The sequence below is a fragment of the Pinus tabuliformis genome, chromosome J, assembly GCF_031772625.1.
Source record: "Pinus tabuliformis cultivar Carrire ecotype Pingquan chromosome J, CPIR1, whole genome shotgun sequence".
NCBI classification, from domain to species: domain Eukaryota; kingdom Viridiplantae; phylum Streptophyta; class Pinopsida; order Pinales; family Pinaceae; genus Pinus; species Pinus tabuliformis.
In genome coordinates this window covers 509,778,360-509,922,538 of record NC_142295.1, presented here as the reverse complement: position 1 = coordinate 509,922,538, position 144,179 = coordinate 509,778,360, and the positions used below count along the sequence as shown (strand labels likewise).

General features: G+C 40.7%; 1 protein-coding gene across 1 annotated transcript; it reads right to left on the bottom strand.

Annotated features, from left to right (window-relative positions):
- Positions 1-41,675: 41,675 nt before the first annotated feature.
- LOC149228004 (uncharacterized) lies at positions 41,676-126,144 on the bottom strand. The gene is made up of 3 exons (XM_089378032.1): positions 125,897-126,144; positions 43,875-44,303; positions 41,676-43,773 (listed from the first exon to the last, which is right to left on the bottom strand). Exons 2-3 carry the CDS (start codon positions 44,230-44,232, stop codon positions 41,819-41,821), a joined length of 2,313 nt encoding a protein of 770 aa, XP_089234158.1. The 5' UTR covers positions 44,233-44,303; positions 125,897-126,144; the 3' UTR covers positions 41,676-41,818.
- Positions 126,145-144,179: the final 18,035 nt, after the last annotated feature.

Sequence of the window (144,179 nt, the reverse complement as noted above, 5' to 3'; positions counted from 1 at the left end):
GATGCGTTATACATCAGAAAGGATAGTTGGGATAAATTTTTGGCTCAAAATGGGTTTACTTTGGCCAATGGAGTTCCCAACGAAAAAAATATTCAGCGTAACCCTAAAACAAAGGATGAGGGAGGAGTTGCAAAAGGTAGTGAACTAAGAGATTTCATTTCCTCGTACCCTAGGAGATCAAGGAAAAGGAAGGTTGGTGTGGGTATAATGGAAACCCCGGTAACTCAAACCCTTGTTAATGATCAAAGGGTTATACGTAGCATGGCAAAAAGGGTATAGTTGGCTAGCATTGTTCTACTCCCCAAAAGGATTTAGAACCCCAAACAGATTTATTTAGATTGGGATCAAAGGGAAGAAGAGGCAATAATAAACCCTCATGATGCCTCAGATAAGGGAAAGGTAAACCTCCTAGGGTTGAAGAATTCATCCTTATGGAATTTGCTTCTCAATTTAAAACCTATATAATGGAAACAAATGTAGCATTTGCTTCTCAGTTTGAGTTTGAATCCCCTATAGTAGAAATAAATTTGCTTATTCTACCAATAAATAGAAGCCATCTAATTTAGTTGACCATTGTGTATTGAAGAAGAAGAACAGGGAAATCAAAAGACTAAAGAGAGAGATTCAAGAGCACCTTTTCCTTGACAAAAATATTAAAGAGGAGAATGAAAGGTTGAAAGAACATAGTGCTAAATTGCAACGTAAGAATGATAAGTTGGTTGTCAAGAACAAAAATTTCAAAAGATGGTTAAGGAATTGTGAAAACGAGCTAAAAAGTATGATGTTCATAATAGGGTAATAAATAGGAGGTCTAAAGAAGCTAGAAACATAGGGAAGAGGAACTTGAACATTTCGGTCAATGTAGTAAGACTTTAGTGTAAGCTTGTAGTCCCACAATTTTGGTTAAATTTTGGCCTTCACTCAAAAGTTTTGTTTGCATGACGACATATAAAATAGTTAGTGTGGGGGGTGGGGGGGTGTTGGACCTCCATTTTGACATGGTTTCACCCACTTTTTTCTCTCAGGATTTCCTATACTTATATCCAATTCCTAACAATATCACCCTTTATGTGCATATTTTTGGACCAGTACCATAACTATAAGAATCATAAGGTAAATTGTTAGTTGATTATGCATTTCCTTTGTTTTCAAAGTTTTAAGAAGGTTTAAATCAGATTTTTTTAATGATGGTGAATGTTGAGGAATAATTCTCGTGCCAAATGAAGAGTTCATGTTCACACAACATAATTCCTGCTAACATGGTACAATTCTGGATCCTATGTACAATTTGTCATATTTCTAGTTGTCCTAGTGCAAATCAGGCGCGTGGTAAATTTTTAGTTGATTATGCATTTCCTTTATTTCCAAAGCTTTAAGAAGGTTTAAATTAGATTTTGCTAATGATCCTATGTACAATTTGACATATTTCTAGTGGTCCTATTGCAAATCAGGGATGTGGTAAATTGTTAGTTGAGTATGCATTTCCTTTGATTTCAAATTTTTAAGAAGGTTTAAATCAGATTTTGCTAATGATGGTGAATGTTGAGGAACATTTCTGTGTTAGATGAAGAGTTCATGCTCACATAGCTCAGTTCCTACTAACATAATACAATTCTGGATCCTATGTACAATTTGTCATATTTCCAGTTGTCCTGGTGCAAATCAGGCATGTGGGTTCAGTAGATTGGAATCCTAAGCTAGTTTTAAGTTACTTCATTCATGTGTAGATCGTTAAAAATAAGTGTGGATTCTTGGTCAACGATTTGGTAAAACCACTTTATATGCAACAGATGTAGAAATTCCTTGTAGATTCAAGCTGCTAATTGTAATTTACTAAAAAATTATACTTGAATCTACTCTACTCATCAGCCGAAACAATTAAACGATCGTGAAATCACAAAGTATACAAGAGAAAGAATTTAATCAAAACATTACACAATGATCTCCTGGGGAAAGCCATAGCTAAAAAACCATGTTATGTGTATATTACATTAGTTAGAAAATATGAGAAGATCACAATGCTTTGCTCAAGCCTGAGCAACCTCTGCACTATCTATATCTGTCTCACTACTTCCTAGACAAGCCTAGGCCAATACTTAACCAAATTTTGGCTTTCCCAAGTCCCTATTTCTTTGCATTGTTTCCTTGGGAATTATCCCCCTATTAATTATGGAAATTCCTCAATATGAATTGTGCAATCCTCATAGGCCTTCCTCTGAATGCATGCACCACTTGTACAATTTGAATGATTATACCATTGATTGTACATTGCGTTTGAACTCCAATCTCAACTGGGTAACTCTCAAATCTAACATGCATGAGTTATTTATGAGTGAATCATCAGTTAACTGGTTGAAAACATGAAGAAACACCCCACTGTCTGACTTCCTACTTGTTCCTCCATCAGTTGGAACTAGTTTAACTGACTTTAACTCAATTAAACTGAATTAATTAATTACAATTCAAAATAAACTCAACCAGGGGTCCTATAATGTAGGAGACACTCTACATGACTTTAGTTATACCCTCAACTCGAATTAACTGAGCCAACTAAGTCAATTTAACACAGTTAACTCGTACAAGTTGTCTTGTGAAGTGGAATTACAATTATATTCCTAATTTAATTCAAGGACAAAATTAAACTACGATTTTCTTATTGCATTTTCAACACTCCCTCTCAACAAGAAAGGGATTATCAGATACCCCAATCCTGCCTCTATGGAACTCGAATTTGCCTCTTGACAGTGCCTTAGTCAAGATGTTTGCATCATGTTCCTCTATAGGAATGTACTCCAGCAACATGATTCTCCTATGCACACAATATTGTAGATGGTGATACCAGATGTCGTTATGCTTGGACCAATCATGAAAAACTAGATTCTCAGAGAGTTTGATACAACAATGATTGTCACAGTAAATCACTGTAGGATCCATCTGCTGACCAAATGACCCAACATGGATATTCCTCATCTAGATAGCCTCACAAGATGCTGGGCTAGCAGCCATGTACTTTGCTTCTATCAAAATGAGTGCAACTGACCTCTACTTCTTGTTGTACCAAGAAATCGACCCAATACTGAATATTCCCCCTGATGTGCTCTTCCTGTCGGATGGAATCCCCTCCCAATTTGCATTTGTGAATCCTTGCAACTTCACTCCCTCTATTAGTTTGTACTAAAGACCAGACTGAGTGGTGCCTCTAAGGTATCTCAACACATGTTTCGCTACCTTCCAATAGATTTTGGTTGGCTTAACCATTGCTTGACTAAGTTGGTTAACTGCAAAACATATGTTTGGTCCTGTGTTCACCAAATACATAAGTGAACCCATAAGCTACCTATAAATAGTAGCCTCCACTACTTCACTGGAAGTAGCATCTTCATTCCTCCAATTCCCTGTTAGAGGAGTCTTCATGGATTTGTTGCTCTCCGTGTGGAACTTCTTCAGTATCTCGTTGGCATAATTTCCATAAGAGACAAGTAGTTCCTCATCTCCTTGCCATATTTCTATACCAAGGAAATAATGCATGAGCCCCACGTCCTTCATCTCGAATTCTCTTCCAAGATCCTCTTTGCAAGAATTTACCAGCTTCTCATCACCTGTTAGAATTAAATCATCAACATATAATACTATAATCAACAATTTCCTTCAACCACAATATGGTAAAGGTTTGCATCTGCTTCACTTTTGGTGAATCCCAACCTGTTGAAATAGTTGTCAATCCTGGTGTACCAAGAATGGGGTGCTTGTTTCAATCTATACAGTGCTCGCTTGAGTCTACAGACATGCGACTCTCTGTTGAAGGTCTTAAATCCTTCCGGCTACTCAACACCTCTTCTTCAATCACTTCGTTGAGGAATGTTGTCTTCACATCCATCTAATGTATCTTCCATTCCATCTGCGCTAAAAATGTTAGAATAGATTCAATTGAATTGTACCTTACTACTGGAGTAAGGTATCCTCGTAATCAATTCCCTCCACCTAAGAGAACCCTCTAGCCACAAATTTGGAATTGTGTTTCTCCACACTCCCATCTACTGCTTTCTTTACCTTGTAAATCCATATGGAACTCACCACGGACTTGTCTGCTAGTCTTGGGACCGCTTCCCAAACATTATTTCTAATAATGGAGTCATACTCCTCTACCATGGCATCAACCCACTCTGGTTGTAGCACTAACTCCTCGAATGATGAGGGCTCAATCTCTACACTCTCGCTCATCAGAGCCATGTAGCCAGCGTATCAATCTGGTGACCTCCTCTGCATGTGCTATGATGTGGGTGCTCCCACATTCTCTCTAGCATCATGTATCAATCTATCAGCCTCTCTAGTGCACTTCCTTCCATCTTTGGAAGTCTCTGAATGAGTGGGTGCTTCCACTCTCTGCTCCTTTGCATGTGGCTGCTCCACATCATCCATTAGGGGAATTTTGAGGTCTAAAATGGGCCTCCTAAGGAAATTATAAAATAATAATGGAAATAATAAAATAAGATTACATTACATGATCAAATTTTAGAGGGAAAAAAGAAAAAACTATTTTTCCAACTTGTATTTTCAACTTATCTCATTATGGGTTTACTCAAATTTTGAGAGGGAATAATCGTTAGATGCATAATTTGATTCCTCATCCAAGGAGTATCCATGTTGCATACTTTCGATGGACCCTGCTACACGAAAAATGAGAAATACATAAAAAAAAAAACGTGGTTGCAATCATGTTTTTTCATGTATTTCTCATTTTTCATGTAGCAAGGTCCATCGAAAGTATGCAATATGGGTACTCTTTGGATGAGGAATTACATTTTGCATCTAACGAGTACTACTCCTTGAAATTTGAGTAAAACATTAGGGATAAAAGTTGAAAATACGAGTTGAAAAAGTAGTTTAATTATTTTATTATTTTTTAATCTTTTTACTCTTTTATTCCAAAAATGGTGAATCATCCCCCATGGTTGACATCATCATATTGAATCCTATTGGTTCTTATAAAAAATATTTTAGTTGTACATTTTTCTTAGGAGGCCCATATTAAACCTCAAAATTCCCCTAATGTTGAGGTTCTTCCTTTGGAGCTAAAAGCTCTTCATATGCATGTAACTGAAGCCCCCTCTCAAGGGAACATATCATGGCCTTCTCTTCATCAAACTTCATGTCTCTATGAACCATTGACATCCTGTGAGATGGAAGGTACACCCGATAGTTATGAGGTGTATTAGTGTACCCCACAAATATTGATCAGGTGCTCAAAAAATAAATCAAACTTCAAAGTTGTCGGATCAGTGTGGAACCTGGACGATCGCATAGTGATCGTCATCTTGGATCCGGCGCAACTCGTTTTGCGCAAAACGGACACTGTATGCTCGCAGAACCATGCTCTATTCGTTTTCCCAAACAGGCAAATTTTTGCAAAATGTGACAGCGCAATCAGCAGTCTGTACTCCTGATGTGGCGTTGACTGGGAAAGTGTATGTGGTAGGTTGACTGGCCAAAATACCTCAGCGAATCATGTCGTGCCAAGTGGTACATCCTCAGGGTGCAATTTGGCGTAATTTTATTGGGTGGTTGACGGCCAACCACGCGCTGACATGTTGCCCAACCGGAGGCCGCCACGTGGCAGCCCAGGGGCCACCAAAATTATTGTTCAAGTCTAGGCGGAGGCAGCAGGGTTCTAATGCGATTAAGGTTGGGCAGTTCATCGCCCACCAGGGGTTGGGACAATCATTGATTCCTTAATGATGCAGGGGGCTCATATAGGGGCCCTAGGAACTAGGGTGATGACCATCCTAAGAAGTAGAGATCATGTTTGGCTTTTACCCACGTGCTAAATTTTTATGCCCCAACCATCTTTTGCATTTTATGGTACATTTCATGTTGTAAGTGGCCAAATTATGCTTTTAACTTTCTTTTTAGCTGCATCAACCTCTGGGGCATTGTTCTAGGCCCAACCCAAAGTGTGGACAAGGGGAGGGGGAAGCTAACTCCTTGTGGACCAAATGGAAAAATGCGGACCCGAAAGGGAAATATGTAAAAAAGGGTTATAATGAGAAGCGGGGAGTGATGTATGTAGTGTTTAGAAGTGAAACCACGCAACCAAAATCAGGGTTTCCCATATAGTGCCACTCCTAAAGCTAGTAGCCACTAGAGGGGATCCCATGGGACTAGGATACAAGACTAACCACCAAGTTGGATAAGGGTACAAGAATACAAACCAAGCTCATTATTTCCAACGAATGCCCCCACTAATCCATGTCCAGATGTGTCCATGATAAGTAAGCAAAATACCCAATTACATAATGAAAATCCATACCTTCAGGGTTGGAAGGCCCACCTTCAAACATACGATCATAATAGATGGGCGAGAGAACATAATGGTTGGCTTAGGTGGTGGAGAATGGTGGCACATCAAGTTATCTAGTGGCTGCAAGGGGTTGTTGGTTGTCGGCTGAAGAAAAATCTAGGAGAAGATTTCTCCTATGGGTGTCACCCACTAGTGGTGGGTAACACGTCGTGTGCTTCCAAGGAAGGCAAGGCCCCCTTCTCATGAAGCAATCCTACATTTATAGATAGTAAACTTGTAAAGTTTTTCGTCTTATTTGTACTAGATTACTTTATGCTTATGCATTTTCCTTCTTAACAAGTTCTATTACTAGAATAGTTAGTGAATGTTTGAAATATTCATTAAGGTCATCTACCAAATCATCTTTTCATTTATGGACCAGTATATGGTACGAGATAATTTTAGTGAGCTATTAAATCTTCATTTCAGCTTGTGAAAGTTTTTGGAAATGTAGTGCACGTAAGGCAAAAGATCTTTGTTACATTGTCCTTACCTAAGCCAACTATGCCCCATCTATAGATTCAGAGTTTGAGAGGAAGTGATTGTTTCTTTAAGAGTGTTTATGCAAGTGTGATTTAAGTTTCCTTCAATTATATGTAGTAGTCTAGTTCTTATCTTGCATTTCCTATGCTTGCATCCTCAAAGCTCATGATCCCCAAGTTGATGACTAAATCTCTGAGGTTTATTCATATAAATTTCTCAACACAAATGAGTGAGGCCAAGCGCCTTGACCTGATCTTGTAGCCAAGCATGGGGCACACTTGGATTGTGTATTGTAGTTGATAATTATCTGTTGAGTAAAGGGGTCGCATGGGGAGGAGGTATAGCTACTAGTCAGAGCACTCAACCAATGGGATTATTGAGTTAATCAGCGGAATTATTGAGGTCATAAAGCCTAAAAGGATGCCCATGACAAGCGCTATTGTGCAGAGAAATTAGGAACAATGTGTTAAAGTGAAGACTACAACCAAGAAAATCGAGAGCAGTCAGGACAAAGAAAGATATTGGCTATGTTGAGTGGGTACATAATCAAGATAAGTGTTAAAGCGTTGCATCAAATTGGCCTACAACAGGTAATCTATTCAAGTTCCTTTGTGTTTGGGATAAAATTGATAAATCCTTTATTCATAACATACCTGAGCAATTTCTTTCAATCTACCACTTTATAGACCTTGAAAAAGGTGAGCCTAACACCCCCTCAAATGATTTAAAAAATATAAGTTGTCATCCAACCCAGGAAACATATGATCACCAATTTCCATCTCGGCATCTATCAACTCTAGAAAGGTCAACCCCGAGTCATATATTATTTCCTCCAAGGAAACTGTTTTGAGGATAATGTATATGCACCTCTACATGGCAACCCTCTATGGCACTAGAATATAGTACAATAATGGGAAACAATTTCATTCTCAATCCCCTCTTAGCTAATTATCCCTCTGTTGATGGTGCCAGAAACTGCCAACATACAGGGCATTTCCCTGATATAAGGTCCCAATTAGACCTTACATTGTTTGGTGTATGAGTCACATTTGGAACACAACTCAGATATCGTTTACTTAAATATATGTTTTGGCTTTAGCTATCAACATGAGAAAGAACTGCAAATGTCCCTTTGAATGAGCAAGTTAGTGCACCTTGTGAGTGTTCGATTTCAAATGTATCAAGGTTCTCTTAATAAAAAGGGAAAAATGAAGTGAGCCTCTAAGAGAGAAGTAATAGTACTACCCTAATGGATACACACGTAAAACAGAAAGGTTTGTCTAACCTCAAGAGAAATAGTTCACAAGGATGCGACAATCATTATAAACATAACAACACATTTCCAACAAGAAGCACCGAAGTCACCGAAATAGTTCAATTACTCCAGTACTAATGAAAGCAAACATCAATCATAAACATTCAAATAATAGTCTTAAATAAATTTGCAATCAATGTGTGAACGTGCTAGCCTGGAAGGCTTCAATATTAAGCAAAGTCCCAAGATACATAGATACAATGAACTCCACTAGCTCCAATAGTGGAGCGTTAGAGCCACTACTTGCTCCCCAAAACTACTCTCTCTCTCTCTAATGCCTTGTGGGAGAATCGAAGGTTAAAAGTCCTTTACATGAGAAATAAGGATATATTTATAACTTGAGGCATGACCCTTCACATCCTCATGAATCTTGACTATCTAACTTCTAGTGACCTTTGGACTTCTACAACCTTTGGAATTCCAAATGGCTTTTGGCATTACATGTCTTTTGGACATCCATGACTCTTTAGTTTATACATGACCCTTCGTCTTCCACTTATTTGTCTTTTACAACAAGTACAAAAATAAACCATGACTTCCACATCATCATGTGATGAGACTTGACATGTCACTATCTTTGATGAATGGGACTAATAGTGATAGACGACATGGACTTTCTCCCGTGGTGACATGGATGCCAACTGTATCTTTATTCTTCATGCAGCTTCAATCATTGATGTGATCTGGATTTAAACAGGAACGCAACAAATTATAGATATAACCATAAATACAAACATGCAATAGAAATAACACTTCATTTCATTAATATCAAATATTGAAATATGCTTACAAACAGAATGGAAATAAGACTAGATCGGGTGATGGTAGCTTATCTCTGAGAAGAGATGTGGCAGCTACATGCCTCTGAACTATGTTACAATAAGGACCAAAGGCCTATTTATTATTGAGAAACAATGGATAACCCTAAACATCCAAGAACCTAACCCAAAGAGATGAAGCGCCAAATCTGTGGGCCTCGTTTGGGTAAATTGGTACATCAACTTCTCGGGATCGTAACTTTGGCATACGATCTTCATTTGGCTATCATAATACCTCGTTTCAAAGATCTCAAAGAGAAGGCCGAAAAAAAGTAGGCAAGTTGGCTTGAGACAATTCCGGTCTCTCCATTTTCCCTAAAGACTCCATTTAGGACCTCAAAACGGCTCTGGAAGTTCAGGACCCGAAACACTACCAAAAATAGTAAATTGTGCTACAATCAAAGAAACCGAAAAACTCAAAAAGATAGTGTTGGGGGTCCAAGTGGAATAGGAAAGTGGCCACCAATATCCACCTGGATCATTTCTCCCCCCTTAGGAAGCAATGGTCCCCATTGCATTGAGTTCCCCCATGAGATGAGGAAACTTCTTCTGAACTTGGTCCCTAGTGAGCCACTTGCCCTGGTGAAGGAGTTGGTATGCTTTGACAACTCGATATAGTTGGATCATAGTGGTTGGAGATGGCCAATCCCGAATGACTTGGATCTTGGCTGGATCCACATGCACCCCTTGTTCATCAATAATGTATCCCAGATATTAAACCTGGGTCATGCCAAAAGTGCATTTTTCCAAATTGGCATATAGCTTGTGTTTTCGCAGTGTTTGGAGAACCTGTTGAATGTGGTGGAGGTTCTCTTCCCAACTCTGGCTGAAGATCAAGATGTCATCCAAGTATACCACTACAAATGAGTTGGTGAACGGCCGCAAGATGTCATCCATCAGCCTCATGAAAGTTGTAGGAGCATTCGTCAACCCAAAAGGCATAACCAACCATTCGAAAAGGCCCTCCTTGGCTTTAAAGGCAGTGTTCCACACATCGAAGGGTTCGATTGGTACCTGGTGATATCATGACTTCAAGTCCATCTTGCTGAAATATTTTGCCCCCTTCAGTTGGTCCAGAAGGTCATCAATCCATCGAATCGGGTACCTATTCCGAACAGTGATCTTGTTCAATGCCCGATAGTCAATATAGAGTCTTCAAGCCCCATCCTTCTTCTGTACTAACAAGGCGATGAACTCGGCCGGATGTGACCTTTCTGCAATAGCTCCTGAATCTGCCTCTTGATTCGTCGTTCTCCAAAACGGAGCGCCGATAGATTGGTCCATTGGGCAGTAGCACACCTAGGGTCAGATCGATGGAGTGCTTGACCTGACAGTGCAGAGGCACCCCTGTGGGGGAGGCGAAGATGTCTTCGTACTCCTCCATGACCTTTTCCATCTGATGTTGTCGTGTAGAGGGGCCCTGTCTGGAGGTCGTGGCTACCGTCTTCTTCTTTCCCTGAGGGCGTATCATCAAGAAAACAAATTTCCCGGTTTTGGAAATGAGCTTACTACATTGTTTTGCAAAAACCAAAGAGATGGCGGTAGGCAGTGCTACCTCCAGTATCATGTACAACTTATTTCCCAAAGTAATAATAACAACACGAGGTCTTGACTCATACACAACAACTTCCATAAGTATGGTTGGCCTAATAATACATCACAAACATCAAGGGGAGCAACGTCACATAATACCTCATCCGTGAAGGGCTTGATGATGTATGGAAGGCGGCACTGCTAGCTCACACAAAGATCCTGTGCTTGGTGAAGCCACCCAATAGTGTATGGTTGTGGATTTGTTGTGGTCGGTAAGCCCAACCGCTTCACGACCTTTGTCGAAATGAAATTCTTTTGGCTCCAGCTGTCGACAATGAACTATAGTGTGGAACCCTTTACCCACATCTAGGAGTGGAAGAGGCACTCCTCCTCCTCTAGATCTTCAAGCTCCTCCTGTATCTTCATGGTGGCAACGGTGGCATTAGGCTCTGCATTGATAATCTACTTCCGTTTGTCATTCCCTTTGTCGGGTTCTAACTCAGAGTCGGAACATGCATCTGCTTCCAAAGCCTTTAGCTTGGCCACCAGTAACTGCTTGGCCCGACACTCACTTGTGTTGTGAGTGGAGCTCTTATGGAACTCACACCACTTTCTCGTGTCCTTCTTCGGCTTCATGGTGTTTTTCTTTGATTGCGGCTTTGGCGGCTTGTCCTGGGCTGCCTCGCCTTGGCTTTGTCCTTTGTTTTGCGGTTTGGGGGTACCTTTCCCTTGCTTCGGATTCGCAGATCCAAAGTCTTGCTTCTTTTGTTTAAACTTTTGCTCGATCTTGACGGCATATCGGTATGTCGTTCCGAACAAGGGGATGTTCATGAACTCCATCTCGTCTTAGATGTACCTGTGTAGGCAAATGTGGTACTTGAAAACCAAATGGTTCTCAGAATCCTTGATACCCAACTTGGTCCCTTCCCTGTCGCAACGTTGTCCACTTTATGTATTTATCCTCATAGCTCCCAACGGTGTAGTACTGCTCCTTCATGGCATCACGGAACGAGTTCCAAGTGGGTGCGGCTAAAAATAGTGATTTTGTACTTTCATCCTTCTACTCACAGTAGGTTTCCCACCAGTCCTTGACGTGGGGGTTGCTTTGAGAAGTGCAAAAGTGATCTTTTCCTGGCTGGAAAAATCATGAACGAAAAAATATCCTTCTAGCAAATTTAACCATTTATCTACAGCATTTGCATGTATCTCACCCCCAAATATGGGAATGTCAAAATTAACTTGTACCTTAAATGGTGTGGTGCTTCCAGAGTAGCTGCCAAAAGTAGATGTGTCGCCCTTGGGTGGCCGCTAAAGGATCTAGACAAAGTTGTCCATCATCGCGTTCCTCTGTCGCTCGAGGGCTTCGTCGAGCAAGATTTTGATAGGATCTCCTGCCCCCTCGTCTTTCTTTTCATCCACCATGGGAGGCCGTCGGGATTTGCAAGGCTGGTCTTGCAAAGATTCGACCAGTTCAAGCCCTAACTCCTTATATCCCGACCTCGTTGGGGACATGCAAAGAAAAACAGAGAAAGAGCAGACCGCTCTGATACCACTGATCCAGATTTAAACAAGAACGCAACAAATTACAGATATAACCATAAATACAAAGATGCAATAGAAATAACACTTCATTTCATTAATATCAAACACTGAAATATGCTTACAAACAGAATGGAAATAAGACTAGCTCAGGTGATGGTAGCTTATTTCTGAGAAGATATGAGGCAGCTACATGCCTCCGAACTGTGTTACAATGAGGCTCAAAAGCCTATTTATTATTAAGAAACAATGGAAAACCCTAAACATCCAAAAACCTAACCCTAGGAGATGAAGCGCCAAAACTGTGGGCCCCGTTTGGGTAAATTGGTACATCAACTTCCCGAGGTCATAACTTTGGCATACGATCTCCGTTTGGCTATCATAATACCTCGTTTCAAAGATCTCGAAAAGGAGGCTGAAAACAGACAAACAAGCCATTTTGGGACATTTTTGGTCTCTCCGTTTTCCCTACAAACATTGTTTAGGGCCTCAAAACGGCTCCGGAAGTTCAAGACCCGAAAAAATTGGCAAAATAATAAATTGTGCTACAATCAAGGAAACCGAAAAACTGAAAGAGATAGTGTTGGGGGTCCAAGTGAATAGGAAGGTGGCCACCAATATCCACCTGGATCATTCCTCCCCCCTTAGGAAGCAAAGGTCCCCATTGCGTTGAGTTCCTCCATGAGTTGAGGAAACTTCTGCTGAACTGGGTCCCTGTTGAGCCACTTGCCCTGGTGAAGGAGTTGGTCTGCTTTCTCGATAGATCCTTTGCTTCAGGTGTTTTTGATCTGCATGTCCATGATCCGATTAGTTATGGCTTGTTCCATGCAATCTGGATTTAACTCTGTAGGTGTGAGTTGTTCTGCAATGTTTGATGTGTCTAGCAATGGTGCGAAGTATGGTCGAAGGCGGTCCACATTGAACACTGGTTGGAGGCCAAGGAATGGGGGAATGTTGACCTCAAATGCATTGTCTCCCACCGCCTTGGTAATGGTGTAAGTACCATATCGAAGTGGTCTGAGTTTCTGATAGGCTCCGATAAGGCGTTCCTTTTTGCAAATTAAACTAGACTTTGTCACCCACCTGAAACTTGTGTAGCACCCGATGTTGATCATGTCGCTGCTTGTACTTGGCATTTGATTTCTACAAAATGTCGTGGACCTGCTGGCAAATATGTTGGATGTGCTCAATGAAGTTTTTTTCCTTATCAGTTTCAGACTGGACATGAGCCGAATCTGCATGAGTAGCTGCAAATGGCATGGCCACATCAATGGAACATAGTGGATAAAATCCCAAGCCCACCTGAAAAGGGTTGTGGCCAGTCGAGCTGTGGAGAGCCCAGTTATAGCTGTACTGAACATAGGGGAGGCTCTCATCCCATGTGCATGGATGCTTTGAGTTGTACATGCGTAGAATGTGTACGATCATCCTGTTGACAACCTCTATCTGGCCATCAGTTTGAGGATGGAAAGTTGTGGACTTAGTGAGCTTGGTGTCCAGCATCAACCAGAGACTGGACCAAAATGTACTGAGGAACCTGCTGTGCCGATCTAAGATGATAGATTGTGGAATCCCAAAGTGTACCCACACTCGTTCAAAGAAGAGTTTAGCAATGGCTTCCGCTTTGATATTCTTCTTGCAGGCCTCCATAATGGCCATCTTCGCGAATCTATCGACGACTACAAAAACACAGTCATTCCATGCTTAGTAGAAGGAAGGCTCGACATGTAATCCATGGAGATGGATTCCCAAGGTCGACTAGGGGTAGGCAGCGAAGTATAGAGGCTTTGCTTCTTGATCGTCGGTTTGGCAATGGCGCATGTAACGCAGGATCTAATGTACTTCCCGACATCCTATCAAAGATTCGGCCAATAGAAATACTTCTGCAGTACTGCCACCAATTTCTCGACCCCGAAATGCCCAGTGGCCCAACTATAGTGTGTTTCCCAAATCATCTTGGCACGCTCTCTTAAAGGAACACAAAGGTGTCCCATGTGGCATAATAGGGCATCCTGGAGGTGAAAATCTAAAACTTGTTGACCCTCCAAGAGCGTCTGGTATGTGTGTCTGAATTCTGGGTTGCTTTTGTAGAGAAGTGACCAATCAGAAGTCTCGTGCCCACAGAAATTGAGCATGGTGGTTAACGCCATGATCGATGGTCGATTGAGGCAATCTACAACATTATTGGTGTTGCCCTTCTTATACTTGATATTCAAATGGAACTTTTGCAGGTATGTGGACCACTTCTGATGGCAATCATTTTACAACTTCCCTTGCATCTATATGAACTACAAGGGTCGGTGGTCTGCGTCAATCACTGTTTCCTTCCCCAAAATGTAATGTTTCCATTGTCAGCAGGCCTGCACAATGGAATACATCTCTTTGTCATATGGGATACTTTTGGACTGTGTCTGAAAGTGTCTCATGGTGATATGCCACTAGATGCCCCTGTTGAGTAAGGACTGCCTCAATATCATAGTCATAGGCATCTGTCTCGATCTCAAATAGTTGTTGCAAGTCTGGTAATGTGAGCACTCGTGTAGAGTAGAGGAAACGTTTCAACTCTGTGAATGCCTTCTCTTGAGATTCAGACCAAAATAATTTTGCTTTCACTCCTCCCTTGGTGAATTGACTTAAGGGCCACGTTATATGAGAGAATCCCAACACGAACCTGCTGTAGAAATTTGCAAGGCCCAGAAAGCTGCGGAGCTCTGTCAAAGTGGTTGGAGCTGGCCAATCCCGGATGACTTGGATCTTCGCTGGATCCACATGTACCCGTTCATCAATAATGTATCCCAGATACTGAACCTGGGTCATGCCAAAAGTGCATTTCTCCAAATTGGCACATAGCTTGTGTTGCCGCAGTGTTTGGAGAACCTGTTGGATGTGGTGGAGGTGCTCTTCCCAACTCTGGCTGAAGATCAGGATGTCATAGAAGTATACCACTACAAATGAGTTGGTGAATGGCCGCAAGATGTCATCCATCAACCTCATGAAGGTTACAGGGGCATTCGTCAACCTGAAAGGCATAACCAACCATTTGAAAAGGCCCTCCTTGGCTTTGAAGGCAGTCTTCCACCCATCGGAGTGTTCGATTAGTACCTGGTGATATCCTAACTCCAAGTCGATCTTGCTGAAATATTTTTCCCCCTTCAGTTGGTCCAGAAGGCCATCAATCCGTGGGATTGGGTAACTATTCCGGACAGTGATCTTGTTCAGCGCCCGATAGTCAATACAGAGTCTCCAAGTCCCATCCTTCTTCTGTATTAACATGATCAGGCTCCCACAGGGCTATGAACTCGGCCGGTTGTGACCTTTCTGCAACAGCTCATGAATCTGCCTCTTGATTTCGTCGTTCTCCATAATGGAGCGCCGATAGATTGGTCCATTGGGCAGTGGCGCACCTGGGGTCAAATTGATGGAGTGCTTAACTTGACAGTGCAGAGGCACCCCTGCAGGGGAGGTGAAGATGTCCTTGTACTCCTCCACGACCTTGCCCATTTGTTGTTGTCATGCGGAGAGGCCCTGTTTGGAGGTCGTGGCTACCGTCTTCTTCTTTCTCAGAGGGCATATCATCAAGAAATCAAATTTCCCGTTTTTGGAAATGAACTTACTGCATTGTTTTGCAGTAACTAAAGAGATGGCAGTAAGCGGTGCTACCTCCGGTATCCTGTACAATTTATTACCCAAAGTAACAATAACAGCACGAGGTCTTGACTCATACACAGCATGTTGCTTCCATAAGTATGGTTGGCCTAATAATACATCACAAACATCAAGGGGAGCAACATCGCATAATACCTCATCTGTGAAGGGCTTGATGCTGTATGCAAGGCGGCACTGCTGGCTCACGTGAAGATCCCGTCCTTGGTGAAGCCACCCGATGGTGTACGGTTGTGGATGTGTTGAGGATGGTAAGCCCAGCCACTTCACGACCTCTGCCAAAATGAGGTTCTTTTGGCTCCAGCTATCGACAATGAACTATAGCGGGAAACACTTTACCCACATCTAGGAGTCGAAGAGGCGCTCCTCCTCCTCTGGATCTTCGGGTTCCTTCTTCTAGATTTTCGTGGTGGCAACGGTGGTGTTGGGCTCCGCATCAATAATCTGCTTCCCTTTGTCATTCCCCTTGTCGGGTTCTGACTCAGAGTCGGAACATGCATCTGATTCTGAAGCCTTTAGCTCGACCACCAGTGACTGCTTGGCCTAACACTCACTTGTGTTGTGAGTGGAGCTCTTATGGAACTCACACCACTTTCCCGTGTCCTTCAGCGTCGCGGTGTTGTTCTTTGCTTGCGGCTTTGGCGAGTTGTCCTAGGCCACCCTGCCTTGGCTTTGTCCTTTGTTCTGCGGTTTGGGGGTACCTTTCCCTTGCTTCGAATTCGCAGATCCAAAGTCTTGCTTCTTCTGTTTAAACTTTTGCTCGATCTTGACGGCATATCGGTATGTCATGCCAAGCGAGGAGATGTTCAGGAACTCCATCTCGTCTTGGATGTCCCTGTGTAGGCAGCGGCAGTACTTGAGAACCAAATGGTTTTCAGAATCCTTGATAACCAACTTCATGCGAAGGGTATGAAAAACATTGGTAAACTCTGGTACATATTGGTCCCTTCCCTGTCGCAGCGTTGTCCATTTTATGTATTTATCCTCATAGCTCCCGACAGGGTATTACTACTCCTTGATGGCATCCCGGAACGAGTTCCAAGTGGGTGCAGCTAAAAACAGTGAGTTTGTACTTTCATCCTTCTACTCACATTAGGTTTCCCACCAGTCCTTGACGTCGGGGGTTGCTTTGAGAAGTGCAAAAGTGATCTTTTCCCGGCTGGAAAAATCATGAACGGAAAAATATCCTTCTAGCAGATTTAACCATTTATCTACAGCGTCTGCATCTATCTGACCCTCAAATATGGGAATTTCAAAGTTAACTTGTACCTTAAATGGTGTGGCACTTCCAGAGTAGCTGCCAGAAGTAGATGCGTCGCCCTTGGGTAGTCGTTGAAGGATCTGGACAAAGTTGTCCATGATCACGTTCCTTTGTCACTCGAGGGCTTCTTCGAGCAAGATTTTGATAGGAACTCCTGCCCCCTCATCTTTCTTTTCATTTTCCATGGGAGGTCGTCGAGATTTGCGAAGCTAGTTTTGCAAAGGTTCGACCAGTTCAAGCCCTAACTCCTTATATCCCAACCTCGTTGGGGACATGCAAAGAAAAAACAGAGAAAGAGCAAATCACTCTGATACCACTGATCCAGATTTAAACAGGAACGCAACAAATTATAGATATAACCATAAATACATAGATGCAGTAGAAATAACACTTCATTTCATTAATATCAAATACTGAAATATGCTTACAAACAGAATGGAAATAAGACTATCTTGGGTGATGGTAGCTTATCTCTAAAAAGAGATGTGGTGGCTACATGCCCCCGAACTATGTTAAAATGACACTTAAAGGCCTATTTATTATTGACAAACAATGGAAAACCCTAAACATCCAAAAACCTAACCCTAGGAGATGAAGCGCCAAAACTGTGGGCCCCATTTGGGTAAATTGGTACATCAACTTCCTGGGGTCGTAACTTTGGCATACAATCTCTATTTGGCTATCATAATACCTTGTTTCAAAGAGTTCAAAGAGAAGGCTGAAAAAAATGAGCAAGCCGATTTAGGATGTTTCCTGTCTCTTCGTTTTCCCTAAAAACGTCATTTAGGGCCTCAAAACGGCTATGGAAGTTCAAGGCCCGAAAAACTGCCAAAAATAGTAAATTGTGCTACAATTAAGGAAACCAAAAAACTGAAAGAGACAGTGTTGGGGTTCCAAATGGAATTACAATACCATGGGTGGATGTCACAATACCACGGGTCAATTCCATGGGTGAATGAATACCATGGGTGGATGTCACAATACCATGGGCAAATACCATGGGTGGATGTCACCTTCCATTCGAATCATTATCCACCTAGATCATGATGTCCTCTACCCTCCAAAGGGTCTCTGATCAAATGGAGTCTTCGGGGTGCTTTGATCATCAAGATTCAAGTGTGTTATTTTTTCTTTCCGAACTTCCTTTTTTTATTCTCCTTACCCAATCTTCCTCATATGTGCTTTCCATTATGTTTTTGGAATACCTGTATCTGCAAATCACTAATGACAAGCAACCATTAGCCTGAAAATATCCTATTCTAGCATGTTTCATGCATATTTTATGTTCATGCCTTTTCAATGCGCTCAAGAGGGACAAGAGGGGCTTCAAGGTGTATGTGCATACTTTGAAAGGCTGAAGGGATGAAGAGGGAGGCTTTTGGGCTTTGGCATGCGCTCATGCACTCAAAAGAAAGAGACGGTCAACGCAGGGTGCGTGGCGTAAGTCCGAAGGACGAAGGGGGAGACTTCAAGCTTCCCAAGTGTGTTGTGCACTCAAGGTAGAGATTGAGGGCGTAGGGCACACTTTTAAAGGTTGAAGGATGAAGGTTCCAGGTCTTCGAGGTGTGTTCATGCGCTCAGGAGGCCCAGGAGGGTGCAGGGAACACTCCTAAAGGTTGAAGGTTGATGCTTCGTGCCTTTGAAGTGGGCTCATGTGCTCAAAGGGTCCAAGAGGGCGCATAGCGCATTAGGGAAGGTTAAAGGGTGAAGCTTAAGGCCTTCAGGGTGCGCCTATGCACTCAAGGAAGGCGCACTTCTTCAAGTCGAAGGAGTGCGCCCAAGGAAGACTTGGCCTCTAGGAGGGCGCAGTTCGAAGTAAGGAAGGGGAAGAGGTTTAAGGAGTGTACCTTGTGCTCTTGGAAGGTGCATGGTGCACTTTTGAACAACATAGGATTCCCCATCAAGGCTTCAAAGTGCGCTCATGTGCTCTTGGCCTTAATGAGTTCACTTTGAAACCAAAGATTTGTCTAAGTCTGGAATATGAGGCAAGGGGCAAACAGGATGAGTTTAGACATAGAACCATGTGTGACACATACCAACTCATCAAGAAAACTTAGACAAACTTGAACAATGATGAATATACATCAAAACGCCACTTTATACACATTCCCCAAGTGCAACAAGTGTAGTGTGTGCGACTGCGACCCAAAAGTGTCGTTTTACAACAACAAAGATGTTATGACCATGAAATGAATCACAAGATGTTTTGATCAATGCGATGACACTTGAGACCATTCAAAGAAGCTTGAAACACATAGAATAACATGAAACAACATCTGATGATCAAAGCAACTCTAGATTCAACGGTGACAGTAATCTCCAAATTCAAATGTAGCGAAATTTTGGAGGGTGTTGTAGCAGTGACAACACTTGGAGACACATTTTATTTTTTCTGTCTGGGAAAAGCTTTCAATTAAGGTTCAAACCTTCAAGAAGTATTTATTGCCTTGATTTCCCCTTTTCGACCCTGGTTTACACATAGCATATCACTTTTCTCTACTTGGTCGAAACACACACAGAAGATACACCATATCGCAATTGTTTCAAAATAAGAAAGGATATTGTGCGCGGTGAGTTTATGATATTCAAAATATGAGTTTTCATCTCTAATGTTGCTCCACTACCAGTAGGCCTAGACAGTACCCCGACAGAGTCACTTCAAGAGCACAAACGTTACTTCGCTGCCAGCGATCCTGGACAGTACCCCAGCAAAGTCGCTTGCTTCACCTCCCTACACAGAAAGCCTGTCTCTTCTTTCATCCTTTATTTATTTATTTTAATAGAATTGTGCATTGGCACTTATTATTTTCAACGGGCGGAAGAGGGATCCTAACTTATTGAGAACAGATGAGGTTCCCCCTTCAGAGAAGTATTTTTAATACCTTTGATATTGGTTTGCTTGCTTTAGATTTTCCCCTTATCCCTTCTCTACTAGATTGGACAAGCGTTAACACACAAGTAGATTTACACCAAGTTGAGCAGTTTAGATACTAGCATAGGCACGGATCTAATAGGTTCCCTCAAGTTTCTCCTATTGGACAAATCGTATTTTCCATCTGGACTTAGCTCAACCTATGGCATTTTCCCAAACAAAGAAGGAGAACAACAAAAAGCCAAGCATTGTGGTTGTCACACTTCTCTTTTATTACACTACAAAGCCTTTTGAGCCATGCACTTTATACAAGGGTCTTATTTATGTACATTGACCAACAAACAAGACACAACTTACATAACAAACAAACAATGGTCAAAAACAAAAGAAAGAGATATAAGATAATTGTACAGGAAGTGCAACTTGTAGCCGCTATCAAAAGTAGTGCTTTAGATCATGGTCGTTTATTAGAAAGGGGTCAATCCTCTCGTCTAATGATTTTAGCTTGAAAGTATTGTGGCCGAGCTTTTCATCAACAGTAAATGGTCCAATCCACAAAGGCTGAAACTTTGTGTGTTTGCCCTTTTCTTCGTGCGGTTTATCCCGCTTTAGGACTAGGTCACCCACATCAAAGCTCTTTTGCCCTTGCAAACTTCTTATCAAACCAATGCTTTACGCAATTCTGATGTACAACAAATCGGTCTTTGGTCTTGTGCCTTTCTTCCTCGAGTTTGAGTAACATATCTATCCTACTTTGTACCAGAATGCAAGGTCTACCTTGTGACTCTTGAGAAAGTTGCAAGGCCAGAAGATACAGCTTTGGAGGTAAGATAGCTTCTTTACCATAAAATAGGAAGTATGGCGAGGTTCTTAGGGAAATATTTGGAGTTATATGGTCAACCCAGAGTGCATTGGTCAAAGCTTTATTCTAGTTCCTTTATTTAGAGAAGATGGTTTTCTTGATTATGCAGATAAGATTCTTATTCATGGATTCAACCAAACCATTTCCCTGCAGATAATAATTAAATGCGTGTTTCAATACAATTTTGTTTTCTAATGTGAATTCATAAATTTTTAATGATGAAAAACGCATTATCAAAGACAAGTGACGTAGGAATGCCAAACCTGGTTATAATATTCTGTTGTAAAAAGTGAATGACTTCCTAATCATTTACTTGTCTGAGAGGAACTTCTTCTGACCATTGAGTGAAGTAATCTGTCGTTGTTAGGATATATCGGTGTTGCTTTGATGAATGAGGAAAAATATATCCAATAACATCAAGGTCCTACCATTGGAATGGTTCTTCAATTGCTACTAGTAGCAGTGGGGCGGTTGACCTCTGATCACGATTAGCGCATCTATGACATGCTTTGCACTTGCAGAGATAAGCATGAGCATCCTTAAATAGAGTGGACCAATAATATCCAGCCCTCATAACCTTATGTGTTGTAGTGTTGCCCACATAGTGGCCACCTGTCAGTCCATCGTGTAAATCTTTCAGCACCTTATTTGTATCTTATGGCTCAAGGCATCTCAGCAGGACACGATTATAGTGCTTCTGGAAAAGCACTCCATGAACTAATTAGTAAGATAGAGCTTTTAAATGAATGGCCCTATTTTGTTTATTCGATAAGTACGAGGGCAGGTGTCGTGCTCCAAAATTTGTCATAGATTTGCATACCATGGAACTGTACATGTGGACTGAGGAACATGTTCAATGTTATACATTTCAATCTCCTCCTCTCATCCTAAAAGATCTTGTTTCGGAGAATCTCTTGCTTCGGCAGCTAGCTGACATAGGCCATGACCTTTTATGGCATGAACTAGTTTGAACTCCAATCATATTCTTGAAGACAAGTCATCCAATTAGCCCTCTTCTCACCCAACTCTTGTTACACGAACAATGTTTTTCTTGCTAGATGAGGTACAAATATAATTGTGTGAGCCTTTAACAAATAGGGCCTGAAATATTTAACTGTCTTGTATACTACATATGCTTGTTTGTCAATGGAAGGATAGTTTAATTCGGGTTCTTGTAGACTAGCGGTCATAAAGTAAATAGGTCGCTCATTTCCTTCAATATCTTTCTGAGTCAACACGGTTGCAATCGACGAATCTGAAGTAAACATATAAAGTAGGAAATATTTGCCATAGTATGGACTAAATAATGTGGGTGCATCGACAATGGTCTGCTTAATCTGAGCGAAGGCGTCCTTTTCCCTTTTATCCCATTTGTACACTGCATCTTTTGTGATCATCTCCTGTATGGGGTTGACTATCTGAGCATAATCATAGATGAATTTTCTCAAGAAATTGATTTTTCCTAAGAAACACTGCATGGCTTTCTTATTCACCGGGAACGAGATCTATGTGATGGCTTTGACCCTCTCGGGATCAATCTTAATTCCGCTCTTTGTAATGACGTGCCCTAATAGGATCCCTTTGGACACATCGAAGATGCTCTTCTTGGGATTAAGAGAAATATCGCACTTTCGACACCACTCAAATATCTGTTTCAAATGATGTATGTAATCTGATATGTTTTTATAGAACACAATAACATCATCCAAATAAATAATAACGCTCTAAACTATCAGGCCACGAAAGGCGATGTCTGTTTCTCTTTGGAAAGTTGCACCTGCATTTATAAGTCCAAATGGCATCCTCTTTAAAGTGAGTATCCCCCATTTGGTTCGGAAGGTAGTTTTCAGTTTGTCTGGTTCCGCCACTAACACTTGATTATAACCAGAGAAACTATTTAGTAACGAAAACATTTCAGACCCAAATATTGTTTGGAGTATCTGCTCCATGGATGGCACTAGATAGTTATCTTTATCAGAAGCCTGATTAAGGTTGTGGAAATATACACATAATCTTATCTCTCCAGACTTCTTTTTGACTGGGACCAGATTGGAAACCCACGTGGAATGTCTGACTTTAAAGATGATCTGAGCATCCAACAACTTTCTCAATTCCTTCTGTATAAGGGGTTCCAGTGTTGGATGAACTTTCCGTAGCTTCTGTTGGAATGGTTTTGCCCCTTCTTTTATAGGGATGACGTGTTGGATAATACAAGTGTCATAAGTATTTAAATCGTATGTCCATGCGAACACATCACTGTACTATTTGAATAAGCAGATAAACGTATGTCGTTCTTTTGGAGAAAAACAAGTACCGAGGTTCACATACTTTAGATCTTTGGGAGTTCCCAAATTGACTTGTTCAGATGCTAACTTTGAACTCTGAGTCTTTGTGTTGGTTGCCCCTCTAAATCGGTTATGCAAGTCATATAATTTCTCCAAGGACACCACACCTTTAGGCATAGTGTTTCATTTCGTTGCATTAGACACCTCCTACAGAGCCTAATCGTACTCATCCTCCTTTATGGCAACATCTTTGAATACGTCAGCATTAGCCATAAAGTGCAGTATATGTTGGTCATCATTGAAAACATGTAAGTTAGTGACATTGTCTGGTACAGATGGTTTTTATACAATTTCAATAGAAAAACAATTTTTCAATAGCGACATCCTAGCAGCTGCATTTGCTAATGCATCTATTGTTGCACTTCTAAGTCTAGAAATAAAAATAATATTGAAAATTTTGAAATGATTGATCAAACGCCATACCTTTTGCTGGTAGTTTTTAAGATGCTGTGAAACACAGTGTATAGTATCTCGTACCTGATGAGTGACCACCTCTGAGTCACCAATTACCTTTCAGATCAATATCTTTGTTTAATCTAACTACAAGTGCTTCATATTCAGCAGTATGATTGGTACACTCGAACTCCAAACGGCATGAAAGGATGTGCTTCTTATTGCATGGGTTTGTAAGAACACGACCAATGCCTAAATTGTCCTGCGTCTTTGAACCACCAAAATATAAATTCCAAATATCATGAACTACTAAGCTATTTCCTATACTAATATTACTATTATGTACATCTATATTACATGTTTCATTTGCACTAATTGGAGAACAAGGAAGGAGCTCCAGCGGTTTATCTGGTGGAACAGGTGATGGTTATTCCTGATAACACCCGAGGTCAATCTCAAGGAAACAATTCCCAAAAATCATATCAGTAAAAGCAAGAGGCTCGTTGTGGCCCTCAAGTGGTGTCACAGTGTGTTTCATGTACGACTCACTGTTCACTCGAATCTGGTTATTCCTACCCTTATATGGAAGCCACAAATGTGACCAGTTCGTTGCAAAATACCCTTGCAATTTTCTAGACCAGTATATGCTAAGAAACACACCATAGGCTTCTAGTATGTCCACAATTACAATATTTATACATTGGTGAACTCGATCGTCTTTTGATAATCTGATAAGCACATTCTTAAGCTCACCAATGACCTAGACAAGAGACTCGTCCAGCTAAATAACTTGTGCATTGGTTTTCTCCCATTTTGCATTTATTCCCTTTGCTACAGATAACAACATTACATTTGCAGATGCACTAGAGTCGACTAAATAATTATGGACATTATAATTGAAAATTTCAAACGTTAATAAAAACGGAGGGCTAAGAGTGTTAGCTTCTAATGTTAAAGCATGCATTATAGATTCAAGGGAACTAGAATATTTACCTGACACCTTTTGAGAAGAGGAAGATGTATCAACCTGTTGAAAGCTATGAAAAGATCTAGACAATAAGTCCACGTTGTCCTGCAATCTTTGCGAGCTCAGACAGAAATGTTGGATCGCGTCTTCTTCATATCTTCCACTATGTTAAATCAATTGTTTCACCAATAGCAGGCAATGCTGAAATGTCTGGAGGAGTGGCTTTATTCGACACTTCTGAAGTGTTGGACTTACCCTTATTGTTGAAGTGTTCTTAGACTTAGTTGCATCTTCAGACTTACTATGTGCTTTCTGAGCAAGATTCACAGGTGGCGAGTGATCTGATATTCACCCTATGAGTGACATCAGTTAAAGATTTATTAAACTAAGGTATTACAGACTCATGTGCTGGTGTGTGTGTTCTGTATTATTGAAGCAACGAATCGATCAGATTGCCAATACACAGAGAATAAATGGAAAGGCAGCAGAGAAATACAGTAAGAAAACATAAAGACACAAGCAATTTTAATAAAGAGTTCACCCTATTCTCTAGGGCTACATCTCCGGTCCAGCTTTCAGTGGCGGCCTTGTTTTATTGTGCCTTTAAGCAGAGAAATTACAATACAAGAACTCAATGTGAGTTCTCCTGAAGCAGGTTTTGCTTGGCAGGGTGGTTCTTGGATTCCCCAAGCCACTTGAGTACACAGACTTCTTCTTCCCACCAACTCTGTGACCTTCTGGTCTACAGGGGAGAACCCAATGTGGTGCTCTGCCCGGACAGATCCTCTTTGGGACGGCTCGGATCTCTCAAACCTCTGGTGCTTGATGTTGCCTCTGGTCAGCTCGGCCCTCTCTCCTCTTCTGCTTTGCTTTACTATTCTCTATGTTCAATCCTCCTCTTTGGGTTCACTGTTCCACTTCTTCGTCTCTCGACTCTTGCTGTCTTACTTCCGCTGATTCGACTGTCTCTATTCATGGCTTTAGCCATTCAAACTTTATGCCTGTTTGGTTCCTCTTCTGCCTCTGTCAATTCACCTTCTGCAGCTACACTTAGAGTTCCCTGTTCGGCATCATCATGAACACTCAGGGAGTGGCCACTTGTCCTCCTCTAAACGGAACCAGCATGCTTCGTCGGTTCGTTTCTTCAGTTACGTCGTGGATGCGTTCTTCCTCCACTGTGGTGATCAAACGGATTCCAAATCCCTTCTAAAACGCAGCTTAATTCTCTGTCGGTTCTGCTTCCTCCATCAGGTGCGATCTCAGCCGTCCGATCTGGGCCCTCCAGATCCGATGCCATACGCACATTTCGCACGGTTGACTTGCTCGACCGATAGCACGCGATCAACGGCGGTTTTCTCTCACCTCCACTTGCCACGCATCGATCGATGTATGGAATCACTCCGCTCTCGTCCAAAACCTCTTACCGTTTAAGGGCGCCCTGATCAAAACCGCTGGTTTTCTAGAGTGCGGGTCCTGCCTTGTACGTTTAGGCTTATTTTCCTTTTTTTCCCGCGGTCCTTCAGTTCCCAACACAACCGAGTGCTCGGGCTTCCTCCATTTCAGCCCTGTTCGCCTAGCGATGCGCGATTAGCATCAAAATCTACCTAGGCGCTAATCGCGCATCAAAATCCACCTCTGTTTCCGGATTTGGGGCTCCCAAGGGCTACTTTGACCTCCCGCGTAGTCTCCATGGGCTTCGGTCAGCGCGCTTTGACCGAGGTCCTCGTCGTTCCACGTTGGCTGCCATTGCCACTAGTTTAGGGTGTCTTTGATCGTTGTTTTAGAATTCTTTACAGATTTGTTCGACCTGATACAGTCATGGTTCTTTGACAGTCGTGGATCCAATTCAGATCATGGCCTTCCCACTGAAAAAGCTTTTGGACCACCAAAAGTTGGTTTTCAAGCATCGACTAAGTGAGGATACTGTTTCTTCACTTGTCCAATCTCAATCACTTTGCGCTGCTCGGCTTTGAACTTTTGAGCCCAATCCTAAGGTACTCGACATTTCCCCTGCGCATCGTCCTTACCTTCCTGTCCAGTACTGTGTCTTCCTATAATTCATTGCGATATTCAAGTAGCAGGTCATTGATAGAAGGCTATTGACTGTGCTCTTCAGGGTCCTCAATCATTGAAGGTTCCAACAATCTCAAGCAATCTGCATTTACGACTAAGTAGATGTGCATGTAAGCTGGTAAATCAAGGCGAAAAGCATTTTCCCCAATCTTCTCAAGTATCCTAAAAGGTCCATACCTAATAAGCTTTAGCTTTTTACTTTCACCTTGCATCCTGTCCTTGCTGATATACAGCGAGACTTGGTCTCCAACCTGAAAACTATGCTCCATCCGATGCTTGTCATGCTTAGCCTTGTACTTGGCCTAGCTCTTTTCCAGCTATTCCTGTACTGCCTGGTGGATCTCTTGGATCTGTTCAATGAACCTAGCCGCCTTGTCCACATCACTGTGTCCATCAACCATGGTATATTTACCAAAGACAAAATCCAAAGGAGACCTTGGTGTGAAACCAAAACAAGTCTCAAAAGGAGATCTCTGTATAGAAGAGTGCTTGGCTCTGTTGTAAGAATGTTGCACATAACACAAGTATTCATCCCAAAGCTTAAGATCTTTGCTGCAATAACCTCTCAGTAATTGGATCACTGCCCTGTTTACTACTTCTGTCTGGCCATCTGTTTGTGGATGAAAAGTTGTGCTTTCTTTAGTTTGGTGTCCATCAGTTCCCACAGATTCGACCAAAACTTCCCCACAAATCGGGTGTCTCGATCAGATACAATGGAAGTGGGTAATCCAAAATGAACCCATACATGTTCAAAGAACAATTTTGTAGTTTGTTCAGCTGTAATATGTTTACTACAAGGTATCAAAATACACATTTTGCTGAACCTATTCACAACAACATATAGATAGTCATGACCTTTCTTAGATTTTGACAGTCCTCCAACAAAATCCATGGAAACACTTTTTCAAGGGTGAGAAGGAACTGGGAATGGAGTGTACAAGCCTAGTTTTCTGTTGTTGGGCTTGCTTTTAGCACACATGGCACACCCTCTTACATATCTAAAAACTGTCTTGTTCATTTTCGGCCAATAGCAGAACCTTTGCAGTTGTGCAACTGTTTTACTTACCCCAAAGTGACCTGATATCAGAGAAGTGTGTGCTTCCCTAATTATCTTTATCCTCTCAGTTTGTGGAATGCAGAGTTTCCCACAATGATATAAGAGTCGGTCCTTCACATGATAGTCCAATTCTTCTACTCTTTTGCCTTGACTCAAAGTTGCATATACATCTTTAAAGTCCATATCCTGAGCATATTGTTCTATGTAGCTTTCATGTAGCACAAAATTATGCTTAAGTATGGTAGATGCATTTATAATGGGTCTACATAACATGTCTGCAACCTTGTTATGTATGCCCTTTTTATATCTGATGAACAAGTGAAACTGTTGTAGAAAATCCATCCATCTGTAATGTCTTGATTGCTACAACTTAGTTTGGGAGTGTAGATATTGAAGTGGCTGATGATCAGTATGTATTACTGTCTCTTTTCCCATTAAATAATGTTTCCACTTTTTCACACTCTGAATTAATGCATACAATTCTTTATCATATGTAGGATAGTTAACTACAGCAGGATTAAAAGTCTCGGAATGATAACGTATGGGTTTACCGTGCTGTGTCAACACTGCTCCCATGGCATAGTCACTGGCATCAGTCTGGATCTCAAATGGTCTTTGCAAATCTGGCAATGCTAGTACAGGTGCTATACTAATTCTCTTTTTCAAGGTGTCGAAGACTTTCTGATGTTTGCCTCCCCACTGAAACACCTTATTCAATCTTGTTAAAGCATGTAAGGGAGCTGCAACTAAGGAGAAGTTAGAAATGAACTTCCTCCAATATTGTGTTGCTCCTAAGAAGCTTCTCACTTCTGTAGCAGCCTGGGTTTAGGCCAGTTCATAATGACTACCACTTTAGAAGGATCTATTTTTAATTCACCTCCCCCTACTATATGACCCAAGTAGTTTAGAGATGTTTTGCCAAATTCACATTTTGAGAATTTAACATAAAGTTTTTCTCTTTTCAAAACATTTAATGTCTGTTTAACATGCTTTAAATGTTCTTCCCACATTTTACTAAAAATCAGAATGTCATCCAGATACACAATAACAAAATCATCAAGAAAAGGTCTAAGTACATCATTCATTAATCTCATGAAAGTAGCAGGAGCATTGGTTAAGCCAAAAAGCATAACCAGAGATTCATACAATCCCTGCTTTGTTTTGAAAGCAATCTTCTATGCATCTTGCTCTGCAACTCTGACCTGATGGTATCCACTGTGCAAATCTAGCTTGGTGAAATAAACAGCTTCCTTTAATTGATCTAGAAGATCATCTATGCGAAGAAGGGGATAACGATTTTTTATTGTTATCTTATTTAGTGCTCGGTAATCAATGCACATTCTCCACGAGCCATCTTTCTTTCTCACCAAAATGAGTGGTGACCCACATGGTGATGTGCTAGGATTGATGAACCCTTTCTCGAGCAACTTCTGCACCTGCTTCTTGATTTCAGCATTCTCTAAAGCAGACAACCTGTACATCCCAATGTTAGGCAAAGGAACATCTTGCTGCAAAATAATATCATGTACTATTCCCTTTTTGGGTGGCAGACATTTAGGTTCTTGAAACAAGACATCATACTCTGAAACAACCTTTTCTATATCCGCTTGTTGTTCAGCATTACAGCCCTCAAATACATTGGTTTTATCAGGTTTCTTTTCCTTTACAACCATCATTAAAAATTGTTTGCATGAATTTATCATTCTTTTCATCTGTCCTGAATTTATGAGAGTATAATTATTCTTGAGCTTATGAGCTCTTACAAAGTATTTGATTCCATCTTTAACAAGTAGATACTTGTTCTCAGCTCTATAGAAAATAGTCTTTCTATCATACAAGGGCTTCCTAAAACAATTCCACATATAATTAAAGGAATTATGTCTAACTCAACCTCATCTACAAATGCTGACCCAAAAGAAAACTTGACTTTGCACTGTCTAGTCACTTGTAGTTGTGCTTTATCATTCAACCATCCGAATGGGTATGGTTTCTTGTGAGGTGTAGTTGCTAATCCCAATTTCTTTACAATTGCTTCAGAAATCAAATTTACTTGTGAGCCACTATCAAACAAAGTATCAATCTTTTGATTTTTGGAAATAACTCGAATAAGGAAAAGCTCATGTCTTTTTCTCTCATTTTCTTCATCAATAAAAGATTGAGCAGAATTACTAGTAGATGCTTCAGAATTCTTACCTTTTATACATGTGGCTGCTATAGTTGTTTCATCTCCCGAATCTGACCCCAAATCTTTTTGAATAGCTGCAGCTGTCTTCTTCTTCTTGCCCTCAGACTTCTTAGGTCTCAGCTCTGGATGCATAATCCAACAATGATCATCATCATGCCCATCATTTTTACAGTTAGTGCATGAAGCTTTGGCTTTTTGTGCAGCGTTAGCCTTCCTTGATTTCCACTTCTGTTTTCTTTTCTCCTTGCTCTTGCTTACAGTGGGTTGGGATGGTCCCCCAACTTCTGGATTACCATTCTTTCCTCTAGCCTCTAGATGAGTAGCTTTTACAGATACTTCATCTATACTAGTGGGATTACACATGAGGATGGTATGCCTCATGTAGCTGTGTAGACCACCAATGTACTTCGAAAGAGTCTCTGGTGAGTCTAGTGAGATACCCAACATCAATGCTCCCTTTCTAAATTCTTGAGTATACCCTTGCGCACTTTGCCCTTTCAACTGTCGAAGAGTTTGCCAACTCATCATGGCTTGTTGCATGTAGGCAAATGGATAGAACTGTTTTTTTATCGCAGAAACAAAGTCACTCCAAACAGAGATGGTCTTACCATGTCTTTTCATATCAACTTGGGTTCTGCGTTCCCACCAAACCAAGGCAGTGCCTCCTAGGCGTAGGCTTGCCAGCTGAATCTTACTCTTGTCTGAGTTTATGTTCTGTACCCTGCAATACACATCAATTTGTCTAATCCAATTGTCCAATTTTTCAGCATTTAGCTCTCCATCATATATAGGCAAATCAAATTTAACATCTAGCTTAATCAAAGATGCTTTCTTATTATGCACAGGGTTATTAGGAGGTGTGAGAAAGCTTTCCTCTTTCCCCTTTCCTTTGGAGTGGTCATGGCAGTGAGACTCATCTTCTTCTTTATCTTGTTTAGAACCTGATAAATCTTCAACTTTTTGCTTTCTAAAGTCTCTATACATTTCTTCTACCATAGACTTCATAGCTAGGAAACTTTCCATGAATTGAGGGTCTGGCCCAACAGAACCTTCTTCTGACATTGCCTTCCGAGGATAGACTCTCCCAATTTCAAGATTAGTTTCCACCAACTCTCCTTCTCCTAATTTGATCTTTGATCTTGTGAGCATTCACAGCTAAACCAGCACAAGCTTGTCTAACCTTACAGCCTAGTGCTCTGATACCACTTGATCTGATATTCACCCTATGAGTGACATCAGTTAAAGATTTATTAAACTAAGGTATTACAGACTCATGTGCTGGTGTGTGTGTTCTGTGTTATTGAAGCAACGGATCGATCAAATTGCCAATACACAGACATAAAATGGAAAGACAGTAGAGCAATACAGTAAGCAAACATAAAGACAAGCAATTTTAATAAGGAGTTCACCCTATTCTCTAGGGCTACATCTTCGGTCCAGCTTTCAGTGGCGGCCTTGTTTTATTGTTCCTTTAAGCAGAGAAATTACAATACAAGGACTCAATGTGAGTTCTCCTGAAGCAAGTTTTGCTTGGCAGGGTGGTTCTTGGATTCCCCGAGCCACTTGAGTACACAGACTTCTTTTTCCCACCAGCTCTGTGACCTTCTAGTCTACAAGGGAGAGCCCAATGTGGTGCTCAGCCCGGACAGATCCTCTCTGGGACAGCTCGGATCTCTCAAGCCTCTGGTGCTCGATGCTGCCTCTGGTCAGCTCGACCCTCTGTCCTCTTCTGCTTTGCTTTACTGTTCTCTGTGTTCAGTCCTCCTCTCTGGGTTCACTGTTCCACTTCTTCGTCTCTTGACTCTTGTTGTCTTACTTTCGCTGATTCGACTGTCTCTGTTCATGGCTTTAGCCATTCGAACTCTATGCCTGTTCGATTCCTCTTCTACCTCTGTCGATTCACCTTCTGCAGCTGCGCTTGGAGTTCCCTATTCGGCGTCATCATGAACACTCAAGGAGTGGCCACTTGTCCTCCTCTAAACGGCGCCAGCATGCTTCATCGGTTCGTTTCTTCAGTTACGTCGTGGATGCGTTCTTCCTCCACCGTGGCGGTCAAACGGATTCCAAATCCCTTCTAAAACGCGGCTTAATTCTCTATCGGTTCCACTTCCTCCATCGGGCGCAATCTCAGCCGTCCAATCTGGGCCCTCCAGATCCGACACCATATGCACATTTCGCGCGGTTGACTTGCTCGACCGATAGCGCGCGATCAACGGCGGTTTTCTCTCACCTCCGCTTACCACGCGTCGATCGATGTATGGAATCACTTCACTCTCGTCCAAAACCTCTTACCATTTAAGGGCGCCCCAATCAAAACTGCCGGTTTTCCAAAGTGCAAGTCCCGCCTTGTATGTTTAGCGCTTTTTTTCCTTTTCCGCTCGTGTTCCTCCGGTTCCCAACGCGATCGAGTGCTCAGCCTTCCTCCATTTTAGTCCTGTTCACCCAGCGATGCGCGATTAGCATCAAAATCCACCTCTGTTTCCCAATCTGGGGCTCCCAGGGGCTACTTTGACCTCCCGGGCAGTCTCCATGGGCCTCGGTCAGCGCGCTTTGACCGAGGTCCTCGTCGTTCCACATTCGCTGCCACTGCCACTAGTTCAGGGTGTCTTTGATCGTTGCTTTGGAATTCTTTAGAGATTTGTTCGACCTGATACAGTCATGGTTCTTTGACAGTCTTCTATGGATCCAATTTGGATCAGCGAGATTCTTCTTAGAAACTACTCTTTTAATTTTTGTCTTGTCAATTCCTGTTTAGAGATGGGCCCTTTACTCCTTAAATTGTAGGACCATTTTTCTTTTGAAGGGGGGGCTCATTTTCTGGTGGTTCTTTAGCATTCTTCTTGTCAGCGTTGTAGATACATTGATATGCATTCACTACATGTCCAACACTTTTACTTTCTTCAGCCATCACGGGTTCTTTTGTTTGTTCTATCTGCTCATCTGCTAATATAATATCTACAATGTGTGCAGCCAAGGCATTCATGTTGTGATTCCACTAAGGGCGTGTCTTTTCTGAACGATATTCCTGATGGAAAGAACAGTAACTATCCATGTTGATACTTTCTATTTTTATTATCACAACATTCGAGCTCTATGCAGACTTGGCAGGTTGATTATTATTGTTACTATTACTCCTTCGAAAAGGGAAGGACTTAGGGGGCTTGCTGCTAGCGGAAGTCTCTCTTGACCTCTTCTTTAGCTCTGAGATTTCATTGGTGAGTGTCTTAACCATCCTAGTCAAGATTGTGAAAATTGCAAACTGGTACCTTATTGTAGCAACTGATATTATTTCTCCTAATTTTTAATTAATTAAAAATTTATCTGCTACGGTAAATATCAAAATAAATACACTGCAACCTTCACAAATAAAATTATGTGGAAAAATAAATTGTTGGAAGATGAGAAATGCTAGCACACATAAAATTAACACAATTATTTTTGGACAAAACTCCTTAGAGAAACCCAATGCAGGGAAATCGGTGCAGCAACTGAGGGTTTTATTATTATGCAGCAATGAGAAATTCTGAATAAAACTAGACGCTGAAATCTGGCAATCCTACAAAGAAAAATATTGGCAAAAATCTAGTGAGGAATTTCCTCACCCCATAGGCAATCCCTGACATAGCTTTCCTCCAGAAACTTGACCCTCTGAGTCAGCTTCTGCATAGCCTGCTTGACGTCAAGCCTTTTGCTGGTCTCTAATGAAGTTGTTCTTCCCTCTGCTGGCTGGAAAGATGCTTCTCCGACACTCTGGGACTCATTCCCAACCTCTACAACTGAAGACTTCTCTCCCTCTCAACAGATCAAACTTGCCTCTAGAAGTTGTTGCACTGCCCCTACGTCATCTTCTATGTGGATCTTCTGCCTCTCTGCAAATGCACTCGCTGGATCCGGAATACTTCCTCCAGCCTGACTGTCTCTGCCCCACTCACTGCTTCGATTTCTAGCTCTCTCCAGAAACTGGCCGCTGCTACTCTGGAAATCGATCTGCCAAGAAATTGAATTGTTCAAGTGTCTTCTCCATCACCACATCGACCTCCTCTTATAATCCTTTGTTGGAGCACCAACGACCAAGATTAAAATTTAATCAATCACTATGATCATCTTCAGATCGATCCATGTGATTTTCTAGATGATTCTCACCTTCACTTAATTAATTTTGATTAATTAACCATATTCCCTAAGTTTAGACTTAGGAAATATTTAAAAACTGGCTAATAATCTAATTAAGTCATTTCTAGGCGGAATTTCCAGGGACAATTTATGGGTTTTGGAGATCTCATGTATTCTAGCCTTTCAACCAAATTTCGTAGCTAGAACACATCTAATGCTACAAAAACTAACAATCCCTCTTAGCGATGAATGTGTTTTAGTGTTGCACTCCCTGCGACAACACCTTATCTTTGCATCATCTCATGTCACGCTACTGATGTCTGGCCATACTGCCCACAACCACTACGCAACTCTGAAATACGCTGCATTTGTGTTGCTGCTGACGTTGCCATATTGCTGCCAACACTACATCTGCACTGCAACTCCCTCTCATTTGTTGTTGTTGCAACTGTAACTACTGCAACTGAGAATCATGCAAAATACTGAATCAATTGTGTTCAGTGTGATGCATATGTCTCCCGAGTCTTTGACTACTACTAGCATTTGCATTGTCACTGAAGGATTTGCATTACTGCTGACTCTGCATTGTTGCCAACTTTGCACTACGCTCCCCAACATCTGACTGCTCTACAACTATTACTTTGGTACTAACTACATCAACTACCACCGATCCATCCTGCTACTGAATATTGTGGGCCCCCATAGCAAGGTAATGATTCATGGGGTGGACTCATCAAGGACCCTACCCAATTGTAGCACTCTAGGGCTACAACACCAAGTCACTCCACCTCACTCCTGGAGGTATATCGACAAATATAGCGAAGTCTTCCTCCATCCTGGAGGAAAGTCTATCGATCTTTGTTGAAGCTGCCTACTGGTCCTACTTGTCCTCCTTGTCCTTCTTTCTGAGAGGACACTGGATATCGTAGTGATCGAGCTCACCACAGCTGAAGCACTTGACCTTTGACAGGTCCTTCTTCTTCTTTCTCTGCTCCCCCTGTCCTTGACTAGGACCCTTTGATGTGAGGGCCACATTCTCCTCCTCCTTTACCATCTTCGATTCGTTGTTGTTGCCACTGATGGAGCTCTTTAACAAAGCTCATCTCTCAACTCCTCCTGCTACAAATCGACCCACATTTTATCCCAATCTGGTAGCCTATTTCTGCCCAATATGCTTTGGACAAAGACTTTTCCCTCCTTTGAGACAATGTTGAGTGCTAATCGCACTAGGTCTGTGGGTTGAGGCGTTGCCCCAATCGCTGACAACTGGTCGTGGACCTCCTAAATCCTGGTAAGGAAGGGGTCTGTGCCTTCCCCTTTCTACATCCGGATGAGTCTCAACTTCTCCTCTAAGTACATCTTCCGCTACTAAAAAGTACCCTGGTACAATGTGGAGAGAGCATCCCACATCTGCTTGGCAGTATCTTTGCTGGCTATATGTGAAACAACATGATCCCAGACTCCATCAAGGATCAACCGTTTTTCTCGTGCCATCTCCTTCTTGCACTCTTTATGTTGATCTGCATCCTGAGGAACCGCCACCACTACATCAATATAGGGTTTCAAGTCATATTCATCTAGAAGGAAGAACATCCTTGCCTTCCAGATAACATAATTGGAAGCTCCATCCAACCTGTCCTGATCACGAAGCCCAGCAATGGCCATCTCAACGAACTGTCGAAAGCTTCTTCTTTCTTTCTGTTAGGGTGTTGTTCTACTATTCGCAATCCCTTCTAGAGTGAGAAGATCTGCTCACAACTACTGTCGATCGGCAAGGAAAATCGAACTTCTTGAGACTAGAAGTTCCTTGAGGAAAATTTTCCTTCTATGTGTTCTCTTCTCTCTTCCAACCCAATGTTGTCTCTGCTCTAGCAAACTGCTACAAAAACCTTTGTGTCCAACTAGAGATCTGCCCAACGAAAGTACTGAGTTGCTCCCTTGACCTCCGGAATCACTCAATCTAGAAGGATCGAATTTTTCTACCCCACTCAAGCAACAAACAAAAAAAATCGAACTTTCCTCAAGCAACTTGGCCTCCTGGCAAAATGTTGCACTGCCCTTGGGAATTTCTGCCTGTTGCCCTTACTAAGCAGCGAAATTCCTTTCCTTTGTTTTTTTAGCTCTCTGATTGATCAACTACGCCCTGATACCATGTGAAAATTCCAAACTAGAACCTTATTGCAGCGACTGATATTATTTCTCCTAATTGTTAATTAATTAACAATTTTTCTGTTACGGCAAATATCGAAATAAATACATTGCAACCTTCACGAATAAAATTATGCGAAAACATAAAACATTGGAAGATGAGAAATGTGGGAAAATCGGTGCAGCAGCTGAGGGTTTTATTATTATGCAGCGGTGAGAAATTCTGAGTACAACTGGATGTCGAAATCTGGCAATCCTACAGAAAAAAATACTGACAAAAATCTAGTGAGGTATTTACTCACCCCATAGGCAATCCCCGACATAACTTGTCTTCAGAAACTCAACCCTCTGACCCTCTGTGTCAGCTTTTGCACTGCTATGTGCAGCCTGCTTGACGCCAAGCCTCTGACTAGTCTTTGATGAACTCGTTTTTCCCTCTACTGGCAAGAAAGATGCTTCTCCGACACTCCTTCCCAGCCTCTAAGACTGAAGGCGTCTCTCCCTCTTAGCAAATTGGCCTTGCCTCTAGAATTTTTTGCGTTGCCCTTGCGTCAGCCTGTCTGTGGCTCTTATGCCTCTCTACAAATGCACTCGTTGGATCTAGAATACTTCCTCCAGCCTCACTGTCTCTGCCCCTCACTCACTTTTTCAATCTCTAGCTCTCTCTGGCAATTAACTACTACTACTTTGAAAATCAATATGCCAAGAAATCGAACTACTCAAGTGTCTTCTCCATCGCCACATCGACCTCCTCTTATAATCCTCTGTTGGAGCACCAACAGCGAAGATTAAAACTTAATCGATGGCTAGGATCATCTCTAGATCAATCTGTGTGTGTCTGGATGATTCTCGCCTTGACTTAATTAACACTGATTAATTAACCATATTCTCTAAGTTTAAACTTAGAAAATATTTAAAAACCGGTTAATAATATAATTTAAGTCATTTCTAGGTGAAATTTCCATAAACGATTTCTAGGTTTTTGAGATCTCATGTATTCTAGCCTTTCCACCAAATTTTGTGGCTAGAACACATCCGATGCTACAAAAACTAACAAAGATTTTGATTGTTAGATGATTCCTTTTCTTTAGCCTTACTAGAAGAAGGTTGTAACTTCCTAGTAGTTTCTTTGGATTCCTTTCATTCGTCATCATTCATAATAACTCTAATCGCGCGCAAGTCCTTCTCGACAGCGATCGCTTCTGCGAAATCTAATATGAATGTCGTCTTTGTGTCTCTTTTCATGAATTGGGAAATGTTAATGGGCTAAGCAGTTGTGTAATAATCAATAGTGATTGAATCGTGTGGTTGTTGATGTCTGCCAACTATATCTTTATTCTTCGTGCTGTGAAAGACAACTAAGTGGAAGACCAACAGTCATGTATGAACTAAAGAGTCATGGAAGTCCAAAAGACATGTAATACCAAAAGTCATATGTAATTCCAAAAGTCATTTGGTATTCCAAAAGAATCATGGTGATATGGCTGCCAACCATATCTTTATTCTTCGTGCGACATTAGTTGTTGATGTCCTCTACCCTCCAAAGGGTCTCTGATCAAATGGTGTCTTCGAGGTGCTTTGATCATCAAGATTCAAGTGTGTTCTTTGTTCTTTCCAATCTTCCTTTGTTTGTTCTCCTTGCCCAATCTTCCTCATGTGTGCTTGCCACGATGTTTCTGGAATACTTGTATATGCAAATCACTCATGATGAGCAACCATTAGCCTGAAAATCTCCTATTCTATCATGTTTCATGCATATTTTTTGTTCATGCCTTTTCGGTGCACTCAAGAGGGACAAAAGGGGCTTCAAGGTGCATGGGCACACTTTGAAAGGCTGAAGAGCTGAAAAGGGAAGGCTTCAAGGCTTTAGCATGCGCTCATGCGCTCAAAAGAAGGGGACAGTCAAGGCAGGGCGCGTGGTGCAAGTCCGAAGGATGAAGGGGGAGGCTTCAAGCTTCCCAAGTGCGTTGTGCGCTCAAGGGAGAGATGGAGGATGCAGTGTGCACTTCTAAAGGCTGAAGGGTAAAGGATTCAGGGCTTTGGGGTGCGCAAATGTGCTCAGGGGGGCCAGGAGGGCGCAGGGCGCACTCTTGAACGCTGAAGGTTGATGCTTCGTGCCTTCGGAGTGCGCTCATGTGCTAAAAGGATCCAAAAGGGCGCATGGCTCATTAGGAAAGGTTGAAGGGTGAAGCTTAAGGCCTTCAAGGTGCGCCTATGCGCTCGAGGAGGGCACACTTCTTCGAGACAAAGGAGTGCGCTCAAGGAAGACTTTGTCTCTAGGAGGGTGCAGTTCAGAGTAAGGAAGGGGAACAGGGTTAAGGAGTTTGGCCACACAAGATTAAAAAGCTTCATCATAAAGAGTACATCAAATCCATTAAGAGAAAACTTCAAATTCGCCCTTAGTTACTCTATGACATGAACGTCACATGGTTGTTAATTAGTAGTCATACAAAATTGAAATATTATTATCTAACCAATGGCATCATTCCACCATTTAATCCATCAACCCTCCCCTCCCGCCCCCTCTTCCCCACGACATAGATAACAAGTTCCAAACCCATAAAGCAACATTGATATAAGTTGGGTGTTATCGATGATAGAAAACAAGGTAGCCACATTTTCGCTACACTCCATGAGATTGAAAAAACAATAGGTCGATGATTGAAAAGTGTAGCTTCTCCTATCATTTTCATTGGTTCGGTGCCATCATGGTGGAAGAAGGTGGTTTTCTCCTCTAAAAGCATGGCTCTCTTGAGATGCTTCATAACTCTCTCAAAGTTGGCACTCAAGTTAGACCACATGAACCACAACTCTAAAAACTCACCCTTCCAATACTTGTTAGGGTCATAAAGACCAAGTTTGATGTTAAGATCAATTCTCATTGAGGTCATAAAGAACAACTCTAACTTTAAAGCCATTCCAAGTCGTACACTCCCACTAAGACATGCAAACAACATTAACCCAATCTTATCATCTAAAGACTCCACATTATTAAAATCACCACACAATAACAGCGCAACCTCCATCGAATATTCAATTAGTTGCCCATTGAGTTTAGCTTGGTTGGTTGGGAGAATCATTGTGATTCTGGCCACCCAAGTTTAAGTCTCATAGTTTGACATGTTGTAGCTTTAGAATAGAGTAACTATGTTGTACACTTAAGTGAGTCTATATATGGATTGACTAGGCACCACCAATCTCTCTCTTGCCTTTGGGTTGAGAGAGAGGCCAATTTCTTTCCTCGAGCAATCTCCAATGCCCAAAGTTTTTATGAGGAAAAAAATATTCAATTAGTCAATCCCTATGAATAAATGCATACATGTTGGCAAGGAAAAAGACCTAATAATCATGATTAAGAAGCACTCACACCACTTTACTCAAGGGGTCCAATCGATGCTCAATTATGCTTGCCAAAAAGCTTGGATGAAAAAAGAGTGGGATGAAATAAAATGTCGCCTTGAGAAGGTAATTCAAGTTGTGTTAAACGTAAAACTACTAACTTGGACATTGTGCAAACATAGAAAATTTAAGGCGTTTAACAAGGCCACAATTTCGCCTAATGGCAAATTTCTTGCCAGAATCTGGCAAAAAATCCTTCAAGAAATCCAATTGTGGGTCTGGGGAGTGTTTAAATCGGTTTTTATGGCGGGAATGGATTGTGCACCATCAAGAACCTCGGACACCCAAAATCCCAAGGTTTGACCGCTATGACCTGGATTTTCAAAAATTTCAACCAGTTTTTTTCTCAATTGTGGATGGTTTAGACTTGGCCAAAAATCTAATTATGAAAACCAACAATCAAATTCTACGAAACTTGGCATTCTAGTTTGGGTTGGCTACACCCCCAGTTCCATGACGACCTTCATTGCAAACTTTGCACAAACACATCCATGTCCTCACCATCGTTACCACTTAAACGCCCAGTGGCAGGTTCGAATCACAAAGCTCCTTTTTTTTCCAGTGCATGTGTTAATCCCCTGTTCTTATTCGGTAGTTTCTGATCTTCTTCAGTGTCAACAGGTCCCTGCCCATCTAGACGAGGAGGAGATCAGGCCTTGCCGCTGACAACACCCACAAGAGGAAGCAACCTAAGAGCATACGACAGTGTCTTTACCTGCGATTGCACCAGCGAACTTGGGTAAAGTCGACTCAGAGGCAGTCGTGCTCTTAGCCAGGGCTTTGGAGGCCACATTGCCCCTTTTTTCTCTTTTTCACCACTCGAATCCATTTGTCATCTTCAATAGACGCCAAAGCCTTTTGGTGCTGGGAAGCTGAGGTAACACCGAAGGGGTTTCAAAAGAGTCGACCTTGGTCTGCAGAGGGGAGTCCCTAATCCTATGGTCGGCAACGAAAGCATGGGTTCAGAAGGTTGATATACCTTACGGCTTGACGAATGACCTTCATAGAAACCCGCTCACGCAAGTCTCGAGATAGGTTGACCCAAATACAGAGACTCTTTTAAAACCAAGGATTAAATAATCGTCGAGGCTCATGGCAGATGGGCTAACCAAGGGACGCCAGAATGTGCTTGAAAAAATTCGAGTGTTGCATAGGTAGGCCCGAGAATTCCATCCACACAAGACATTGCAGTAGGGCAAACTCATCGGCTAAAAAGTTCTTGAAGCCAAGGGTTAAAGAATCGTCAAGGCTTGTGAGAGATGAGCTTACCAAGGGAAGCCAGAATGTGGTTGCAAAAATTCCAGTATTGCATGGGTAGGCCCCAGAATTCCACCGACAGGATAGTACAGTGGAGCAAACTCATCGGCCAAGAAGTTCTCGTAACACTTAGAGAAAACTCCTGAGGTATTTCGACACGTCTAGTGGCCGTGTATGACCACCACCGAAGCATGACTAGGACTGGACTGTCAAGCTACTCGTCGCCAAATGGCTCACGAGTCCTAATCACTAACTCAAGTATAACTCCACCTACAAAGTAGCCTGCTGCTTCAACATTTCAAATCATCAATAAAAACAACATATTCATTAATAGAAATTCAACATAAATCTCATCGGCGAGGATCTCAATACCGGATGATAAACTTTGGGAATGGACTTGTGAGGCATCTCTGGGGCACCATTCTTACCATTGGTACTGGCTTCAGCAGAAATCCTTGCAGCATTTGCAAAGTTAAATCAGGCGGTGGAGTGGACATTTGATCCCATCAAGCCTTATGACTGCCGAGATAGGATCCGTAAGCCGGATCACAACGATGAAGCCTGTCATATCCGAATGCAATTCCGACTATATGGCCAGTAACTGCAGCCAGGACTCTGAATGTCAGCGGGATTGCATATACAAGCTCACCCAAGGATAACTCTAGCAGAGCTCATCACCTCTTGTCTGGATGCTTGATTTTTCCATACCTTCAATTCCGATTTTGAGTGCCAGTACCTTGTTGTAAAGGTCTTGTCAAAACACAGTTCAAGGCTGTTTTTTTGTTCTTTCATAATCATTATTTTATTGATCATACACCAACGACTTATAAGCAAGGATATTCAGTTACCATTTCCATATTGATAGGGTTTAAAAGTCTTCCAGATTATGCTTGTAACAGTGCTTCTGATGAGAAGTTTTGCAATCTTAATTTGTTTGTTCAATTTAATAAGAACAAAATGCCAATAAAAACAATGATGATTGAAAAATACCACAACTATTCGCTCCATTCTTCCAAAAGGTGAACTCATACGGAAAATGAACTTTCAAGCAATACTAAGGACAATGTCACCAGACACAAATAAATAGGAAGCAACTTACAGAGGTGTGTGGCACCTAGATTAAGAAAACCAGATGCTCTCAAATTACATTGTTCGAATGAAATTTTTACGAGCATAACTATAAATTAACCAGTGGCAGTCACAATTTCTTTCTTGCATCGATTCGCTTGATAATGTGGGAAGCATCATCAAGCCTATTTAACCTTTCATAAATGCCGGCAAGAGTGAGATGGAGCTCTTTTTTATTAATATTTTTATCCATCTCTAGTTTTTCAAACAGGGACGTAACTGTTTGTAAATTGCCTGTAGCTGCGTAGACATTCAACATTTGAAAATGCACCTCATCTGGCAATATACAACCCCCTTCTTGCATCTCATTATAGAAGGCCTCTGCCTTTTGGAAAAGCTGAAGCTTCCCATAAGCTCCTAGCAGAGTTAGGACTGTTTCTGAACTTGGAAAAAGACCAACCTGTCTCAATTTCTCATGCACCTCAATTGCACTGGAATATTTCTTTTTCCTTGCAAAAAGACCCACCATACACTCGAAAGTAGAAATATCTTTTACCTTCCCAGCATCGAAGGCTTTTGAAAATAGCCAACCTGCTTCTTCCACTTTACCGGCCTTTGCTAACATACTAATAGCTCTTTCTCGTGATACATCGTTAGCCTGCTTAAGTTCTAGAAGCAGACGATTTGCATGGCCCACCAGGCCTGCTCTTTCATATATAACAAGCATGCACTGATAGAGAATCTCGTCAATCTGAGCTCCAGATGACCGTAGCTTCTGGAACAGATGTGCTGCTTTCTCATATTTTCCTGCTCTGCCATATATAGAGATTAGAGTAGAATAGGTTATAGCATTTGGTTCTATACCTCTTTCCTGCATTCCTTGTACAAGTTTTGTAGCTTTTTCATAGTTAAGGGTTTGCCCATGAATTTCGATCATGGTATTGAATGTTACAGCATTCTGCTCTATATTGCTTTTCTGCATGAGACGGAACAAATGAATAGCTTCTCCAAGGAGCTCTGCATCTCTATACATCTTCAGAATGTTATTATAGGTAACAACATTAGGAAGGATGCCTGTTTTTCTCATGCTCCAGAATAATCTTTCTGCCTCCTTTATCATATCCAATTTCCCGTAAACATCAATCATGATATTGCAAGTTGTCAGATTGGCTGCACATTCTACTGACTTCATCTCATAGAAAACAGACAGTGCATCCAAAAAGTTTTGGTTTTCCACGTACACATTCAAAAGTGTGTTGTAACTTACAGTATCTGGGGTGATATTCTGCTTCCTCATCTCCCTGAGAAGATCTTTAGCTTCTTGGAACCGTTTTACATTGCCAAAGACATCGATCATCGTGTTATATAAAATCAGGTCAGGATATAGGTTTACAGAATTCAACTTGGAGAAAAGTGAGATTGCTTTTGAATAGTCCTTCACCTTTCTAGCCAATTCAATTAGGGTACTATATGTGATGAGATCAGCAACAATTCCTTCTTGCTCCATTTGTTGTAACCACTTCAAGGCATGCTCAAACTTACCTGCTCTAGTAAAATTGCTGATCAAAGTGGAGTATGTGAACTTATCCGGCAAAATATATCTCTCCTTCATCTCATTAACAAGACCTTCTCCAAGATTCCATCTTCTTGCTCTCAAGATATTCCGCAAAACTATATTGTAGGCAAAGACAGATGGCCTGTAACCCCCCTTCTCAATCATCCAATCATGTAATGCAAGTGCTCGCTGCCAATCTTTTTCTCGATTAAGTACCAACACCATTAACCTCAAGGACAATCTTCCTTTCCAAACTGTCATCAATTGATACAGTTCTTCTTCACTGGAGACTCCCTTCAAGGAGATTAACAGCTCATCTATATTAATATGATGGTCTAGCTGAGGGACTTGTTGGCCATCCTGATATCCAAGTGACTTTCCCTGTGGAACCCAAACGTCCCTTTTTACAGCTGAACTAGATCTGCACCATATTTTTCTCCCAAGCACACTAATCTTAGCACCTTCTGTATCTGCTGAAGGAGGGATATGTGCTTCACTAAAAGCAGCATCTATTATCTCTCTCATATTTACTGAAAAGAAACATCAAAAATGGAAACCAAGCTGTAAATTGTTTTTGTCCATTAAATTATACTCCATGAATTTGAATATGGGGTGGGCTTCTTGAGCATACCTCCAATCTCTTGATGTGTAGCTTCTGAGGGTTTCTCATGATCTAAATTACTGGGTGATTGCACCGGAGGCATAACTGTCGGTAATGTTGATGACATGCCTTGTTTTTCTACTTTTTGACGATTTTCATCGTGTACACATACTATGGATGCCGTATAGCCAGTTGTGTACCTTGGCAATGGAGATATTCTATCAGTGATCAAACCAATCTTTGGTACAGAGGGGCATCTGGACTTTGGGTTGTCAAGATTCAGGTGCCCCACCCTTAGCTGCCCACAAAATATAGGATTCCATAGATAGCAACACAAGGAGCCCATTGCATCCCAAGTTAAAGTGCAAGTTGTCTGTGAAGCATCCATTTCTTTCTTGATATTGTTCGATTCACATTTGATAAATAAGAATACTACTCTCCACTTGCATCAGACACTCCCTACACAAGAAATAATTCACTCAGATTTCTTTGTGAAGAAAAAATTATGTCTAAAACAACTTTGCAAATTTTCATGGTAATTTAGAAATAGCCATAAAAAATTATGATGCCATTTTTAAGAACCCGTGTGCTGTTATGATGGCCTCCACATTAAGTACGTAAATGGCATTTATCTATACCTCCAAATATTGTCATTTACATAAAACCTTGTAGGTGTTCAGTTGCTCATATGAGAAAATTAATGCTAGTATGCTATTATTCTTCACTAAGTGTGTTTGGTCGTGTTGCACACATTTTGTGAAAGTTCCAAGGAATTGGTTGTGCCAATTTTTTTTCAAAGATCAGGATCATCATCCAGCAGCATTTTGAATCATTATAAACTCATTCTGCGAGACCGTGTATTTATGTAACAACTTAGATAAGCTTATTATTTTGGCGACGAATTTCATCCTAAGAGGTTTTTTGTCTCATTAATTATCTATATTTCTAAACACAAATTATCAGAAGAGTTTTTCCCTCGAGCCTCACCCCAAAACTAGGGTGGAAATTTTTCATCAAAGTCTTAGGTGAGTCTTAGTGTTCTAGTCAAGTCTTCTGTAAAAGTGATTTGGGAATAATTTAAGCTAATAAGCTAAATTATTTTATTACAAGTCACTTAGTCTACTAGATCATATTGTGTCGCAGTATTGGGTAAGTTATTTGAAAGTCTATAATGAACGGATATTCCCCCTTTGAAGGTTGATTTATTGTAAAATCTCATGTAAAAAACATTTCAGTGCATGGTCTTTCATACTTAAACATCATGGCTAAAATATTTGAAGGTGGAAAAAATAAATAATCCCCACAAGTGTCAATTAATTAATTTTCCTGGCAAAAATAAAATTAAATTCTAAACCAAAATATTAATTAATTAAAGTAAAAAATTAGAATATTAGAAAAATTAAATTCTCCAAGTAGAAAAAAATGGGTTTTAAAGAAGTCAAATTTTGAAAGTCCCCCATCAAGGGAATAGTGGAAATTTCAAGAAAAATTGGACCCTTGGACCTTGGTGGTTAAGTCAAAGTCAAAATTTTGAATAATTAGCTCAAAATTATTATTTTTTAGCTAATAAAAAATGGTTTTAATGAGAAATTCGAAAATTCCTCAAAAATAATTATTTTGACTACAGAGATTAAAAAATAATCAAAAGATTTATCGACGACTGAAATTATTTTGACAGGTATTAAACCAAATAGTTGTTATTTTCTACTTGGAGGAATTTATCCATAAATAGAAGGTTTTTTTCTTCTATTTTCATCTTGATCTTGAGCTCTGCTCTGATGTAACTTTGTAAAAGCTGTTGTAAAGCCACTGTCTTGCTGGGAATGTTTTGATCATCATAATTAAAGATTTTGGGGTGTAGTTCATGGTGTCATTGTCTCCTGATTTGTGGTATGCGTTAGGTACGGACATTCCTATATTGTGCTTCAAATATTAATTGAATTCCTATATTTGTAGATGGTAGGAACATTATATTGGTAAGTTTTGGGCTTATCTTAGGTGATCTGATTCATTGTATGTTTTAACGGTCTCTTCTTAAGAAAATATATAGAGTTGCAAGTTCCCCAGTCCTTGGGCTCCAAGTTCACAAACTGTGGGCACAGGCCGACTATGTTTGGATTCTGAATATTTTATGTGATTTTCTAACTTCGCTAAGGTTGTGGTTTGACATTTATCTTTCGAAATACATCTAGCCATTGTCAAGATCTACAAAAATTCTATTTTTCAAAAAAATTCTCAAGCATTGTATATTTGTATATAATTTGTAAATTATTTTTGTAAGATAATTTTTTGTAAATAAATTTTTCTAACCCTTGTTTTGCAGCAACTAGGATTTGGGATTTTTATTTTATTTTTGTATATATTGGGTTTTTCTGGGAAAAAAATTATTTGTACACGTGAAATCTCTCAAGGGATCAACGAAAGGTGTAAACTTTTGAAGTTTCCAACCCTTAAAAGCCCTAGACGTCTAAGATTTTTACGCCCGTTTTTAAAAGTTGTTTATTTTCAAATTGGGGAAGAAACCCATTTTTTTAAGGCCGTAGCCCTTACCCAGCCTACAAAGGCTAGTGGTTGGGACCTATTTTGCAAGCATTAAGAAGATTGTAAGCCCTACAAGGGCTATCTCTTTGTAAACAAAGGTTTCTTCAAGGGATTGGCATTTTATCTCTAATAATTTATGATTGCAGCAATCATATGATCTTTGGGTTTTGAGCTAACATTTTGTGAGTGCAGGTGTTGAGGAGTGATTTTTCTCGCATCTCCAAACTTGCCATAGGCCATTAGGCCTTGGCGTTTGCTTCTATTGTCTTCATCTCTCATTTTAATTGACTGCATAATTTATACCAAATCTGATATATTGATATACCAATGGTATAATCATCATAATACAAGCCTAAAGAACCCACGCATTAAGCTAATACCTCATACAAGACATCAAAATAAATTACAAGGGTTTGATCTATCAATTTTATTGTTTTATGTTGGTTGTCATATAATTTTCAAACTCTGATTTGAAATTGCAGAGGTTTGATTTGAAAGTTTCAAGTTTGATATAATTGTTACAGTAGTGTATTCAAGGCATAAACACACATAAAATAAGCTTAAATTCATTAACAAGTCACTCAATGCAGTGAACATTAATCTTGTGGTTAAACTGATTGCATATAAGTTATTTTTTGAGGATTGTTGGGCAATTTCCAGATCTGATATGTTTGCTACAGCGATTTATGCAGTCATATAAATTAAATAAGAATAATCAAAATTGACTAAAAATCTTCTAAAAATCACTCAAATTGATTAGCTAATCATTGGAGCTTATTTGACACTAATATTTAAGCACATTGTTGATTTATTAAGGATTGAATCACTAATTTTCTGAGTTATTACAGATCTGATATACATCATTTTGAGGTCTGATCTGAGCATAATAAATCTGATCTATAGTGTCTAAGCAGTCCTATAATCAAGTGAATATCATTGGAAGTTAAATGCATTGATTTTCTAGCTTATCTTTGGCATCTTGCATCACTTCTTGACTGCTGATATAAAATTTCAGACCTTTGAATACAAGGTTGCAGCGATAATAAATCACATATAAGTCTTTAAAATTGGGTAAGAAAAATTTACAATTCATAATCATTCATGGTTGAAGTGATTTGGGCTTAATTTTAGTCATTGGCATCTTTTACACTCTTACATTCACACACATGCTTTAATCAATTTGATAAGTGTTTAATTGGCTAATTGCTCTGAGTGACAATGTGGATTAATGCTCTTAATTTCTCATTGCCATTATTGTCATTGAATGGCTTCATTGCTCATTGTTAAATTGGATATCTCTAGTGGATGCTATTCTGATTACAATTGTGATAAGAGATTTAAATTTCTCTCTTGTATTTAAGTGGCATATTGGTGATTTATTGATTATGATCTTGGAGATTGTTAATTGTCTTAAATAGCATTAATCTTGTCTTTGAGCAATTGTCTATTTATATCACTGCCGCATTTCTCTAGCATTGTTAAGCTTGAACACTTTCTCTTGTGGTTGAGATTTTATTCATTTATTGTTTAAGTGTTTTATTGTTCTTAATTGAAAATCATTGTCATTAAGTACTTAACAAATTAAGTAATTTCACCTTAAAAGTATTCATCTCTTGCACTTGCATACTAGGGATAGTCTCTTGCATTAATAATTTACCTCCAAGCATAAGCTTGGTTGATAGAGAATAGGGCCACCTCTATCAATTTAGTTTGATTTGCTTAACACCTATTTAGTGGTTAACACGGTGACTTTGCATGCATGTCAGTTGCATGTGTGTTTCTTATACTTGCATTTGCTTAATGATTGATTATGGTTGTAGTATGGTTGTTAAGAAGGATTTGATATTGATTTTGAGGAATGCATTTGTCATGAGTATATGACTGGTTACATATTGTTGTATGTCGCTTACATGTTGATTTTATGTCGCCTACTTATATCCTTGTATGTTAGGTTACATCCTTGAATATTTTTATTACATGTATTAGTATTGTAGAAGTCTTCAAATCCACAGTCTTTGCAGTGCCGAAGGCATCGGGTGGTTAGAACACAGGGGGAGAGATCGTTAATCAAGCCTCCGCTTGTTTCCCGTTGGCTTCTATCCTACAACCTACTCTAGAGACTAGTTCCAAAATAGTTAAGAGGAAGGTTACACTTAGAATAGGCATCTAACTTAAAATCAACCAAGATTTTGCATTTCACCTAGCTTGTAGGATTTGCACTTCATCTAGGATAGTCAAGCATCCAAGCAGCGATTGTTCATCTGGTTACTTGGCATCAAATTGATAATAAGCAAGAAGTTGACTCCATAAGGCATTGGTCTCACATTTAAATCTAATCTAATCTTTAAGTCTTGTTAAATTTAACCAAGTAGTTAGGCCATTCAATCGTGTCTCCTGGACTTGTTGGTTGCCAACTTGTCCTTCATCTTCACATTTCCATAAAGACTAACCCCCATAGCCTGTTGTTGGGAGATAGCTAGAACAGAGAGGTCGGGGATCAGAGTGATAACCCCCAACCCGAGTCGTTGTTGCAGTGCCTACACAATCTGAGCGACAACAATTTATGGCACCGTTGACAGGGACCAATTTATTGGGCTTTGGCATTATGACAATTATCATCACTCTTTTTAATCTGCTAATCAATTTCATCTTCCTTATCCCGCCAACACCACACATTTTTTGGCCTCGTTATATCTCTTCATCTTTTCATCACCTTATCTTTCTTCCACTCGCTAATCTTTTCATTTCTTTTGTCTGCGCCTTTAGCACCTGGACATTTAGGTTGGTTACCTATTTGGGTGGTGACTCCACTTATTCATCCATATACAAGAGGTTACTCTAGGGGAAATCCTGGTAGCTTGCTCAAACTCGCTCTCAGAACTTGGTTGAAAAAACTACATTCTAGTAAGCATTCATTTTTTCTCAAGTAGGAGGCCCTCCCTAATATTCATCTGCTTCTCCCTGACTAATTTTTCGGTTTTTTCCTAGTGGGTTTTAGAGTTAGGTTCATGTCCAAGTAGCGACTCCATTTCTTTCATTTCTTACAAGAATTTCTATTGTAAGCTCGCTTCTTGTGAATCTCTTGTTTTTCTTGAACAAGGATCTCTCTCTAACATCCATTAACTCATTTTCCCCCTAAACAATTCATCATGGATGACTTGTACAGATTACCTTCTTTCACGGGTAATGATGCAACCATTCCTATAGATCACATCAAAAGGTTCACAACTTTTTTGCAAAGATATGCTCATATGACTACATACAATCATGAAGACGTCAAGATGTAGCTTTTTGTCCTTTCCTTGAAAGGTGGTGCTAGAAATTGGTTCTGTGATTTTCCTAACAGTTCATTTGATTCCTTACTGTTGAGAAATCTAGGGCAAAGATATTAAGTGATTTCTCTTTAATTAGTAACTGCTTGTGAGAGCTTTTTACTTCTTTAGATTAGGATCTTCCTTTACTTAGGTTATTAGTGTTCTTCTTCATCAAACAGCTACCAATGCATGAACATAAATAAACAAGAGACACGGAATGTAGGCTATCAGCCAGGGCCAAAACCTCTCACTCTTGGAGAGGAAAGCCTGCACAAATTCTTCTTATAGAGATTCCAATTGGCGAATACCAAGACCACAACCCTTGACCTATTTTCCACTCCAAGACCAAAACACAAGTTCTCTTGGCAGTCAACCTTTTGCTCATTCCCTCTTCTCGATTCCTCTTCCACTTCGACCTTCTTAGCACCGAGACACTATCACCACCGAGATCTTACTGTAGTAGTACTAAGATCTTATTCACTATGGTAGCACAGAGACCCTTTCATTGTGGTAGCACATAGACCCTTTCACTGTGGTAGCACCTAAATCTTTTTGATGTGGTAGCACCTGTTGATTTAGGGTAACATCGGATGTGCTCTAGCCACGAAATTTGGTGGAGAGGCTGGGGCACATGAGATCTCCAATACCCAGAAAGGGCTTGGGCGGATTCTAAACAGATCAGGAGATATTAAAATAATTAATATTTTTAATGGAGTCCAAAAAAAATATTAATGTGTATTAATATGAATCTGTGTTAGAATGGTCCAAAAGACATGGATCAAGCCAGATCTAATCTTAACCGTTGATTAAGGACTTAATCTTGGTCGTTGAGATGTCAACAGGAAAGTATAAGAGGAGGTTTGAGGGTCACTTGGAGAAGACACCAAAATGATCAGTCATTTTATTCTCTAGAGCGGGGTTTGCTACAGAGATAGAATTAGTGATCGGGAGAGCAGCCGAGGGGCATTGAGTACATAGAGACAAAGAGGCAGAGATAGTGCCGGGAGAGAAGCAGAGCAGCCAGAGAGAGACGCAGCAGCAGCCAGTGCTCACGCAGGGCCACGCAGAGGCAGCTAAGTGTTGCGCAAAGCACCAGAGAGGCCAGCATAGCTGACGCAGAGGCTCAGAGAGCTGACGCAGGCCAAGATAGGCTGACGTAGGGCCAGCGCTGGGCTAGGAGAGGCTGATGCAGTCCAGATTGGGCAGACGCTGGGGTTTCTGGGGCAGATTGGTGCTGAGTAGCTGCCGGAAGAATTATCTAGGGTTTCAACCAGTAGATTTGTCAAAAACTGAGAGGTATTACTGCCAAGGAAATTCTCTGTTGGGTAGGCCAGTTTTGACACCCAGATTGTACTATGATATTGCTTAATAAGAAAACCCTCAGATAGTTGCACCGGTTTTCCCACATTGGGTTTTTCCGGGGACATTAGTCCAAAAATAATGGTGTCATATGGTGTGTTTGTTCTTGTTTATTTTAGTTGCTGATCTATAATATGTTGAGCATGCAATGATGTTTATTTTCATTATTTACATTGTAAATAACTTGTTAAGGAAAAATAACAAGTAGGTAGGAATATATCAGATAAAGTGCATGGAGGGTTTCTAACTAAGTAAACTTAGAAACTTCAACATGGTATCAGAGCGTGATTGCACATCACAGGAGGACTAAAAGACATCAGTCGAGCGGAGCAATAGCAGTAGAAAAAAAGTTGTCCCGAGGTGACAGAAGTTGTTTCTAGCAGCGCAGAAGCCAAGGAATGTGACACAGAGCCAGCTAGGGCCACACAAAGGAAGCTGAGAGCTGCGCAGAGCCTCAGAGAGGCCAATGTTGCTGACACAGAGGGCCAGAGGGTTGATGCAGACCCATTCGGGGTGACACAAAGCCAACGTGAGGTAGAGAGGGGCTAACTCAGTTCACAGAAAGGTAGTTGTTGGGGTCTAGAAGGCTGCAGGAATATTGAAGAGTGGAGCTGGTGAGGTACTGTAGTCAGAACAGTACCTGACAGAGCAAGGCCAAAGGAGTTGTTACCGAGGGTTTCTAGCCAAGGAACCCAGATCAGCAGTGCAGTTGCACAAGTGACAAGACGATCAGAGTAGGGGGCATCTCGACAAGCGGCAGAAGGATTTCCAAGAGGGAAATCAGGACTCGAAGGGAGTCCAGAAGAGAACTTCCAGACGAGAAGTAGAGACTCAGAGGAGTCGAACAGAGAACTTCCAGGAGGGAAGTAGAGGAGCATCATGGCACTACATGGGGTAAAAGACCAGGATAGACTGGATGGAGCATCGAACTTCGCAGTCTCGAAGGCCAGAATCTTATCCGTGTTTGACAGGAATCGGGTCAATTACTTTGCCTTGAAGGTAATAGCTGTCCCAGTCGACCCCAGTGATAATGACAGGTACGAGGAGGCGATGACGAGGGCCAAGTGCATTATCCTTGACAAGGTCAAGGATCATGTGGTACCACATATAGCAGAGAAGGAAATCGCATTTGAGATGTGGGAGGCGCTCAAGAAGCTGTACCAGCATACTTCTATGCAAAGAAGAATGCTGCTTGAGAATCAGATGAGGTCGTATCAGATGAAAAAGGGACAATCGATTGACACCTACCTCGGAGGATTGATTGAGATCCGAGACCAGTTGACTACTATAGGAGCAACACCGGATCAGGAGCTAATGGTGAGGACAGCCTTGAATGATGTCTCAGAAGACTGGGAAGTATTTGTCCAGAGTATACTGGGCAAAGGGACACTTCCACCTTGGGACGAGATTTGGGCAACTCTTCGTCAGCAAGAGATCAGATGGCAGTCGAAGAAAGGTAGCAGCAGCAAAGGGATCAAAGTCAAGCAGGAGGAGGAAGATGTGGCCCTAGCATCTGAGGGAAAGCAGGAGAAGTGGAAGAAGAAAGATCTCTCCAAGATCAAGTGCTTCCACTGTGGGGAGCTTGGCCATTATGCGACACAGTGTCCAAGGAAGAACAGTAAGGGAGAGTCTTTCGAGACTAAGGCAGCGCTAGCATGGGCAGAGAAGGAATTTTTGATAGACGATGACTGTGCCATGAGTGCACACGCACCACTTGAGCGGAAGTGGGAAGAAATCGAGCTGTAGTCAGATGGACTACAGGCGATGAGGGGCAGGATCCTTAAGGTACCCAACCTCTCGGATTAGACCTTGCTACGAGAGCCCCGTCGAGGAGTAGCAGGATTGGCTGATGTGGATAAAGACGAATGCGGATGGAGCCGCAGAGAGTGCTACAGTGCAGGAGTCCCGAGACAGCGTGAGGCTAGCAGGCTGCAACAGTGTGAGGCACAAGAGTGTTGCACCAGTGCAGGATGGCACAGAGAGGTGTGCAACAGTGCGAGATGCAGGGAGTTGTTGCAGCAGCGCAGTGGTCAGAGAGGGAGCTTCAGCATCAGTGGGTGTATCTAGCCCAACAGGAAGGTCAGATTGGGAGATCAATTACTTATTTCTCAGTAACTGAGTTGCAGTGCAGCATTGGGTAGCACGATGCAGCATGATGAGAGGAGGTGTAGTGCGGAGTAGTGCTGGGAGAAAGGACCAGCAGCAACACGGATGCAGAGGGAGTTGCCGTACAGATGCAACAGTGGCAATGGCAGAACCATGGGCGGCAGTACAAGAGACAGCAGTGCAGAGGATGTTGGGCAGGAAGGCCTAGCATCAGCATAGGTACCGATGCCGGATGATCAGAGTAATACTCAGTGAGGAGTATTGCTAGAGCACAGTCCTCGCTAAGAGGGAGTGTTGATTTGGGGTAGCATCGGATGTGCTCTAGTCACGAAATTTGGTGGAGAGGCTGGGGCACATGAGATCTCCAATACCCAGAAAGGGTTTGGGCAGATTCTAAACAGATCAGGAGGTATTAAAATAATTAATATTTTTAATGGAGTCCCTAAGTCTAAACTTAAGAAAAATAAAATATTAATGTGTATTAATATGAATTTGTGATAGAATGATCCAAAAGACATGGATCAAGCCAGATCTAATCTTAGCCGTTGATTAGGGACTTAATCTCGGCCGTTGAGATGTCAACAGGAAAATTATAAGAGGAGGCTTGAGGGTCACTTGGAGAAGACACCAGAGTGATCAGTCATTCTATTCTCTAGAGCGGGGTTTGCTAAGAGAGATAGAATTAGTGATCGGGAGAGCAACTGAGGGGCATTGAGTACAAAGAGACAGAGATACAGAGCTAGTGTCGGGAGAGCAGCAGAGCAACCAGAGAGATAGACGCAGGAGCAACCAATGCTCACGCAGGGCCACGCAGAGGCAGCTAAGTGTTGCGCAGAGCACCAGAGAGCCTAGTGTAGCTGACGCAGAGGCTCAGAGAGCTGACGCAGGGCCTCCTGGGGCTGATGCAGACCAAGATAGGCTGACGCAGGGCCAGCGCTGGGCTAGGAGAGGCTGACACAGTCCAGATTGGGCAGATGCTGGGGTTTCTGGGGCAGATTGGTGCTGAGTAGCTGCCGGAAAGATTATCCGAGGTTTCAGCTAGTAGATTTGTCAGAAATTGAGAGGTATTACTGCCAAGGAAATTCTCTATTGGATAGGCCAGTTTCGACACCCAGATTGTACTCGGATATTGTTTAATAAGAAAGCCCTCAGATAGCTACACCGGTTTTCCCACATTGGGTTTTCCGAGGACATTAGTCCAAAAATAACGGTGTCATATGGTGTGTTTGTTCTTGTTTCTTTTAGTTGCTAATCTGTAATATGTTGAGCATGCACTGGTGTTTATTTTCAGTATTTACATTGTAAATAACTTGTTAAGGAAAAATAACAAATAGATAGGAATAAATCAGATAAATAGCATGGAGGGTTTCTAACTAAGTAAACTTAGAAACTTCAACAGCACCGAAATCCTCTCACAGTAGTAGCTCTGAACCCTTATCATTGTGATAGCACCAAACTTATTTGATGTGGAGGCACCGAGATATAGCACTGAAACATTTACTGTGATATATCACCGAAGTTCTGCATTCTTGATCTTCATTGTAATCCGTTTTCTATCTCATAAAATTATATAGAGAATATCCCTGTGATCTATCCGAACTTCACTCTGAAATTATCTGAAATTCTTTCTGCAATAAGGTTGGGTTTTTGTACCCTTATCTGAGTTCTTTCACTGAATTTTGTCTCTACAATTATGATCCGAATTTGAGAGGTAATCGAATTGCTTGACTATGGAATAGGTCGAGCTGCCTATATTAGCCGACATGACCATATGAAGAGTTGTGTCTCCAATTTAGGTGAGCCGACATGAGTTTTATATTTCATCTTGAAGCCGACTTGAAGAAGGATAACTTGTGCTTGTCTTGGAGGGCTACTTGACAATCCTATTGACTTATATACATTTGTAACATGCCCAAGAAGGGTTCTTCATACATGACATTGACTCTCTTTGACTTTTATGACTAGATGACAAATCCTAAAGGCTCACAATGGGAGCCATCTAAAAATAAAATTCCTTGCTCATGAAACCCATGAGGCAAGCATTACAATAATAATTTTATTTTTCTTCTTTACATCATTTGCATAAAATCACAATTACACATGTCATTATGAAAACCAAACCTAGTTACTTTCCAAAACTTACAAGCCATCGTCAATGCTTTCAAAAATAGATATGGGGATCAAAAGGATTCGCCTTGTGCCCCTAGAACTATCAAGAAAGATGAAAGTGATCCTATAAAGGACCCAATTATCGAAAAAATATTTCAAGAAAATACACCACATCAAAATGTGCCATATTGCAGACATTGTGACCATTCTCATGATGAATCCACTTGTGCCATTGCAAGAAGAATCCTCGATAGTGGAAGGGCAGGGACGAAGGATCAAATTAATATTGATGATGAAAAGGAAAATGATAAGCATCTTATCAAGGAACTAAAGCAAATGATTAAAGACATGCAATTCAGTCAAGCACAGTTGATGAAAACCATGGAACTTAATCAAGAAAGATTAATAGCAGATCACGCCAAGGATATGAGAACCATGTATACCAAATTATTGGCCATAGAAGAAAAACGTGATGAGGAGCTAAAAATCATGAAAGTTAATCACTCCAATCAGATGACCACCATGCAAAATTATTTGATCACTATGGAAGCAAATCATAAGGAAGAAATGAGTTATATTCAAATAAATCATGATAAAGTGATAAAGGACATGCAAGCCAGTCAGATGGCTCTTCAGAACAGGTTACAAGTTATGGAAGTTACGCAGTATAATCAAACAATCACCTTTCAGAATATGATGGATACCATGGAGGAGAATCATGCCAGAGAAATCAATGCTATGAAGGATGAGCATTCTAATCAAATGAATGCCATAAGAAGCAAACAAATCATTCTTCAAAATAAGTTGCAGATAATGGAAAAATCACAGGTTCAGGAACTCCAGCCAAGACCAAAGGATCCAGAACACGAGCCTCCCAGCTCACAAAAGCAACCTTCATCTTATTATGAAGAAGTCATTGATTCCATTGAGAAATGGTTAAATGAAGATGATCCAGGCAAGAAGAAAACTGATAAGAATCAGGTTTATGCTTGCAAGGTTGATCCACTAGTCATAACAGATCAGGTTCATGAAAATAAAGAAGAGAAGGTCACAAAGTCTTGGATGTTCCAAATTTTCCATATAAGAGTTGTCCAAATTAGATAGAAATTTGCACACTGATCGCAACAACATCAACATTGCATCCTATCAAGAGCAAACGTAAAAAGCGAAAAAGAAGAAGGAAGAGGTTTGATGCATCTGATGGTCGGGAGCAGCTCAATATTCAGATAAGACAGAGTCCTTCGATATGCAAGATCGGGCATGGCACATCCAAGAAGCAACCCACAGACTTGTCGGAAAGTCGGCAGATGCTCAGTATGCACTATGTTGAAGACATTTGATGCCATAGGGCATCTTTGTATAGTATCTCTAACCCTACTCCTCTTCATTTATGTCATTAGTTAGTTTTATTTTATGCACTTATGTTTTATATTTCAGTTTGTTAGAGTAGATTTGTTCTATTCCAGCAGATATTCTATATATGCATGATGATTTTGATTATGAATGGATATCTATTTGATGGACTTCTATTTTCTTGGATATAGGATTCTAGGATTCTCACGTTACTTCATGGAAGCAACATGTCCCCATATGGAGCCAGATGTTGCACACATTTTGTCAAAGTTCCAAGGAAACAGTTGTGCCAATTTTTTTCAAAGATCAGGATCATCATCCAGCATCTTTTTGAGTCATTATAAACCCATTCTGCAAATTTGTAATGTAAATAATGCTAGTAAGATCGTGTATTTATGTAACAACCTAGGTAAGCCTATTATTTTGGTAACGAATTTCTTCCTAGGAGGTTTTTTGTCTCACTAATTATCTGTGTTTCTAAACAGGGATGATTGGCAGAGTTTTTCTCTCCATCCTCAATCCAAAGCTAGGATGGAATTTATCGTTAAAGACTTGGATGAGTCTTAGTGTTCTAGTCGAGTCTTCTATAAAAGTGATTTGAGAATAATTTAAGCTAATTGGCTAAGTTATTTTATTATAAGTCACTTGGTTTACTAAATCATATTGTGTCGTAGAATTGGGTAAGTTATTTGAGGGTCTATAACGAACAGGTATTCCCCCTTTGAGGGTTGAATTATTGTAAAATCTTATGTAAAAAATATTTTAGTGCATGGTCCCTCATACTTAGACACCATGGCTAAAATATTTGAAGGTGGAAAAATAATTAATCCCCTCAACTGTCAATTAATTAATTTTTCTGGCAAAAATAAAATTAAATCTTAAGCCAAAAAATTAATTAATTAGAATAAAAAATTAAAATGTTATAGAAATTAAATTTTTCAAGTGGAAAAATTCGTGGGTCTTAAAGAAGTCAAATTTTGGAGGTCCCCCACCAAGGAAATATTGGAAATTTCAAGAAAAATTGGACCCTTGGACCTTGGTGGTTAAGTCAAAGTAAATTTTTTTAAGAAATTAGCTCAAAATAATTATTTTTTAGCTAATAAAAAATGGTTTTAATGAGAAATTCGAAAATTCCTCAAAAATAATTATTTCGATGGCAGAGATTAAAAAATCATCAAAGATTTATCGATGGTCGAGATTATTTTGACGGGGATCAAGCCAACTAGCCGTTATTTTCCACTTAGAGGTATTTCTCTGTAAATAGAAGGATTTTTGCTTTCTATTTTTGTTAAAATTGGCAACTAGGGCCAAACTCCATGTGGGTCATCTTATTAAGGCACCGTGAACTACACCCTAAAGTCTTTTATTATGATGATCAAAACGTTCCTAGCGGGACAATGGTTTTACGCCAGCTTTTACAAAGTTACATCAAAGCAGAGCTCAAGATCAAGATGAAAATTGTTAAGTTTAGGTATGTTCTATGCTTAGAGCAATTTATTTAAATTTTCATAGTTAGCTCAATATCTTTTCTAGATTAGCAATCACATCAGCATTAAAGTAAACTGCAGTGACAGCTAGTGCAGTAGCATGATGTGTGCAGCATGATGATTAAAGCAACAAGTTGTGTACAGCGTGATGAGGTACAACTCAGCAGTGGAGCAGCATGGTGCAGCTCAGGAACATGGTATGATGTTGTAGCATGGTGCAACACGGTGAGGTGCAGCACATGGACAAGATGCAGCACAATGATAGGTGAAGGAGTCACCTTGGAGAATCAGTTGAAGCAACATGTCTTCAACTGATCTCATGTAGAGATGATCGATTCTCTTATTTAGAAAGTCGAAGTGTTGACTTCTGTTGTAAATGTATTATCTCTCTCTCTCTCTCTCTCACTCACTTTGCTGAACTATTGAAGAACATATAAGAAGAATTGATCAAGGGTTTCCCCACATTGGGGTTTGTCCCTGGCTAGCACCACATCTTGTGTCCTCTTGTCTTGGCATGCCTTCTGCGATTTATGTTTATGTTCTATCTGTAGTTTACTTTAATGCTAATGTGATTGCTAATCTAGAAAAGGTATTGAGCTAACTATGAAAATTTAAATAAATTTATTTAAACATAGAATATACCTAAACTTAACAATTTTCATCTTGATCTTGAGCTCTGCTCTGATGTAACTTTGTAAAAGCTGGCATAAAACCATTGTCCCGCTGGGAACGTTTTGATCATCATAATAAAAGACTTTGGGGTGTAGTTCACGGTGCCTTTGTCTAACTGATTTGTGGTATATGTTGGGTACGGGTATTCCTATATTGTGCTCCAAATATCAATTGAATCGTTATTTCATTTGTAGATGATAGGGACATTCTATTGGTAAGTTTTGGGCTTATCTTAGCTAATCTGATTCATTGTATGTTCTAACGGTTTCTTCTTGAGAAAATATATAGAGTTTGTAGGTTCCCCAGCCCTTGGGCTCCAAGTTCACAAATTGTGGGCACAGGCTGACTATGTTTGGATTCTGAATATTTTGTGATTTTCTAACTACACTAAGGCTGAGGTTTGACATTTATCTTTCGAAATACATCTAACCATTGTCAAGATCTACAAAAATTCTATTCTCAAACATTGTATATTTGTATATAATTTGTAAATTACTTTTGTAAACAAATTTTCCCAACCCTTGCTTTACAACAACTGGGGTTTGGGGTTTTTATTATATTTTTGTATATATTGGGCTTTTTGGGAAATTTTTCTTTTTATTTGTACAAGTGAAAACTCTCAAGGGATCAAAAAAATGAGTAAATCTTTTAAGTTTCCAACTCTTAAAACCCTAGACGTCTAGGGTTTTTGAGCCCATTTTTGCAGGTTGCTTATTTTCAAATTGGGGAAGAAACTCATTTTTTGAAGGCCCTAACCCTTAGCCTAAAATGCTAATGTTTGGGACCTATTTTGCAAGCATTAAGGTGGTCGTTACTTGTAAGCCCTACAACGGCTAGATCTCATTGCAAACAAGGGTTTCTTCAAGGGATTGACATTTTATCTCTAATAATTTGTGATTGCAGCAGTCATAAAGGTCCGATCTTTGGGTTTTGAGCTAACATTTTGTGAGTGCAGGTGTTGAGGAGTGATTTCTCTCACATCTCCAAACTTGGCATAGGCCATTAGGCCTTGGGGTTTGCTTCTATTGCCTTCATCTCTCATTTTAATTGACTGCATAATTTATATCAGATCTGATATATTGATATAACAGTGGCATAATCATCATAATACAAGCCTAAAGAACCCACACATTAAGCTAATAACTCATACAAGACATCAAAATAAATTACAAGGGTTTGATCTATCAATTTTATTGTTTTATGTTGGTTGTCATATAATTTTCAAGGTCTGATTTGAAATTGCAGAGGTCTGATATGAAAGTTTCAAGTTTGATATAATTGTTACAACAATGTATTCAGGGCACAAACACACATAAAATAAGCTTAAACTCATTAACAAGTTACTTAACGCATTGAACATTGATCTTATGGTTAAATTGATTGCATATAAGTTATTTTTTGAGGACTGTTGGGCAATTTCAGATCTGATATGTTTGCTACAGCCATTTACGCAATCATATAAACTAAATAAGAATCATCAAAATTGACTAAAGATCATCTAAAAATCACTCAAATTGATTAGCTAATCATTGGAGCTTATTTGACATTAATATTTGGGCACATTGTTGGTTTATTAAGAATTGAATCACTGATTTTCTGAGTTATTATAAATCTAATATACATCATTTTGAGGTATGATCTGAGCATAATAAATATGATCTATAATGTCTAAGCAGTCCTATAATCAAGTGAATATCATTGGAAGTTAAATGCATTGATTTTCTAGCTTATCTTTGGCATCTTGCATCACTTCTTGACTGCTGATATAAAATTTCAGACATCTTGATACAAGGTTGCAGCGATAATAAATCACATATAAGTCTTTAAAATTGGGTAAGGAAATTTTACAATTCATAATCATTCATGGTTGAAGTGATTTGGGCTTAATTTTAGTCATTGGCATCTTTTACACTCTTGCATTCACACAAGTGCTCTAATCAAGTTGATAAGTGTTTAATTGGCTAATTGCTCTAAGTGACATTGTGGATTAATACTCTTAATTTCTTATTGCTATTACTGTCATTGAGTGGATTCATTGTTCATTGTTAAATTGGATATCTCTTGTGGATGCTACTCTAATCATAATTGTGATAAGAGATTTAAATTTCTCTCTTGTATCTAAGTGGCATATTGGTGATTTATTGATTATAATCTTGGATATTGTTAATTGTCTTAAATAGCATTAATCTCGTCTTTGAGCAATTGTCTATTTATTTCACTGCCGCATTTCTCTAGCACTGTTAAGCTTGAACAATTTCTCTTCTGGTTAAGATTTTATTCATTTATTGTTTAAGTGTTTTATTGTTCTTAATTGAAAATCATTGTCATTAAGTACTTAACAAACTAAGTAATCTCACATTAAGAGCATTCATCTTTTGCACTTGCATACTAGGGATATTCTCTTGCATTAATAATTTACCTCCAAGAATAAGCTTGGTTGATAGAGAATCGGACCACCTTTCTCAATTTAGCTTGAGGGGCTTAGCACCTTTTTAGTGGTTAACACGATGACCTTGTAGTTGTCAGAGCCACAGCCTCTGCAGTGCAAGAGGCATCGGGTGGTTAGAACACAGAGGGAGGTATCATTAATCAGGCCTCTACTTGCTTCCCGTTGGCTACTATCCCACAACCTACTCTGGAGACTAGTTCCAAAATAGTTAAGAGGAAGGTTACACTTAGAATAGGCATCTAACTTAAAATCAACCAAGATTTTGCATTTCACCTAGCTTGTGGGATTTGCACTTCATCGAGGATGGTCAAGCATCCAAGCAACGATTGTTCATCCAGTCACTTGGCATCAAATTGATAATAAGCAAGAAGTTGACTCCATAAGGCACTGCTCTCACATTTATATCTAATTTAATCTTTATGTCTTGCTAAATTTAACCAAGTGGCTAGGTCATTCAATTGTGTCTCCCGGACTTGTTGGTTGCCAACTTGTCCTTCATCTTCACATTTCCATAGGGACTACCCCCCATAGCTTGTTGTTGGAAGACAGCTAGAACAGAGAGGTCGGGGATCAGAGTGACAACCCCCGACCTGAGTCGTTCTCGCAGTGCCTGTACAATTTGAGCAACAACAGGTCTAATGGTAAGTGGGTGCTCTTTGTCAACTGATGGTTATGAAATAAATGACCATGCAGTGATCAGATACAAATTTAAAATCCAATGCCAATCTTAGACTATAGTCAGATATGTACAAACAAGTTATCAATCACTTACAAGCTTCAATTGCTATGGTTTCTCTTATTTGCTTGTTCTTTTTCTTGAGTTGTTTTATTTTATTAAACAAATTTTGTCATTTCAATAACCTTAGAATAGAATGGTCCTCAGACATTAAAACTGAGTATCAAATATCTAAATGTTTGACTAGCTATTCACTCTTGTAAAATTATTTATCAAATATCCAAACACATAATAAAAACCTTATAAAGATGGAAAACAAAAAATAAGCTCGGTGGTAATGGAACTTAAAATACCTCAATTTGTACAAGTGTATGTTTGCTATATGGGTTTTTGGGGCCCAATGGTAATTAAAGATGCAATAGAGATAGCATGATAGCATAACGAGAGATAAAATTGCATAGAAAATGAGACAAACCAACGAGACAAAGGGCAGCCAACCATCAAAAATGATGCTAATGGACTAGTAGAACAAGTCAGCCAACCCACAATCCAAATGACGCCAGTGAAAAACACAAAAGAATGCCAATTAATAAGACAATATCAGTCGATCATTGGAAAGGGTCATTAGCAAGTAGTGGTGAAGTTGAGCAGAATCTTACATGTCTACTTAATTTTAATAGTCAGTTGGGTGTGAATATTTTACCAGAACTACCATGGTTGATTCTTGGAAGATGGGACAAGAGGGAAGAGGAGAGGTACTTTCCTCCCTCTTACATTGCAGCTACTGCCCTAACCCTAGTAGGATATCACCTGCATGTAGAAGAATGCATGTTTAGTGACCAGGCAAAGAGGGAAGACAACTGTTTAAGGGCCAAGAGACAATCCCAAGTGTCCATGGTCAATAGACTGGGTTTTCTTTTGCCAGAGAATGGTGTGGTGGCAATGTAACCCAACCATGCAGGTGACCTCTAGGAGAATATTTTTATCATATTGTTTCAACTGCCAGCCAGCAGCCCCATCATGATCCACACATAGCTAGCATCAGATGCCTCTCATCCACTTTCCTATGAGTGCTTTCTTTCATCTAGCCTGCTCATCCGATGAAGGTGGGTCACCTATTGTGAGGTACATTAACCATTTTTGTATTAAAGTGCTTTCATTTAATGTTTAACGACATTCTAGTATGAATCACAGGTTGAATTGGAGGATAGGCCACTTGTGATTGTACACTTGTTCCCTTCCTTTACCTTGCTGGTTATTGTTTGCCCCTAGTTGAGCGTTACCTTCCATGAGGCTTTTCTTTCACTGTCTGGGGGGGGCACAAATAGGAGCTGATTGATGTTGTGTGTCCATGATAATCCACAGTTAACACCTTTCATCTTCCCCACATACCCACATCCTTTATTCGAGTTGACTGCTATTTGTCACCAGTATTGGTTCCATGTTTTCCTCATCCCTGAGTAGGGGCCTGGAAACTTTGCCCTAAGAGTTCGACGCAACAAAAAGAAAAGAAAAAGCATGAGCCATATAACAAAATGTAAAATATTGCAGGGATAAAGAAAGTGCATGGACAAAATCCTAGCCTAAGCTCTACCCCCTAAATAGCCCTCATATAGTTCCTAGCTAAATCATTATCTTTGTAAATAAAAGGAACTTTGAATATCTCAACCTTGATTGTTGAGTTTTAGGTAGTTGCCGGAGGTATTCCCCAGCTACATTAGTCCACTAAATATCAAAGAGGGAAAATTCAAAATTGTGCTCAAGTCAGCCCACAAAAAAGAGGCAAATTAAATTTCTAAAGTCGGCTCCAAAATAAGGTCGTGCCTCTTCAAAAGGTTATGCCGGCCCCATTATAGGCCTTAAATCAACATAAATACACCCACCATGGGAAGTCTGGGTAAGATGACTCGATGGTCTATCTCAGACAATTTCTAGAGAAATCTGAGGAAAAATTAAAAGAATAATTCATCTCTGATCTGAAGTAAAGTCTGAGATCCATTTTGAAGACGAAATTGTAGGTCCAAATTGTTGACCCTGAGGCAAATCCAAAATACCATTATGAGGCAGGTTGACCAGGCTTGGTCTGTGATGAATTCTACGATCAATTTGACTTAGTTTGACTAGAAAACTCAGATTGTACTTTTGTTGAATTGAAGAATTTCTCCTAAGAAAAGATTGCTGGGTTTTCCCCTAGTTAGGGTTTTCCCGGGGTAAAAATGTGTGTCTCTTGTGTTTCGTTGTCTTTTCATGATTCTATTGTCATTATTGTTTTATAGTTAAAATTTTCTATGTATAAATGCTTAATGATGAATGTGACACAAAAAGAATTAATTAAGAAATCATTCGAAGAAATTATCAGACTAGAAGATATTGAAAATTCAACATGGAATCAGAACGAGATTAAAGAACAGCCATTAGAAGGGAAGCCCTAAACCCAGTTCTGTAGCCCTAGTTCAAACCTCAGACCAGCAAGAGAGGATAAGTTGATGATTTGTTTTTGGTTCTGGAAGAAGTAAAGCTACTTACGGTCGTCCCCTGTATGTCTGATCTGAATTTTAATATATCTGCAAAGTTGTGGACCAGTTGAAGAACAATGAAGCAATAATTCTTTTGAATAGCACACTTTCAAATCTATTGGAACTTCTGTTGTTCGTTCATTGTTTTGTCTCTCGATTGGGCCAGGAGCCAGAGTTTTGACACAACTTTGAGACATTAATCTGGAGCAGTTTATCTTGTTCTGATGTGTATGCAAGGTCAATCTACTACAATTCGCATTCGATGGCTCCTGAATTGGGTATTTGCCATTTAGCAACAGTCTGTAATTAAGTGAATTACGATCTGGTGTGAAGTCGCGATGATAAAAGAGTGTAAGCTGAACATTGTCAATTAATCAATCGGAATGACAGCGATACAATGAATTTCTCATTGTTCTGGCACAGTCTGAAGAAGATCTGCGATCACACAGCAAATTAATGAATGTCACAAGCTGTTGTCTCCGAGTTTAATGCACTGGTTTTATGGTCAGCGTTCAAGCCACAGGATCGCATACGATCAAGGGTTCTGTGTGAAGAAGTGCAGAGATGCAAACAAATAAACCAGTTTTGTGTCGGCTCTGAATTTGGTTGGACGAATGCATTGGCTAATGTCATGTGGAGGTTTTTGTTACATGCTGCATTGTTTGCAAACCCCATGACACGGTTTTTGATCTGTCGTTCTGGTTTCGATTTTCAGTTATGATTACGTTTCCACCCGGATTAGATATCACAAAGGCAAATATAGCTTAACTCTGCTGGAGAACACTTAGCGCAACCCCGTTGGAAAAACCTTGGCGTCAGTTCGATAACAAAGATTAACGTTTGGCAGAAGTTTGGCATAGTTGGCAGAAGTCAGATTCTATGGTTTGTTGACTGGTCATATGCGTAGCAATATATGACGAAGGACCTCACTAGGAGTTGTGCCACGGAGGAATTGCTAAGTATACGACCATGTAAGAAGCACATATGGACAAATATCATTGTACCTGTAGACTGCCTTCAAGAGTGCGATTCGAGGAGTTTTGAACTGCACATGGATAAAGAACCAATTATAAAGTTGTGGCAGAATTTGGAACCTTCAGATCTAGAGTTTGCAGCACTAGGGGCCAATCGTAATAATAAACACACTGGTATTGCATTGAGCATTGAGAATGGTTGTTTTGTTAGCTAGTCTATGCATAGACCAAGTGCTGCAGAGGACAGAGTATGGTTGTTGAACATTGATCTATGGGCTGAGGATGTATATAGCTGAACTTTGAATATGTTGTTGCTAGTATTGTATTATTGAGATTATTCGCTGAGATATGTTGCTGGTGCTAGGGTACCTTTACTTGATTCATGTTGTTTGGGTTACAGGCATGAGACTTGTATATGTTATTGCTGCAAAGGATATCACTTGTATTGAAGTCTTAAGGGTTTGTGAAACCCTAGAACATGACCAAGAATGTTGAATTAGTAGCATTAGCTTGCGGTTGAGTCTTTGGTGTGGTTGGACAATTAGTGGATGAAGAAACCCTAGCTCATACATTTCATGCAAGGAAGGAAAGGAAAGCAACATGAATTAGTAGTTGATGATGAGGACGAGGATGGTGAGTTTGCAGATGGATTTCAATGATTTCTACACAAAGGCCGGGGATCAAAAGGGAGTTCACAATTCCTTGCAATCCTCCAAAAATAAGTATATAATAACTTTTATTCCTTGATTATTATTACTTTATTTTTAGTCACCCTCTTGTCTTTGTATCTTTTGCTTGCTTATAATCATTTCTTCCTTGGCCTCCTAATGATGGTTGCAGATACATCGTGAAGGCAACCAAGGCTCTGGCAGCAAATGGAAGCATCGGGAAGAATGAAGAAAAGTTTGTGGCAAGAGGATTCTCCCAGGATCGAGTATAAACTCAGCTAAAGTGATTTGTGTTCAAGAGGGCAAAATTGTACTGACATCTAGAACCGTGCCTAATGTCCGAAAGAGCTCCTAGTTCAGAGGGAGCAAGCAGGCCAGCAAGTTTGAAGGATGCCATGATGGAGAAAATTGTGTCGAAGAGAAGTCAGTGGTGACTTCCAAGTGGATCTATGAGATCAAGTATGCGGTAGATGGCAACATAGAGAAGTACAAAGCGAGATTCATGAGGATTCTCCCAGAAAGAGGGAGAGGACTATGAGGAGACACTTGCTCCAGTTGTCAAGTACACTTTTATTTCTATTGCTTCTATTGAAAGTTACATCAAATGAATGTACAAAACGCTTTCCTCAATGGAGTAATTGAGGAAGAAGTGTGTGTAGAGCTACTTCATGGATTTCAGGTACATGAGATGGAATCTCATGTCCGCAACCTGAAGAAAGTTTTGTAGAGACCTCAGGCATGGTATTCTTGGATTGATGAATATCTTATGAGTCTTGGTTGATCTTGTTATTATATTCTAATGGGAGCAGAAGGACTCATTTGACAGAGGGAGCAGTAGTGGCAGGGGGATTTACTTTTGTGATAAAGGTAGCAATCAAGCCCTTCTTCAATGATAGAGGGAGTTGACCTCTGAGTTCCAGATGAAAAATCTAGATTTGATACATTACTTCTTGGAACTAGAAGTATGGCAAAAGCCAAGTGAGATCTTCCTTGGTCAAAGGAAGTATATTGTTACGATTCTTCAGAGATATGGGATGATGGACAGCAAGTCCATGGCCATGTGGCCATGTCAGTTTATGGTTGAGCCGAGACATGTGGTACAACGTGTTGAGGTACCAACATGGTACAGTTGGATATGGATTGAGATATGTCTCAAATGATAAAGTATAGTTGTAGGGATATACAGATTCAGATTGAGCAAAGAGTGTTGAAGACAGGTAGAGCACATCAAGATGATGATTCAGTTTGGATTATACTATGATATCCTAGATAGGCAGGAAGCAGACATTTGAGGATGACATTTAAGATTCCTGGATAAATGTGTATTCTCATATTTTATATTTTTTCCCCTATTCTATCCCAGTATCAATCTTAAATGATATTAATCTATCTATAATTAATTATAATCTCCTAATTCAACCTTAATATTTTATAAATTTCTCCCCCTATTTAATCAAATACCATAATCCACCCCTATCCACTATCAAAATAATATTAAATTAAATATATTATTTAAAACTAAATTATAAATTCTCATTCTCAATTCCAAATAAAAATTATACTCTTTGTAACAATAAGATCAATTTGACCATATCAAAATGAAATTTATTATTTATTCTTAATACAATAATTAATAATAAAATTAATTAATTATTATATCAACGTTCAAATCCTTTGCACTATCTCTAACGGTTAAATCTCTAAAGGTCATGTTCTAGCCCTACTTAATCATGGCCTAACACTCTTTGTATCATCAAATTAAGCTATATGTCCTTGAAGATGGGTGACGTGTTCACCCGAAACATTGGACATCTAAATGAGAACACATAGTTATCCATAAATCTTTCGCATCATCATCAAATTATGAACTGTAGAAATCTACATACTAAAAAAGGAGACATCTTTCACACTCAAGACAGTAGAGTCCGAGTATATTGCAGCTAGTTTGGTGAGTTGTGAAGCAATGTGGCTTCGGAAGCTACTCGTAGGATTGTTTGATCAGGAGCAGGAGACAGCTTTGACGACAGGTCAAAGCACATCGATATCATGGTACCCCACATTTGGGACATGGTACATAAGGGAGTAGTGAGGCTCTAATGCATTTCTATGGATGAGCAAGTTGCTGACATTCTCACAAAGCCTCTGTCCCAGGATGAAGTTTGTATACTTCAGGGACAAGCTTGGAGTGGTTGAGAATGCTTCCCTTGGTTAAAGGGAGTGTTGATGTTGTAGCATCAAGGGGCGGAGATTCTCCCTAGGTCAAGGGTATTGACCAGGTCATGGGTAGTGATCGGGAGCCATGTAATGTGGCTGGCGAGATTGGCCCAGTGAGCATCAAGGCTCAGAGTGCTCCCCCGGTTAGGGGTTACCTTACCATATTGCCAAAGTGTTAATTGGTTAGTGGTTGAGTGAGTGCCTCATAACATCAGGCAAGTACTTGACATGGTTCCAAGTGACGACTTGGTGGGTTGGTGAAACAAGGACTAGTCTTGTGTTAAGGGGTAGCTGACCAACCAATGGGTAATTGGCTTGTGGGTGAATAAATATACTTTGCAAAGGAGATGTCACTAATGGGTAACTAGATCTCTTACATGATGTTGATGCAAGACGCTTTCCACATGTATAGGATGGATACATCAACATAGCTAGTTCTTTCAATCTTTTCTTGGGATGGAGAAATTGTTTCAACAAAATGTACATTTGAGGAAGTCAAGGTGAAGACCTCCCTAGCTAAGAGGGAGTGTTGAATTTTAGGAAGTTGTGAGAGGTATTGCCTAGCTACATTAGCCCACTAAATATCAAAGGCAGGAAAATCCAAAATTGTACTCAAGTCAGCCTACAGAAAGGAGGGAAATTAAATTTGATTTTAAATTTCTAAAGTCGGCTCCAAAATAAAGTCATGTCTCTTCAAAACGTTATGTTGGCCCCACTATAGGCCTCCTCAAATCAATATAAATATACCCACCGTGGGCATTTTAGGTAAGAAGATTTGGTGATCTATCTCAGACAGTTTCCAAAGCAATCCGAGGAAAAATTAAAAGAAGAATTCATCTCTGATCTGAAGTAAAGTCTGAGATTTATGTTTTGAGGACTAAATTGTAGAAGGTCTAAATTGTTGATCCTAAGGCAGAACCAAAATACAATTTTGAGGGAGGTTGACCAAGCTTTGTTTTTTATGAATTCTATGGTCATTTTGTCTTAGTTCGACTAGAAAACTTAGATTGTACTTTTTTTGAATTGAAGAATTTCTCCTAAGAAAGATTGTTGGGTTTTTCCCTAGTTAGGGTTTTCCCCTATTAAAAACTTGTGTCTCTTTTGTTTGGATGTCTCTTCATGATTCTACTGTTAATATTGTTTTATAGTTGAGATTTTCTTTGTGTAATTGCTTAATGGTGAATGTGACACAAGGCGAATTAATTAAGAAATCACTGGAAAAAATTATCAGACTAGAAGATCTTGAAAAGTCAACAATAAACAAGGAATATATATATAGAAAGAAAGAAATTATTTTAACGTCCACAAGGCTAAAGATAGCCTATGGGACAGATTGCTTCTTCATCTGCTTGATGTATTCGGTGCTTTTTCTGTGAAGCTTCACAATAAATGCTCCCAGATTCTCAACAAACCCCTCGCTAAATAGATTATCCCAAGAGCTCGCTGCTAGCATATCTGCATAACTTTCCATGTTGTCTTTGAAGGCCTCACATTCTAAAATGAAATGTTTTTCTGTTTCCACTTTTCCGGAAGAACAAAAAATGCATACCCTTTCCTCCCACACTTCCTTTGGCCTTTTCCAACGCCCTGTTTCACAACGGAGTTGATGAGAATTAGTCCTTAACTGAGCAATAAGAATTTTGGCTCTCCAAGAGATATTGGCCTCTATGTATGCTTTTGGTTGATGATTATGAGTGGGATTAAACACTTCAATATAGTAATTTTTCTTTCTTCCTAGCTCCTTATCCCAAGTACGCTTGTGGAACTTTTCCATAACAAAAGCTTTTATCTCTTTGTTGTTTATGGGACACGCATTCAAGCAAATACCCCATTTACTAAACCATTTGTTATTTTGCTGCATCCAAGTTTTTTTGCTCTTGCACAATCTATCATTAAAGACAACCTTAGGCCATCTACCATCTTCCATTTGCTCAATTTTTTTTAAATACCTTATGACTCGCACCATAGCAATTGCTTCAATAGGAGCAGTCCCTGTTTCACTTAACAAGATATCATAAGGAACTGCACTTTTCATCTTAAATTTGTTTGTAATCAAACGCTTATGAATTTTCTCAATTTGTCTCCACTGCATGTCGGAGGTACTGCTAGCCCACAGTTCACAACCATAGAGAATCACCGGAATCACTAGAAGCCCAAAAAGAGTTTGAGTGGTCTTCTAGCCCCATAACTCCACCTCTCTACACCTATTTTGAAAAGCATAAAATGCTTTCCAACCCCCCAAAGTTCTTTTCTTTCTACAACCATTCCAGCGTAGATTTTTGTTGAAGTCAATCCCAAGGTATTTGTAATCCGCAACTTCTTCCAGAATGTTGCCTTCAAAGTAGTACTAATGCTGGTTATGTTTTCTTTTCTTAGAGAAGACCACTACTTTCGTTTTGTTGATATTGACTTACATCCCCACACTTCTACAAAAATGCTAAAGGGATAGTAAGTGCTCTTGCAAACCAAGAGCCGATTTAGCAATCAGAGTAAGGTCATCTGCATACAAAGAAGCCTTATAACAAACTTGCACAAATAGATACCATCACCCCCTTGCGAATTTAACCACTCCTCAAGCTTGTCGATATATAAACCAAAAAGGGTAGGAGACCGTGGGCAACCTTGCTTGACCCCGATATCGCTTCTAAAACTTTCAGAGATGCCTGTTGAAGTTCTAATTTTGACTTTCACATCTTCATACAACTTATGCACAGTTGCTCTCAAATGTTTAGGAACCCCAAGTTCCTCCATTCTCTGCCAAAGTTTATCCCTAGGAACTGAGTCAAACGCTTTTCTGAAATCAACAAAGCAACAAAAGACTTCTTCCTTTTTCTCCCAAACTTTTTCAATGATGTGCCTTAGAGTTATGCAATGATCAACTGTGGAATGTTTAGGTCTAAACCCTGCTTTCCCTTTAGCACGTTTATCTCTTTCTTCTGCCGACTTGCTAATTTTGTTTTCTAGCATGCTTCCAAATAGCTTTGCAAACAAAGGGTTTATCATGATGGTCCTATAATTGGAGGGATTATTGACGTCACCACTCTTGAAAAGAGGTATTGCTAGACTAGTTGACCAATCTGTGGGGAGCCCTTGTTGTATGATGTTGTTGAAGATTTTTGTAATGTGAGGTGCAAGAATCTTTGAGCCCCACTTTAGATATTCTGCTTGGAGTTCAGCTAAGTCTTTTGCTTTAACAACGCCCAACTTCTTGATACCCATCTCTACCTCTTGTACCGTGAAGAGTTCAGTATCAGTGTTGACCAAGGGGGGAGGGTCAACCTTGGGAACCTGCTCATAGAGTTGTCTTGCATAATCAAACCATTTAGAAGCTGTAATATTATTTCCAATTTGTATCTTTTTCGGTTGGAGCTCCTTCCAAAATAATTTGGGATTATTTTTCCCAAGGAAGATTAGTTCTTCCCTCCTTGAAACCATGAAATCAGCCTTTTTCTTGCTTAATAACTGCTTGTACGATTTGAGCTTTATGTTATCCTTGTTTGACTCTTTCCACATTCTCCTTGCCTTTTTGCATTCCTCGTCAAACCAAGCATTAACCAGAAAGCAATTTGTTTCAGACTTCTTAATTTTTGTTCTTTTGCACTTTGCAAGTGCGCATTGAATTAAATGTGTTAATTCATGACTATGAAGGCTGTGAATTGTAATTTTCTCATTCTCAAAGAGCCTCTCTAGCATCATTTTGAAGGTATTACAATTTTCTAGCGTCAAAAGAATTCTGCCCTGTGGGAGATTTTGTTGGACATGCTGAATTTTTTATTCTAATTGTTTTTTTCCAATCTAAGAGAAACATAAATAAATTGGCTTGTGATCTGATTTCAAATCCCACAGCTGATCTCCAACCAAAACTTCTTCCATTTTCTCACACAAACCATGTGAGCAAATTACATAATCTACCACACTTGCTCCATTGTAAGTATTGCAAGTGAAATTACCAGACTTTGCCCATCTAGTCAAGCCATTACAAATGACTAAATCAAAGGCCCCACATAGAGTAAGCAATTGTTGACCAAAGAGATTGCAGCCCTTGTCCTCTGAAATTCTTTCCCACTGATGATTACTTTCTCCTGTAAGCCAAATAGGGTCACAATCATCTTTACCCCTGCCGACCGAGCCGAACCCCTACCCAGGTCAGCTTGATACAAAAACCGGTTCAAAGGTCGGTCTGTTACTGAACTCGCTAAGTTGGTCACTGATTTGGCTGGTTCAGTAACAAACCGGTCGGCTCGGCTAAGTCTGACTTAAACCGACCGAGCCAACCCAGTCAGCAGCGGAATTTGGAGGGAAAGTGAACTCCAAACTTGGTTATTTTTTGGTTTTAGGTTTTTTGCTTGTCCATCTAACCTTTCCCAAGCCTATAAAAGCTACCCAACCCCCTCATTGCACCTGCTAGTGCTACTACTTCTACAGTTGTAGTTGGAGATCATGATGAGGAGGAGGAGCCATGGGTTTCCCTGTCTAACTCTGATTCAGAGTCTGAGCCAAATGATGTTGGCTTCTCTAGCAGTAGCCAGTAGTGACTAGTGACTAGTGATGTTTTACTTTTGTTGTAGAGGCCATTTAGAGCCTCCTTGGTTATGTGATTTTGTTTTGATCTCTATATCATGTATGTATTGGACAGTGCACTGGGGGCTATTTTGATATAATGGATATTTTCATGAGCCTACTTTGATCATATGTTGTCTTCTCTCTATATTCTAATGCTTTGTGTTTGCAAATATGAATGAAAATCTTTAAAATTATGTTTTTTCATAAAAAAAATAAAAATATTTAATGTATTTTTTACAACAACCGAGTCATTGAAATCAAAGCAGCCGAGTCGATACCGAGTCGGAGTCGAAGTCAGAGTCGACCCTCGATTGGTTCTGAACCCGACTTGGAGTTTTAAAACTCCGAGTCGGGTTCAAAACCGGTTATATATATATCGGTGTGTGTGTGTGTGTGTGAGAGAGAGAGAGAAAATTAATGATGAAAAGGAGCACAAGATGAGTGATAAAAATAGGTCAAGAAAATGGGTAACTTAGTGCCCACGATTACTCCATCTTCACATCATAACACTCAATGATGTTGTGAATGTTGGAAATATTGTGAGGGGGGTGAATCAGTGTTTCATAAATTTTAACTATTTTTATCTTTTAAAACGTTTGATGCACATGAACCATGAAACATAGATCTTTGCATAAGAAACACTTACACAATTTTTCTTTGTGAATATTTTGTAAACTTCCTTGTACAAAGTAAGCACCAATGTACGACATTTGTAGGCACCACCCTACAAGAGATTTCATTCCCCTAGCTAAGCACCAACTCAGCGAATATAGGCACCAACCTACAACAGACACCAATCCCCCTAGTTGAGCACCAACACAACAAACTATAGGCACCAACCTACGTCTTCAAGTTGTTCCTTGTATCTATCATGAATAACTTTTGGTCCTTAAGAAATTCTTCAATTAGTTGTCATCTAACCATGCAACCCTCAGGTTTGCGCCTTCAATCTTGATCATAGCCACTTGACCTGTACACCTCAACTTTTTTCTTTTCAACTAGGCTTCTTGAATTGGCTCTTTAGACTTGATCTACTAAATGTCAGTTCTTTGTATTTGATCAAAAAGAGGCCTTCCCATTTGGCACTTCAACTTTCTCAACTCTTTCTTTTCACCGTTCAACTCTCAGTACTTAGGCTTATTATATGTTCAAAGAGAAGGTCTGCGCACATGGCAACTTGTACTTAGCACTATAGATTTCTTTCTATTACATAGGGCTTTTCAACAAACTTAGAACCAAACAAGCCTTTGCCACCTTGAACCTCTGCTTCCTACAAGTTACCAACCTTTGCACTAAACACTCACCTTATGTAGCCCACAGGCCTATCACAAAAATTGTCCACGATAGCCTTGTTCTTACTACACCTCTGTCCACAATAGGACTCGGCCCTATCATCACCTTAACATCAAAACTATTTCAGCTAACATCTCCCTTAACACTGCCTTAGCCAACCAGACTCGGCCTCCTAAGATCCCTGCAACAATTTTCCAACAAAGCTCGACCACCTCAAAGATGGACCAAAACCTGGTATATAACAAGACAACAACTTTGGCGAAAAACCAGACTTGAACTCTACCTTCAAAACACAAAAAACCAACCTTCAAACTAGACCTAAATTCAGCCTTCAAAACTTTAGGACTTGGCCTAAACTCGACCTTCAAACGCCATAATTTGGCCCCCATAACAAACCTAAAACTTAGCCTCAACAAGGCTGAAGTTCGACCTTTAACAGGGCTAAAACTCAGCGTCTAGAACAGCTCTACAACTCGCCTTCTAACCAAGACCAAAAACCTTACCAAAGAGGAAAAAACCCTTGCAAAAATGCGTGAAAAACCTTTCCCACAGAAAACCTCTCCAACTCGGCTTCATTAAACTTTGTGCATGAGGTATGAACCTTGGAATTGCTCCTTCACTTGCTTAGATAGACCCAAATTTGCATGAGCGAAAGAGTCATAGGTTCCTCCACATAACGCCTATATATAGTGTGTTTGACCTCCAAATGGAGGGTCGACTTGCCCACTGGTTGGGCCAACTTGTGCATTGGCTAGGCTAACTTGGCAAAATATATAATGAATATTCAAAAAAGTCATTTTCCTCAATCATGAGGAGTTGGAAGGTGTGCCATATCTCGTTGGAAAGGTTTTGAAATATGCTATTTGACTATATAACTTTTCTTTTTCATTTGGACAACCTTTGACATCAGTGACAACCATTTTCAACAGTGAATTTCATAGTTGGTATAAGATAGTGGCATCCTCCATGAAGTAAAGCCCCATATCATGTCATTGATCACTTACAAAGTTACAACTATTGATTGATGAGTTAGCCTAGGAATTGTTCCTCCCATTTGCATTGGAAGCACCTAATAGGACCTTCTAATAATCCTTCCATACCTAAGCAAGGTAACTTGTCTATAAATCATAAGCTAAGAAAGACATTCGAAGATGATGCTTGTGCGAAGTACTTTGATGCTATTAAACAGTGTTACCAAAATCGGGATTAACTCCCCATAAATTCGCCAAATCGCGACTTTTTCAACCTGGTGATTTTATTGGCCGAGTTTTTGGTGAGTTTTTCAAAATTGAAAAAATTGAGGATTAAATCGTAAAATCGCGATAAAATAGTGAATCCACTGAAAACTCATGGGGGTTCGTCCGGGCCAACGTTAAGTCAAAAAATTTAGTGTCTTTTTTATCATTTAGCATTGTTAGCTCACTGACTCACCCGTACAGCCTGTGAAGAGAAGAGATGTAATGTTCCTAATAGAAATTTAACAGTGATAACCAAAGGCATGCAATAAATATAACACAGAAAATTTTCAGTAAACACCCATAAGACATAAAATGCTCCTCAAACGCCAAAATGGGAAATTTTATTTATATTTAGCTGTTGGAGTACGATAGGAAATAGAAAGAGTGCACATGGGCTTGCACAAGGCAAGCTACAAGCCTCAAGTGACAATATGTCAATGCCCAACTACCGTAGAAACTCGTTCTCCGGAATTCTGTGTTGGCCCTGTTTTTCTACACTGTTGGTTGTCTTGAGACCCTGATCCAACCCTCAAATCTGCCCAGAAAATTCTGTAAAATTAGCACTGGAATCCTTGCCAAAAACCTAGAAAAACCCAAAAAGGGTTTGCTCTGGTTTTGACCCTCAAAATTCGGCCCCAAATAGCTTGGCCCTTCTCCACAACCAGAAATTATCACCTATAGTAGAGAATGATGTTTGTTGCTCCCAAAATGCCAGGAAACTCCCCACAATGATCCTCCAACCAAAATCTGAGCAACCCAACTCCTCAATCCTCTGCCCAAGACTCCACTCACTTGACCCCCACAAGTGACTACACAGGCCTGTAGGTGATGACGCAATCTCTACGCCCAGAAATTTCGTACTGCATGAGGGACTCTCTCTCCACCTGCAAATCCTCCTCCTTTACTTAGAATTTGGCCAAGAAACACCCCAACAACAATACAATCTCCAGCTCCGGCACCAATCTCCCTCTATGACTGCGTGGCTCTTCCTTCTACGTCCCAGTTGAACCAGAATGGCGTAGTGTTGTGTGATGCCTCTCTCCCAACCTCCAAATAAGATAGAAATCCTTCCTAGGGTGGCACTCAAGGTCCACTGAAGAGAAGGTTGAGCTTCACTCCTTAGGAAGCTCTTGTGCTAAGCAGCACTTGTAACTCAGCTGAACAGCTAGAGTAACAATGGATAATCAAATGTCAAAAAGCCCCAAATGATGCTTCTCTCCACTTATTTATACTTGTTGGCCCTTGGTCTCATGTGGGTCCCTCCTATGATTTTCGACCTCCCTTAGGAAATTCGATTTCTCTACTAAGTGGTGTGTATTATTTGTGGGTGGGTGGCCCCCACATTCCACTAAAAAGCTCTTCAACCCACTTTTCCTAAGTCTTGCCTCCAAAATTTGCCTTTAGACCAAAAATGACAAAATTTACAAAATTGGGCTCTCTTACCTTAGAAAATATTTAGGAAGGGATGTTGCAAGATTTGTTCACTTTACCATGTAGCATCCTCTTCCGGCAAATCCTTCCACTTGACCAAATTCTCTCTGATTACCCAGTTCCTCAATCTCCTCTCCCGGGTCTCCAATATGGACTTTGGTGTCAAAACTAAATGCCCCTCATCATCCAAGGGTGGCAACTCATTTGTTGTTGTAACCTGCTGCCCCAACACCTTTTTCAGGCATGAGACATGGAACATGTTGTGGATCTGGCTCTCTGAAGGTAGCTCCAACTCATAAGCCACCTCTTTGACTCTCCTGATCACCTTATACGGCCCATAAAATCGTGGTCGAAGTTTTTCTGCCCCCTTCTGCTTTAGTGAAGACTGTCTATAGGGCTGCAAACGTAGGTAGACCATGTCCCCTACCTCAAACTGTCTCTCCACCCTATGCTTATCAACATACATTTTTTGTTGGTTTTGAGCCACCTGCAAGTTGTTCTTGAGAGCTCGGAGGATCTCTTGACTCTCTTGAACCCAATCCTTTTCCCCCGGGGCCCTGCTATCTCCAAACATCATATCAGAAAAAGAAAGTGCATCATATCCATAAAGTGCTCGAAAAGGAGACATACCAATCGACATGTGATAAGTGGTGTTGTAGCAGAACTCTCCTAGATGAAGCCACTTTACCCACGCTCTCTGCTGCCCTGTCACATAGTTGCGTAGGTACCCTTCCAACCACTTGTTCACGATCTCGGTCTGCCCATCAATCTGTGGGTGATAGCTAGTGCTGGGCGTAAGCTCTGTCCCCACCAACCGAAACAACTCCTACCAGAAAGCCCCCATAAATATGTTGTCTCTGTCACTAACAATGGCCTTGGGAAGACCATGTAATCGGAAGACCTCTCAGAAGAACAACTCGGCCACCTGGGAGGTTGAAGATCTCGATGAGATGGCAAAGAAATAGGCGAACTTGATCAACTTGTCGAGCACAACATAAATAAAATCTCGCCCCTGTGCAGCTGGGAGCCCTGTGATAAAATCCATGGACACGCTCTCCCACTTCCTCTCCGGAATGGGAAGCGGCTATAATGAACCTGCAGGATGTGACAGCTCTACCTTGTTCCTCTGACAGTCTACGCACTCCTGCACGTGTCTCAGCACATCTCCCTTGAGCCCCCACCATGAGAATCTCTCCCTAATAGCACAATATGTCTTGATGAACCCAGGGTGTCCTACTAGAGGGGAATCGTGGGCAGCTTGCATAATCCTCTCCTTGACCTGTAATCCGGGCACGAAGTATATCTTGTCCTTGTAGTAGATCACATCATCCATTACCCGAAATCAGTCATCCCTGTGTGTGCCATCCAGAATCTCGAAATCATGCCTGTCTTTGAAGTACTCTATAATGTTCCAAACTTAAATAAACAGTGATATGCAAAGCAAAAACGATTTATACACAGAAATTTTCAACAATCAGTAAATGCTCATAAAAACTCCAAAAGTAGAACCAGCTGAGCCATTTTATTAATCAATGGAGCAAGTACAATAGTATGGAGGAATGCACCTGGGCTTGCCTCAATGGCAAGTGTGACAGAACCCAAGTGATGAGACAATGATATCAAGTACTGGAAAATGACTGCTCCTCTAATGCTTTGCGCTGCCCAGAAAACTACACCGTTAGATGGAAAGGAACTACAAGAAACTCCACTTCCGCTGCTCGGAAAATGCTACAAAATCAGCGCCAAACTCTTTGACCAAAACCCACAAAAACCCAGAAAGGGTTTGTTTTGAATCCAACCTCCCATATTCGGCCTCCAAACTGCTCAAGAATACGGCTTGCAAGGAATACAAGCAAAAACCTCCTCCCAAGCTCCGGAAATGTAGCAATCTCCTCCACAAATGCTTCCCTTAGCTCCCCCGGCAAAGTTCAGCCTTAAAGACTGATGCTCTACCTCCCACGTGTGCACCAAATGTTGCCTTTGCGCTAGCCCAGGAAGTGTGAAAGTCACACTGCCAAGAAGCACTCTCCTCCAGCTCCCAAACTCTCCAAAATGACAGCAAACCTCCTATGCCTCCTCTCTAGAAAATCTCCCAACCAAACTCCACTGCAAGACACCACAAGCAAACTCGGCCTCCTCTTCACTGCGTCCTCCAGTAATACACACCACCTGGAGATGAATGCAACTGCTGGAAACCACAATGAAATCCTCCTTCGAAAGAATGAAGAAAAACCTTCCTAGGGTGGCACTCGAAGTCCCCCGAATAAAGGGTGAGCACTTTACTTAAAGAACTCTTGCTGAACAGCAAATGACTCGGCTAAGCAGCTCAAGCAACCAAAGAGTAATCGATATGCCAAAAGATGATGACATGAGGAGAGTTGCCTTCCTTATATAGATCTCATGGAGCACTTTTCCCTCCAATTTCCCTCCATCGTGGGCCCTCACTTAATCATCAACTTTTCCCCTCCATGCAATTCGAACTAGGGAGTGTGTATTTCCCTAGAGTGGGTGGCCCCCACGTGGAACTTAACCACAACAAAATAACTTTTCCTAAGTCTAATCTCCTAATGAAATCCAATGGGCCCCACTATCTCCAAAATTGGCCCCAAAATGCAATAATTAATCTTGTTCCAAATTAATTTAGGAAGGGACATGACATACTCAACCAAAAGTTATGCCTTCCAGTCATGAGTAACGTCCATCAAGGATAATACTGCGGGTCTCTAGGAAAGTGCATCTGCCAACATTTTGTGCTTCCCCTTCACGTACTCAATCTCAAATTCATTAGCCTGGATCTTGCTCACCCACTTTTGTTGCCGCTCCTCCAATGGCTGCTAGTCCAGAAAAAATCTAAGACTGTTGTGATCAGTCTTCACTTTGAAACGATTGACCACCAGATACTTTCTGAACTTGTCCAATGCATGCATCACGAACAGCATCTCTTTGTCATACAGAGTACAACTGCTCATGGGGTAGCAGTTTCCTGCTCTCAAATGCAATAGGATGGCCCCCCTGCATCAACACGGCCCCAACTCCCTCCCCGGAAGCGTCAAACTCCAATACAAATGGTCGTGTGAAGTCTAGCAAAGCCAAAACGGGATAGCTGCTCATCAACTTCTTGAGGCGCTCAAAGGCCTCATATGCCACTTGCATCCACTCAAAAGCCCGCCTTTTTGTCAAATCGGCGAGGCGTGCTACAAGTTGTGAGAATCCCCTCACGAATCTCATGTAGTATGTGCAAATGCCTAGGAACCCTCTCAACTCCATCACGTTCCTGGGTGTGGGCCAATCCAAGATGGCCCTGATCTTCTCCTAGTGTACCTTCACTCCGTCCTCCCCAATCACATGTCCCAGGTACAACATCTTTGTTAGTCCAAATTCACATTTGGACATCTTTGTATACAGTTGCTTCTCCTCAAGTATGCGAAGCACTACCTCCAAATGTTGAAGGTGCTCCTCCCAAGTCTGGCTATAAATGAGTATGTCATCAAAGAAAACAAGGACGAAGCGCCTCAACTTCACAAAACACGTGGTTCATACATGACTGAAATGTAGCTGGAGCGTTGGTTAGCCCAAAGGGCATCACCAAGAACTCAAAATGTCCATAGTGGCAACGAAAGGCAGTCTTAGGGATGTCCTGCTCCCTCACCCAGATCTGATGATACCCTGAGCGCAGATCTATCTTAGAGAAGTATTTTGCTCCTCTAAGCTCATCCATCAACTCGTCAATGTGTAGGATGGGGTGTCGACTCTTCAGTGTCTTCTTATTGAGGGCCCTGTAGTCAATGCACATGCACAATGTCCCACCCTTCTTCTTCACCAACATTATGGAAGAAGCAAAGAGACTCGAACTAGGCCTGATGTGACCCAACCTCAGTAGCTCCTAGATGGCCTCTCTATCTCATCCTGATAGACCTTTGGGTGCCTATACGGGGTGGTGATGATTGCGTTCACCCCATCCTCCAACTCAATAGTGTGCTTGAACCCACAATCTGGTGGTCTTCCTGGTGGAATCTCCCCAAAAACCCCCTGGTGCCTCTCCAACAAGGCTAGTATGTCTCGATGCACAGGTTGTTTTGGAGCCCCTATCTCCGAGATCCTCAACTCGACTGCCCACTCTATGTCCCCATGCCATAGATCTGCCTCCATCTAGTGAGCTGAAACTTTCTGGGGTGGATAAGAGTGTATTCCCCTCAATAGTACTAGCTTCCCATCTGGCCCCATAAACTCCATCTCTAACTTCTGCCAGTCAGTGGTGACCCTCCCCAATGAATACAACCACTGGACACCCAACACCACGTTGGTGTCTAGGACATCAACTACAAAAAAGTGATCAGTGAGCAAGTAGTTCCCCATCTTCATAGTCAACCCGAGAACATACTTCGTGCACTGCATGGTCCGGTCTCCTGGCACCAGTATGGAGAACCCCTCAAATGTCTCTATTTGAATGCCCCTACGCTCCACCATCTGAGCATCAATAAAGTTGTGGGTGGCCCCACTGTCTACTAGGACTAACACTCGTTGCCCCTGTACCGTCCCCCTGATCCTAAGTGTCAAGTACTTCAACACTCCCCAAAGTGAAGCAAGGACTCCCCCAAATGGGGCAAATAGTCCTCCTCTAGTGGTGGCAGTGGTGGCCCTCCTGATGACTGTCCTCCCTCATCTCCTTGCTCTGCTCCCATCTCGGACTCCTCATCTAGCTCACTGTTTGAATACACCTCAATGAAATGGGCCTTGCCCTTGGTGCACTTGTGCCCGGGTGCCCAAGGCTCCTAGCACATGAAGCACAACCTCCTCCTCCTAAGGTCTCTTTGAGTCTCCTCATCCATCTGGCCACGTCCCCCATCCCTCTGAGGTGGTCTAGTGTCTTGGGTCTAGTGGGAGCGAAAGCCCGGGTCTTGGGCACGACATCAATCATATCCCCGGTCATGGAGATAGCATCTGTAAGTGATATGGGTTTGTAAGCCCTAGCCCAACCACGCAAAGGCTTAGCAAGCCCCTCCACAAATAGCATAATCCGTCGGGCCTCTAAGATGTATGTCACCATTAGTGCCGGTCTCTGGAACTCCATGATGTAAGCCTCTACGCTGCCAGTCTGCCTCAGATGGGCTAACTCCCTGAAATGCAACTCTGGGTCTTTCCTCTCAAATCTCTCCAACAACCTTCGGGTGAACTTTGTGTAAGAGGTGATATGGATGTGTCCCAACGTGATTATCCCATGATACCACCACTCTTGGGCATCCCCCTCCAAATGAAGAGTAGCGAACCATATAGCATTGGTTTCCCGCATGGGGTTCAAGTGGAAATATGTGTCTAACTTCTGAATCCAAGCCCTGGCTGAACTCTTGGCCGACCCATCAAAGTTAGGGAGTGTAACCTTCCCTACTATCTTCTGCACATCCTGGTTAGAGGGTCCCCCTCTGTAGTGTGCTCCAGCCCCTGTAGTACGTCTCTCCTTGAGGTGTATGTACTCCCCAAAAGACATCACCTGCTTAATTCGGGCATCCAATCCCTCATACTCATCAATACTAGATGCAACTAAGTTGACCAAGTTTGCAACCAGGTCTGGCTCCCTCTCCGGCTCTGGCTCATCCACAAAGTGAGGCATAGTGGGACGGCTAGTCTGCGCATGCTGGGGAGTATGTGGGGGCCGATAAGTACAGTTGCCCCCCCTGCTCTAGACCCTTCGTCACCATGAGGCTCCCCCTCCGACCTTCCACCCATCTGCAGCCCCATCACCTGCTACATCATGTCCATCATGAGTTGCCCTTGTCTCAACATCTGCTGATTGGTTCTCAATAGCTCCTCCAAAACCTGATTCTGGCCCAATTGCCTGGGTTGCTCGTTGTCCTCTTGGTTGTCCATTTTGCCTCTACTATTCTCAACTTCAGTGTTCGAAAATGGACCTGGGCCTCCTTCTCTACCTCGACCCCTGCCTCTGCCTCTACCATGGCCTCTCTGGAAGACCGAGCCTTGATATCTAGGTGGCATCACTTGCTCTTGTTCCCCACCCTGGCCAAGAACATGCTCTGATAGCTAAAGCGCCAGGAATGCCTTGAAACATTTAGCAAAGGAAATCAATCGCAAAACAAGAAGAGGGTTAAACTTTTCTCTCTCCTCGAGGGGGCTACGTGGCTAAACATCAATGGATCCGATAAATGAAACGTGGCTACACATGATTGGTTCCGATACATGACACTTGGCAGCATATGGTTGGTTCCGATAAGGGACACGAGGTTGCTAACATCAGCATGAAGCGACAGTACGGTGGACACGTGGCAGGCAAATTCGGCGTTTTGAGGGTCATAAGGGGCCAAAACAGAGCGACATGTGTCACCACTCACAAGGTGACATGTGGCAGAGGATGACGTCACATCGATAATCAACAATCGGAGGATAAGCATTGTCACTCCTAGTGAAACCTCCGATTGCGATCCGCCGATAAAGGGGCTCCAACACAAGGGTTGGCCCGCGGTCGCAGGAAAAGCAGAAGAACCAAGAGTTGAACAGCAAAAGGTGATCAGCAATCGCAAATTCCAAAGGGTGGCCACCAAAGGCAGTGTCATGAAATCGTCAATTGCAATATTACAAAAGCCCCAGGCACTCAAGCATGTGGTCCCATGTGTTAAACATGGGGACCATCAGTGATGATGTATTCCAAAGAATCGGCCCCCATCCCAACTATTCGCACACCCAACACAGCATAAAGTGGCATAAGCCCATTGTCTTTAAAGCGTAAAGTACTGAAAGGGCTCAAAGCCAAAGGGGCCTAAAGGGATCAAAATTCATTGTATTGCAACATTTATAGTATAAAGGGCTTATACTGGAGAATCCCCGATATCACCTTATGACAATATAACAATGCATTTCCTGGCCCCAATAGTGTTCTACATGAAGGCTAGAGGGATAGATGAGTTGGCGGTAATGTTCAAGATATATCATGGCCACTATGCGAAACTGCTTTCGGTTCCCATAAGTAAAGAATTGAAGTCTGTTTGAGACCGAAAGCGACAGGGAACCGGCCTGGAGCGTGAGGCATGATGCAACAAAAACGTGGCTAGACCAGAGGCCATCCAAGGAAGTCGCAAGGAGATATTTTCACAAACCATCATTTCAATTTCACATGTTTTGTTGTTCAGTTGTTTTGTTACTCTGTTTTATTTTAACAAACAACATCTTTCTATTGTAATAATTGAAGGTGATAGAGCTTGCACGCCGAGACAACTAGTCATGCAGAGAGTTGGATGCTAAAGCCTGAGATATTTTTGCAACTAATTTCCTAGTTCTCCCTCTCCTTATAAAAGAAAGGAAGGAACACTTAACAAAGGTTCAGAATTTTGGGAAAGATGGCTCTTCTATGGGACCTTTCCTGTTTTCATAAAGGCCTTCTTGAAGCTTGTTGTATTCTGGTTTTCCTAAAGAGATTAATACAAAGTTTATGGTGATTCCAACTGATTTGGATTGCAGTATGTTCTTCTCTCTCTGTTTTTCATATATGTTTTTAATTCTTCACAGATTGCATGTCATAGTAGCAGCTAGTTGTGTTTCCCTTTAGATACAGATTCATTTAAATCAGAAATGTTGGTGGATAATGCTTGTTTCAAGGTGGAAATCAAGTCTTTAAAAAGCGCTCCATGCATCTCAACAGTTCATAGCATCCCCTCTTTCCTGTTTCTCTCTAAGTCTTGATATATAGGATTCTTATGTCTTAAGCCCTATATGACAGATTCCTCCTCTGTTATCTCCCTCCATTTACATATGTTTTAACCACTAAATCACTGCAAGTTCTCGACCTTATTTGGCCACATTAAATCAAATATTATTTCCTAAGTACTCCTGTATATCAACTGTGTTCCATTTGGTATCTTTATGAATGGTTTTGGATCAAATTCATTTGTATTTGTGTGACATAACTGAAGTGTTGCAAGCCTCTACTTTGAAATCTGTCAAGCACTCTCTTAAGATTTCCTAGGCACTAGTCTACAATTAACCCAGAGGTTGTCTCTAGGAAGTTTTCCTATCTCCTGAGGTACTTGTGGTCCTAATGCTAGAAAAAGCTACAACATCTTTTTGGTGTCATTCCTGGGGAACGAAATTGTGAAATGTTTTTCCCTAGGTACAACAAATCTTTACATTCCCTCTGTTAGGTGAGCAAGGGAAGTGTGGGTTGAAGATCTCTCACCTTAGCGACTCCATTGTTTCAATATTATGATAAATACCTTGGTGACCCCACTGTCTAAAATTCTAGCTAATCATTCTGGCTTATCAGAGACCCCATACTCACTCAGATACCTCACAGCAAAGTACTCCCTCCGTATTTGACCAGAAAGAATAATCTCCAGAATAATTTGGAAAGAAAAGACTCCAAATACCGATGTGACTATCTCTTCATTTCCTGAAACATCTGCATCCAGTTCACAAAGGGCAGTAATCCATTGTTCTGAACTTCCTCCTAGAATTCTGGTATATCCTCCAGAAGGTGTTCATCTATTTAGTATTGCATCTATAGAGGTCAAAGAAGAAGTTGAGGAAATAAAAGACACTCCAAAACAACCTCACCCACAATGTGAACAATTTGTGAAAAATCTTAATCCTCAAGGAACCCCTACTGCAGCAAATCTAAATCTGCTTCACCTACTTGATTTTTATTACATTCATGAAGTGATTCCTCTGAATACTGAAGCAAATTACTTCTGCAGCCTACACTACTTAAATTTGATTTGCATGAAACAAGGAAACTGAGGAAAGAACAAGATACATAAGACACAGTTATTGTTGGACAAAATAGTCCCCAGAAAAACCCAATGCGAGAAAACCGGTGCAGCGGTTCTGAAGGTTTATTATTATGCAGGAGAAAATTCTAAATACAAATCTAGGATGCTCAACTAGCAATCCTTTACAGGGAAAATACTGGACAAAAGACTGGTGAAATAATCTCACCCTGTCACTGGAGAATCAATGACTAATCTATGAAAATTTCTGAATCTACACATCAGAAATCCTACTGCAGTCGTTGGTTTATCATCTCCTACTTGTTATTACATTGAACAAGCTATTTAATTTATAAACAGTGATGAAAAACACTATTGCGGACTACACTGACATACAGAACATAAACTGAAACAATATGAGACAAACACACAAGGGACATCGTTATTTTTGGACAACACGTCCTTGGAAAAACCCAATGCGGGAAAATCGGTGCAGCAAATAGAGGGTTTGTATTATTAAGCAAGCAGAATCTAAGTACAACAGGTTGCCTATCACACCGGCTAACCTTTCAAAGAAATCTTGGCAGCAAGAAATACATACGAGGGTTTGCCTTGTTCTCCAAGTCACAACTGATCCACTGAGTGGCCTGACTCCGGCAAGCACTGCGAAATCCTAGCGCAATCCCTGCTTGGGCCAGCGTCTTGCCTCTAGGAGACTACATCACCCCTTCTGCTGGATCGATTTGCTGGAGGAAGACTGTTGTTCAACCCTCCCAGCTCAAAACCTTGCTTCTCCAGCAAAATCTCGAACTTCTGACGAATATCCTGCACTGCCACTGCAAGAGACCCTCTTGGCCTGCGTCAGCACTGCGTGAGCCCCTTCCTGGGTTGCATAGGCCTCTACGTTGCCTCTCTGATGCTACTGTTGCCTCTCTGCCTGGTACTCTTTGGCTCAGAACTCCTTTCCGATCCAAATCTCTGCTTCTGCCCCTCTCACTACAACTTAGATCACTTGTTCGATTTTCTCAGCAAACCTCGCCCCAAAAAAATCAAACTGATTGATCAACTTGGTGTATCTCCAACTGACCCTCAAGCCTCCTCTTATACTTTTCCTGTTGATGAATCAACAGCCGAGATTAACTCCCTAATCAACGGCTAAGATTAAAACAGACTTGATCCTCGTCTCTTAGAAGCTTCTCAACCATATTTTTATTAATACCCATTAATATTTTTATTTTCCTAAGTTTAGACTTAGAAACCCCATTAAAAATATTAATTATTTTAATAACTCGCAATTCGGGTGGAATTTCTCCAAAAGATTTCTGGATCTTGGAGATCTTATGTATTCTAGCCCCACCACAAAATTTCGGAGCTAGAGTACATCCGATGCTACCCAAAATCAACACTCCCTCTTAGTGAGGAATATGCTCTAGCAATACTTATCAATAGAAGCATCACACTGATCCATGGCATTGGTCCTCTGTGCTACTGATGCTCAGCCAACTGCCCCTCATCTACTGCGCTGCTGCAACCTATACTGTTGCCCATGACACTGCCACTGCCATTATTGCATCTGTACTACAGCTCCCTCTCAATATGTTGCATCATGTTGCCCATAGCACTGCCATTGCTAACTGTTGCACTACAACTCAGTTGCTGAGAAGTAAGCAACTAAAAAAAGTCACCCAAAAGCTGACATACTGGTCAATCTGGATACCTCGTGATGTTGAAGCTACCTCTGCTGCTAATCTGTGTTGACCCTCTGCTGCTACTGTGTTGTTGCAATCTGCTTTGTGCCTCTCACACTGCTGCAACCTCCACTGCGCTGCTTCAGACTCTGGCACTCTAGCTCTGCCACTGTTGCTCCATCATCCCTCGCACCAACTTACTCCCGTCATTCTGCTACTGTCATTAAGGGCTCTCGTCGCCGTATATGTGATCCAAGAGTTTGGGCACCTCAAGGATCTTACCAAAGTGTATTCCTCTCGACTACAATTCGACGTCGCCCCCCTCTTTTCTAGAGGTGCATGAGCCCTCATAGCGCAATCGTCATCATCATCATCCTTGTCAGCTTTCGCTGGAGCAACCTTCGAGTCAGTAACCTCCTCCTTGCCCTTCTTCCGGGGGCACTAAGTGGCGAAATGTCCAAGTTCCCCACACTTGAAGCATCTAACCTTGGATATATCATTTTTTTTCCTTTTCTGTTGCCCTTGTTGTCCCGATGATGCGAGAGTTGCATCCTCCTCTTCCTCCTTCTTGACCCGAGCTCCTCTGTCGCTACTCCCTGCCTTGGTCAGCCTCCTGATCTCTTCCTGTCGAAGAGTTGCCCACATCTCCTCCCAACTAAGGCGAGAAGCTTTACCCAAGATACTCTAGACAAATGTTTCCCAGTCTTCGGTGACTACATTCAAGGCAATCCTGACCATGAACTCAGGATTTGGTGTAGACCCCACAGAAGTCAGCTAGTCTCGAATCCCTTGCAACCTGAGAAGGAAGGGATCGATCTCTTCTCCCTTCTGCATCTGGTACTGTCTCAGTTGATTCTCCAATAACATTTTCCATTGAATGTAAGTCCCCTGGTACAAGGTGGTCAGCGTCTCCCACATCTCCCTTGTTGTTTCCTTCTGAGCAATGTGTGGGACCACATGATCTTTGATCCCATCTAGAATCATGCATTTAGCCTTCGCATGGGCCTCCCCGTACTTCTTCAGCGGATTAGCGTCAACCGGAACAACAACTACCTTCAAGGCATAGTCCTTGATGCGATTCTTGTCTAGCACTGCTAGGATCCTGGCCTTCCAGATGACAAAATTGGATGTTCCATCCAATCTGTCCTGATCCCTTAGTCCATTAACTGCCATCTTTGCTCAACCAAATATAGGACTAGTTCTCTTCTCCCTCTCTTGCTGCTATTCCAGCAAGACTCAGACCTGGACTTCTTTGGCACTAGAAATTCTCTAAGGAACAAGCTCCTCTAGACTCCCTCTGAGTCTTGATTTCCTTCACGAAAATCCTCCTGCCAAATGTCGAATCACTCCTCTCTAATCCTCCTTTGCTGTTGTTCAGCGAACCCGGATCTAGGTTTCTTTGGCTAGAAATCTGTCAAGGCAGTGACTCCCTCTACCTCGACTTTGTCTCCACAGACATTGTTCTGTACCAACAGCAACAACGTCCCACAACTCCTCAGATCGAATCTGCACGGTTCCTCCAGCCCCAGCAACTGACTGATTTGAGCCTCTCAGGCTCTGTGCTGGCCCAGAGAGCTGACGCAGTCACTGCGTGAGCTCCTCTCGGGTACTGCGTCACCCTCTATAGGCTCGAAATGCTGACGCAGGCACTGCGTGAGCCTTTGCGTCACTTCTACGGCTCTGCGTCACTCCTTCAGCTGCTCCTCCGCCTCTGAAACAGCATTGTCACTTGAGATAGTTGCCTCTCTGTAGCAAATTCACTGGATCTCATCGCTGATGGCTTCCGTGTCCTATGATTTGCAATGCTCTGATACCATGTGAAAATTTCTAAATCCACACATCAAAAATCCTACTGCAATCATTGGTTTATAAATAGTGATGAAAAACACTATTGCAAACTACACTGACATACAGATCATAAACTGAAACAATATGAGACAAACACACAAGGGACATCGTTATTTTTGGACAACACGTCCCCGGAAAAACCCAATGCGGGAAAACCGGTGCAGCAGATAGAGGGTTTGTATTATTAAGCAAGCAGAATCTGAGTACAACAAGTTGCCTCTCACACTGGCTAACCTTTCAGAGAAATCTCGGCAACAAGAAATACATACAAGGGTTTACATTGTTCTCCAAGTCACAACTGATCCACTAAGTGGCCTGACTCCCACAAGAACTGGGAAATCCCAGCGCAATCCCTGCTTGGGCCAGCGTCTTGCCTCTAGGAGACTACGTCACCCCTTCTACTGGATCGATTTGCTGGAGGAACACTGTTGTTCAGCCCTCTCAGCTCAGAACCTTGCTTCTCCAGCAAAATCTCAAACTTCTAATGAATATCCTACACTGCCACTACAAAAGACCCTCTTGGCCTGCGTCAACACTGCGTGAGCCCCTTCCTGGGCTGTGTAGGCCTCTGCACTGCCTCTCCGCCCGGTACTCTTCGGCTCGAAACTCCTTTCCGATCCAAATTTCTGCTTTTGCCCCTCACTGCAACTCAGATCACTTGTTCGATTTTCTCAACAAACCATGCCCCAAAAAAATCGAACTGACTGATCAACCCGGTGTATCTCCAATTGACCCTCAAGCCTGCTCTTATACTTTTCCTATTGATGAATCAATGGTCGAGATTAAGTCCCCAATCAACGGCTAAGATTAAAATAGACTTGATCCTCGTCTCTTAGAAGCTTCTCACCCATATTTTATTAATACCCATTAATATTTTTATTTTCCTAAGTTTAGACTTAGCAACCCCATTAAAAATATTAATTATTTTAATAACTCACAATCCGGGTGGAATTTCTCCAAACGATTTTTGGGTCTTGGAGATCTTATGTATTCTAGCCCCTCCACAAAATTTCGAAGCTAGAGCACATCCAATGCTACCCAAAATCAACATGATCCTCAGCTCTAGGAGGCTCTGCGTCACCTTCTGATGGCCTCTGCGTCAAACTGCATCACCCTGGGCAGCTTTTGTGTCACCCCTCCTGGGTATTACGCTGCCTCTCTGCTCTGGATCTTCTACTGGTTGAGAATTTGACTTTCTTGCCTCCAGTCTCACACCCTAGCTTTTGGCACTTGAACTTCGAATTCCCTCTGCAGAAATCTGACTTCCCCTCACTGACTGCTTTGCCGCTGCGTAGGCCAGTGTCGGCCCTCCTCTAGACGTCTTCTGTCCTTTCTCTGCCTTGTATTCTTCGGAAAGTCCTTCTCCCAGAATCTCACTGCCCCTCTGCTACAAGATCTCCCCAATCGATTTTCCTCTTGAGAACTTCTCACCTCAGAAAATCGATTTCCTCAATCTCTTTGTGTGTTTCTAAATGAACCCCAAGCCTCCTTCTCATACTTTTCCTATTGAGACTTCAACAATCGAGATTAAGTTTATAATCAACAGCTAAGATTAAAACATGATTTGATCCGCCTTCTAGATCATTCTCACCCATATTTTGATTAATACTCAGATATTTTAATTTTCTAAGTTTAGACTTAGGAACTCCATTAAAAATATTAATTATTTTAATAAAATACAATCCGGGTGGAATTTCACCAAACAGCTTTTGGGTTCTTTAGAACTCATGTGCCTTAGCCACTCCACCAATTTTCAAGGCTAGAGCACTCCCAATGCTACCAAAAACTAACAATCCCTCTTAGCGAGGAAAGCGCTCTAGCAACAATGTCCAACTGCATGTTGCTCTCTCTCTGAAGCATCTCCTTTCTGCATTGTTGCTGCCACCAACACTGTGTTGTTGTTGCTATTGTACTGCTGCCCATGACACTGCCACTGCCACTGCTGCATCTGTACTACAACTCCCTCTCAAATGTTGCATCTGCTATGCTACTAACACTACCACTACTAACACTGCATTCATACTGCAACTCAGTTGCTGAGAGAAGCAACTGAAAAACATCCAAAATTAACTAAACTTAACTGTGTTCAGCATAATACCATGAATGTTGGAATCTAACTGCTACTAGTCTCTGACCCTCTAAATCTTTTGCGTTGCTGCTGACTTTTGCACTGTGCCATCTGCATTGAAGTTAACCTTGCTCTGTGCTGATCAGTCTCTGGTCTCTGGCTACTGCATCTGTCCTCCAAACAATCCACTGCATCATCTGACACTAAGTCCATCTCGCTACTGCTGAATCTTGGGCTCCCGTAGTAAGGAATTGATCCAAGAGGTGGACTCCTCAAGGATCCTACCCACATGTAGTCCTCTTGACTACAGCTCAATATCGCCCCATCTCCCTCCTGGAGATGCATGGGCACTCATGGCAAACTCATCTTCGTCAATCTTTGTTAAAGTAGCCTTAGGATCATGTTTCTCATCCTTATCCTTTTTCTTCAAAGGAGACCAAGACGCATAGTGGCCCATCTCGCCACAACTGAAAAATTTCACCTTCGAAATGTCCTTCTTCAGCTTCTGCTTCTGCTGTCCCTTTGATGCTAGAGTTGCATTCTCCTCTTCCTCCTTGGTCTTCGTGCCACTCCCACTGCTGCTATTGAGGTTGACCTTAACTAGGTCCCTCCTTAATTCTTCCTGTTGAAGAGTTGCCCACATCTCCTCCCATGAAGGTAGTCTTTCCCTACCCAATATGCTTTGGACGAAGACTTGCCATTCATCCGAGACTCCATTCAGGGCTATCCTCACCATCACGGTTGACTAAGGAGTGGACCCCACTGCAGCAAGATTGTCTCTGGTGTCCTGAAGACATTGAAGATAGGAGTTAACCTGTTAGGTCCCTATACTACTAGTGTAACCCCTTATTGTTATTATTGCAACCCCCTTATAATATTTTTGTGCCCATGTAGTCCCCATATTGTTATTATTGTGCCCCATAGAAGCCCACTATTATTATTGTTGTGCCCTTACATTATTATTGTTATGTCAGCTTTGATTACATTATGACCCTTTCAACTCCTATATATAGAAAGGAGGTCTTCTCATTTGTATCATCTAAGAATTGTTCATTTGTGTAATGTAAAGGAGGTTGCCCCCTCGAAGGAGCTGATTTCTAAGGCGTTGATCTATCTTTTCTATCTTTTTCTGAGCTAGTTTCATAACATTTGGTATTAGAGCTTTGGATTTTAGGGTTTTGCTGCTCCAAACAAGTCATGGTGGCATTTTTTATATAACTTTTTTTCTACGAAGTTTCAGAAGCTAAAAAAAAACCCATTTGAGCCGAAATCGTTCTAAACCTCGGGTCCGAATTTCAGATATTGTCTCGCTATATTTTTGGAGATATGATCTGAGGAAGTTAGGGTTTTTGCAAGTTCCAAAATTCCATCTCAAACAGGTCATCATGGCATTTTTGCTATAATTTGTTTTCTACGAAGGTTCAGACTCTAAAATTAAAACCCATTTGAGCCGAAATCGTGGTGAAGCTCGGACCCAAATTTCAAATCTTGTTTCAATATATTTTCATAGATACAATCCAAGGCATTTAGGGTTTCTATAGGCTCTCAAATTACATCCCAAACAGGTGACCTGGGGAAAATCATCATAACTTTCTCTCTGAGCATCAGATTGAAATTTCGTAAGAAACTACAAATAGAGGACACCGACAGACTGTACTTTTCTGTGTATTGTTTTCAGTTCCGAAGGTCGAAACAGTAACATGTGGCATTTAGTACAAGTTTTTTCTACTGAAAAAGTATGTAAGCAGGTCATCTTCGAAGATTGGGCATAACTCTTTCTTGGAGAATCCAATTTCGATCAGACTGGTGGCATTGGAAAGAGGACATAGAGCTACTGCAGGTCGCAATTTCAGACCTTGGAGATCCAAAATTACAGAGTTACAGTCGTTTCAAGATCGAGCTCCTAAAATCAAGAAAAGGCGATATGAGGAAGTTTGATGGCAAGGATCCAGTAAATTGGATACTACAGATGGAACAATATTTTGATCTACATGATGTACAACTGTTACAAAAGGTACATATTGCATCTTTATATTTAGAATCGAATCAATTTTTATGGTATAAAGGGCTTTGTTCTCGTAAACCACTTGTCACTTGGTCAATTTTCACGGAGGAAATGATAGCACATTATGAGGATACAAAGAGCAACACCTTCTTTAGCCAATTGATAAATCTCAAACAAAAGAGTTCAATGGCAGAGCACATTGAGGACATCCAAAAAATGAATATAAGGGTAAATGATATTCTAAAGAAGCAAAGGGTTGATGTCTTCTTAGGGACTTTAAAGGATAACATTCAACATGAGGTTCGTCTTTGGGAACCTGATTCATTGGAGAAGGCATTCAGGTTGGCAAGAAAAATTGAAAGCGGAATTATGGAAACAAGGAATCCTACCACTCACAACTATAAATATGGAAGTGTTTTTGCTCCTAGCCTTCCACAACCTACAAGGTTTACACCACAACAATTGGAAGAAAAAAGAGAAAAAGGGCTTTGTTACATTTGTGATAGCAAATACACTAAAGGTCATAAGTGTGCTGAGAAAAAATTATTTTACATAGATTGTGAAGAGGAAGAAGAAAAGGATCAAGAAACATCAAAAGAAGAGGATATACACCAAGAACCAACGCCAGAGAAAGAAGAAATGAATCTGATCATATCTTGTAAAGCATTGTCAAGAATTACCACTCTTCAAACTCTCAAGATAGAAGGACATATCAAGAAGAAAAAGGTTCAAGAAGTGAAAGATCACATCAAGCATCAAGAAATGAATCTAACCACATATAGTAATGCATTGGCAGGAATTACCACTCCTCAAACTATCAAGATAGAAGGACATATCAAGAAGAAAAAGGTAATAGTGTTGATTGATTCGGGTAGTACCCATAATTTTATTCATTGTAAGATAGCGAAGGAATTGAATCGCTTTCTATATCAAGCACCAGAGTGTCAAGTGATGGTTGCAAATGGAAGAACCATAAATTGCTCTAGAAAGTGCCATAATATCAAGCTATCCATGGGAGAATATGTTTTGAATAGTCCAATGCTTTCCATTCCAATGGGTGGTGTTGATGTTGTACTAGGAGTCTAATGGCTACAATCTTTGGGTACGATAACTTTTAATTTTCAAGAACTCTTCTTGAAATTTTTTCAGAAGGAAAGGAAGTTGAATTAAGGGGTATCGCAGGGAAACCGGGAAAGATAATCAGCTCTAACGGCATGACAAAGCTTCTAAAGGAAGAACAACATGGCGTAATTGCACAATTATGTTCACTAGAGGTTCCCACGTCGAAATCATCTATTTCTCCAGATCTCCAAAAAGTCTTGGACAATCATTCCAAGGTATTTGAGACTCCCAAAGGCCTCCCACCTATTTGTGATCATGATCATGCTATTCATTTTCCAGGAAGTGTTCCTCCAAACATCAGGCCTTACAAATATCCCTTTGCACAAAAGAGTGAAATTGAATATATGGTTGCAGAAATGCTAGAGGCTAGTATAATTCAACCTAGTCAAAGTTCTTTCTCTGCTCCAGTAGTATTGGTGCACGAGAAGGATGGATCATGGCGCATGTGTCTAAATTATAGAGAGCTCAACAAACTCACTATTAAAGATAAATTTCCCATTCCTCTCATTGATGAATTATTGGCTGAATTGCATGGAGAAATTTACTTCAGCAAGTTGGACCTTCATGCGGGATATCATCAAATCAGAATGAAGACTGAAGACATTCCGAAAACAACATTTAAAACTCATGAGGGTCATTATGAATTTTTGGTCATGCCTTTTGGCCTTACCAATGCACCTTCTACATTCCAAGGTTTGATGAATTCCATTTTCAAACCCTTCCTTAGAAAATTTGTGTTAGTATTTTTTTATGATATGCTAATCTACAACAAGTCTTGAAAGGATCATGTTCAACACGTTGATAGAGTGCTCAGACTATTGGACGAGAAACAATTATATGCAAAAACCTCCAAATATTTCTTTGGAGTACAAGAGGTGGAATACTTGGGTCATATTGTATCTCATGAAGGTGTTACGGTAGACCCTCAACAACAACAAATTCTCCAACTCTTAAAGGATAACCTCATTTTGGCACAGAATCGAATGAAACAATAGGGAGATCAACATCGCAGCAAACCTCACTTTGGCACAAAATCGAATGAAACAACAGGCAGATCAACATCGCAGCAAAAGAAGTTTTGATATAGGCGACTGGGTATTTTTACTAATACAACCATACAAATAAATGTCCCTAAGCAAGCTATGAAGGATAATAAATTATCGCCAAAGTACTATGGTCCTTACAAGGCGCTGCAAAAGATTGCTACTATGGCATACAAATTGAAGCTTCCTGCATCTTCACGAGTGCCCCCAATTCTCCATGTTTCATGCTTAAAGAAGTTTATAAGTGACGAGCTCCCATTTCAAACAATATTGTTGAAACTTGATGAGGAAGGAAAACTCATATAGGAACCTGAAGTATTCATGGAAACAAGAACTCGACAGCTACAAAATCGATTAATTTCAGAGTATCTCATCAAGTGGAAGAACTTACCCGCTGAAGATTCCACATGGGAGGACGAGAATTTTATACATAAGTATCCAGAACTACTCAAGCGTCTTTTTGAAGGATAGAGGCATGTTAGGTCCCTATTCTACTAGTGTAACCCCTTATTGTTATTAGTGCAACCCCCTTATTATATTGCTGTGCCCATGTAGTAGTTATTATTGTGCCCCATAGAAGCCCACTATTGTTATTGTTGTGACCTTACATTATTATTGTTATGTCGGCTCTGATAACATTATGACCCTTTCAACTCCTATATATAGAAATGAGGTATTGTCATTTGTATCATCTAAGAATTGTTCATTTGTGTAATGTAAACGAGGTTGCTCCCTCGAAGATGCTGATTTCTAAGGCGTTGATCTATCTTTTCTATCTTTTTGTGAGTTGGTTTCATAAGATAACCCCTTCTCCCTTCTGCATCAAAGTCCGTTGCAACTTCTGTTCTAGATACATCTTTCGTTGTTCAGAAGAGCCTTCATACAGAGAAGACAAAGCTTCCCACATCTCTCAGGTTGTATCCTTGCCCTGCAAGTGTGAGACCACGTGATCTCGAACTCCATCAAGAATGAGCCTCTTCATGTTCCCCTGTTCGGCCTTGTACTTCTTCCTTTGATCATTATCAACAGGGACAGCTACAACACTTTTTACGTAGGCTTCAAGATCGTATTCTTCCAAAAAAGCTAAGATTCTGGTCTTCCATATGACATAGTTGGAAGCCACTTCCAACCTGTCCTGATCTTTGAGCCTATGCGATGCCATTTTACCCAACTATCAAACTGACTCCTCTAGTCACTGCTCAGCAAGTGAGAAATTCGAACTTTTTGGCAAAAAGTTCGATGAGGAGAAAATTCCACTTTTGTGTGTCTTCGCTCTTTTCCAACGGATTTCTGCCCCGGCAAAAACTGCGTCCTTCAAGCACTGCGCTGAGGCTCTGTGTCACTCCCTCTGCCTCTGCAAACTCATGAGTTGGAAATCGTACCTCTATCGACTCTCTGAGAGAAAGATTTCCTCAGAATCTCTGCTTCCCGGCAAGGATTGCGCAATCCCTTCAAGGGGACTGGAATTGCTTCCAAGTGCAACGTTCAACCTCACTGCTCAATGTTGGATCTGCTCTTCCTGTTTCAAAATCAATGCTCTGATACCATGTGAAAATTCCTAATCCTCAAGGAACCCCTACTGCAACAAATCTGAATCTACTTCACTTACTTGATTTTTATTACATTCATCTAGTTATTCTTCTAAACGCTGAAGCAAATTACTTCTGTAGCCTACACTACTTAAATTTGATTTGCATGAAACAAGGAAACTGAGCAAAGAACAAGATACATAGGACACAGTTATTTTTGGACAAAATAGTCCCCGGAAAAACCCAATGCGGGAAAACCGGTGCAGCAGCTCTGAGGGTTTATTATTATGCAGGAGAAAATTCTGAATACAAATCTAGGATGCTCAACTAGCAATCCTTTACAGAGAAAATACTGGACAAAAGACTGGTGAAATAATCTCACCCTGTCACTGGAGAATCAGTGACTGATCCTCAACTCTGGGAGGCTCTGCGTCACCTTCTGATGGCCTCTGCATCAAACTACGTCACCCTGGGTAGCTTTTGCGTCACCCCTTCTAGGTATTACGCTGCCTCTCTGCTCTAGATCTTCTGCTGGCTGAGAATTCGACTTTCTTGCCTCCAGTCTCACACCCTGGCTTCCGGTACTTGAACTTCGAATTCCCTCTACAGAAATTTGACTTCCCCTCACTGACTGCGCTACCTCTGCGTCAACACTGCATAGGCCAGCGTCAACCCTCCTCTGGACATCTTTTGTCCTTTCTCTGCCTTGTATTCTCCAAAAAATCCTTCTCTCAGAATCTCACTACCCCTTTGCTGCAAGATCTCCCTAATCGATTTTCCTCCTGAGAACTTCTCACTTCAGAAAATCGATTTCCTCAATCTCTCTGTGTGTTTCTAAATGAACCCCAAGACTCCTCCTTATACTTTTTCCTGTTGAAACTTCAATGGTCGAGATTAAGTCTCTAATCAACGGCTAAGATTAAAACATGACTTGATCCGCCTTCTAGATCATTCTCACCCATATTTTGATTAATACCCATTAATATTTTAATTTTCCTAAGTTTAGACTTAGGAACCCCATTAAAATTATTAATTATTTTAATAAAATACAATCTGGGTGGAATTTCACCAAACGGTTTATGGGTTCTTTAGAACTCATGTGCCTTAGCCTCTCCACCATTTTTCAAAGCTAGAGCACTCCCGATGCTACCAAAAACGAACACAGCTCCTCATTCCACTGTCAGTCTGTTATCTTACCATTGTTTATCCCTCAAGCTCCTCCAGTAATTCAAGCAGCACCTCCACCTCTAATCCAAATGGTTGTCCCGGGCTTCTTGTTAAACAAGTATGCCCCCCTTAAATCGCCTCAACCCCTAAATGCAATGCCACAGGACTATCTCAAGCTCCTGCCCAGGTATAATGAAGAGACCAACATCACAACACAAAGACACATAGAGATATTCGGTGCCTTTGCAGAAAATCAGAATGTAGAGCATCATGATGTAGTGCTGAGACTCTTCGTCTAATCCTTGGACGGAGAAGTCAGGAAGTGGTTCAAATCCTTGCCCAACAATTCTATTACCACTTGGGAGGAGATGGAGAATTCCTTTCTGCAGAAGTGGGGAGAGAAGAGAGACCACGGATACATCCTCACAGAGTTTAATGTTATCAAGAAGAAATCTGGTGAGGATATCTCCGATTTTATTAAAAGATTTAATAAACTATATAACAATCTGCCCACTGAAATTAGACCACCAAAGGTTGCCGCCAAAGTAGTCTTTGCTGGGGCTTTTGATTCAAAATTTGGTTTCACATTGAGAGAGAGGAAGTCTCCTTCCTTAGATCAAATTCAAACTGACACTCTCAAGGTAGAAGCGAATTATACCTCGACCAGAAATTCTAGAGGCAGATCCGATATGGGAGAGAAGAAACCTTAAGTGGAAGAGAATTCCAAGAACAAAGGATAGAGGAAATGGATAAGTTGATAAAGAACTTATCCAACAAACTGACAAGGATGGAGCTGGAGAATAAAAGCCTTCAGAGACAGAACTTCCCAGCTGCCAATCAGGGATACAATCCCCAATACAGAAGGCCTCCCCTACAGTTAATGCAAAGGGAGAGGAAAGAGCAACAAGATCATATTCATCCTCCATTGTACATAGAAGATGATCCGGAGGAACCATCACAGGATGCAAGAAATTTTCAGGGAAACTTGTACTCCTCTTTCTCCAATGAGGAACAAGAACTCAGGACATATGAAGAGGAGGAAGAGCTTCATGCCACACTGGACGATGAGGAGATCGATGACTACTGCAAATAGTTCGCTGACTTCATGCAGGCTCAGCTGCACAAGAAGTATGATCTACGATCATCTAGAAAGAGATCAAGAACACCAGATCAGAATGAAGGTAATTCTTCCCAGGAGCCCCCTAAGTCTGCTGACAAGGGAAAGAGACATATAGACCCAACTATCTCAAGAAAGGAAGAGTCCTCCAACCCAAACAATTGTCAGCCTGAAGTCATTAAAGAAGGTAAGTCACCTCCTCCCACTAAACCTGTTCCTGAAAGAGAAAAGGAGCCTGTAGAAACTAGCACGGGAGAAAAAGGCCATGCACTCTTTAACCTCCAAAAAGAACTTGAAAAGGTCAAGATCCCAGTCCCATTGTCTGAGCTCTTGAAACAACCCACTTACAAGGCCCAAGTCTCTCAGTTTTTGTTTCCTTCCACTTCAATCCAACCCCTTGACAGTCTAAACCTGCAGGAAGAAAGGCCTATGGTAGTCTTTGGACCACATGTTGAGGAGCAAGATCCTTCCACCCCACCTTTTTATGTCACTCTGGTAATACATGACCTCCTGCTTCACAATTGCATGTTAGACTCCGGAGCTTCTCATAATTTGATGCCATTATCTGTAATGGAGCAATTGGGTCTAGAGATAACCAGACCCTATAAGGATCTCTATTCTTTTGACTCTAAGAGGGTCAAATGCTTGGGGATGATCAAAGACCTGGTGGTAAATTTGGCCCAGATCCCAGCAAAAAGTGTGGTAATGGATATCGTAGTTGCTGACATCCCAGCAAGGTTTGGTATGTTGTTGTCCAGGTCCTGGGGATCTAAGATTGGAGGGTCCATCAAGCTGGATCTAACTTATGCCACCATTCCTATCTTTAATGGAGAGGAAAGGAGACTCTATAGAGAATCCGAATGTTGATTTCTGGTAGCATCGGATGTGATCTAAGTCTCAACTTTTGCAGGGAAGCTTGGGCACATGTATTCCAAAGAACCCAGAAAGCGTTTTGGGAAATTCCACCCAGAAACAGTTTTATTAAAATAATTAATTATTTTAATGGGACCCTAAGTCTAAACTTAGGAAAATAAAATAATTAATGGGTATTAATCTAACTATGGGTATAACTTCTAGAAGAAGACAAGGATCAAATGATCTTAGCCATTGATTAGCTTCTAATCTGGGTCGTTGAATGTTAATGAGGAGATTATTTAAGGAGGCTTGAGGGTCATTTGGAAAGACACACACAGAGTTCAAAAGATCGAATTTCTGAAGCAGAGCAGTTGCCGGGAGAATTTCGATAGTGAGCTGTTGTAGTGAGGGGCAGGGATAGTTTGGTTGGAGAGTCTTCTCCTGAGCCAAGATACGCAGCAGAGAGGCAGAGAGACACCAAAAGGAGGCAACCCAGTACCCAAGATGGGTTGACGTTGAGCTAGGAGGGCTCACGCACAGGTGACGCAATCCTCCAAGCAGAAGTCCGAAAAATTGTTGGGGTTTGACGCTCTGAGTGGGGAGGGTTGACGTCAAAGCTCTAGGAGAGCAAATCGATCCAGCTCTGGGGTGACACAGTGCCTTAGAGGCTGACGCGGGGCCCACGCAGGGGCTGCGCAGAAATATCCGTGGACACGTTGGTTCAGCTGTCGGATCAGCCGGGACTTGCCGGGTAGAGTGAAGTAATCTCACAAATTTCTTCTGCCAGCCTATTTCTTTGTAACTGGATTGCTAGAAGGTCATCCAGAAGTTGTATTTAGAAAACTACTGCATAATAATAAAAACCTCAGATCTGCTGCACCGGTTTTCCCACATTGGGTTTTTCCAGGGACGTTTGTCTAAAAACAACTGTGTCATTTGTGTGTATCTTTCTCTATTGTTCAGTTTCTTGTTTCGGCATATTATTTAATTGGTGTAGGTTTCAGTGTATGTCTTTCAATGTTTGTCGTAGGAAACTGCAAATAACTTGTTCATCTAACAAGTAGAAGAAATATCATCAATGTTGCAGTAGGAATTCCCAGGTTTAAGGAATTTTCACACCAGATTCGTCAAAACAGTCACCAACACTGATTGTTCTAACAATGCACCTGTGTATGGGACAAAAAGGGACATCTCCTGCTTTATGATGGAAGAAGATGAATTCATTCTAGAAGAAACACGGATACAGCCTGCAGTCCAATCGAACCGACAGCGCAAAGCATGTAACAAGGTATGGAAGTTGTATTTTGATGGGGCAAATTCAAAAGAAGGAAATGGGGCAGAGGTATTATTGATATCCCCAGAAGGTAACTTAATTCCTCTTTCTTTCAAATTGGAGTTTGAGGCCACCAACAATGTGGCAGAATATGAAGCATTGTTGTTGGGCCTGCAAGCGGCAAAGAATCTAAATATTGATTGCCTGACAGTATTTGGAGATTCTGAATTGGTAGTCAAGCAGATCAAAGACCAATGCCAAACCAAGCACCCTCGGCTGAGGGCCTACAAAAATGAAGTTTGGGACTTGATCGACAACTTCTTCTTGGCATTTAATGTCCAATTCTTGCCAAGAGAAGGAAACAGAATGGTTGATTCTTTAGCTATAGCTGCCAGCAACTTCAAGCCACCCCAAAATCCTCTACTCATATATGAAATTGAAGTTAGACACAAACCCTCAGTGCCTGACAATGTGAAACACTGGCAAGTGTTTGAGGACGATGAGAAAATCAAGCGATTCATGGAGGTCATCGGGGAATTCTCAAACTCTGTGATTGATCAAGAGGAGGAAGAAGTGACTGAAGAACAAACAACTGCATGGGAGGAAAGTATCGTCGGACACAGAGTTCTACAACTGAAGGGAAATGTTATCCCACGGGGACTAGTTCCTTTGGAGAGGATTTTCAAATCAAATGATGTGGTTGTTAAACCTGCTGAACAAGACACTGAGAAACTGGTGGAAGATTGCAACATAGGCGCAGAGGATGAACCCCGGTTGATCAAGCTATCAACAAAGATCCCTCAACACTACAAACAAAGGTACTTAAATCTCCTGAAAGCCTATAAAGATGTTTTTTCTTGGTCTTATGATGATTTAAAAACTTTTGATGTAAATATTATGCAACATAAGATCCCTTTGAAGAATGATATGAAACCATGTAAGAAAAAGCTCAGACAGATTAACCCACTTCTACTTCCATCCATTGAGAAGGAAGTGAAGAAGTTGCTTCAAGCTAAGATCATTATACCACTGAGATACTCAAAATGGGTTGCCAATCTAGTTCCTGTTAGAAAGAAGAATGGAGAAATCAGACTGTGTGTAGATTTCAGGAACCTGAACAAAGCTTCTTTGAAGGACAACTACCCATTGCCTAAAATGGACCACATTTTACAGAAGGTAGTTGGCTCTGCTAGGATGTCAATGATGGATGGCTTTTCAGGGTATAACCAAGTGGCAGTGCAACCTGAGGATCAAAAGAAAATTGCATTCACCACTCCATGGGGGACTTTCATGTATGCAAGGATGCCCTTCAGCTTAATAAACACAGGAGCAACATTCCAGAGGGCAATGGATATAGCATTTGTGGGGGAGTAAGACAAGTTTGTGGTGGTTTATCTAGATGACATCATTGTTTTCTCCAAAACAGATGAGGAGCACATCGAACATCTAAAACTTACCTTTGAAAAGTGCAGAAAGTATGGACTGTCCCTGAATCCCAAGAAATCCCATTTTGCTTTGAGCGAAGGCAAGTTATTGGGGCACATCATGGCACAAGAAGGGGTAAAGATAGATCCTAAGCGGGTGGAGGCTATCAGTCAGATTTCCTTGCCAAGGAATAAGAAGGAGGTCCAAGTCTTCTTGGGGAGGATTAATTTCTTGAGAAGGTTTGTACCTAACTACGTTGAAATAGTGAAAGGCATTACCGAAATGTTAAAGAAAGAGAATGAAGTAAAGTGGAGCCTAGATTCCTGAGAATCCTTCTCTCGAATCAAAAGATCTTTTGCAGAGGCTCCGGTGCTAGCCAGACCGGACTACTCAAGACCATTTTATATATTTTATTTTGCCTCCCCCCATACTGTAGCTGCAGTGTTACTTTAGAAAAATAAGGAAGGCCATGAGCAGCCCATAGCTTTCTTCAGCCAGGTGTTGCGGGATGTTGAACTGAAGTATAATATATTGGAAAAATAGGCATATGCTCTAGTCAAAGCTCTGAAGGCTTTCAGAGTTTATGTGTTACACTCGAGCATCGTGGCTTATGTCCCAACAGTAGCGGTGAAGGACATCTTGGTACAAGGAGACAACGATGGTAAAAGGGGTAAGTGGATTGCAAAAATCCAGGAGTACGACATGGAGGTAAGACCCACTAAGCTCATTAAAGGACAAGGATTGGCCAAAATCCTATCAGAGTCAAATTGTCAGGCATTGGGGATCAATTTGTTAACAGAAGAAGGTGAAGAGGGGACACAACCCATGATCAAAAGTGTAGTCCAAAAGATTCATATCAAATATGAAACTTCAGCCTGGTATCAAAATGTCACTCACTATTTTTTTTTTTTGAGATGCCCAACAAAGGTGGAAAAATCCACGTACAGAGCGTTGAGGGCCCAAGCCCAAAAGTTCGTTATATCTAATGGGCAATTGTACTGGAAAGACCCGGTGGGGATTCTGCTGCTATGTTTGGTGGAGACTGAAACTCAAAGAGTGATGGAGGAGTTCCATAGCGACATTTGTGGGGGGGCACTACAACTGGAAGACCACTACGCATAAGATACTGAAAGCAGGGTTCTATTGGCCCACACTATTTGGAGATGTTCATTCTTATGTTAGGTCCTGTCAGCAGTGTCAAGTGTTTGCTGAAAAGCAAAAATTGGCTCCACTCCCCTTGATCCCTGTTATTGTAGAAGAACCCTTCAGACAATGGGGACTAGACTTCATCGGAGAGATACATCCTCCTTCCAGTGGCCAACACAAGTGGATCCTCACAGCCACAAACTATTTCACCAAGTGGGTAGAATCAATCCCAACCAGGAATGCAACTGACACAGTGGTAATAAAATTTTTGGAGGAGAATATCTTGGCCCGATTTGGATGTCCTGCAAAGATTGTGATTGATAATGCCTGGGCATTTAAGTTTGCAAAATTCTACACTTTTTGTTGGCATTATGATTCTGGTATGGCTCTATGTTACGGATGTTGTACTTGATGGCAACACCCTCAAGTGGCAATGCTCTGATCAGGCTCTCAAAATGTTGAAAATTAAGAAGTACGCAGGAGAACAGTTCAGAAGATGCGTACACGCAGGTACACTGTGAAGGAACCGCGGCCAGACACGCAGGTCACCCGTTCAGAAGATGCGTACCCCCAGTTTCACTTACTTCAAGGCAGAGAAGCGCGTTCACGAGGGGTTTCCTATGTTTGGCCCGTGGTATTTAGCCCGCCGCTCTTGATTCTATGGTTTTAGCCCGTGGTATTGTTTTATATTATTATTATTATTGAGCCCCATGTTTTTGGGCCCCTGGTATTGGTTATCTATGGTATTGATCCATGACTTTAGGAGGAGCTTGCCTATATAAAGCAAAGGAGATCACTTGGCTAAGTATCTTTTGCAAATTGAATATCTAAAGATCTGAAATATTGGGTTATTGTCTTAAAAGCTTGATCTATATGAAAGTGAAGTTGAAAGCGAATCTGTGAAGGGTGATCTCTCGAGCGCATGATCAGATCTGGGCATCTGACTAACTGTGGCACACTGGTGAACTGCCAATTCGGCCCTAATCAGAAGTACGCAGATGATTAACGGTGCAAGTGCGTGGGTACGCAGAGCAGAAGAAGCAGAGTTGCGTGGGTACGCAGAGGAGAAACAGGAGAGCTGCGTGGGTACGCAGAGCAGAAGAAGCAGAACTGCGTGGGTACGCAGAGCAGAAGCAGAACTGCGTGGGTACGCAGCGCGACAGAGGTTCAGGTGCGTACGCACAGTAAAAGTACGCGGCGCGATAATATCCATGAGTGCGTGGCTTCAATAGCAGTACGCGGCGCGATAGTGTCTCTGGGTGCGTACCTACAGTAACAGTACGCAGCGCGACTGAAAAAGCAGTGCGTGGGTACGCCGTGCAGTAGAAGGCTCTCTGCGGGTATACGCAGGGAAGCAGAAGGTGAAGTGCGTAGCGACGCAGGCCAAAGAAAGAAAAACTGCGTATCTGTCTTAAGATCTTCTGTTGACTGAATTTTTCTGTTGATAAGGTGTTTTGGGTTTAGTTCTGTTATTGTTGATCTGGTTACTGCAGTTGACTGTGTAATTTACATGTACTTGATGATCATTTGATGTTTATGGATCCAGTTTGAAAATTTATGAAAAGTGGTCCTTGAGAAGTAGGGGGTTGTAGCTCCCTTCCAGGAGAGACTGGAAAACGAGAGATGTAGCTCTCTGCAGGTTGCAACCTGCGTACTGGTAAAGGACTGCACCAGTACAAAATCATTGTAAAAGGAGTTTCTAATTTGAAAGAAGATAGAGACATATTGCAGCAGGTGGTTTTCACCCACATTGGGTTTCCACCTTATATCTGGTGTTCTTTGGTGTGACTATCTGTTTTTCTTGTTCATGCTCATTATTTTATGGTACTAATGTGCAAAAATAATTCAAAGTGTAAATAAGGAAGATTTGTTAAAAGAACCTGATAATACTGATTCGCCCCCCCTCTCAGTATTATTTCCAACAATTGGTATCAGAGCAGGTCCTTCGGAGAAGCTTGATCGCTTGAAGGAAGATCATTCATCATGAGCAACTACGAGAGGGAAGCATCAATCAGGCCACCAATCTTTGATGGGACAAACTTCAATTATTGGAAGGTAAGAGTTACTGCCTATCTTCAATCTCTTGGTACAGAAGTTTGGGATATCATAGATACAGGCTACACTTTTCCTTCAGCTACTCCTACAGATACGGCCGAAAAGAAGAAATATGAAACAAATGCTAAAGCAGTCAATACTTTGCTGGGATGCTTATCTCAAACAGAATTCGTAAAGGTTATGCAATATAAATCTGCAAAAGAAATATGGGACAAGATTGTCTTGAGCTACGAAGGAGATGAACAGGTAAAGCGTGCTAAACTTCAAAATCTCAGGATTCAGTATGAGAATCTCAGGATGTATAATGATGAAAGTGTGGCTAACTATTTTCTTCGGGTAGATGAGATTGTTAATTGCATGAAAAACTTGGGTGAAGAAATAAAAGAGGCTATTGTGGTTGAAAAAGTTCTAAGATCATTGTCCCCCAAGTTTGAATCTAAAGTGTCTGCAATAGAAGAAAAGGAAAATCTACGAATTCTTACTATGTCTCAGCTACACGGAATTCTAACTGCTTATGAAATGAGAAAGGGAAGTCCATCAGACAGAAGATAAGCTACTTTCAAGGCTTCAGGCAAAAGAGATTATTATGAAGCAAGTCACGTGCCAGAAGAAGAATCAAATTTTGTCAGAAATCTTCAAAGGGGTTCTGGAAGGTTCAGAGGTAAGTTACCTTTTAAATGCTTTGCTTGTGGAAGAGTAGGTCATTATGCTGCAAAATGTCCTTATAAGGATAAAGGAAAGGAACCTGCTAGGTGGAACAAGAAACAGAGTGCAAATAAGAAAAGCTACTACACTCATGAAGATAGTGATGGTCTATCAAATAGTGATGAAGATGAACGAGGTAATGACTATAAACTGTTAATGGCATTTGAAGATGATGATTATATGGATGCTATAGATGTGGATAGCCTTTATGAAGAAATTACTAGACTCAAGAGATGTATAGAAGAAAAGAATATGATCATTGATACTCTACAATTTCAAATTGATGAAAAGGAAAAACATCTTGAAAAATTAGAAGGTGAAATTGTTGGTCTTAGAAAAGAGATTGAGAAAACAAAAGCTATTAATCTTAAGTTTGTCAAAGGATCTGAAACTTTGGATGAGATTATCAATGTACAGCGTTCTCCACTAAACAAGACAGGTCTGGGCTATAATGGAGAAACTTCTCAAGCATCCACCTCAAAAAGTTATCTTGATGCAGCAAGAAGGAATGAGCAAAAGCACAATGGAGACCATCAGGTAAAGCAGGGACGAATTGCAAACAGAGACTATCAGGGGCAATCCGTCTTAAGGGTGAACAAAAGCTACAACCAGCCACAGGTAAAATCTTCTCAATTTGGTTCAAGAATGGATGACAATAGAAATTACAATCATTTGGCCAGTAGATTTGATAACCGCAGAAGTTTCTTCAATGGACAATGTTTCTCTTGCCATAACTTTGGTCACAAAGCAGCTCAATGTGTTGCATATAAAACAATCATGACTAGAGAAGCTCAAAAACAAAGAAGTATGACCGGGATTACAAAAAGGACCTATAACAACTTTTCGGCTCTTGAAAATGAAGTTGAATGTTCTATTTGCAATAACTTTGGTCATGAAGATTCTGAATGCAGGAGCAGGTTCCAGCAGACAAAGGAACAAGCCTCAAGCACCAAAACATGGAGAAGAAAGGAACCACAAACAGAAAGATGTGGGATAGCATTTTATGCAGAGGGACAGGAAAATCTATGGTACATTGACAGTGGATGTTCGAAGCATATGACAGGTGATAAAGAAAAACTTGAGTCATATTCTGCTCTAGAAAAGGGAAAGAAAGTTTCTTTTGGAAATGATACTCCTGCAACTATAAAAGGAAAAGGCATTGCTCAGTTAAAAGAAAAGGTCAAGGCTGGAAATGTTTTGTATGTTGATGGATTGAAACATAATCTTCTAAGTGTCAGCCAGATGTGTGATCAAGGAACCGAGGTGATATTTAGAACAAATGGATGTCTTGTTCGTGATCTTGATACAGGTAAAACGGTGATCAAAGGTAAAAGAACTCCAAATAATCTATACATATTTGAAGAAGGACAACAACAATGTTATCTAAGCAATGATGATGAACACTGGTTATGGCATCGGAGGTTGGGGCATCTAAGCTTTTCACAAATAAGGAAAGCATGCAGATATCAGGCTGTTCGCGATCTTCCAGATATCAAAATTCCAGACAACACCATATGTAAATCATGTCAGTTTGGAAAGCAAACCAGAACTAACTTTCCAGAGAAGGAAGGATCAGCTAGCATGCCTCTTGAGCTAGTTCATACAGATACATGTGGTCCATTCAGGAAAAGGACACCTCGAGGAGAAGAATACTTGATATTATTCATTGACGATTTCTCCAGGTTTGTCTGGTTAGGACTTATGAAGCACAAAGATGAAGCATTCGAAAAATTCAAATCCTTCAAAGCCTTGGTTGAAAATGAATCAGGATACAAAATTAAGTGCCTCAGATCCGACAGAGGTGGGGAGTTTACCTCAAATGAATTTTTCGATTTCTGTGAAGAACATGGGATAAGAAGAGAATTCTCTACAGCTAGAACTCCTCAGCAAAATGGAGTTGTGGAAAGAATGAACAGAACAGTCCAACAAATGGCTCGTGCTATGCTTGATGAGTCGGGAACTCCCGCAACTTTCTGGGGTGAAGCTGCACATGCTGCGGTTGTTATTCTCGACAAAAAAAATGTCCGGGTGAACAGCACTCAAACCCCTCATGAGCTCTGGTGTGGTGAGACTCCTTCGGTAAAGCACTTCAAAATCTTTGGGAGCAAATGTTATATTAAGAATACTGATGAGCAACTTGGCAAACTTGAACCTAGAGCAGATGAAGGCATTCTTCTTGGTTATTCTCCACATAGCAAAGCATACAAATGCTACAATAAAAGACTTGGCAGAATTGTTGACAGCATTGATGTAGTGGTTGATGAGAAGGGATACATTCCTAGGCAAGTACATCATGAAGACATCGAAGAAGATGAAGGCTACCCTCAAAGACAGAATGATGAAGAAGAAGAACCTCAAGAAGAACCAGAGGAGCAGACAAGAATAGAAGAGAAGACTCCATCCAGATATGTTCAGAAGAATCATCCAGAATCTCAGATTGTGGGGCAGAAAGAAGCAGGTGTACAAACAAGAAGAACAGTTGCAGAAGCTTCAAGCTATTTGGCATTACTCTCCTCCATTGAACCACAAAATGTGAAAGAGGCATGCAAAGATGAATGTTGGATGAAAGCAATGGATGAAGAACTTGAGCAGATCGAAAAGAACAACACTTGGGAGCTGGTTCCTAGACCAAAGGATAAGAATGTTATCGGAACAAAATGGGTCTTCAAAAATAAATTGAATGAAAATGGAGAAGTAATTAGAAACAAGGCCAGACTTGTTTGTAAAGGGTATGCACAGCAAGAAGGAATAGACTTTGAAGAAACCTTTGCTCCTGTTGCAAGACTTGAGGCCATCCGAATGTTCCTTGCTCTCTCAAGCTTTCAAAACTTCAAAGTATTTCAAATGGACGTGAAATCAGCCTTTCTGAATGGAGACTTGGAAGAAGAAGTATACATTGAGCAGCCAGATGGGTTCATCTTTGGAAATTATCCAAATCTTGTATGCAGATTGAAAAAGGCTCTCTATGGTCTCAAACAAGCTCATAGGGCTTGGTACTATCGTTTGGACAAATATCTTCATCAACAAGGTTTTTCAAAAGGATCAGCAAATAGCAATCTTTATATAAAAGTTGAAAATGACAAATTGCTAATACTTGTTGTGTATGTAGATGACATTATCTTTGGCAGCAATGAAGAAGCTATGAGTCAAAGCTTTGCCTTAGTGATGCAGAAAGAATTCGAAATGTCCTTGCTGGGAGAACTGACATATTTTCTTGGTTTGCAAATTCAACAAAAAGAAGGAGGGATCTTTTTGTCTCAAACCAAGTATCTCAAACAGATTTTGAAGAAATATGGCATGGAAGATGCAAAACCAGTATGTACACCCATGGTCACAGGATGTAGCCTCAGTACAAATGATGAATCTGCAACAGTCCATCAACCAACCTACAGATCTATGATTGGAAGTTTACTTTATTTGATAGGTACCCGACCGGACATCATGCATGCAGTTGGAATAGTTGGAAGATTTCAGGCAAATCCAAAGGAGACTCATCTTCAGGCAGTGAAGAGAATTTTCAAATATCTTCAAGGGACTCAAAATTATGGCTTATGGTATCCTAGAGATATAGATCTCACACTTCATGCTTATACAGATGCAGATTGGGCCGGAAGCGTGGATGACAGGAAGAGCACAAGTGGTGGTGCGTTCTTTATGGGTTCCAGACTAGTATCTTGGTTCAGCAAGAAACAGAGTTCGATTGCCTTGTCTACAGCTGAAGCGGAATATGTTGTTGCTGCATCTTGCTGCACTCAACTCCTTTGGATGATGCAGACCTTGCAGGATTTTCAAATCACTTGTACACCACCTATCTCCATTTTATGTGATAACACAAGTGCAATCAGCATCTCACAGAACCCAGTCATGCATTCAAAAACCAAGCACATACCAATCAAGTATCATTTTATCCGAGAACAAGTGCTTGAACAGAAGGTCAAGTTGGAGTATGTTCCTTCTAAGGAACAAGTTGCTGATATACTCACCAAACCATTGCCCAGGGAGACTTTTGAATACCTCAGGCAAAATCTGGGGGTTGTTGATGCATCATCTTATTGTTGAATCTCTTCTGATTGATGGTTGTACACATGGTTCATCTGGGGTATATGCGTACATGTGTTGGGTGGCTGATTGGTTGAAGATTGAATGGCACAGGTTCAGGGAGAGCATATAATGCATTGTTGGCATTATGAAGGATGTACAGAAGGAGATCATGGAAGCTGGTCTGAATATAGCTGCAATATGTCTCTATCTCTTTCATGGTCATTTATGGTGTTTGGTGGATTATGGTTCTTCTTTGCAGATCTGGTTCATATTCAGGGGGAGCATAACCCTTTGCCCTTGATGTCAAAGGGGGAGAATGAAGCTGAAGATTTTGAGGTTGCCATCAAGTCCAAAGGGGGAGATTGTTGGCATTATGATTCTGGTATGGCTCTATGTTACGGATGTTGTACTTGATGGCAACACCCTCAAGTGGCAATGCTCTGATCAGGCTCTCAAAATGTTGAAAATTAAGAAGTACACAGGAGAACAGTTCAGAAGATGCGTACACGCAGGTACACTGTGAAGGAACCGCGGCCAGACACGCAGGTCACCCGTTCAGAAGATGCGTACCCCCAGTTTCACTTACTTCAAGGCAGAAAAGCGCGTTCACGAGGGGTTTCCTATGTTTGGCCCGTGGTATTTAGCCCGCCGCTCTTGATTCTATGGTTTTGGCCCGTGGTATTGTTTTATATTATTATTATTATTGAGCCCCATGTTTTTGGGCCCCTGGTATTGGTTATCTATGGTATTGATCCATGACTTTAGGAGGAGCTTGCCTATATAAAGCAAAGGAGATCACTTGGCTAAGTATCTTTTGCAAATTGAATATCTAAAGATCTGAAATATTGGGTTATTGTCTTAAAAGCTTGATCTATATGAAAGTGAAGTTGAAAGCGAATCTGTGAAGGGTGATCTCTCGAGCGCATGATCAGATCTGGGCATCCGACTAACTGTGGCACACTGGTGAACTGCCAATTCGGCCCTAATCAGAAGTACGCAGGTGATTAACGGTGCAAGTGCGTGGGTACGCAGAGCAGAAGAAGCAGAGCTACGTGGGTACGCAGAGGAGAAACAGGAGAGCTGCGTGGGTACGCAGAGCAGAAGAAGCAGAACTGCGTGGGTACGCAGAGCAGAAGAAGCAGAACTGCGTGGGTACGCAGAGCGACAGAGGTTCAGGTGCGTACGCACAGTAAAAGTACGCGGCGCGATAGTATCTATGAGTGCGTGGCTTCAGTAGCAGTACGCGGCGCGATAGTGTCTCTGGGTGCGTACCTACAGTAACAGTACGCAGCGCGATTGAAGAAGCAGTGCGTGGGTATGCCGTGCAGCAGAAGGCTCTCTGCGGGTATACGCAGGGAAGCAGAAGGTGAAGTGCGTAGCGACGCAGGCCAGAGAAAGAAAAACTGCGTATCTGTCTTAAGATCTTCTGTTGACTGAATTTTTCTGTTGATAAGGTGTTCTGGGTTTAGTTCTGTTATTGTTGATCTGGTTACTGCAGTTGACTGTGTAATTTACATGTACTTGATGATCATTTGATGTTTATGGATCCAATTTGAAAATTTATGAAAAGTGGTCCTTGAGAAGTAGGGGGTTGTAGCTCCCTTCCAGGAGAGACTGGAAAACGAGAGAGAGTTGTAGCTCTCTGCAGGTTGCAGCCTGCGTACTGGTAAAGGACTGCACCAGTACAAAATCATTGTAAAAGGAGTTTCTAATTTGAAAGAAGATAGAGACATATTGCAGCAGGTGGTTTTCACCCACATTGGGTTTCCACCTTATATCTGGTGTTCTTTGGTGTGACTATCTGTTTGTCTTGTTCATGCTCATTATTTTATGGTACTGATGTGCAAAAATGATTCAAAGTGTAAATAAGGAAGATTTGTTAAAAGAACCTGATAATACTGATTCACCCCCCCCTCTCAGTATTATTTCCAACACTTTTTGTCAGAAATTCAACATCACAGTTGGTCACTCCACTACTTACTATCCTCAAGGCAATGGGTTGGCTGAGTCTTCAAACAAAACAGTGGTGAGAATCTTGAAGAAGACAACTGCAGAAAGTCAGAGGAACTAGGATTCTCAACTTAAATTCGCATTATGGGCAAACAAGGTCACTCTAAAAAGATCCACAGGTAAATCCCCTTTCGAGTTGGTTTATGGAAAAGCTGAGGTATTCCCTATTCAGCTTGCTATGCCAGTGGCTAAGATGCTACAAGATGCAGAAGAAGAACCCAACTCCCTAACTAGAAGGATACATCAATTGGTGGAGCTCCAGGAGACCCAAGAACAGGTAAATCACCGGTTGGACAACTACCAGGAAAAAATGAAGTCCCTGTTTGATAACAAAGCTAGAGACAGGCCTCTTCAACCAAGAGATCTAGTCCTAAGATGGGATGTGAGGAGAGAAGACAAGGGAAACACGATAAATTTGATCCCTTATGGTTTGGACCCTTCAAGATTAATGAGGCTAAAGAAAAAAATACTTTTATGTTGGAGAACTTGGAGGGTGACATGCTTGAGCTGCCCATAAATGGGCAATTCCTCAAGCTTTATTTCCAGCATTAAGAGGTTCAATTCTCACCCATTGTACATACCGGTGAGCTATTGTAAAATATCAGTAATGCTTTCAGTTCTTTATATTTCTGTTTTTATTTTTATATGCATGAATAAAATGACTCCATGCCTAATAGATAGAAGGTTGCTAGTCTGCAGGTTCTCAGCACCTTGCAAGCAAGGCACTGTCCCCAGGTGGAGCCAATGTTGTCACCCTCTGCATTATTTGTTTTTTGTTGTCTAAAGGATGCAAAAGAGCAAAGAGGTTTGCAGCCATCTTCCAAGCCACAGAAGCACTCAAAGCTAAATCGGACCCCCTCCAATGGATAGTGCTCGGAATTAGCTTTCCAACGGTATATGGAACTCCTCAAATGGACTCTAGAATCAAAAGTTAGAGCAGATTGAAGTTACCTTTGAAAAACCAGAAGACAAAGAAAATGCCTAAGCGTAAAATCCCAGGTCCCGGCATATCGGCAATCCCGCATATTGGCAATCGGAGGTCCAAGGTGCAATGCAATAGCGGAAGCATTTCATCGATATGCGATTAGCGATCCCGCACATCGGAGGTCCAAGGCATCAGAGCATCAAGAGATCGGCGCATCACAATTGGCGATCAAACAAGTGACACCCTTTCAAAGTTGCGATATCGCATAAAATTCCGATTGCAATTAAATTCACCGAGATTTGATCCTCTAGCGTTAAAGCTCCAAGAATGCCTTGAAACATTTAGCAAAGGAAATCAGTCACAAAACAAGAAGAGGGTTGACCTTTTCTCTCTCCTCAAGGGGACCACGTCATTGAACATCATTGGATCCGATAAATGAAACGTGGCTACACATGATTGGTTCTGATACATAACACTTGGCAGCATATGGTTGGTTTCGATAAGGGACACGGGGCAGCTAACGTTAGCATAACGCAGTAGTATATTGGACACGTGACAGGCAAATTCGGCGTTTTGAGGGCCATAAGGGGCAAAAACAGGGTGACACAGGGTGACACAGGGCAGAGGATGACGTCACATTGGCGATTGGAGGATGAGCATTGTCGCTCCTAGTGAAACCTCTTATTGTGATCTACCGATAAAGGGGCTCCGACACAGGGGTTGGCCCGCGGTCGCGAGAAAAGCAAAAGAACCAAGAGCTAAACAGCAAAAGGTGATCGGCGTTCCCCGATCGCAAATTCTAGAGGGTGGCCACCAAAGGCAGTGTCATGAAATCGCCCATTGCGATATTACAAAAGCCTCAGGGGCTCAAGTATGCGGTCCCATGTGTTAAACATGGGGACCATCAGTGATGCTCTATTCCAAAAAATCAACCTCCATCCCGACTATTCGCACACCCAGCACAGTATAAAGTGGCATAAGCTTGCAGTCTTTAAAGCATAAAGTACTAAAAGGGCTCAAAGCCAAAGGGGCCTAAAGGGATCAGAATTCGTTGTATTGCAACATTTATAGTATAAAGGGCTTATACTGGAGAATCCCCGATATCACCTTATGACAGTATAACAATGCATTTCATGGCCCTGATAGTGTTCTACATGAAGGCTAGAGGGACAGATGAGTTGGCGAAAATGTTCAGGATATATCATGGCCACTATGCGGAACCGCTTCCGAGTTCCTATAAGTAAAGAATTGAAGTTTGTTTGAGACCGAAAGCGACAGGGAACCGACCTAGAGCGTGTGAGGCATGATGCGGCAAAAACATGGCTAGACCAAAGGCCATCCGAGGAAGTGGCAAGGAGATATTTTCACAAACCATCATTTTAGTTTCACATGTTTTGTTATTCAGTTGTTTTGTTAGTCTGTTTTATTTTAACAAACAACATCTTTCTATTGTAATAATTGAAGGTGATAGAGCCTGCACGCCGAGACAGCTAGTCATGCAGACAACTGGATGCTCAGGCCTGAGATATTTTTGTAACTAATTTCCTAGTTCTCCCTCTCCTTATAAAAGGAAGGAAGAAACACTTAACAAAGGTTTAGAATTTTGGGAAAGACGGCTCTTCTACGGGACCTTTCCTGTTTTCATAAAGGCCTTCTTGAAGCTTGTTGTATTTTGGTTTTCCTGAAGAGATTAATACAAAGTTTATGGTGATTCCAACTGATTTGGATTGCAGTATGTTCTTCTCTCTTTGTTTTTCATATATGTTTTTAATTCTTCATAGATTGCATGTCATAGTAGCAGCTAGTTGTGTTTCCCTTTAGATACAGATTCATTTAAATCAGAAACGTTGGTGGATAATGCCTGTTTCAAGGTGGAAATCAAGTCTTTAAAAAGCGCTCCATGCATCTCAGCAGTTCATAGCATCCCCTCTTTCTTGTTTCTCTTTGAGTCTTGATATATAGGATTCTTATGTCTTAAGCCCTATATGACAAATTCCTCCTCTATTATCTCCCTCCATTTACATATGTTTTAACCACTAAATTGCTGCAAGCTCTGGACCTTATTTGGCCACCTTAAATCAAAGATTATTTCCTAAGTACTCTTGTATATCAACTGCATTCCATTTGGTATCTTTATGAATGGTTCTGGATCAAATTCATTTGTATTTGTGTGACATAATTGAAGTGTTGCAAGCCTCTACTCTGAAATCTGTCAAGCACTCTCTTAAGATGTCCTAGGCACTAGTCTACAATCAACCCAGAGGCTGTCTCTAGGAAGCTTTTCTATCTCTTAAAGTACTTGTGCTCCTAGTGCTAGAAAAAGTTACAACAAAGCCCTTCACACCATAGTCAAGTTTTACTATGAGAGATTGTGGACTTACCCCCTTAATTATAAAACCAATACCTTTTGAGGCGGAATTTCTTTGGACAACCAAGGCCTAACCAAGGAAGAGAACAAAAATTTTGGGTTGGGGAGCCTTTTTAGGTGACAACAAGTTCCAATATTTTCCCCATTATAAACTTCTCCTTCCACAGATGAAAATTGCGTATGTTTTCAAAATTATGGAACTTGTAAACCTTAGGTGTTTCATTCACTACTCTAACCATGTCTTGCTAATAGGAAGTCTAAACTAAATTGAAAGGAATACTACATGCATAATACAACGAGAAACCCTACTATCTATCTCTTCCCTCTTGCCAATATGAAACATTTGTGCCAAGCATCTGGTGTTCAATCTCTTATGGGTTCTTCAAGAATCAAGGGAACTTGATATCCCTTCCTTAAACTTGCTAGAGGAGGCTTGTTGCTCCTCCATTTCTTTACAAAATTTGCCTCATCCTACTTCTTTTGAACTTATGGGCTTTTTCAACAATTAAGGGAACTTAATGTCCTTTTCTTAAACTTGGTAGAGGCATGTTGCTCCTCCTTTCTTATTTTGTTAAGTTTGCCTCATCCCGCTCCTTCTGAAAAATTGTCACATCCCTTTCAATGCAAGCACAACCAAATTGGACTCTGTGGAGTAATCCCTTCTTACCTCACCACTATGGACCCGACTAGCATGGAGTTATGTTAAAATTGGCAACTAGGGCCAAACTCCATGTGGTTCATCTTATTTATGGCAGTTGATATTTTTCTAGGATCCCTCTCATCGAGAGGTGTAGGATTGATCTAAAGATCATCCGATTCCGATAAGTATTCATGGAGTTATGAATTTATTTTTGTTATAAGTCAATTCGTCAAGGTCGGCCAACAACCAATTAACACCCACATGTGCTCAACGTTTTAGTATAAAAGGAAATGACTTGAGAGTCATTTCATACACACTTCTCTCTTGATTTCTCTCCACTTGTCTTGGGTTTTAGTGTGAGAGAAATCTAGGAGGAAGTAGCCCTAAGAAGCAGGAGGGAAGGAGGCCTACACGCTGCCCTCTAGAAGCCCTAACGCAGTCCTAAGGAGGATGCCCTAACGCAGTTCTAGGATGGAGAAACAAAGCTATAGAGGAGGCCCTAAACGAGCTGTACCTAGCCGCAGTCAAGAAGGGATATGACATGCCCTAGCCACAACATAAGGAGGCTGGAACAGCGTGGAATAGGAGGATTGTTTTGGGGTCCAAATTGCCCTAATGGAGGCCGAGTATGCAGTAGCCCTTAAGGGCTAAATGCTGTTGGTTTAGGGCCTTTTCCAGGGTGGAGGAGGGCCAAGTTCCCTTGTTGGAAGAGCCGCAACCATAGGACTTTTTTGAGGGCACTTTGGAGGGGTGTAGATCCATGGAAAGGCAGCTGCAACCCTACACAATCTTGTTGTAGGGTGCCGCAGTAATTACAGGCAGGTCGAGGTTGTTAAAGAGGGCTAGATTGCCCAGAACCACAGCAAGAAGGATCAGCCTCCTAACAAAGGGAAACCGCACTCCTTGACAGCAGATCTGGGCAGAATTGAAGGCTGGATATGGGACTGTAATGATGCCCTAACCAGGCCTACGTAGCAGCACAGGAGTGGACCTAGAACAGTGAGCTGAAGCATGCATTTTAGGTACAGTAGCTACAACAATACAATTGGGACAGCAGCAATACAATTAGGACTGCAGTGGCAAGTATGGAGCTGCAAGGGACAGCAGCATGGTAAATAGGACAGCAATGACATTGTGCAGCAATAACACAATGGGACAGCCGCAATAGCAAGCACGTGGTGGCAAGCATGGTGCTGCAAACACATTGGGACAGCGAGGCTATGATGCTTGGTGGAGCATGGTAAATGGGACAGCAAGGAAAATGCTTGGTGGAGCATGGTACATGGGACAACAAGCAATTATGGTGCAAAAATGAGATGCAACATGATGTGCACGGTGAGGTACAGGATGAGGCAGCACTGGTGGGTGCAACAAGATGATAAGGTACAACAAGATGTTGCAGTATAGGAAGGTGCAGCATAAGGCGTAGCAGTGTGATAATGAGGTCCAGCATAGTGATGATGGGTACAGCATGGTACAGCACAGTGAGGTGCAGCATGATGACGAGGTGCAGCACTATGATGGGTGATGGAGTCACCTGGAAGAATCAGTTGAAGCAGCGTGTCTTCAACTGAGTTCAACTACCTCATGTATCATCTACTTAGAGATGGTATATGCTCTTATTTAGATAAGTCAAAGTGTTGACTTTTGTTGTAAATGTACTATCTCTCTCTCTCTGTTGAACAATTGAAGAACATATAAGAAGAATTGATCAAGGGTTACCCCACATTGGGGTTTGTCCCTGGCTAGCACCACATCTTGTGTCCACTTGTCTCGGCTTGTCTTCTGCAATCTATGTTTATGTTTTATCTGCAATTTACTTTAATGCTGATGTGATTGCTAATCTGGAAATGATATTGAGCTAACTATGAAAATTGAAATAAATTGCTCTAAGCATAGAAAATACCTAAAATTAACATGGTATCAAAGCTGAGGTGAAGACAAAGCCCAAGCAAGAGTGAAAGAGCAATCATCGAAGACAGTTTGGAAAGGACAATAGGATCAGTGGATTCCTCATCCCTCTTCAAATTCACCAAGGGTGAAGACGAAGCAGAGAACATTATCAGAATGGCGCAACTGAAGCTTCTGATGATCTAAAGATCACTTCAATGGGAAGTCCGGATCTAAGGGTGGACGGAAAGGCATATGCCTTGGGTGTAATAAGTTCGGCCATCATGCGAAGGAGTGTCTGAGTTAGGGACACATCACTTGATTATGACAACAATCATTCCAGGGACATCTTCAATGATCGGAGGATGACAGGTAATGTCGGTCATCAAGGAAACGGCCGACTCTTCAAAGAAAGCAAGGAACCTCAGGTATGAAGAATCAAATGGTGTTTCCAATAAGATAAAGAAGCGTTATCATGTATTGGCCCTCTCCTTCAGACTCTTTGGGAATATGGCTTATTGATTGTAGTGCTTCAAGGCACTTCAACGGATAGAAGGGTGCTCTCTCTAATTTGGTAGAGATGGAAACAATCGTGGGATTATACTTGGAGTCGATGTCACCTATCCCAGAAAAGGTGTAGGGAATGTTACCCCTCAATTGAATGAGGGTAACTTGATTCATTTACAAAATCTCTTTTATGTACCTAATCGCAAGTAGAACATGGTGTCCATTTCGGCAATGGAAGTCAAAGGTTTCAGGGTGGCATTCATCAATGGAAAGGTACGTGTTTGAAACTAGAATTTTCAAAGAGGCTTTTATTCATGGGTTTAGGGTTGGCAATTTGTATCAAGTTGCAGGATAGTCCATTGGGGACCATGTCAGTTGTCACATCTCATCTATAGCACCGGAGGTCTACTTATTATGGGGCCCTACTCAATGTGAGTCAGATGGTGACAGGGATGCCTGAATTGAAAAAGAGCATGAAGGTACATGTCTGAGATGTACCGAAGAAAAATCTTACAAGGGGACCATTCCCCTCATGTAGCAGGTCCACATGTTTGGAACAACCCGAGGGGTTTGAGATTCATGATCGAGAATCTCATGTATGCAGGTGGAAGAAAGCCCTCTATATGGCTTGAAGCAAAACATCCCGGGCTTAGAATGAGAGGATTGATAGTTGTCTGATGAAGCTTGGATTCACTAGGAGTGAAGCCAATCCAAACCACTGCTTGAAGGTTGTGGATGATAGACCTTTCATACTAGCACCTTCTAAGGACGACCTCTTTCTGACAGGTGCAAACCCTCTCATTTGCAAAAGTAAGAGGGAGTTGGATTCCGGATTTGGAATGGTAAACTGCAAGCCCATGACTACCTTGATGGAGCTTAACTTTCAGAAGTTATGTGGTAGTGATGCCAGACCAGATTTGGGAAATGCCTCTGAGTTTCATAAACTCATTCGCGTTGATGTTCTTGGTGAACTTCCGTCCAGACATATGTTTTGTAGTTAGTATGATGAGCTCATATATGGTTGAGCCTCACTGGATTGGTGACAAGAATCTTCTAAAATATCTTCGGGGCACAATCTCTCATGAATTGAGATACACTGCCAAAAATCTGAAGCTGCATGATTATTCCAATGTTGATTGGGCAGGCAGTGTGGAGGATCGCAAGAGCACTTCTGAGTGTTGGTTCTCTTTGGGTTCTGCTTCGATATCCTGGATTAGCAAGAAGCAGAAGACGGTTGCTTTGAGCACCGCTGAGACCAAATACATAGCTACGAGTATGATCTCGTGTGAAGTTGCCTGGTTGTGGAAGCTCTTCAGTGAGCTATTATTACGCATGATGGATACCACCGTGATCTTCTGAGTCAACCAGGGGAGGATTTGATTGTTGAGGAATCTTGTATTTTATGATTGCTCCAGCATATAGACATCAGATACTACCTTATCTGGAATATGATACGTCGATGAGCGAGGAGGCTCCATCGCATTGAGACTGATGTATAGGTTCGCAAACATTCTGTCGAAGCCCCAGGGAAAGGTCAAATCTGTGACTTTCCCAAACAACTTGGAGTCGTTGAGAGACCCTCTTGTGAGGGTCCTACATGATGCATGCATTGAGCTCTGGGAGCTCTGGGGGGCTTGGGGTACTTCTTGGAGCAACAAGCGACCATAGGGCGACTCACCCTCCCCTAATGGTGTGTTGTGTACAGGGTGAATGGTTCAGCCATCCCCGGTGATACCCCATGGCGACTTAGGGACAGGATGAGTGGTTCTCCTGTCGAGGCATCCTACCCATGCAGTCTAGGACTCATGGGAAGTATCTCCCATCTGGCCAATGAGTAGGGAAATAGGGTTAAGGACCATAGTAGTACCATCGATGGACGCATCATTGTATCTACCGTGCTCCCTATGCTAGGATGACCTCCATTGATCTGGGATCAATGAAATTGATCTGGGATCAGTATGAGTGGATTGAGACACTCTCTTGTGATATTGATCTGGGATCAATGAAACTGACTTCGGGTCAGTAAGAGTGACATGACTCACTCTTTTTTGGAACTGATCTGAGATCAGTAAGAGTGGTATGACACACTCTCTTCATATGGAACTGACTTCGGGTCAGTAAAGAATTGTATGAGACATTCTCGATCAATTCTTCTTCTTCATGGTTCAGTAGAGCAAAACAGAGCAGAGCTGAGCAGTGCAAGGCACTGATGGTAGAGATAGTACAATCTAGTAGATGGATCAGCGGATGGAGTTCTCCCTAGTTGAGAGGGAGTGTTAAAATTGGCAACTAGGGCCAAACTCCATGTGGGTCATCTTCTTTATGGCAGCTGATATTTCTCTTGGATCCCTCTCATCAAGAGGTGTAGGATTGATCTAAAGATAATCAGATTCCGATAAGTATTCATGGAGTTATGAATTTATTTGTGTTATAAGTCAATTCGTCAAGGTCGGCTAGCAACCAAATAACACCCACATATGCTCAACGTTTTAGTATAAAAGGAAATGACTTGAGATACACACTTCTCTCTTGATTTCTCTCCACTTGTCTTGGGTTTTAGTGTGAAAGAAATATAGTAGGAAGTAGCCCTAAGAAGCAGGAGGGAAGGAGGCCTACACGCTGCCCTCTACAAGCCCTAACGCAGTCCTAAGGAGGATGCCCTAACGCAGTTCTAGGATGGAGAAACAATGCTATAGAGGAGGGCCTAAACGAGCTGTACCTAGCCGCAGTCAAGAAGGGATATAACATGCCCTAGCCACAGCATAAGGAGGCTGGAACAGCGTGGAATAGGAGGACTGTTTTGGGGTCCGAGTTGCCCTAATGGAGGCCGAGTATGTGGTGTGCTAGGCCAAGCCCTTAAGGGCTAAACGTTGTTGGTTTAGGGCCTGTTTCAAGGTGAAGGAGGGCCGAGTTCCCTTGCTGGAAGAGCCGCAACCATAGGACTGTTTTGAGGGCACTTTGGAGGGGTGCAGATCCATGGAAAGGCAGCCGCAACCCTACACAGTCTTGCTGTAGGGTGTCGCAGTAATTACAGGCAGGCCGAGGTTGTTAAAGAGGGCTAGACTGCCCAGAACCACAGCAAGAAGGGTCAGCCTCCTAACAAAGGGCAACCGCACTCCTTAACAGCAAATCTGGGCAGAATTGAAGGCTGGATATGGGACTGTAATGATGCCCTGACCAGGCCTACGTAGCAGCATAGGAGTGGACCTAGAACAGTGAGCTGAAGCATGCATTTTAGGTACAGCAATACAACTGGGACAGCAGCAATACAATTAGGACAGCAGTGGCAAGTATGGAGCTGCAAGGGACAGCATCATGGTAAATAGGACAGCAATGACATTGTGCAGCGATAACGCAATGGGACTGCAGCAACAGCAAGCACATGGTGGCAAGCATGGGGCTGCAAACACATTGGGACAGCTAGGCTATGATGCTTGGCGGAGCATGGTAAACGGGACAGCAAGGACAGTGCTTGGTGGAGCATGATACAAGGGACAGCAAGCAATTATGGTGCAACAATGAGATGCAGCATGATGGGCATGCTGAGGTACAGGTTGAGGCAGCACTGGTGGGTGCAGCAAGATGATAAGGTACAGCAAGATGTTGCAGTACAAGAAAGTGCAGCATAAGGCGCAGCAGTATGATAATGAGGTCCAGCATAATGATGATGGGTACAACATGGTACAGCACAGTGAGGTGCAGCACTATGATGGATGACAGAGTCACCTGGAAGAATCAGTTGAAGCAACATGTCTTCAACTAAGTTCAACTACCTCATGTATCATCTACTTAGAGATGGTCTATGCTCTTATTTAAATAAGTCAAAGTGTTCACTTCTATTGTAAATGTACTATCTCTCTCTCTGCTGAACTATTGAAGAACATATAAGAAGAATTGATCAAGGGTTTCCCTACATTGGGGTTTGTCCCTGGCTAGCACCACATCTTGTGTCCACTTGCCTTGGCTTGTCTTCTGCGATCTATGTTTATGTTCTATCTGCAATTTACTTTAACGCTGATGTGATTGCCAATCTAGAAATGATATTGAGCTAACTGTGAAAATTGAAATAAATTGCTCTAAGCATAGAACATACCTAAAATTAAGTTATGCATTCATGCCTCCCCTAATAGTGATCACTGACCCTATCATAGTATTCACAAGAAAGGCACCTTCCATACCTCATGCTAACCTCAATTTACTATTGTCTTATTATGATTAACTATTTCGAATTTAGATAGGGCATGAAACCACAGTTAATGTCACAACTCAGCCATAACCTATTTGTACTTATGCAAATATTTGCCTAGGAAAAGGGCCTCTTCATTTGTGGTCGATTTCTTCAACAAATACAAATGAAACTCTAAATGTAATGATGAGGTCAATGGCAGAATTTATTGCTTTCTAACATGAATGGAGACCCCAACCTGTGTTTTAGGCCCAATTTGACCATAACTTAGAAGCTGAATTTCTTTATTTGAATTAATTTGCAGTAAAAGGCACATTGATGCATAAAAAAATTACAAAGAAAAGGAGCAACATCATTGACTGTTCAAGAGAGTTTGATAATGAACACACGTTCAAAACTGGTAAGAACCCACAAGCACGTGTCATAATCTTGTTGATGCATGCAATGAGGTGAGTTCTTAAAAGCCATTGTAAACTTGTTTCTTTATTTCCAGGGAACAGTTCAAATTCAACTAGGCTATATTATAGCTTATTAGTTGTGTACATAAAGAATCTCATAGAAAACAAACTTCACTCAAGGGCTTCAGTGCCTCGTATTTGCCAGCGCCGTAGACAATCAAGACTAACTGTTTTCTGAATAGAATTAAGTTTGGTAACAAATAATGCATTCCATGGGTAATGCTGCAATGCCAAGATAAGCATAAGAGTAGATGAACTTTTTAGTAAGACTTGAAAAATATGGAATATCATATTGTATGTACACGAAAACTATGGATTGGTGAAAGCAAGTTAGCAATAATTCCCTTGGAAAGAATTCACAAGTAGACACGCAGTAAATTAAACTCCAATAGATTCTCTCCTATACTCAATGGATTTGAATAACAATACGAAGACATAGCTCAGAAAATCAGCAACTGCTATGTCCTTGATATTCTATATTTTGATGGACCTTGATACTCTCCTCACTTCTTCACTTTCTTAAATCCCCCCTTACCCGAACAAATATGAATCAGAATTCTAAGCTACATCCATGCCCATGTAAGGGAAGCTAAAAATAAACTGAAAATAGGCAGCATGCTATAATAGCTTGTAAGGGGACACCCATGGCTTGCTGGTAAAAGCACTCATCTCTCAAGGCAGAGGTGCAAAGATCAAATCACATTCCCCACCTGACCATGTTAAATGTTAAAGTTGAGTTTGAAGCTCACCACCGATCAGACAAAAGCTATTAATTATCATATAAAAACTTATGAAAAGGTATAAACAAAAATACAAACTTCAAACCCCCACCACCCACCTTCCGAGCAGCAAAGGTGTGCATTTGTGATCCTGGGGTGAAGTGTTTATGCAGACCTTCAACCCCCACCACCCACCCTACTGGCAGCGAAGGTGTACCCTACTGGCAGCGAAGGTGTGCATTTGTGATCCTGGGGTACACAACTTCAACCCCCCACCACCCACCTTCCTAGCAGCGAAGGTGTGCATTTGTGATCCTGGGGTGAAAGTGTTTATACAGACCTTCAACCCCCCACCACTCACCCTACTGGCAGCGAAGGTGTGCATTTGTGATCCTGGGGTGAAACTATGCATGTGTGTGCATTTGTGATCCTGGGGGTAAAACTATGGGGTGAAACTATGCATGTGTGTGCATTTGTGATCCTGGGGTGAAACTATGCATGTGTGAGGTTCAAAGCTCCCCACAGGCATTTGTGATCCTGGGGTGAAATTGTTTATACAGACCTTCAACCCGCACCAACCACCCTCCTGACAGCGAAAGTGTTTATACAGACCTTCAACCCCCACCACCCACCCTACTGACAGCGAAAGTGTTTATACAGACCTTCAACCCCCACGACCCACCCTACTGGCAGCTAAGATGTGCATTTGTGATCCTGGGGTGAAACTATGCATGTGTGAGGTTCAAAGCTCCCTACAGATCAAACAAAGACATTGAGAGCCATGTAACCCAATTGAGGAAGACATGTTATACCTTTCTCACATTTGAAGCATACAGTGTAGAATCAGGTTCGTTCCACAGGTGGTGGTGTTTTGAATTCAGCTATCATATTATGTTACACTATCAAACGACAACTAAATTTATGTAAACATAAAACAAACTTCACATTTCATCATAGTGGACAAATCAATGTAAGATTTCAAGAGGAAACAATTGCAAACTATTGTCTTTCTTGCCTTCCCGCCAGTTATTATTATTGCTCAATTAAGAACTAATTCGCATCAACTAAGGTGCGAAACGGGTCAGGAAGAGACCTAAAGAAGCTTGGGAACAACGGGTGTGTACTTTTTACACTTCTGGGGCAGTGCAGTGGAATCGGGGAAAAAAAAAAATTGGAATGTGATGCTTTCAGAGACATCAGAGACATCAGAGACAGATACAGCAGTATGTTAACATCGGTTCCTTGGCATTGTCTTTGCATTGTCTTCGAGGGGACGGTTACAAGGTTGAGTCACCTCATCATTAATTTGACCCATTAATTTGAGTAATAAAAAGATTGAATTGCAAAAAACTTGAGTAATAAAAAGATTGAATTGCAAAAGATGAAAAGCAAGGAAGCTAATAGTCCCATAGACTATTACTTTAAAATTTCATTCATTCCTTCCTTCCTAATTCTTGGAAAGCAAATAGAAAGTGTTCCCCCTCCCACCAAAAAAACTCACGAAAATTCAATGAATGAAGTACTGGGATGACTGAGAATTACTCAACAAAAACAGAAGATGGAAGAGAGAGAACTTTCCGGTACTTACTCCACACAAATATCTACTTGCCACGGGCTCTGCCGCGTTAGGAAATGCTGTGTACTGTTTGCTCCATCCGGGATGAAAATAAAGCTTTGAGAAATTTAACATGGGCTGCCCTCAACCGTAACGTTGGTTCTTTATGTTGCACTGTTTCTCCAGTTCCATAAGACTCACGGCAATTAAGACGAGAGGATGATGTTATGGCCCATAAGGATGGTCGGGACCAAACAGATATTTGGATGTAGTAATATATTATATTACATGACAAGATCCTCAAGGTCGAGGACTCGAACTACGTTTTCCACCATTCATTAAAGTGGTAAAACACGTTATAGATGAATAAATGAGTGGTAAACCAATTCTTCGTTGTTATTGGAAATGCATGTTTTCTTATCACAATTATGTACGGTACATACTGATAAATTATATGTTAATCAAAAGCATCGTTAAGTCTTACTCTAAGACCAATAGATGGTTTTACTCCATATAAAAACAATAATAAAAACAATATCCTTTCTTGTAATTTAAAGGTTATTTCTAAAACACATAAAATTTGCACTATCTTCAAAATAATGTTGGACAGATCAATTCAGAAGGAGAAAACTGGTCCCCAAAGTCTCGACAGTCATGAGTTAACAAATATAATTCAAGGTGCACTTAAGAAGTGCAAAAGAGTAAAAAATAAGAAATCAGAATCAAATTGTTTTCCTCTGAATGCTTGGTTCGATGAGGAATTCAAAAATGGCAAGGAGAACCTTGAAAAAAGCAAGCGAGGAGAAGCTGAATGTAAAGTTATATAAGCAGATTTTTAAAAAGAAAAAAGAGAGTTCATGCAAACAAGGCAAGAAGAGTTAATATATCTATGCAAGAATAACCCAAATTTTTTTGGCAGGTACTTCAACCAAGGAAGAAGCAAATTGAAAATAATATTACAGCCAATCAGTGGTTTGACTATGCAAGACAACTCTATGAAAAAGAATTAGAGGTTGAGCCTCCTACGAGGATCAACACAACTATAAAGCTTTTCACATTACAGGAGGTGGAGACAGGGATTAAAAAGTTGAAAACAGGGAAGGCAAAGAACTTGGTTGAACTTCAAGCAAAATATCTAAAGTGGGGAATGAACATTCTGGAACCACACATCATGGAAATATTCAAAAACATCATTTGCAAGGATTCCCAAGAGGTTGGACAACTAGTTTAGCAATACCCCTTTTTAAAGGTGGAGACATTAATAATCCTTCCAACTATAGAACAATCATGATCAATCCTTTGTTTACAAAGCTTTTCAGTAGCATTGTAGAAAATAGAATCATTAAGTGGGCAGAAGTAAAATAAAAGAGGGTTACATAGTTCACGAATGATGTGGCACATGATGGCTCATGACATGACATGGCATGACACTGATGAAGTGGAGTGCATGATGACCTGGCAATGTAAGTCACTTTTTGTTGTTTCTTTTTTTTGTCTTCTTGAAAAGATGGTGAATGTTCTTCTTCTTCCTCCTCCTTATGACTTAAAGATAAGGAGTCTTCAATGTGGTCTTGATCTTCCATCTTTTGTTATAATCCAGTGTTCTTTGTCTTCTTGCTTGATGATCATCTTATCTCCTCAGCTCCTTAGGTGACTTCTAGCATGGTATCCTTCTCCATCTCTTTCATCATCATCCTGTCCTAACATAATAGAATACCTACAACTACAATTCGCCCATGACAAGAAGACATCAGTCCGATAAACCCCTAGCGTAAGATGCTTCATGAAATCACTTGTTAGTGCTGGAACTCGTGACTAGTTGAGTGACTGACTTAGGGATTGTGCAATTCCATAGGCCAAGGTTCGGGACTGAGGCTTGAGACTGTGCAATGTGCAATTCAGGATGGTCAGGGTCAAAGGATTTGATAATTGAGGGACTCAAGGACTCAGGTTGGAGGCTTGAGCCTTGAGGCTGTGTAGTGCATAGTTTTGAAGGCCTGGGCTAAGTGACTGGCACAATTGATGGATTCAAGGAGACAGATTGAGGGCTTGAGCACTGGGTTTTCTCCTTGCGCAATGCTGGAAGGACAGGGAGGCAAGGTGATTGTGCAACTGCATAGTTCAGGAGCTTGAGGCTAAGGCTTGAGGAATGAGACTGCACAATGCACAGTTCAGACCTTGCTAGAGGGAAATATTGCACAGTTTTGGAGCTTAGGCGTTGGGCTTGAGCACTGAGATTGCGCAGTGCGTAGTTCTAGGAGGCAGAAACTATGCATTGCGCAGTTTTAAGAGACAAGGTTGTTGCTTGAGGGTTGAGACTGCACAATCCACAATTCAGGCTAGCTAAAGGAGGTTGAGCGGTTCGGTCAGAGAGTTTTCCCAATTTGACTAAGTATCGAATCAATGAGAGGAAGATAGGCAAAATCATGACTCTAAACATGAAAACACACTTATATCACTTGACGACGCAACATTGAACACTCATAACACATGAACAACATTTGTTCCTTAATGCAACAACTTTGCGATGACCTACACCAAGTGCGACACCAAAGATACACTTTGCAACGACCATGATGACACTTGTGCAATAATGCTTGAAACTTTGGAAATGAGTGTGATACATGTTTACATGGTAATACCAACTCATTTACACAAATGTTACCCCTTGAAACCACCAAAACTAGCTTTTGTGCATTGTGTGACACTCCACATGCTAAAAGATGACATTTACTATATGAAGAGAAAAGTGTGAATGACACTTGCAATACACGAATGACAGTGAAAGTGACACATGCCAGAGCGAAGATAACATGAAAACGACACTAAATAAAGTTAAAGCAATCGAAAGCAACAGTCGAAAGCATGAAAATGACACTTGCGAAAGCAAAGGTGCGCAAAAGTGACGGTTTGAAAAACTCACCAAATTAGTGTAGAAATTCCTTGCAGATTCAAACTGCTTATGTAATTTTCTAAAAAAAATACTCGAATATACTCTACTAATCAGCAAAAACAATTAAACGTTCAAGAAATCACAACATAAACATGATACAATATTCAATCACATATGCTCAGATATTTATCTAAGGGGAAAGCAACTGCTCAAAACCCCTTCCTATCTATATTGCATTATTCATAAAATAGAGAATAAATACAATGCTTGTTCAAGCATGAGCAACCTTTGCACTAGTATAATCTATCTCACTCTTCCTAAACAAGCTCTGGTCAATACTTAACCAACTTCAAGTATGCCCAAGTCCCTATTTTTTTGCCTTGTTCCTCAAGGAATTAGCCCCCTATTAATTAGGGAAATTCCTAGTTAGAATTACGCAATCCCTGTAGGCCCCTTCTCTGACTGCATGCAGCACTTGTACAACTTTGATAATTATACAACTGATAGTACACTTCCCTTGAACTTCAATCTCAACTGGGTAACTCGAATTCCATGCATGCATGAGTTAATTAAGGCTGATTAATCGGTTAACTAGTTGAACACTGAAGTTGCACCCCACTGCTAGACCTCCTACTAGTTCCTCCAATAGCTAGAACTATTTTAACTGACCTTAACTCAATTTAACTGAATTAAATTGTTACAACTTAAATTAACTCAACCTAGGCTCCCAAAAATTAGGAATCACTATACACAACTCAAGTTAAGCCCTCAACTCAAATTAACTAAGCTAATTGAGTAATAACCACTCAGTTAACACATTCAAGTTGTCTTGTGATGTGGAATTTCGATTTTTCTCCTAATTTAATTCAAGGGAAAATTAAATTAGGAACTTTTTGTTGCATTTTCAACAAATAGAAGTACAAATGTAGCCAAAAATGAGGGACTGTCATTGGCAGTGCGCACTGACTATCGACATGGGTTGAACATTGCACAAGCACTGCCTTGATGGACTATGTTTTTTCAAGCTTGCGTAAAAGAATGCGCTCATGAACTTGTTGCGAACTGAGCATGTGTGAGCAAGTGACTTTAACCGATCAAGAAGTGACCATGAAACCACTGATCGCAAGATCCACAGTAGGCTCCAAAATTCAAGTGTAGGTAAAATTTTGGAGGGTGCTTGTCACAACGATAACACTTGGCGACACACCGATGGAACTCCATCTTCTCTGCCTTGGTCAATTATTTCGTGCACGGTCTATGGTCTATTGATTCATGGAGTATTAATTCATTGTCTAGATTATCGTGGCTTCCCCACTTACCCCATGCATAAACATAGTCCCCTTCATTCCTTTACTCAGTTAAACATAAACACAAGATCATCGATCACACAATGTTTCAAATCAAGAAAGGGTAATGAAGTTTGCAAGCTTTAGATTTTTAGAGTATAGTTTTTCATCTTTGGTGTTGCTCCACTACCAATAGGCCTGGACAATACCCCGACAGAGTCACTTCAAGGACACAAACATTGCTCCACTACCAACAGACCTGGAAAGTACCCCAACAGAGTTGCTTGCTTCACCTCTCTGTGCAGGAATCTTTTCTCTTCTTTTTCTTCTCTCTCTGCATAAACACTTATTTATTTCATGGGAGGAAGAGGGATCCCGAATTATTGAGAGAGGAAGAGGTTGTCCCTTCGGAGAAGCATATATAAGACCTCTGATATTGGTTTTCTCATTTATATGTTCCCCTTGTCCTTCTCTACTTGATTTGATCAACCTAAAAACACCGAAACATAAAGACTAGAGTGTAGGCATGAGGTTTCCAAAATAGACATGGAGATCATGGTTTGACACAAGGCTCTCCTTACGGAACGAACATATTTTTAGTCAGAATATCATAAACCAAAAGGTCTAACAAAGACAAGGAAAAAGGACAGAGAGTTAGCCAAATGTTGCAGTGTCACAAAGTCCTTTTCTATTTTGCCACATTATCTTTCGAGCCCAAATAGGACACCCTTCATGCAAATTCTCATTAATCAAAACACAACAAGGAAACAAAACTAGGAGGACAAAAACAAAAGGAGGCTAACCAAAAAGAGGATGCAAGACAAAAGTTAGAAAACACAAGAGAAACTACAGAAAACGAGTGCAGGATGAATGTGCAAAGGAAACTAACATGCAACTAAACCTACTCCTAACCCAAGCAACTAGAAGGTCGGGGTCAAGTATAATGAAATTTCCAATGAAGCCACCGTAATTGTTCTTGACCTGCAATCACAAAGATACGATCAATTAAAACTGAAATAAAGATGTGTGCAACAGAACATATAAGAGATTGAATAATTTGCACAACAAATTGAAGATCTTGCCTATCAGTAGAAATATATGTCATAGCCACTACCTCTAACCAGCTTGTGTTCTTAACTTTTCGGTGAAAACCATAATTACACAAACCTCATAAACTTCTTGTGAACATATCTTCATCTGCACTGCACTTCTTAGTAAGCACAAGGAAAGATCGAAACTTGTTATTTGCGACGAAACTTTCCAAGTAGGATTACTCCAACCATTCAATGATCAGATTGTAAAATTCGAAACAATCCTCTTGAAAACCTTGAAATCCTTGAAGAGGTGAATTTTCAATTAAAGGCACAATATCAAGATGAGAATCTTGTGAGGGGAAATGAATCTGATCATATTCAGAGGGCTTGTCAAAATAGCGAGGACCTGACATAACCATTAGCGAAGGCTAAATGCATCAACTGCTTGACAAGTACCCGAATAGTGAGATGTTAAACCATAAGGATCAAAGAATGTAGGACAATTGTCATCAGATTTGCTAATGGGAAAATGGTAAATTGAATGACAGTCATCATGATCAGATGGGTTGATTAAAGCATAAGATTCCTAGTTAGTAGTTAGCAGAGATAAATCAATTTGAACAGCTCCACGAATGCTCTGAACAATAGAACTAACTTCCTCACGTGTCGAATGTGACAAACCATTTTCTTGTAATTGGTGACAAACTGTACAAGCATCGTAATCATCAAAAGAATTTAAAAGGAATGTCAACACAACAAACACATGAGACCAGTCAAGACATAGTGAACGAAGAAGAATTTGATTTGCACAACAACTCATGCATTCACTAGCACTCAAGAGGATTTCAAGTGCGATGAAGAAACATATTAACCATATAACATTCACAAGAAAAACCAGGAGTTGACTATTCTCAAATGAATTTGATAGACATGATTGCTTTGGCCAAAGATGATTTTTGAAATGATTAACTTCACAGTTCCATGATTCTATGAGAGATACACATTCCAAACTCGAGTTTGATACAAGATATTTTCATGAAGATGAATCAACTAAAGAAGATTCATGAATCCGATCAAAAATAAAATCTTGAAAGCTTGAAAGACTACATTCGCAATACCAAACATCTTTCAAGAAGGAATTTACATCCAGTGAAACCATGCAAAGAGAAAGATTTCGCGAGAGAAACCAGATCTGACTTAGTTCGGGCACCTTACCAAAGTTGTGAGATCCTGACATAACCATCAACAAAAGTTGAAGTGCCTCAACTCCTTAACAAGTATCGAAACTTTCAAGGATTGTTAAATCGAATTTTGAAGATTGAACTGTATCGTGCATGGTGTGAGGATAACTACTACTATTGATTTCAATAAGACCACTACTAACCGGATGGCAGCCATCTTTGTCACTGATTTGATTAGATTTTACAACTTCAACAACCAGATTACTCAAGTCGAAAGATTCTTCTGATCGCAAATTCAAAGATGAATGAATCAGGGAAATTTCTTGAGCAAGCTTATTTGAAGAATTGTCTTTATGCAAAACAAGAGATGATGAGGGATGGAAAGGATACTCGATGATTTGATTATTTTCTCTTTCATCATGGATACCCTCACCACCTTGTGCCAATTGGGAAGTTAAATCATCGGATGAAGAACTTGAAGAGCATGGAGTGTAGCCATCCGCAAGTAGATGCATCGCAAACAGTGGGGCACAAGGGATAGTGAGATGAAGAGGAGGTTTCGGTAAGAACATCTCCTTTGACCAGATCAGATTCCAAATCTAAATCTTCCAACTTAAAATCTTCTTAAGGAATCAGAAGATCAGTTGGTGCACTTGGGCATCCATCATCATATATATTGACAGATTCATCCTCATCAAAATGATTGCTGCCCAAGAGTTGAGATTGATTATGCAAACTGATCGCATTTGATTGACTACCAAGATTACCAAATTCAATATCAGCCAAGAATGAGGAAACATCATCTTCAAACAGAATATTTTGAAAAAGAGGAGAAAGCTTGAAAGAATCTTCACCTTCCTGGTCCTCTACGTGTGTAATGTGACTACCTTAAACCTAATCACAATTTGGACCTAAAACTTGAAAATCAAGAGAGTGTGAAAAATTAGTTGATGTAGCAGATTGATCAAGTAGATCACAATACAAAGAGTCATGGCACATAGATGATAGAGGATAGTAGAAATCCAAATCATATTCAAGACTAGAGCTATGAGTGTTAATACCATCTTGAGTAATGGAAAATTTGGGTTTCACCATAGACTTCGTGAGCCATTCCAAGATTTCCTCTATTAAATTTGAATCATGAAAAGTAGAAGGAGGATGAGAAGATGGATTAGGAATTTAATGTGCAAATTTCCCAATTTTATGATCATCGCACGGAGGCACCCTCATCGAAACTAGAAAATGAGGAGGACAAGGAACAAAAGGAGTAGTAAATTCCTCCTCTGAAATTAGAGGTGTCTCATGATTTACAAGAGTAGAAACATCAGGGAGTTTAAGTTCATCGTTCAAAGAGATATGAATCAAAAGTTGAAAATTTTGTTTCCAGAAATACCAATCTGTATCTTCTTCAAAAAATTCACAACAAAGGTTAAGGAATCGATCAAAGAAATCCTCAACTGGTTCATTAGGCTTCATGCTTAACTGATTAATTCTTTTAAGAACATCTTAGTAATCATACCTATTGAAGGCTTGATAAAGCTCCTGGAGTAAATGATGAAAAGAATGGATGGAATCAGATGGTAAGGTATGACACCATTGATTAACATGACCTTCAAGGGTGAGGAATAAAGTCACACATGCAAAATCTTCATCATCAATTTCATAATATTCACAAAATTTAAGAAAATCAGAAATGTGCTCGGTTATGGACGTTCCATCCTCACCATCAAACTTCAATTGGGACAAGTGATAAAAAGGTTCATCGAGGATTGAAAATTTATTAGGGGATAGGTTAGAAAAACAACCCGAGAGTATGATTTTAGGATAAGCCATTTAAGATAAGAGATTCAAAATAGACTCAATAGGCATAGCTTGTCATATGACCCTCCTTCTAGTGTCATTTGTTGACATTGTTGGAAATCCATCAACGAAGGGGGTCTCCTCGATGTGAAGTCCCAATTAGACCTCACATCATTTGGAAGAGGAGCCACATCTGAAGTATCGACCTGGCTGCCATATATTCTTATAGATTTGCCTTGGATTTAGCTTTCATTAAAAGAGAGAGAAGTGTGTATGTGCCTTTGCGAAAAGCAAGTGTGCCTGGTGAATGTTCGGTTGCAGGTGTATCAAGGTTCTTCTACTATAGAGGGAGGAAAGGTGAGCCTCTAAGAGAGAGGTAATAGTACCACCCTAGTAGAGGTGCACACAAGTGAAGAAGAGAATCTCCTAACATCAAGCATAATAGTCCACATAGATGTGATGATTGTTACAACCATTACAACACATTTTCAATTAGATGAGTACTAAAATAACCCAAATAGTTCAACTACTTTAGTATAGGTTAAAGCAAACATGAATCATAAACGTTTACAGAACAACCTTACAAATATTCACAATCCATGCATGAAAACATGTTGGCCATCAGACTTCAAGTATTAAGTAAAAGTCCCAAGATACATGAATACAACGAGCATCACTAGCTCTAATATTGAAGCGTTGGAACCACGACTTGCTCCCCAAAAGTAATGACTCTATCTCTCTAATGCCTTATGGGAGAAGCCAATGTGAAAATTCTTTTGCATGAACAATGAAGGTGTATATATAACAAATGGGGTGATCCTTCGCCTCCCTTATGTCTCTTGGAATACCCTCGTGACTGTTTGACTTCTCATGACTTTTCAACTTCCTACATGGCTCTTCACATACATAGATGACTCTTGAACTTTGAGTTTACATTACATTTTCCAATATAGAATTACATAATCCACGAATGATATGGCACATGATGCCTCATGACATGACACTGATGACATGGCAATGTCAAGTCACTTTTTGTTGTTGTTTTCTTTGTGTCTTCTTGAAAATGTGGTGTATGTTCTTCTTCTTCTTCCTCCTTATTAATTGAAAATAAGGAGTCTTCAATGTGGTCTTGATCTTCCATATTTTGTTATAATCTAGTGTTCCTTCATCTTCTTTCCTGATGATAATCTTATCTCATCAACTTAGGTGTCTTCTAGCATGGTCTCCTTCTCCATCTCCTTCATCATCATATTGTCATGACATAATAGAATACCTGCGACTGCAATCCACCCATGGAAATATGACATTAGTCTGATAAACCCATAGCCTAAGATGCTTCATGAAATCACTTGTTAGGGTTGGAACTCGTGACTGGTTGAGTGTTTGACTTAGGGATTGCGCATTTCGAGAGGACACGGTTCGGGATTGAGGCTTGAGACTGTGCAATGTGCAGTTCATGATGGCCAGGGTCAAAGGATTGCACAGTTGAGGGACTCAAGGACTCAGGCTGGAGGCTTTATCCTTGAGACTGATGATCCTCAATATTGTAAGAAGGATGTTGCAAATCCCAAGGCTACCAACTTAAATTATCAACCTGGGGTTCGTATAAACTTAAGGGGTGTCGAATTATATGTGCAACATGCAATGTGTCCTTATTTCGTTGATATGATGTAATGAAGTGAATATCATGAAATCAAACACTAGCCTAATTGCATAATGTAAAAGCTACATTGAAAAGGAAACCTAGTCTATGGAATGGAAATAATAGTGTTTGAAATAGAAACCCTAGCTTAAGAACAAAGAAAGTAAACTAATATAAAATGCATGAAGGAAATAGAATGTAATCAATCACTGCATTATATATAGGCTAGATCCATTGACAAAGTTCATTAGATACTTCATGTGGCAATCAAGGAAATCATTATTGCGTTATCCAATTCATAAATATGTCCATTAACCCAAATTATTGAGATGTGTTACAAGGGTTAAAAGGCAAGTGCTATGTCGTATTTGGTCTTCCTCAATCATGGATTTAGAGCCTAGGGATCATTATTCAAGCCTAAGAGACAAAAACCAAGCTTTTGGAGCAGATCTGGTCAAGTTTACGCGTGTTACAGGGGTGCTACATGAGGTGCTATAGGAGGCCCTATTTTGCTACAATAGTGAGATAACTTGTTGAATTCCCAAGTAAATTAGATGCAAATGAGATGGGAATTTTTTTATTATTAAATAAGACATCCTAGGAATTCGTTCCAAGTGGAATCACTCCAAAATACCCATGTTAACATGTTCTAAAAAATAGCAGAAAATTACTAACTCTAAAATTCAAAAATTCAAGAACTAGTGAACTAGTTAAGCTACCAAATGTCTAGCCTAATCAAGTGAAAATTCTATGGGGTAAATTTTGTTATCAAATTCAATGCTTTTATGATCCAATACAAGTGGAATCAAATCAAATGAATCCCATTAACACGTTCTAAAAAATAGCATAAAATTACTACTATTTTGCTGCAGGGACTTCCACAAATTCTAGTTTTGTGAACTAGTAAGCCAATCCACCTAGCTCAATGATGAATATGACTTTCCAAATTTGTTCTAAGGATGCATCATGCTTTTGACTCTATAAATAACATGCAAAACAACTCACTTCAATCATTTAACCATTATGGCCCACAACAAAAGAAACATGAATAATAAATGCAGAAATAAGAGATGCAAGTGAAAAGAACATTCAAAGGGAATAAATAAATTGTACAAGAGGGCTATGAGGCTCCTAAGATGGCCAATCCCAAGGAAACATAGAGTCCTATGAAGGAAACCAAACTTTAGAAGCTAAAAATGGCACCAAACTTCATTATTTGAATCAATCCAAGTACATCCCTGCTAGAAATGAAAGTGGAGCTGCTAAATAACATGTTTTCTCCACAAAATGCTAAGAAATACATGCCTCTAGAGGTAAATTCGAATTGGTACTTATACAAAGTGATGAGGAAGCATTCTCCTTACAAGGAGGAAGCTTTCCACTCCAAAATCCCTCAAAACACTAGGAATTTTCATTAAATGGCAAGGAACACATTCCTAGATTTTCCCAATAAGTGGAGCTCCAGAATTTGCCAATAATTTCATGATATTTTTTCCATTTATTATCCAATATTGATCCTCTTGTATCAGGGGGCAAGTCCCTAGATTATCTCCTCCTCCAAATCTTCATAATCTGCCTAATATTCTAACAATATTCTACAAAATAAATAATATTAGGCACATAATATGCAATTATCTCTAAACCTCCCTAAGAACACATTAAAGCTAAAAAAAATATTAATTGTAGAAGAAAATATTTAATATAGCCTTTATGTGCCTAGGAAAATTTATATTGGCCTTAATTTGTGTCAAATTTGGAGGCCCATCAGAGACTGCATAGTGTGCAGTTCTTAAGGCCTGGGCTGAGTGACTGCGTAGTTGAGTGTTTCAAGAAGCTAAGCTAAGGGATTGAGCATTTTTCCCACTGTACAGTGTTGGAAGGATAGGGAGGCCAGGTGATTATGAAATTGTGCAGTTCAGGAGCTCAAGGCTGAGGCTTGAGGACTAAGATTGCACAATGCGTAGTTCCAGCCTGACTGGAGGGAAAGATTTCACAATTCTAGAGCTCAGGAGATGGGCTTGAGCATGGAGATTGTGCAATGCGCAGTTATGGGAGGTAGAAACTGCACATTGCACAGTGTCAAGAGACAAGGTTGTTGCTTGAGGGCTAAGACTGCACAATGCGCAGTTTAGGCTGGCTAAAGGAGGCTAAGTGGTTCAATTGGAAAGTTTTCCCAATTTGACTAAGTGTCAGATCAGTGAGAGGAAGATAGGCAAAAGCATGACTTTGAACATGACCACACACTTAGATCACTTAACAACACAACATGGAACACTCAGAACACATGAACAACATCCTTTCCTTAATGCAACAACTTTGCGATGACCTACACCAAGTGCAACACCAAAGATACACTTTGCAATGACCGTGACAACACTTGTGCAACAGTGCTTGAAACTTTGGAAATGAGTGTGATACATGTTTACATGGTAAGACCAACTCATTTACACAAATTTTACCCCTTGAAACCACCAAAACTAGCTTTCGTGCATTGTGCGACACTCCACATGCTAAAAGACAACATTTACTATATGAAGAGAAAAGTGTGAACGACACTTGCGATACACGAATGATAGTGAAAGTGACACATGCCAGAGCGAATATAACATGAAAATGACACTAATTAAAGTGAAAGAAATCAAAAGTGACAATCAAAAGCATGAAAACTACACTCGCAAAAGCGAAGGTGCACAAAAGCTACAGTTTGAAAAACTCACCAAAGTAGAAGTACAAGCACAACCAAAAGTAAGGGACCGTCAATGACAGTGTGCCCTGACTATCAACATGGGTTGAAAATTACCGTGGCACTATCTTGATGGACTGTGTTATGCTTTTTCAATATTGCGTAAAATAATACGCTCATGAACTTGTTGTGAATTGAGAAATTGACTTCGATTGATCAATAAGTTACCACGGAATGACCGATTGCAAGATCCACAGTAGGCTCCAAAATTCAAGTGTAGGTAAAATTTTGGAGGGTGTTTGTTGCAGCGACAACACTTGGCGGCACACTGATAGAAGTCCAACGTCTCTACCTTGGTCGATTATTTCATGTAGAGTCTAGTTCTTCAGGGAGTATTGATTCATCATCCAGATAACCATGGCTTCCTGACTTACCCCATGCATAACATAGTCCCCTTCATTCCTTTACTCAGTTAAACACAAACACAAGATTAATGATCACACAATGTTTAGAATCAAGAAAGGGTAATGAAGTTCACAAGCTTTAGATGTTTAGAGTATAACTTTTCATCTCTGGTGTTGCTCTGTTTTCAGTAGGCTTGGATAGTACCCTGAAAGAGTCACTTTAAGGACATTGCAAACATTTCTCCACGGTCGGTAGGCTTGGACAGTACCCCGAAGAAGTTTCTTGCTTTACCTCTCTGCATAGGAAGCCTTTATTCTTCTTTCTCTTCTCTCTGTGCATCGACACTTATTTATTTCATGGGCGGAAGAGGGATCCCGACTTATTGAGAGAAGAAGAGGTTGTCCCTTCAGAGAAGCATATATAAGACCTTTGATATTGGTTTGCTCATTTAGATTTTCCCCTTGTCCTTCTCTACTTGATTGGATCATCTTGAAAACATCGAAACATAAAGACCCAAGTGTAGGAATGAGGTTTCCAGAATAGACATGGAGATCATGGTTTGACATAAGGCTTTCCTTACGCAAGGATCATATTTTCCGTCAAAACATCATTAACCAAAAGGTGTAACCAAGACAAGGAAGAAGGATAGAGAGTTAGCCAAATGTTGCAGTGTCACAAAGTCCTTTTCTATTTTTCCACATTGTCTTTTGAGCCCAAATAGGACACCCTTCATGCAAAGTCTCATTAAACAAAATACAAAAGAAAAAACAAAACAAGGAAACAAAACTAGGAGGACAAAAACAAAAGGAGGCTAATCGAAAAGGGGATGCAAGAAAAAATTTAGAAAACAAAAGAGAAACTATAGAAAATGACTTCAGGATGAATATGCAAGAGAAAATAACATGCAACTTAACCTAATCCTAACCCAAGCAACTAGAAGTTCGAAGTCAAGTATAATGAAATTTCCAATGAAGCCACCGTAGTTGCTCCTGACTTGCAATCACAAAGATACAATCAATTAAAATTGATATAAAGTTGTGTGCAATAGAAAAGATAAGAGCTTTAATAATTTGCACAACAAACTTAAGATCTTGCATGTCAGCAAAAAGATATGTAATACCCACTACCTCTAACCAGCTTGTGTTCTTACCTTTTCGGTGAAAACCATAATTACACAAACCTTAGAAACTTCTTGCAAACGCATCTTCATCGAGACTGCACTTCTTAGCAAGCACGAGGAAAGGTCAAAACTTGTTATTTGCGACGAATCTTTCCAAGTAGGACTGATCCAACCATTCAACGATTGGATCGTAGAATTTGAAATAGTCCTCTTGAAAACCATGAAATCCTTGAAGAGGTGAATTTTCAATTAAAGGCATAGTATCAAGATGATAATCTTGTGAGGGGAAATGAATCTGATCATATTCAGAGGGCTTGTCAAAATAGTGAGGACCTGACATAACCATCAGCGAAGGCTGAAGTGCCTCAACTGCTTGATAAGTACCCAAATAGTGAGATGTTAAACCATAAGGATCAAATAATGTAGGACAACTTGTTGAGAAATCCAAGGAGGTGGCAAGTTAATTGATTTCTCTTATTATGACATTATCTTGTGATGGTTTATTATTATTATTCTTTCATTTAATTTATCTTTTCATTATCATCAAGACTAATGCCAATCAACAAATAGAAGAGGACACAAGATGTAGGCACACATCCAAGGCAAACCCCACTCTAGGGGAAAACCCGGTTAAGAATTCTTCAAAACAAGATGAGATGACCAAGACCCTCACAACCTAGACTAGAGACTCCTTCCATCAAATCATCCTTGTTTGATCTTCTTTAGTTTTGTAGTCATACATATATACTTCTCATCTGACTTCCTTTCATTGTGTTTGCATCTAAATCGTGATCAGAGATACCCTGAAATTCATGTCACTATGTGAGCACTTAGTCTTTGTTACTGTGATAGTACCGAATTCTTATTATTGTGATGATACCGAGACCTTGTCACTATTGAGACATCGAAACCTTGTTACTGTGGTAGCAATAAAACCATCTCATTGTGATAGCACTAAGATCTTGTCACTGCACTGAGGCATTGTCACTGTGGTGGCACCGAAATGATCTCACTGTAATAGCACCGAAATCATCTCACTGTGACCCTAGAGCCCTAGAATTCACAAATATTATCATCCTAGAGAAACAAACTTTGACTAGGGCTTAGTTCCAAACCCTAGGACTCATGACCATCGACAAACATGTCAACTCATACATCTAAGACTTCATAGGCATTTCATATCATGTGTTAGTCAAACCTAATTTACAAATATTAGTAAGAGTTAGACATATGGCAAACTTGATCAGGCTAGTGTTTGATCAGACAAACACACACATGCCAAGGATTTAATTTATAAGACATTATAAGGGTCTTGCTTATACACTCTACCAAACCCTAATGATCTAGGGTTTCAATACAAAATATAGTAAACCAATACTTTAAAGGTTTGGGATTTTAGACATTATCATTCAACTCTAACATGTTAGGGTTTCCATAACCATACCAAAACCCCAAACAATACATCATCCAAGCATCAATCAGTTACTTTAGACTTCATCAAAACATCAGATATTGTCTCTCAACAATAACCCTAAGCAGATTAGGGTTTCACACATAATCATCGACATACCCTTAAGTTAGGGTTTTCACAATGAACCTTTCTAGGGTTCCATAAGAGTAATCATAGATATGAGGAGGGTAGATTTATCTAATGATGAATCACCCAATCAAGAATCTTTAATATTCAAGGAAGCTAGACAAAAAGATGTTAGTAATAGTTTATCAAGAATGAATATGGAAGGAGCAAAAAGTGTAATTCAAAACATACCTCTTGTTTCTTAACAAACCTTGTAAGGATTTCTTGAAGTGTTCTCTTTGTATTAAGCCATGATCTTTTATACCTGTAATACATACTTTCAAGCAAAACATGTGATACTAAGAACATGATTTAATTTCTCAAGTTAGATCTTCATGGAGGATGGAATCCTATGATATCAAAGATCAAGTTATTCATTCTTTCAATCAACATTAGGACTTTTACTTGACATCCTAGATTACTTGTAAATCCTAGAAGATGAGATTTTCATATGTTATCTAAGGATTACAATTTTTACCCTAGACTAGCTATAAACAAGGATTATATGAATAATTTAAGATTAGAGATATTAAAAATCTAAAAGCTTATGAATATATGTACCTTGTGTTTACGTACCTCTGATTAGATAACTCATTAGACTAGTTGCAATGACAATACTTACTTGATTTCTTTAAGCTGGTTCCTTGTGCTCGTACTATCATCTCAGATCCTCAAAGAGTGCTTTCTTTAAGCTGGTTCCTTTCATAGTCTTCAAATGAATGCTTTTAGATCTCGGATAATAGTGCTCAGAATTTTAGACCAGACTTGGATCACTTCATAGAATTCATTTGAACTTCAAACTGTTCTTCAAGTGTAGGAGGATTGTTGTTGTTCTAGTAGTATGATGGTGATAATGATGAACTCTTGCTCAATCCTTAAATGATGAACTTCTATCTGTAGTGAAGGTTCCCTCAAATTATTTAACTAAGGAGGCCTTAGACCTTTGTTTGTCTTGGATGCTTCAATCTACTCTTGACAATGAATTCGATCTCAGATAGTGACTTTTCTTCAATTCCAAAACCTTCTTGCCAATAAGGTGATTTTCAACCTTCTTTCACCATAGCTCTGATACCATGTTGAGAAATCCAAGGAGGTGGCAAGTTAATTTATTTCTCTTATTATGACATTATCTTATGATGGTTTATTATTATTATTATTTATATTTTCATTATCATCAAGACTAATGGAAATGAATAAATAGAAGAGGACACAAGATGTAGCCATGCGGCTAGGGAAAAAAACCCACTCTAGGGGAAAACCCGGTCAAGAATTCTTCCTTCAATAGATTCAAAACAAGATGAGATGACCAAGACCCTCACAAGCTAGACTAGACTCTTCTTCCATCAATTCATCCTTGTTTGATCTTCTTCAGTTCTGTACTCATACATATATACTCCTCTTCTGACTTCATTTCACTATGTTTGCATTGAACTAATGATCATAGATATACTGAAATTCATGTCACTATGTGAGCACCTAGTCTTTGTTACTGTGATAGTACCAAATTCTTATTATTGTGATGGTATTGAGACCTTGTCACTGTTGAGACACCGAAACCTTGTTATTATGGTAGCAACAAAACCATCTCACTGTGATAACACTGAGATATTGTCACTGCACTGAGGCCTTGTCACTGTGGTAGCACCAAAATTATCTCACTGTGATAGCACCAAAATTATCTCACTATGATAGCACTGAAATCATCTCACTGTGATAGCACCGAAATCATCTCACTGTGATAACACTGAAATCATCTCACTCTGATCACTGAACTCATCTCATTGTGATCACAAAACTGTCTCTGAGATCATTGAAATTCTCTCTCCGAGATCACTGAAAACCTATCTCTGAGATCACCAAAAACCTATCTCTGAGATCACCGAAACTCTGTCTCTAATATCCATCGAAATCTTTTCTAAAATCCAAGCTTCTTTTGTGTGCTTAATGCAAAGTCCTTAGGCTTGTATATATAGTTGTTTCCATGTGAAATAGGCCAACATGAGTTCTTGAAGAGATGTGTCTCTATATAAGGTTAGGCCGACTCGACTTGATGATGATTTACTTGAGGCCAACAATAAAGAGACTTTGATGGAGGAGTCTTTGACCAAACAAGAATTGACTTTGACTTAAATAAATAATCCTAAAGCCTACAATGGAGGCTTGACCTAAGACAATTGCCCCAAGCATGAAACCCATGCTTTAACAAGTGAATTAAATTAATAATAAAATTTCTTTTGCTTTCTTTTGACAAATATATTTTATTTTGGCTCAAGTTCAATTATGAAGATCAAACCAAGTTACATTCTTCAAGACAACTGTCATCATATTTGTTGATGGGAAAATGGTAAATTGAATGACATTCATCATGATCAAATGGGTAGATTAAAGCATCAAATTCCTAGTTAGTAGTTAGCAAAGATAAACCAATTTGAACAACTCGTGAATGCTCTGAACAATAGAACCAACATCCTCATGTGTCGAATGTGACAAACCATTTTCCTGTAACTGGTGACAAACTGTATAAGCATCGTAATCATCATAAGATTTTAAATGGAATGCCAACACAACAAACACATGAGACCAATCAGGGCATAGTGAACGAAGAATCATTTTATTCGCATAATAGCTCACGCATTCACTAGCACTAAAGAGGATTTTAGGTGCGATGAAGAAATAGATTAAATGTATAACATTAA

What these genes read in the sequence shown, in the direction of transcription:
- LOC149228004 (XM_089378032.1), bottom strand. Translation starts at nt 44,232, where the DNA reads ATGGATGCTTCACAGACAACTTGCACTTTAACTTGGGATGCAATGGGC. An exon ending in TACACATCAAGAGATTGGAG is followed by an intron (nt 43,774 to 43,874) that starts GTATGCTCAAGA and finishes GTTTCTTTTCAG; the next exon opens with TAAATATGAGAGAGATAATA.